Genomic DNA, 144,179 nt, shown 5'->3' on the forward strand with positions numbered 1-144,179 from the left:
CACTCCGCTTGAAACCGGCTGCCAACTAGACATGGAGCCATTGATCACTACCCGTTGAGCCCGACGATCTAGCCAGCTTTCTATCCACCTTACAGTCCATTCATCCAGCCCATATTTCTTTAACTTGGCGGCAAGAATACTGTGGGAGACTGTATCAAAAGCTTTGCTAAAGTCAAGGAATAACACATCCACTGCTTTCCCCTCATCCACAGAGCCAGTTATCTCATCATAGAAGGCAATTAGGTTAGTCAGGCACGACTTCCCTTTGGTGAATCCATGCTGACTGTTCCTGATCACTTTCCTCTCCTCTAAGTGTTTCATAATTGATTCCTTGAGGACCTGTTCCATGATTTTTCCAGGGACTGAGGTGAGGCTGACTGGCCTGTAGTTCCCCGGATCCTCCTTCTTCCCTTTTTTAAAGATGGGCACTACATTAGCCTTTTTCCAGTCATCCGGGACCTCCCCCGATCGCCATGAGTTTTCAAAAATAATGGCTAATGGCTCTGCAATCTCATCCGCCAACTCCTTTAGCACCCTCGGATGCAGCGCATCCGGCCCCATGGACTTGTGCACATCCAGTTTTTCTAAATAGTCCCGAACCACTTCTTTCTCCACATAGGGCTGGTCACCTTCTCCCCATATTGTGCTGCCCAGTGCAGCAGTCTGGGAGCTGACCTTGTTCGTGAAGACAGAGGCAAAAAAAGCATTGAGTACATTAGCTTTTTCCACATCCTCGGTCACTAGGTTGCCTCCCACATTCAGTAAGGGGCCCACACTTTCCTTGACTTTCTTCTTGTTGCTAACATACCTGAAGAAACCTTTCTTGTTACTCTTAACATCTCTTGCTAGCTGCAACTCCAAGTGTGATTTGGCCTTCCTGATTTCATTCCTGCATGCCTGAGCAATAGTTTTATACTCCTCCCTGGTCATTTGTCCAATCTTCCACTTCTTGTAAGCTTCTTTTTTGCGTTTAAGTTGAGCAAGGATTTCACTGTTAAGCCAAGCTGGTCGCCTGCCATATCTACTGTTCTTTCTACACATTGGGATGGTTTGTTCCTGCAACCGCAATAAGGATTCTTTAAAATACAGCCAGTTCTCCTGGACCCCTTTGCCCTTCATGTTATTCTCCCAGGGGATCCTGCCCATCTGTTCCCTGAGGGAGTCAAAGTCTGCTTTTCTGAAGTCCAGGGTCCGTATTCTGCTGCTCTCCTTTCTTCCTTGTGTCAGGATCCTGAACTCGACCATCTCATGGTCACTGCCTCCCAGGTTCCCATCCACTTTTGCTTCCCCTACTAATTCTTCCCTGTTTGTGAGCAGCAGGTCAAGAAAAGCTCTGCCCCTAGTTGGTTCCTCCAGCACTTGCACCAGGAAATTGTCCCCTACACTTTCCAAAAACTTCCTGGATTGTCTGTGCACCGCTGTATTGCTCTCCCAGCAGATATCAGGGTGATTAAAGTCTCCCATGAGAACTAGGGCCTGCGATCTAGCAACTTCTGCTAGTTGCCAGAAGAAAGCCTCATCCACCTCATCCCCCTGGTCTGGTGGTCTATAGCAGACTCCAACCACGACATCACCCTTGTTGCTCACACTTCTCAACTTTATCCAGAGACTCTCAGGTTTTTCTGCAGTTTCATACCGGAGCTCTGAGCAGTCATACTCCTCTCTTACATACAACGCAACTCCCCCACCTTTTCTGCCCTGCCTGTCCTTCCTGAACAGTTTATATCCATCCATGACAGTACTCCAGTCATGTGAGTTATCCCACCAAGTCTCTGTTATTCCAATCGCATCATAGTTCCCTGATTGTGCCAGGACTTCCAGTTCTCCCTGCTTGTTTCCCAGGCTTCTTGCATTTGTGTATAGGCACTTAAGATAACTCATCGATCGTCCCTCTTTCTCAGCATGAGACAGGAGTCCTCCCCTCTTGCGCTCTCCTGCTTGTGCTTCCTCCCAGGATCCCATTTCCCCACTTACCTCAGGGCTTTGGTCTCCTTCCCCCGGTGAACCTAGTTTAAAGCCCTCCTCACTAGGTTAGCCAGCCTGCTGGCGAAGATGCTCTTCCCTCTCTTCGTTAGGTGGAGCCCGTCTCCTCGATGGTCAGCCCTGAATGAGCTGGGCTGCTCCCTTTTATACCTGGTCTCCAGATGGAGCATGCCCAGCAGGGCCGAGGGAGCATGACCTCCTCGGCCCAAAGGGAGGAGTTAACCCCTGAAGTATCAGTGCGGGGCAAGTGCGGCCCATCACAAAAGCAATTGGAGACAGTTCACCCTTATTTCCAGTCTTCATCCAGATAAGATGTACAACTGCCTTATTTCCCAAGGCCTTTTCTCCTCTAACTGCTGTCCAACAGTTCTCCCATTGCACCAGGTTCACGTAGGCATTAACACTGGTATGTGGGTTGGGAAAGGGCTGTGTTGGCTTATTTTAAGACAGATTCTTTTTGTTTGATTTAAAACCACCTGCAATTACCCCTATCGGTCAGAGGCCTTCCCCATATCTCATCAGTTATTCTTTGAACCAGACATCCTCCCTACTTTAGTCCTTCTGGCCTTATCACTCATTATTTTCAAGGCCTTCCTTCTACTTGCTAGGCAGGGCCTTCCTTTACAACACAGATACATTTCCTTAACCGAACTTATGTTAACTTTAATTCTTTAACTTTATACTTATCCTACAGTGCTCCACTCCTCAGAGCTGTTGTTTCAGGCTCTCTGCAGACTCAGGCAGACACTGCTTTGGTCACACTCCAGTCACGTTTTCAAGCTTTTCTTTGCAGTCAGAAGGTCCAGACACTTCAGTTTTTTTTCTTTTTTGAAATTAAAGATGATTCTGATGTAACCACATGACTCCAGCAGCAGAGGCCTGGGGCGGAGGACCATGTGCCTATGGCTCAATCTGGCCCTGGAGTAGTTCAGTCTTTGGCCAACTGCATTAGGACACTTATCCACTGTCCACTCCCCATATTAATAGGGTCCTAGTGTGTGTGTGTGTACTCTTCAGCACAGGCTGCTATTAAATTGTATTGAAGTTGCATGGCTTAAATATTTAGTGATATTAACAAATCCTAAGTGAAACAAAGCGATTACACCCTGCACAGAAATCATATTAGCTTTAGACACCATATGAAATGTACTTAGGAGCAGGGAAGGCAATGTTAACGTTGTCAGATGGATAGGTTGTTCAGTGATGCTTTCTATTTTTGTCTCCTCATAATGATGAGGGAATTTAATGCAACAGCCCCTCAGAATCTTTAGCCTGTGATAATGTTTGCTCTGAACACAACACAAATTACGGAGCCATTAGCAGAAGTGATGTTCCCTAGCTGCACATATCCACTAGTGAACACTTGAAAACAATTTTAAAATGATTGTTTTCATTTTTCTTTTGCACATGGTTCTGCAAGGTCACTTGGATCTTTAGCCAAGATGCTGCCTGTTGTGTTAGTATTATTAGTTATTTGTATTGCAGTAGTGTGTGGAGGCCCCAATCAAATTTGGGGTTCCATTTGTGCAAGGTGCTGTACAAACGTATATTGAGAGACAGTCCCTTCCTTAAACAGCTTACTGTCTAAATAGGCAAGGAGTAGCTCAGGCCCATGGGGGAAGTGATTGCCCACAGATACTCAGCAGAACCAGGATTTAAGACTGCCACTCCAATACCCTGTCCACTAGGCCATGCTGCCTTGTCTACTGAATTTGAGGTCTTATTTCTCTTCAGTTGTGACACCAGTGAGAGATCTTTTTGGCTGTTAGGGATGGGAGATTTATCTGGCAAACCTGTCCATACTGTAGTTATATTTAAATGGTGGAACTAATACAAAAAATCCAAATTTGCTGTCTGATCATCGTAAAGTTTTTTAAAAACTTGCATTTCAAACTTAAGAAGAAAGTGAAAACTTCATTTATTTGAAATAAATGCAGATGTTACTCATTTTAGTCCCAAGCTTGCAGACACTTAAGCAGGTGTTTCACTTAAAGAACATGAGTAATCCACACAAGTTTATCCAACTATCCATCTTGATATTATCAGTGAATGTCTCTGCAGCTCTGGGTTTTTTTTTAATGTGGGATAAATTGCAAATCAATCAATTTTATGCAATAATAGACAGTAGGTAAAACATAACCATGATTCGGTCAAATAAACTAACATACCATTTAAATGGACATTTAAAAATAAATTCTAGACATTTTCATGGTTGTCATTGTGTGAGATAGGAAAAACAACACAATCTGCAAGCAATTAGTGATCCTTAACAACCATAATAACACCGGTAATTGACAGAGAAATGAGCCTAAAAGCCATCCCCAACACAAAGGTTTCGGCAATTATGATCATCCTGCTAAAGTGACAGAACACTTATTCTGTTTTAATAGGAAAAACTCAGTTCTCTGAGGTTTGTCCCGTTAAATTGAGTTTCCTGATTAGCCATGGCTGGTTTAAATGATCTTGCATTTGTATAATTCCTAGATCATATACCACTGGATTTTCCATGCTCCTCCTGTCTCTCTCTTATACATACAGGCGCTGGTGCTGGCTTCTGTGACTCCCTTTCTTAGGTGCCGAACTTTCCTCATGCAATGCATAACTTGGAGCTGTGGATTCCACTCTGTGGCAGGGAGTTGGAAAGTTAGGAGTTACCCTGCTGGACATTGCGATGCATAACCCCCCTGTGAATTTAGCCCCTGGTGCTTAGCTAACAGTTTTTCCTCTGCAGGGTTTTATTCTTGAGGTTCCCTGAGCAGTGGCTAGAAGAGAGGTTTTTGTTGTTGTTGTTTTTTATATATTTTTGTAAAGTTTGACATAACCTATACCTTCAGTGAGGGGTACAACCCAGAGCTGTGACAAATGGGTGTAGGAACGAGACCTTGTTGCAGTGGCATTAAGAAATCCTTCATGCCAGTGGGTCCACACACCATTTGCAACATGGCTCAGTAAACATCTGGTATTGTGCTAGTATATCACCTTGGGTATTGACCCGTGGACGTGCAGGGCATCTCACCGCCACGTGACAAGGTGGCTTTCCACCAGTCAGGGAAATAACTCTTGGCTTAGACCTCACACAGGTGTACAGGTGGAGTTATGGGCTCGGCAAAGTGATCCACCTATCAAGAAGAAATACGGAAAATGCTTTAAAACCAGCTGCTGAATAGCCAGAAGGGGGCAGGCTTTTGAGAAAGCCGCATGCCACTGCTCACCTTCACAAGTAATGGCCAGTGACCCATGTTTAGTGCAGACATATTTTAAAAGCCTTGATAACTGTATCAAGTGTGTGTGTACATGGTGTTTTTCACGTCCCCACCTTCCCTCTTCTCAGCTCTCTTATCTCTGCTCCTCATCAGTATTTCTAGAACAAGGGGTATCCAGAGCGTGAGTTCTTCAGGGCAGGGAACGTGTGCATCAAGTGCCCTGAGCACCAATTCTGGTAAGTGAATAATGATACATTAATGCCTATTGCCCACCTCTTCCCCGCATAAGAGGGATGTTTCTTCACTTAAGGCGATAGCGTGGCTGCTTATTGAGCTTTGCTGGTGGGAGAGAGGAGCAGGCCACAGCGGGTGTGTACGCTCTGTTGCTAAGCTATACAATCAGTGTCTATATAGCCTCATCTCCAGAGTAGACGAGTGTCCTGTCAAGGATTTAAAAATAGAAATAACAGTAACCGTCTGTCTGTCTTCTTCCCCAGCCTGTCGCAGAAGTAGATTGATAAGCTTATGGGCTTTTGGTTTGGCTTGTTGTTGTGTGATGAAGTAACGAGTGAGGGAAAGCTCAGAGAAAAGCTGAGCTTTGCATTTAGATCTGAAAGGAATGAGTTAAGTTACAGCTACCACTAGTACTTTTGTCGGTCGGGGTGTGAAAAACACACCCTCAACTTACATAATTTTCACCTACCAAAGCACCGGTGTGGACAGCGCTATGTTGGTGGGAGACGCTCTCCCCCCAACACCGCTACCGCCGCTCGTTGGAGGTAGTTTAATTATACTGGCAGGAGAGCTCTTTCCCACCAGCATAGAGCGGCTACACAGGAGACCTTACAGCGGTGCAGCTGTGCTGCTGTATGGTCTGTAGTGTAAGAACATCAGAAGATAAGAACGGCCAGACTGGGTCAGACCGAAGGTCCATTTAGCCCAGTATCCTGTCCTCCAACAGTGGCCAATGCCAGGTGCCCCAGAGGGAATGAACAGAACAGGTAATCTCAAGTGAGCCATCCCCTGTCACTCATTCCCAGATTCTGGCAAATGGAGGCTAGGGACACCATCCCTGTCCATCCTGGCTAATAGCCATTGATGGACCTATCCTCCATGAATTTATCTAGTTGTTTTTTGTGTTACACTAATAAAATAATAACAACAGGATCTTATAAGAGGGATAAGGCAAAATGCCACGTTTATTGTAAATACAGAGAAAGAGAAATCAGGATATGCAGTTCAATATTATTTCACTACTATTCCTTATTCATTCACACACTCATTCATACACGTTCTGCAGAGTTGTTATAGTTACCAGCCTAGAGGTTGCTCGTGGCAGAGCACTGGCCACGTAGCCCGCACACGAGGGTGGAGCCGAGTCCTTGTCAGATGCGCATCCGATGCTCCTGGAGGGTGGTTGCAGAACCAGACTCAAAGTTTTCAGTCTTTAGAGTCTGTTTTTATAGGATTTTATTCCTATGCCAGTCTATGGGAATTGCTTCATCATGCTGTTACTGCATTTGAAGTGTTAATCCCTCACTTCTCACGTTTGAAATGATAAGTCCATCATGCAGATGGCACAGCAGTGACGGCTCCATGACGGCTGTCAGGTGCTTATCTTGTTTTTTGATTCTTTCATCCTTGGGATCGTTGGGTGGATTCCGATTTGCCCTCTGGGGGTCATCCAGTTATCTCCGCTCTGCGCATTCTTCGGCCAATCGAGACTGAAATTGTAATTCTTAGGCTGGCACTTCCCTGACCATTCATCCTTTATCTAAATCAAGCATCCATCCACGTACATCCTCTATTTTAACATACATTTATCACTATTATTGCTTCACTATCTCTTTTAACTTCTAACAACTCTCAGGATGTTGCAAATCTACTTAAACTTTAACATACATAGCAAACAAGTTAAAAGCTCCGAAGAGTGGGAAGCTGTGTTCTGTTTTGAAGAACAATTACAGTTGTTTTTGCAAAGCCTTATCACTCTTTGAGAACAGACTTTCTGTCTTAGGATGTGTTAACACAATTAGCAGTTTGGCCTTGCATGTTTCTCACAGAGAGGGAGACACAAAGAAATGAAAAAGCAAGAGGCCTGTTCTGTTACCAATATCTTGAAGTTTAAGCTATGGGGAGTTCAATCTTACCTCTTGTCTCTCTTGGCCTCAGACTTGTTATACACATACACTTTATGGTTCTAATACAGAAATTCCGTGATATGGTCCAACATTTGAACCATGTTATAGTTTTGATCTACACATGGTTAAGGTCGATATAACCGCGTTGCTCAGGGGTGTGGATTTTTCACACCCCTGAGACACACATTTAGGCAGAAATAAGTCTGTGGTGTAGATCCAACCTAAGAAAGGAGTGAGTTTCCTCAATCTTAGTGGCCATGAGTGATCATGCCATGAGAAAGAGAGAGAAAAAAAAACCTTTAAAAACAGGTTTTTTTAAATCCAGAAATGGAGGGCCAGCATTTAAGTGGGGTGCTATTTGTCAAATCTTGGATCACCTTTATGACAGAGGGCACTCTGGGAAACTGTTCAGAAGCAATAGGTAACTTGTATTAGAAAAGGGAATTTAGCTAATATAGAAGTGTAAAGCCTGAGGTTGCAGCTTTGTTTTCTGTATAACTTGTATGTGCTTGCTTTTCCGTAATCTTTCATCTTTGAAGCTATGATTTTTTTTTATTAAATAAACTTTTTATTTTTACCCCCAAGCAAATCTTCGTTATGCAAACTGTATGGAGTGTGTTCCAAAGTGAATTGGTAACTTGGGGAGCAGGTTTCACTCCTTTGGGGGTGTCTAGAGGAAAAGTCCGAGTGTCTAGCAGGCCTCGCTGGAGCCCTAGGCATAACTAGCAATGCGAACCAAAGGCTGTGAACCAGGGTAGGCCTGGCCTTGGCAGAATAGTAACACACAAGGTGTCCGCTAACCGAGAAAGCACATTCCTGACTGGAGAAGATGGTACAAAACCCATAGATCTCTCAGGTAACTACGTAAGCACATTCCTAAGAGATGGTACAAGAACACACTGATCCCTTGTTAGTTAAGGTGGGGATGACAGGGTAATGGATAAGGATGTTTTGTTCAAACTAGCAGGTACAAGGATTAGGGTAGTAACTAACAACAGCTGGAGTGTGATACATAGCTTGTTTGTATCAGTGTATAAAAGGAGAAGTCATTGGAGCATCTTCAATGCTGATTGAACCAGTACCTCTGTCACGGGCATACATGGGCTAGTGTACCTGTAGCTCCTACGGGGCGCTAGAACTGTGCTTTGTCGACAATAACCCTTCGCCAGTGCACGGAGACTGGTCTTTCTTTAACAACGAGGTCTGCTGAATGGCTGAACTCTGCAGCCGTAACGACAGTTAAGAACTTGGGGTAGATGAATGTGGGGAGACTTAGGGCCAGAAGGAATGTTGAGGTCACCCTGCAAGGAGTAATGAGGCTGGTGGAAGCCACGGTGAGATCCTTATGCTTGTAGGCTGGCTCCTGGTGTCAGGGCTCTGAGCCAGAGCAGCACAGCATTAAGGCACCCAAGATTACAGGGCCTGCAGTGAGAAACCCCCTGACTGGTCTGGGTGATCCCTAAAATCTCACATGGGGCCAACATTTGTCACATGTGGTTTGTTCTCTCATTCTCTCCCAGGGGGCAAATCAGGGGCAACAGTTTCTTCCTAAAGGGGGGGTTGCATGAGGCCCCACCCCCTCTGTGGTCCCACCCTTGCCCTTCCTCTTCCCCCTGAGTCCCCAGCCATGCCAGAGCCAGGCCGGGGAGCCTGGGCCCCTTCATCTTCAACCAATGCAGACAGCACCGTGGCTGCAAACTTTCAGAATACTTTCCTCTGCCAACCAGCATCTCCTCTGTCTTGCTCAGGTTCAGCTTCAACTAGCTGCTGTTCATGCGTGAGCTGATCGCATCCACGCAGTAGGCCATCGTGTATCAGAGGTGTCATCCGAGTGGATAGTTAGGTCTACAAAAGCTTCATCAACAAGCTGGACAGCATCTTGATCACCATCACCTCCTCTTGGAAGCTGTGGTGTCGGGGGGGTGGAGGGTGTTGTAGATTAGCAGGGTGTTCTTGGCTGGAGATTCGGTGATTTCAGTAGATGCACGCAAAGGATTTGGAATGGAATCTGCTTTTTTGCATTTGAGCTGGAAAAGAATAGAATGGGTGGAAGTGCTGCAACAGAGGCACTGCTGGTACACGTGTCACAACCATGATTTTCGGAGGTGCCTCTCTGTATGTTTCTCAGAATTGCGTTTCATCTTTGAGCAGTGCCTGTGTAACCCACACACCTCTTGGGTGTGATGCTCTAGCCCATCGAGTGGCACCAAGACCACTTAGAGAGAGAGAGAGGTAAAATGAGTCTGCTCTACAGCCTTAGGTAAGAGCCAGTTGGCTTTTAGCTCATGCGGTAGAGGCTCATGCACTAAGTTCCAGAAGTCCCCGGTTTGATCCCGATGACCGGGGTCTGTCGGCGTTACACCTGCTCCTATCAAAGCAAAAAAAAAAACAGATTTCAAAAAGTATGATGTTCAGGCTGACCGTGCCCTTTTAACTCAGGCGAGGTTGGTTCTGTGTCTTCTCCCAGTGAAGATAATGGCAAAACTCTCACCAAGTTCAGGTGGAGCCAGATTGAACCCTATACTTTCCTCACAAGGATATGTTACTGTTGTAATGCAGTCTGATTACAAACCTTGGGCCCCTTCCAGTGAGTAGTGAGAGCCTCCCATGAGGCACTGAACATCTTCAAACCAACAGGTTCCCAGCAGCTCATAGGGGGCATTCAGAAGCCTGCAGGATTGCTTCAATAATAATAATAATTAATAATTAATATTTGTTGTGCTGAAATATTACCTCCTCTCTGATGGTTGTAGTATAAAGCCCAGGGCCTCATGCCTAAACCCATGCCTGAGGTTTGATGTGACCATATTCAAGTCTGCCCAGGACACCACCTGTAGTGCCTAATTCTCAGGTTGCTTGGAACAGCTATCCGATACGTTTGGGAAAGGCATAATAGGAAGAATCAGTGTGTTTTGTAAATCTGCTCCTCTTCACTTAAAGTTCTGGATGATGTGGGGCACATTGAAATACTGAGTGATTAAAAATGAGTGAGCAATCTGAGGCACTGCACAAGGACTCCTTTAGCTGTATGAAAGCATCCACCCCTTACAAAATCACTAGTGCTCCAATGAAAACTTATGCAATTCCTGGCACACTTATGGCTCCTCTTTATAGCCAGTGTTATAATGGAGGGACCTCACTGACTTTAATGTAACTCTCTGCCATTGAAAGCTGTGTTAACTTTTAAAAAAACAGGGGAGATGCTTTTTTTTAAACTCATTTCACTCTCACTTGGAATGTTACTTTAGTGGTCATAAAATGTAGCTTAATTTGTATGAAGGCTGCCTTTTACCATTGGTTTCGGAATGAGACCAAAAACCTATCTTGCGCTCCAAGATGCTATTACAGAGTAGCCACCAGGCAGAGTGCTGGAGAATGTATCTTTATAGCAAATAATAAACATCAATGCAGTGCTTAGCATTTCAATGTCATGATTAACTATTCCACAGTCTTACTAATTTAATATTTTATACTCCCACAAATGGCTTTGATCCTCACAATAAAATACTAATTCTCATGTGCATTTTATAGGTGAGAGAGGATGCATTCAAGGAAATAAAATAAAAACAATCCTTTTCAAATGAATATACTCATTGACAATTTACTTTGCATGAAGGATATATCCAGAGCAAATGTAAATGGTATTTTTGGTTTGGTCCCAAAGTCTCAGACTACTAGCCCTTTGGTGTTGCAAAGAGAAGATGCGTCACAAGTAAAATCTGTAGAAATTGACATTCTGCAGGTAGCAAGCATGGACCCCTTTTCATGTACATAATATCATTCTGTTTCATCAGATTTTAACCTTTTTCCCTAATGTGACCCCATGTTACAACTTGAAGAAGTTTTCAGGTCTCTCCTCCCCGCTAGCCATAAAGAAACAAAAGGGGGTTGTAAGTCCATGAAACCTATTCAAGGCACATTCCCTGCCCCCCAACCCAAGTTGGGCCCATGATCTCTTATTTTTCTGTCTGGGAGTGTTTCCTCCTGAAAATTTTACCATCTGTCATACTTGGGATTGGGGATAAAATGGTCTTCTGAACATATAACTTACTTTGAAGTTTTATTTTGGGTGGAGGTCTACTGGAGTTTTGCATCTCTTTACCTTATCCTGCTCTCATTGAAATCAATAATAAAACATGCATTGGCTTCAGGACAGTTAGAGGGAGAGAGATGTTGTAGCTTCCCTAGTAGAGATGAAGGTTAACACATCTGACTTCAGTTTAGCTGGTTGAGTCAACCTTAGGTTTTCCTCTTGGCTAAACCACTGGGCTCAATCAGGTAAGTCGAGGTAGAAGGTGTTACGGTCTACACTAGGGAAAAGGTTGAGGTTATGTTGAGGTTAGCGACAACATCTAACTAGCCACAACTGCTTTTCCTAGTATAGACCAATTGAGTTGGGAGTGGGATCAAACCCCAAGTCCAGCTCTCCATAGCAGAAAGAAAAGTGGCCAACAACTTTCTTTGGAGCATGTCAAAGACTCTCCAAGCAGTAGCTGGAGGGCCTTACTGTAAAGTGACATGACCTTTAATGACAGCTGCTAGCCTTTGGCATTGGGACTTGAACGTTCATTCTTCTGGTCACACCTGCTGCTTCTAAGCTGACTCTCTAGTACTGGATAGCTTTAATACACTGATATGTTTGTGTAGCAAGCCTGTGGCTGCATGCTGTAATCGGCAGGGATAGAACCCTGGGCCTTTACACAAGAGCAGAAACTCCTGTCACTTGAGCTAACAGACTAAACACATCAGCTGTGAGCAAACAGTAGGTTGTTATGCTGGATATGAACAAAGCCACTATAGACGGAGACAGATGTGACCTTTCTCACACACACAACCCCCCGCATCCCCAATTTATTACTGTTGCAATAGTATTGCCTGAATGAGTGCTATTAACTGCTCAGATAATCATTCCTTGTGAAGACCCGATAGTCTCTTTATTCTTTTCATTCATTTTTAACAGGTTAATTTGGCAGATTTGCCTAAAGAGTGTTGAGTGGTAAATGAATTCTTCTAATAAGTTTCCAATTAGTTATCACATGGCTTTCACTGTGGCATCAGTACTATTAGTGTCCTATTAATTTCTGCCAATTAGTATGTGCCATTATGTTATTTTCCAGAGGAGCTATTCTCCTGCATCACCTTTCCTCTGCCAAACCTAAGTCAAATCACAGCCCATAAATGGTCTGCCCTGAAACATGAACCTTCCACTTCAAATCAAAATATTTGAGAGGGGCCAGGAAAAGTAAGATTTATTTTTCATTCTTAGGATGGAAACATAAACTAAAATTCATTAAGTTGAATCAAGATTGTGACATTCTATACCTTGGGGGAGCACCCTGTAACCCCCATATTCCTCATCTGTATATAATTGTGATATTGCATATAAAGCCTGCCATGTGAGATATCAGGGGAAAGGTTATTGTAGTGAGGCGGTGTGGCTCCCCGCCGCCCCGGAGAGGGACAAACCCATCCAGAGGCCGGGGTGGGCGGAGCTAGGGAGCTCTGAGCCCGCCCCTCAGAGGGTCAGGCGGTGACCCGGAAGTATAAAGGCTCGCCCTCAGAGCTCAGTAGGGCCCCAGCCGCCGGGGAGGCCAGATGCCTCTAGCCTAGCCTGCGACTGGGAAACCCCCGCGGCCCAAGGTGCCCGCCAGGACTGGCCTGACCTGCCCACTGCCCGAAGGAGCTGCCGGGCCTGCCCTGCGCCCACTACCCCGAGGAGCCCATGGTGCTGGACCCCCCGGAGGACACCACCGTGACTCAGGTACCACAAGAGGGGGAGGTAGGAAGTAGCCCGGGGGCAGCTGACCCTAGTCTGGCTGCAGCACTGCCAGAGCCCATGTAGCATGTTGCGGCCGGGATCCCCACTGACACAGCAGCGGGTCTTCTACCGCTGCTAGGGCCCCGGGCCGGGACGCAGTGGAGTGGGAGGGCCTGCGTCCCCCCTGTCACCCAACCTGTGGGTGGCCGTCTCCCCCTTTCCCAGGCCTTTGGAGGCTTGGGCCTACTGTTACTGCTCAGCCCCGCCTGAGCTCCGGGCTTGTTATTGCCCCACCCTGACCTAGGGCTGGGCCTGCTACTGTTTATATTGCTACTACTATAGCATTATCGTTCAGCCCCTGCCGGAGGGCCTGAGTCATTGTTGCCCCGCCCTGACCGAGGGCCCCGGCATAACTGTACTCATTTCTGCCTCCGCAAGGGCCGCCAGGAAAGACTCCCGCGGCCAGACTAATTCTCCAAACCTCAGCTGTGTGTAGCGAGCTGGTGTGGTTCCCCGCCGTCCCGGAGAGGGTCGAGCCCCGGCCAGCCCCTCTAGTTATGATCAGCTGAAAGTCACTTTTCTATGTAAATATGTGTATCTTTAGTGCATATGGAATTATAAGATAGTGTTTTATGGTTGTCACTAAAACATGCTGTATGTTGGGGAATCAGCCAGATATTCGCTCCCCAGAGACAACAGCAAAGAAAGTAACCTACGCCTGGGCGGGGTGTCAAACAACCATCAACAGCCATTGTCCAGCAATGGAGCTACAATTCAATGACTCACCTGCATGAGGCCACTCCAGGGGAATTGCTCAACCTTGCCTGGGGACTCAGCAATGCCGCCAGACAAGCCTGGACTTGTGTTCTCCAAGCACATGGACTGAGAGTATAAAACAGGACATGGGGCCCATGCTTCACCTTTCTCCTGCCCCCATCTATGCTTCAAGCAACAAGGAAACTGAGAAGACTTCAGACTCCAACAGAGGAGACTGGCCCAGGTTTCAAGGGTGAAATCTGTGTACTATGAACTGCAATATTCAGTGGGCTGAGAAAAACTGCTTAATCTAGATGTTGCCCAGTCTAATAGGGTTGAGAGTTTACACTGCATGCTTATATTTTCTTTTCTTTTGGTAACTAACTCTGACTTTTTGCCTATCACTTATAGTCACTTAAAATCTATCATTTGTAGTCAATACACTTCTTTTACTGTTTATTTTTACCAGTGAGTTTTCCTGAAGTGTCTGGTGAATCTGCACAGGTTTGCAAAGGCTGGTGTATATCCACTTTCCATTGATGAAGTGGTGAACCAAGTAATAAATTTGCACTGCTCATCTTGAGCAGTGCAAGACAGTATATTTCTGAGGTACAAGGCTGGGAGCTGGGCGGAACTGGCTGGTGCCTTTCTCTGCAAGATTCATGAGTGGCTCTGGGAGCATTCATGCAATCTAGCTGGGTGTGGGGCTCCACATGCTGTTGTGATGCGTGATCACAGCGCCTGGAGGGGTTTGCTGCTTGTCAGTAACAAAGCATTGTGAGAGACAGCCCAGGCTGGGAAGTTAAGGGGGCAGAGTGGTCCCACAGTCCCAGGATGCACCCCAGGGAACCCATCACAGAGATGTAGAAACATCACAAGCTCACATATGTAACCAATGCAATACCCAATACCTACCTTCGTTCACAGATGTTGGCAAGGCACAGATATTTTTCTAGGAATAATTGCTCCTGCTTTACTTTCTACTTAAATTTTTACAAATCTTTTTGCATTCCAGATATAAGCAACACATCAGTCTCATTGCATTTAATTAAATTGAGACATAGTGTCACACAATTCAGTGTCTTCTGTCAGCTGCCACATGCCACAAACGATGCATTATGCCAAACATGCAAGGAAATCTCTCTTGCTTTTCCATTTTTAAACAAATCACTGGACTACAGCAGTTACCGGCCACTATTGGCAAGAAATACCTGGGTCTGTGTCTGGTACCCAAACTAAAACTGGCTAGGTTAATAACTGGTAAATGATGGAAATTAAATTGTATTAGCATTTTCTGATCTATATTGGTGTCTATACTGTATGACACAAAAAGACTGATCAACTTCCCCACCACGAAGAGCAGCCCCTGCTAGCAGCGCCAGCCTCTTCCTCTTCCCTGGAGGGCAGTGATATGGACCAGAGCCATAGCCACCGACTCCGTGGGTGCTCCGGGGCTGGAGCACCCACCGGCAGCTCCCCACCCCGCCCCAGCTCACCTCCGCCTCCTCCCCTGAGCACGCCACTGAGTCCTGCTTCTCCCCCCTCCCTCCCAGCGCTTGCGCTGCGAAACAGCTGTTTTGCGTGGCAAGCGGTGGGATGGAGTGGGAGGAGGAGGAACGCGGCGCGCTTGGGGAAGAGGCGGGGCAGGGATTTGGAGAGGGGACCAATAGGGGCAGGGAGCGGGCGGAGTCGGGGGTGGAGCCGGGGCCAGGGGGGAGGGCGTGAGCACCCACCGGCACCAAGGAAAGTTGGCGCCTGTGACCAGAACTACTCTCTGACACCCCTGCCCAGGGCAGGTGGAAGGTCTGGGGCACCCCACAATGGCCTGGGCTCCTTGGGGAGCTCTTAACAAGGCCAGATCCAGCTTCTGGCCTGGCCAGGGCGCGGGACCCTGGGGGAAGAGGAGGAGCAGGGGGCTGGACCACAATTCCAGCGCCAGCAACCCCCCACTTCTACACAGGTTCCTGTGGGGGCCTCCGAGTTGGCCGGGGCCCCTTGGCACGGGCCCCGTGGGCCTGTGCATTAATCTGCCACTGATGCTCATACTGGACAGAGTTCATGTGCTTCAGTCATGACTGCCTAGGTCAGGGATACTGAGTGCAAGGCAGTGTTGAAAGCTGAAACCCCTAATCGTATTCCTCCACTTTCGGTAGAATAATAATTTTATAATCCCAGGAACCCTGACAAAATGCAGTTGCCAAGCCTTTATTTTCACGTGAAGAGGCTGGATGGGGATAATGAGAGTGACCCATGTGTAATACGCCCACTGTCCAATCAGACTTGAGCCCTGGTTTAATGAGGATTGGTTTAAATTCATTGCAATGCTTTTAAAATGACAAGATGAAAATCTGCTAATAAAATTATTTTCCAGCTAATGTTAACATCTCTGCCTGCTGCAGATCAGATGGGCCTGCTGATGGTACAGTATGACAGAAAATCAGTAATGTAGTAGAAAAACACTAATATGGCAAGAAGGAAAATAGATAGCTGTTGTGGGTTGCCATGACTACTCAGTACATTTGTTCTCCCGTGTCCTTTTGAATTTCATCATTTTGGAGCTTGATTATATTGCTTCAGAGCTGTGCTAACAGTGCTGTGTTTGACATGTTGTCATTGAAACTGAATTGCAGCTGCCAGATAGATTCATTCTAGCTGGGACAGACCCTCCTGGACGGTCCCTAGTGACAGCAGGCCACCCATGATGTCTGCAAGCTGAAGTAAACTGGGGGAGAGCCTGTTAACCAGAAAAAGACATCAGGAAATTCCTGAGCCATGCTGCTTAAACCTTTTAAAAAAGCTTTGTCTGAAGAAAGTAGCCTATAGACACACTGTTGTGTGCAGTGTTGTTGTAGCTGTGTTGGTCTCAGGATATTAGAGAGACAAGGTGGGTGAGGTGATATCTTCTATTAGGCCAACAGACAAGCTCTGTGTAAGCTTGAAAGCTTGTCTCTCTCACCAACAGAAGTTGGTCTAGTAAAAGGTAATACCTCACCTGCCGTGTCTCTGTGTAGATACATGGAGCCGATAGTTTATTATGGGTATCTGTATCTGTAGTGATAGGGCTCTGTACTCACATGAGTTTGCTTAATGAAGCTACGATACAAAATCTTCATTGGAGTGGCAAGCAGTGGGAGTGTTGCCATCATTGTCAGCTCTGTTTGAATGTGGGAGAAATCCACTGTCCCCAGAAGAAGTTTAAATGTTTCTGAAGTAAGTCTGAGCACCTTGCATTTCATAGAACATTTTACAATTGTTCTTCTTTCCAGTGCCAAGTCCATTTACTTTACAAGTGCTGAGTGGTTGGTTTAGCTTCCTAGATGTACCAGTTTTCTATCTGTTATCTCCAAACACAATTTCCCTTTTATGGTGAACATGTTTTCCCACTCAAGTATTTTATGATATAATTCTTCTTTGTATTCGAGGAGAGAGCTCTGTACTCACGGCAGCTATTACGGCTTATGCAGAAAGTGACCGATTTATAATTTGTAATTTTAACAATCCCCACTATCAATCCTTCTTCCTTTATAAGAATATAGCAATTACCATACTGGAATAGGCCACCAGTACATGTAGATCGGAGACCTATTGCTAACGTTACAGAGAAAAAGGCAGTCCTCCCACCTTTCATAATGTACTCAATAAAATGTGCAATGCTCTGCTGTGAGGGAACCATTCCTGTCCTATCCTAGCTAATGATCAGCTTGTTCCCTGAAGCCTGACAACTGATATTCCCCGAAACCTATTAACCTGGCTTGAGCAACTTGTTTTTTCTTGATCCTTACTGCAATGTGTGTCTCTGGTGTCAAATGCAGCACTGACAGCTAGAGTGCATGCACGCTGCAGGTGGCATGCCTGTCTTAAAAGAGAAATGTTGATGCTAAAAGTTGGAAGTGATGACTTGTGTGTTGTGTGACAGACCCAGACCAGTGGGGTACAGGAGTCGGGTAGAGGGCAAATATACTGGTCACTGGATGAGTAGTTTCCTGTTCCCTGAGTGACCAGAGAAGGGGCTGCACTAGAGTAATCAGGAACCTGCTAGAACCAGTTAAGGCAGGCAGGCTAATTAGGACACCTGGAGCCAATTAAGAAGAAGCTGCTAGAATCAATTAAGGCAGGCTAATCAGGGCACCTGGGTTTTAAAAGGAGCTCACTTCAGTTTGTGGTGTGAGTGTGAGGAGCTGGGAGCAAGAGGCGCAAGGAGCTGAGAGTGAGAGGGTGTACTGCCGGAGGACTGAGGAGCACAAGCGTTATCAGACACCAGGAGGAAGGTCCTGTGGTGAGAATAAGGAAGGTGTTTGGAGGAGGCCATGGGGAAGTAGCCCAGGGAGTTGTAGCTGTCATGCAGCCGTTACAGGAGGCACTATAGACAGCTGCAGTCCACAGGGCCCTGGGCTGGAACCCGGAGTAGAGGGCGGGCCCGGGTTCCCCCCAAACCTCCCAATTGGCCTGGACTGTGGGTTCTTCCAGAGGGGAAGGTCTCTGGGCTGTTCCCCAACCCACATGGTGAATCTCTGAGGCAAGAAAATCCGCCAATAAGCGCAGGACCCACCAAGATAGAGGAGGAACTTTGTCACATTGGTGTCAGGAGTGGGATCTTGGGGTGCACAACGCGGCGGAAGAAGGAGGGTGATTTAAAAAAACAAAACAAAACAAAAACAAAAAGCAAAAAAAAAGGGAGAGGGTTTATTTTTTTTTCACCACAATGGATGACGTAGTACGGGCACTGATACAAGCTACGGCGGCCCAGCAGGAGGCTACCCGTGTCCAGGCAGCCGCCCAACAGGAGGCAGTGCGGCTGCAGCAAGAGACTAATCGCCTGCTGATGGACCAGGCTGCTCAAGACCGAGCTATGTTGCGGGAACTGGTAAACCAGGTAAAGCCCTTTACAGAGCTGAATCGCGGCCATGATGGGACGCGGCTCATACGGGCCAGCCATTGGCTGCAGAAAATGACACGGGAGGATGATGTAGAGGCATACCTTCTGGCCTTTGAGAGGACAGCCCTAAGGGAGGCCTGGCCTCGAGATCAGTGGTCTGGCATCCTTGCCCCATTCCTGTGTGGGAAGGCCCAGAAGGCCTACCATGATCTGCCTGAAGAGGCTGTGGCAGACTACCCCCAGCTGAAAGCAGAGATCCTAGCCAGATCTGGGGTAACGACAGCAGTGCGGGCCCAGCAGTATCACGGTTGGAGGTACCAGGAAGACAAAACCCCGCGGTCCCAATTGTATGACCTCTTCCATCTCGCACGAAAGTGGTTGCAAACAGAGTCCCGGAGTCCGGAAGAGATACTAGCTGTTCTGGTCATCGAGACTACCACCAGAGGGGACTACCACCAGACCTTCGTGCCTGGGTAAGCCAGAACGAACCCTCCACCTATGACGAGGTTGTCACCCTGGTAGAGAGGCGAAGGACAGCGAGGGAGCTGACCCGACCAGATAAGGAAGAGGCACCCCGGGTTAAACTAGCAGCACCAAGCCCTAAAGTTCGGGTGACTGGGCCACCAGGAGGGCCCAGGTGGAAAAAGAGAGAGGCTGAAGGCCCATCAGAGGCCACAAAGAGTCGGAGCACTAAGGGAGAAGAGGATCGTGATGTTAGACTGCCCAAACCAAGAGACCGGGGAATGCCTAGGGCTCCATACAGATGTTATGCCTGCGGGGAGTGGGGACACATAGCTGCACAGTGTCCCAATGCTGAGGAGCCTATGCAGTGTAACCTGGGGAACTGGGCAGATCCATGCTCCCTAATCCACCTTGTGGGGGTCTCACTAACCCCACATATGTATACCAGACCAGTGAAACTAAATGGGGTAGAGACCACGGCACTGGTTGATTCGGGGAGTGCTATCACGCTTATCTCAGGGAGGCTCGTGAAGCGTAGTCAGCTGCTGTGGGCTAAGCATACGGGGAAAACCTGTGTCCATGGGACAGTTAGTTACTACCCCACCATCCCAGTAAAAATTGAGATCCAAGGGAACACTACTGAGGTAGCAGCAGGTATAGTCCCTAAACTCCCATACCCGGTGCTCATAGGGAGGGACTTCCCAGGGTTTGGAGACTTACTCCCAGTAGGGGGATTGGAGAAAGGGGGAAACCCTGAAGTTAGAGAGGCATCCACAGTAGACTGTCAACCCCCAGTCTTCTCTGAAATATCCCCAGATTTGTTCTCCACTCCCAGACAGGGTAGAAAGACAAAAAGGGAAAGGAGGGCAGCTAAGGCCTTGGGAACCCAAATACTGACCCAAAGCCAGAGGGTGGCTCTCGTAGGTAGGCGGACCCGAGCAGCTGAAAAGGAGGCCACCCAGGAGGGAGAAGCACCCGAGTCTGACCCCCACCCTAACACTTCTGAACCAGTAGAGGCAACAGAGACTGGCCCCCTAGATCTCGGGCAGATTAGCCCCGGGAGAGGAAATTTTGGACGGGACCAGGCAGAAGACCCAAGGTACGACAACATTAGGAAGGAGGTGACTGAAATAGATGGGGTCCCTGTGGAAGGGAAAACCCAGGGACCAGGACCCTACTTCATAATAAAGAAGGATCTCTTATACCGGGTTGCACCAGTACAGGGGCAGAAGGTACAGCAGATCCTAGTACCTCAAAAACACCAGAATGCTGTATTAAGTCTTGCCCATAGTCATCTTTTTGAGGGACATTTGGGGGTAGAGAAAACCCTGGCCAGGGTCCTACGACGGTTCTTCTGGCCCGGAGTACATGAAGAAGTGCGGAGGTGCTGTGCGTCCTGCCCGGAGTGTCAGCTGCACAATCCCCGTCCCCACTTGAGGGCACCTTTAGTACCCCTTCCCATCATAGAGGTCCCCTTCGAGCGAATAGCCATGGACCTAGTGGGACACCTGGAGAAGACAGCCCGGGGCCACCAATATATACTTGTCATTCTGGATTATGCTACTCGCTACCCAGAAGCCGTCCCCCTGCGAAACACGGCCTCTAAAACGATAGCTAAGGAGTTGGTGGGGATCTTTGCCCGAGTGGGGCTACCAAAGAGGATATTAACAGACCAAGGAACCCCATTTATGTCAAAGCTAATGAAGGACCTCTGTACGCTGCTCCATATACATACCCTGAGAACTTCGGTCTACCATCCGCAGACTGATGGGTTGGTAGAAAGGTTTAACCGAACCCTCAAGGCTATGATAAGGAAGGTGGTAAGTGGGGACGGGAAGGATTGGGACACCCTACTACCCTACCTTATGTTCGCTATCCAGGAGGTACCTCAGGCCTCAACTGGGTTTTCCCCCTTCGAGTTATTATACGGGCGTCACCCCCGTGGCATACTAGATATCGCCAAAGAGATCTGGGAAGAGGAACCCAATGAGGGGAGAAATATAATAGAGCATGTAATGCAGATGCGAGACCGGATAGCCCGGGTTATCCCTATTGTACGGGAACATTGGGAGAAGGCACAGGAGGCCCAGCGAACCCATTACAATCGCCAGGCAAAAGTGCGACAGTTCCAACCAGGGGATCGGGTTATGGTGTTGGTACCCATGGCAGAAAGCAAGCTTCTGGCCCAATGGCAGGGGCCCTATGAGGTGGTTGAACCCGTGGGGGAAGTAACCTACAAGGTGCAGCAGCCAGGACGCAGAAAACAAGAACAGATTTATCACGTTAACCTTCTGAAACCCTGGCATGCACAAGAGGCATGCACAACGGTCCAAAAAGACCTAACCCAGGAAAACAAGCCTTCCAAACAGGTGAGAGTGTCTCCCAATTTAACACCAGACCAGAAGAATGAGGTGTCTGAGATGATCTTCCGGAACTAAGATGTGTTCTCGACAAAACTGGGTTGAACAACCGAGACATATCACCACATAGTCACGAACCCTGGGGCCAGAGTAACAATGAGGCCCTATCGGGTGCCAGCAGCAAAAAGGGAGGAAATAAAAGCAGAAGTAAAAAAAATGCTGGAGTTGGGGATCATCGAAGAATCCCACAGTCAGTGGTCCAGCCCAATCGTGCTGGTGCCCAAACCTGATGGCACCACAAGATTTTGCAACGACTTCCGGCGACTAAACGAAGTATCCCAGTTCGACGCGTACCCCATACCTCGCATAGATGAGCTAGTGGACCGTCTGGGTAATGCCCGGTACTTGACTACCCTAGACTTGACAAAGGGTAGATTCCCCTTGCAGAAGACGCAAAGGAAAAGACTGCGTTCTCTACACCAGAGTGTCTTTTTCAATATTCTGTCCTCCCTTTTGGACTACATGGGGCCCCAGCTACCTTCCAGCGCCTCATGGACAAGCTGTTACACCCGCATAACAGTTATGCTGCTGCCTACTTGGACGATGTGGTCATTCATACCCCAGACTGGGAAACCCACCTGGAGAAGGTGGAGGCAGTCCTCGATATCTTCAGGCGAGCTGGCCTTACAGCAAACCCTGCCAAGTGTGCTGTAGGGTTTACAGAGGCCAAATATCTTGGCTACAGTGTGGGAAAAGGTTTGGTAAAACCCCAAGAGAACAAGTTAGAGGCCATCCAAAATTGGCCCCGACCAAGTCGCAAGAAACAAGTCCGGGCGTTCCTAGGTGTGGTGGGGTATTACCGATGATTTATCCCCCACTTTGCCACAAGGGCAAGCCCCCGACAGACCTAGTGAAAGCCCGTGGACCTGATCTGGTGAGATGGTCTGACGCAGCAGAGGAAGCATTCACAGACCTACGGACTGCCCTGTGCAGTAACCCCGTACTGATAGCCTCTGATTTCACCAAGGAATTTATCCTGCAGACGGATGCATCGGAAGTAGGGTTGGGGGCCGTTCTATCACAGATGGTCGGGGAGGAGGAACACCCAATTCTATACCTCAGTCGGAAACTCCTTCCAAGGGAACAAAAATATGCAGTGGTGGAGAGAGAATGCCTCGCTGTAAAATGGGCCATGGAAACATTGCGCTACTACCTGCTCGGGCGCAGATTTGTCCTCGTGACCGACCATGCCCCTCTTCAATGGATGCAGCGGAACAAGGAGAAGAACACAAGGGTGACCAGATGGTTCTTATCCCTCCAACCTTTCCAGTTCCGTGTGCAACACAGAGCAGGGAGCCGTCATGGCAACGCCGATGGCTTGTCACGTGTGCACTGTCTGGCGTCCCAAGCTGCCCAACCCCTTGGCGTTGAGCAGGGGGGAGGGATATGTGACAGACCCAGACCAGTGGGGTACAGGAGTCTGGTAGAGGGCAAATATACTGGTAACTGGATGAGTAGTTTTCTGTTCCCTGAGTGACCAGAGCAGGGGCTGCACTAGAGTAATCAGGAACCTGCTAGAACCAGTTAAGGCAGGCAGGCTAATTAGGACACCTGGAGCCAAGTAAGAAGAAGCTGCTAGAATCAATTAAGGCAGGCTAATCAGGGCACCTGGGTTTTAAAAGGAGCTCACTTCAGTTTGTGATGCGAGTGTGAGGAGCTGGGAGCAAGAGGCGCAAGGAACTGAGAGTGAGAGAGTGTGCTGCTGGAGGACTGAGGAGCACAAGTGTTATCAGACACCAGGAGGAAGGTCCTGTGGTGAGAATAAGGAAGGTGTTTGGAGGAGGCCATGGGGAAGTAGCCCAGGGAGTTGTAGCTGTCATGCAGCCGTTACAGGAGGCACTATAGACAGCTGCAGTCCACAGGGCCCTGGGCTGGAACCCGGAGTAGAGGGCGGGCCTGGGTTCCCCCCAAACCTCCCAATTGACCTGGACTGTGGGTTCTTCCAGAGGGGAAGGTCTCTGGGCTGTTCCCCAACCCACATGGTGAATCTCTGAGGCAAGAAAATCTGCCAATAAGCGCAGGACCCACCAAGATAGAGGAGGAACTTTGTCACAAAGGAAAGAACCTTCTTCCCTCCCCCTTAGCAGGCTATTCCATCAGCTAATGGTTCGGAAATGTCTTGATTTGCAGGCTAACTTACTTTCTTTGCTTAGAATCATCTCATTCATTCTTGTTGTTCCCATCTTACCCTCCCTAAACAAATTCTCCATCCTTAACGCCAGCACCCTTTATTAATCACAAGTTAGTCTTTTAAAAAAAAAAAAATCCTGAATTTTCAAAAGTAATAGTTGTCACAAAATGCTGCTCCCTCTTTTCTCCTCTGCCAAACAAGAGCTCAGAGGAAATGCTTCTTCTGAGTAGCTGGGAAGGAACAGAAAGAGAATACTGTCATCTTTTAAATAGTGGAGGGCACTCAGACTGTAGTGTTATGGGCCATATTAGTACCTGAGAACATAAGAATGGCCATACTGGGTGAGACCAAAAGTCCATCTAGCCCAGTATCCTGTCTACCGACAGTGGCCAATGCCAGGTGCCCCAGAGGGAGTGAACCTAACAGGTAATGATCAAGTGATCTCTCTCCTGCCATCCATCTCCACCCTCTGACAAACAGAGGCTAGGGACACCATTCCTTACCCATCCTGGCTAACGAAGGATAGATAAAAAATATATTCCAAAAATAACATGTCTTCAGCATATATCTGTAATCATAGGTATAACCTCACACAGTTTTTAGGCTAGTAATAGTCTAATGTGTGTCAAACATCAGCATTTCATTACAAGACTAATATATTGGTCAACTGAATAATAACCCTTTATTACAATATGAATGGTCCAGTTATAGGTTTAAATGTCTTCATTTCTACTTTTGTATTGCTCACATTTATTTGAGTGGGAGGAGAATATAGCCACCTGAACAGCCTCTGCAGCAGCCTCAGACAGGTCTCCATGCTCCAAGTTTGTGCCCAGGTAAAATGAAATTTGACTTACGAGGAGAGGCTGAGGGAACTGGGCTTGTTTAGTCTTCAGAAGAGAAGAGTGAGGTTTTTAAGGCCCGGCTTGACAAAGCCCTGGCTGGGATGATTTAGTTGGGGATTGGTCCTGCTTTGAGCAGGGGGTTGGACTAGATGACCTCCTGAGGTCTCTTCCAACCCTAATCTTCTATGATTCTATGAAATGGAACTTAAGGTCCAGATCAGCCATAGGTTTTGGTATATGCTTAATTCCTCCCCTTCCCAATTTCTTACCATGCATCTAAATCTAGTTTTGTACGACCATTTATAAAATGGTTTGGCTGATGATGAAACAGGACAGTAGAGCTGGTTGGAAAATGGTTCTTCTTTTTACCCAGGGAAAAGTTCACATTTTCAGCAAAAAAATCAAACCCTGGAATATTTCAATTCTGAAATGCTGGTAGGGTGCTTCATGGGAATTCTAGTTCAAGTACCTCATGCTCCCTGTCTCCTTTGTAGGCTGTGCTCCCTGGTCAGACTTCTCTCTCAAGATGTACAATGATCTCCCCTCTTGGTGAGGAGAGGCGGTTCATCAGCAGTAGTTTTGCTGCAGTGCATCCTGGGAGATGAAGTCCAGCTAGGAAGCCATGTCCATAGGAGAGAATTGGGCATGAGGCACCCAAACTACAACTCCCTTGAGGCACTGCTGCTTTTCAGAATCAAAATATTTTAGTTTTCAGTTGAAACTGGTTTATTTGACTAAAAAAACCCAACCTTCTATTTTCTGTGGAAAGCAACACTCTCTGTGAAAAATTGTGTTTATTCAAAAACACAAATGGGAAAATTTTGACCAGCCCTCCTGGACAGGCATGCCATCCCAGAATCAGGATTTATGGAAGCACCATCCAAGTGTTCCAGGAACCAAACTAAAAAATCAGGGATGCTTAATAAAACCTTCTTAGTAACACAGTTTTCTATAACTTACAGCTCCATAGTGTTAACCAGACAAGAACAAGTACTATCCTTAACAGAAATAAAGAGGGGCCTTACCACCCGTTAACTGCTGCCAACACTCTGTAAATTCCCTGAGTGTGACCTGATTTTTCTTTTTGTCCAGGAGTCTCTGAACAACCCTAGTATCCTAAGACATGTAACTTTCCCAAACTTTGTAGGATTAATTACCTTATGAAGAGATAGCCTGGCCTTTCCTCTTTCCTGTTAGCAATAAGACATCCATTTCCCACATGTTGTATGTATCTCTCTCTTTTTAAAGAGATGGGCCTGAAGCAGTTTGTATCTGATTTTTAATGTCAACATCTCAGCCTGTCTCCACAATGAATCAAAAGGAAAGCCCCACATCTGAATGTAGATGAAGTTCAGATCCAGGTACATACTTGGGATAAAATCCTGGTTCCATTGAAATCAATGTCAATCCCTCCTTGACTTCAATGGAGCCAGGATTTCACCCTTGGTGTCTTGGGACCCTTTTCTTCTTCTCCCTTGTTTTATTCCCCGAGTTGTCTTATTTGTGCCAAATTAGTCTTTGGAATCTAGAACACGTTTGTTCTTGATCATATCTCCATCTATTTCCACTCCTAAAATATCCAGTTGTAAGATATTGCCATAGCAGGTCTGTACAGTATCTGTTTGTGTGAGCTAGAAGGTATCTTATTTTCAAATTTCAAGCAGAATGTGTCTCAGAATCACATCGTGTTCCCAGGGCAAATGCTTGGAATACAAACCAGCCATGAGATGATTATTTTTAAACAAATGAGGTAGTTAAATAGATAAGGCTCATATCCTAACAATATACATGATGCATCTTTGTAATCATTCTGCATTGTTTTGGTTGGTTTCAAGAGAGCTGCCAAAAACCCCTGGAATTAGACATCATGAATTATTCATTGGGTACAGTTTAACACCCTCATTATTTCTGGTGCTCCAGGTTAGGCAGTGGTGTTGACTTTGTACCTTAATAATGACAGGAATAATGACTTGGCAGCATATCTGTTTGCATTAGTCTTGTGTTATTGTTTACTGAAATAAAGCCCATGGTGTTTGGAGAAAAATACCTCTATACAATGGGCACAGTTGAAAAATGTTACATTTCATAGTTCTGGGCATGGGGACCTTTATTTGTGTAGAAGATTTAACCATATCATGAATCTGATTAATACTAAATCATATTTTTATTGTCTTATTGTTTACTGTGCAGAAACGAGATTTTCTAACATTTGTGCCTTTGCCTTTGTTTCTCTCTCTTTTATTATGAAAATGCTAGAGCCAAGTACATTGTAGGTGGCTATTCTGCAAACTTCCTCGGATGTTTGTACTATAGTAGCTGTAGTCCTGTAATGGTTATTTGTTTAGAGCAGGTTTTATTTGATGGGTTGGATGGTTACAACTGGTATTCTGTCAATTACCTGTTAGATTAAGGTTATGTGCATAGTTTATGAAACAGGCAAAACATGACTTTATGGCTAGAGTGACCATGGTATGGCAAAATGTTCTTCCTGGTAACAAAATGGAAGAATAAAGGGAATGGGTGAAGGATTTATTTTTGATTGGATAATTAATGAAAGAAGAAAGGTGTTTTTTTGTTTGTTTTTAAGTAAATTTGGATTGGGCCAAAAGAAATCTGATGAGGTTCAACAAGGACAAGTGCAGAGTCCTGCACTTAAGAAGGAAGGATCCCACGCACTGCTACAGGCTGGGGACCCACTGGCTAAGCAGCCGTTCTGCAGAAAAGGACCTGGGGATTACAGTGGACGAGAAGCTGGATATAAGTCAGCAGTGTGCCCTTGTTGCCAAGAAGGCCAACAGCATATTGGGCTGTATTAGTAGGAGCATTGCCAGCAGATCGAGGGAAGTGATTATTCCTCTATATTCGGCATTGGTGAGGCCACTCCTGGAGTATTGCATCCAGTTCTGGTCCACCCACTACAGAAGGGATGTGGACAAATTGGAGAGATTCCAGCGGAGGGCAACAAAAATGATTAGGGGGCTGGGGCACATGACTTACGAGGAGAGGCTGAGGGAACTGGGGTTATTTAGTTTGCAGAAGAGAAGAGTGAGGGGGGATTTGATAGCAGCCTTCAACTACCAGAAGGGGGGTTCCAAAGAGGATGGAGCTCGGCTGTTCTCAGTGGTGGCAGATGACAGAACAAGGAGCAATGGTCTCAAGTTGCAGTGGGGGAGGTCTAGGTTGGGTATTAGGAAACACTATTTCACTAGGAGGGTGGTGAAACACTGGAATGGGTTACCTAGGGAGGTGGTGGAATCTCCATCCTTAGAGGTTTTTAAGGCCTGGCTTGACAAAGCCCTGGTTGGGATGATTTAGTTGGGGATTTGTCCTGCTTTGAGCAGGGGGTTGGACTAGATGACCTCCTGAGGTCTCTTCCAACCTAATATTCTATGATTCTATGAAGAAAAACAACACGAAAGTATTGAGTTGATTTTTCTGCTTTTTTAAAGTTTAATGAATTCAATAAAGTGGGGCCAGGAGGATCTTGCTCAATTAGGTACGTAGAATTTGACCTATAGGCCTATTTTTTTCAAAAGCGATGAGAGATTTTGGGGTGTTTTGATTTTTGGTTTGCCCAATTTGAAACGTCTTAGAGGGGCCTCATTTTCAGAAGTGCTGAGCTCTCGTCTTATGAAAATTAAGCCCCTTTAAGGTCCCTCAAGTTGACCACCCAAAATCACTAGTTACCTTTTCAAAATGAAGACATAGTGTATTATTTGACTGATACAGGGGCTGACAGATCAGAATCTCTGAGTTTTCCTCCCTAATGTAGAGTTTTCCTGTGCGCCCTTTTCCCTCAGGCTTGTAATTTAAGGCAGGGAAGCAGTTCTCTCCTTTGTGACTGTGTATCTAACCCCCCTCCCCCCCACACACACACATTGAGGGCATGTGCAATGGCAAGAAACTCCATCCACCTGGAAAAATAAGTCATCTAGAAATCCAAATGTCACTTTTTCCAGCTGTGTTGGTCCCCAAAGATCCCTCAACTTTTCTCAAAAGTGCAGGAAGCAGCAGAAATAAAAAAATTAGTAAGAAGAAATATTCCAAAAAGTTCTGCTACCATGCTCATCATGGAGAGCCCAGTCATAAGAATCACGTTGCAACAAATGATGCAGTCTAGCAGAGAAAGGTGTAACACGATCCAACGGCTGGAAGATGAAGCTGGACAGATTCAGACTGGAAATAAGGTGTACATTTTTAATGGTGGGAGAAATTAACCAGTGGAACAATTTACCAAGTGTTGTGGTGGATTCTCCATCACTGACCATTTTTAAATCAAGACTGGATTTTTTTTCTGAAAGCTCTGCCCCAAGAATTATTTTGGGGAAGTTCTCTGGCCTGTGTGATGCAGGAGTCGGACTAGATGATCACTGATCCCTTCTGGCATTGGAATCTATGGCACTACCATTAGATGGTATTTCCTGTTTCACAGTGCATTGCAAGTGGTGTGGGAGGCACCACGATGAAGGTTACTGATCCTGCAAAGGGTATTTCCGTGGCGGCTTCATCTTAATTATCATATGATGTAAATTTTGCTTTGCTAAATGATGTTCCTATTTCAGATCCCATCACAAATACTATAAATAAATAACTAGGTAGAAAGGAAAAAGAACAGGAGTCCTTGTGGCACCTTAGAGACTAACAAATTTGAGCATAAGTTTTCGTGGGCTACAGCCCATCTAATGAAGTGGGCTGTAGCCCACGAAAGCTTATGCTCTAATAAATTTGTTAGTCTCTAAGGTGCCACAAGTACTCCTGTTCTTTTTGCGGATACAGACTAACACAGCTGCTACTCTGAAACCTGACATTAGGTAGAAAGGGACCTGTCAGTGCCATTTCTCCTGTAACAACGTACATAGGAGATCCAAAGGCTGGAAGCGGAACTAGACAAATTCAGACTGTTAAAAACTGCACCTTATTTTTAGTGAGGGTAATTAATCATTGTAATGCCTTATCTAGGGATGTGGTAGATTCTCCATCATGTGAAGTCATTAAATCAGGAATGGATGGCTTTCTAAAGGCACGTCTTCACTATCCGCTGGATCGATCCCCAATCGCTCTGCCGTCGACTCCGGAACTCCACCACAGCGAGAGGTGGAAGCGGAGTCGACGGGGGAGCGGCAGTGGTCGACTCGCCACCGTCCTCACAGCCAGGTAAGTCGACCTAAATTACGCAACTTCGTGTAGCTGAAGTTGCATATCTTAGGTCGATACCCCCACCTCCCCCCCCGTAGTGTAGACCTAGCCTAAGAGGAATGCTGTGGCTCAAACAGAAGTTTTGGGCTTGTTGCAGAGGTTACATGGGGAGGCTTTTTGGACTGTATTATGCAGGTCAGACTAGATCACAATGATCCCTTCTGGCCTTAAGTCTGTGAACCTGACACCCATTCTCTGAGCCACCAGACTGTTACACAGATTACCAGAGAGCGGAAGGGTGGTCTTGTGGTTAATGCCCTGGCCTGGAACACAAGAGGTCTGCCGTCAAGATCTACCACACCCTGCCTGCGTGAGCCTGGGTGAGTCATGTTGGCCCTGGTCCTCCAGTCACTTTTGTACATGCTGAGCTGTAAGCGTGCGAGTGGTCCCATGCAAGTCAATGGACGTATTCGTGGTATCCATGATACACCAACACCTTGAATACTGCGTGCAATTCTGGTCACCCCACCTCAAAAACTATATATTGGAATTGGAAAAGATACAGAGAAAGGCAACAAAAATGATTAGGGGTATGGAACAGCTTCCGTATGAGGAGAGATTAATAAGACAGGAACTTTTCAGGTTAGAAAAGAGATGACTAAGGGGAGATATGACAGAGGTCTATAAAATCTTGACTGGTGTGGTGAAAATAAATAAGGAAGTGTTATTTAGCCCTTCACATAACACAAGAACTAGGGGTCACCATGGGTAGCAAGTATAAAACAAACAAAAGGACGTATTTCTTCACACAACGCACAGTCAACCTGTGGAACTCTTCGCCAGAGGATGTTGTGAAGGCCAAGACTATAACAGGTTTCAAAAAAGAACTAGATAAATTCATGAAGGATAGGACCATCAATGGCTATTAGCCGGATGGGCAGGGATAGTGTCCCTAGCCTCTGTTTGCCAGAAGCTGGGACTGGATGGCAGGGGATGGATCACTTGATGATTACCTGTTCTATTCATTCCCTCTGAAGCATCTGGCATTGGCCGCTGTTGGCAGACAGGACACTGGGCTAGATGGATCTTTGGTCTGACCCAGTCTGGCCGTTCTTAAGTTTCTTATGATTACTTGACCCAATTGCTACAGTTCTTCAAAACCACCCATACAATAATCCCGAACACACACAGCACCTCACCACAGCACATATCCCTCATTTGCCACCTGCACAAATCAACACACATCTCTCAGCACCACAAACTTGAGCGGCAGTGCCACAAGTCCATCGCTAGTTTAGATTGTAGGCTGTTTGCTCTCGTGTGTGTGTGTGTGTGTGTGTGTGTGTGTGTGTACTGTATCAAGCACAATGCGACCATGATCTGAGTTGTTAGTGTAATTTTAAAAACACTTGATGAAAAGGGAGGCTGCTAATGATGATGGGCCAAGTTTGTCCTGTGTAGTTGTCCATTGTGGCTACCAGAGTTATGCCATGGATGAATTTGGCCCAGGCACACCTCATGTAAACTTCGGATAACATTCTATTTAGAAACACTTCTGCTGGCATTTTATGCTCTTCCTTTCTCTTATTACGGCAGCACTGGGGAGTGAAATCTCCATTACAATGTTGCCGACACACTTGCACAGGCAACTTCAGCTAAACTGCATTAATGAGACCCTTCTTCCTTTGTTCTTTATTAACAATGACATGGCATGTTAAGGATCTTTTCCCCCAAGGAGTTCACTTCCCCCTAAATTTATTCCTCATCTGAAATCATTTGGGATCTCTTTGGTTATTATGGAAAATAATGGCATGGGAAAGAAATGATTGGCATGTTGCATGTGGGATCATGGTTGAAGGTGGGGAAGCAACTCTTGAGAAATTAGAAACATGCTAATGTTCAAAGAGTTGGGAGAAAAGAATCAGGGAAGCATAATGCAGGAAATGTACAATCTGGAAGCAACATTTCAGCCCTCTAGAGTATGAAGACGATCTCAGCGCTAGGCCGTGAGGTTTAATCAATGTGCTGTGAGTGCTCCGTGTGTTTTGACAAAATGGGTCATGACAAATGCGTTTGCTAATTGGCCAAACTGGACAGTCACTACGCAAGAGGATAAATGGACACAAGTCAGATATCGGGAATGGCAATATACAAAAACCTGTAGGAGAACACTTCAACCTCCCTGGACACACAATAGCAGATGTAAAGGTAGCCATCTTACAGCAAAAAAACTTCAGGACCAGACTCCAAAGAGAAACTGCTGAGCTCCAGTTCATTTGCAAATTTGACACCATCAGATCAGGATTAAACAAAGACTGTGAATGGCTATCCAACTACAGAAGCAGTTTCTCCTCCCTTGGTGTTCACACCTCAACTGCTAGCAGAGCACCTCACCCTCCCTGACTGAACTAACCTCGTTATCTCCATACTGATTTATACCTGCCTCTGGAGATTTCCATTACTTGCATCTGAAGAAGTGAGGTTCTTACCCACGAAAGCTTATGCTCCCAATACTTCTGTTAGTCTTAAAGGTACCACAGGACCCTCTGTTGCTTTTCACAGATTCAGACTAACACGGCTACCCCTCTGATACTTGACAGCATGACTCCAGTGCCTCGGTAGAACAACTTTTGGCTTTGATTTGTGAAAAGCAGTTATCATTGGAAGGTGGGTTGTTGTGTTTTGTTTTGTTTTTTGCTAGTGCTTTAGTTCATGAAATTACAATGAGAGAAGTGATTTTCTTCCTGCTCTGCTCATTAGAGGGATAATGAAAAAGTAAATTTCACTTGAAGTGCACTTTTCCCCTCCGCATCCTCTGCTCCACAACTCCACTCATGTGTATGGGGAATTAGGTATGTAATTGCCACTGCTGCTCCTGTGACACAGGAAATGGGAAACGATAAACTTGTGAATTTTTTTAAGTAAACGTTATGCAGAAATCATTAAGTTCTACCACAAATCTGGGTGCTGACTTCTGGGATGGATGGTAAAGCAGAAGGATAAGGAGCATGATTTGTCGATGTGGAGGGAAATTGTTCCAGCAGTTCTGAACCTCCAGCTGGTTTGCGGCTTGTTCTTTTCATAAAGCCCTGACAATGTATTTAGTTTGAATAAGGGCTAAGGGCTCATATCAGTGCCAGGAACAAAGAGAAGAGCAACTGGGTGTGAAAACCATTTGATGGTAAAGCTGAATGGCGATTGAATCAAGTCCATGTTGCGGATGAGCAGTAGACTGATTCTGCTCTGAGGCTCCCACAGCAGCACCGAAACAATGAACAAGGAATTGTTTAGAGAGGCCTTTTTTAAATAATATCTAGCTCTTGTAGTCAGTAGATCTCAAAGTACTTGATAAAGGAGTATCATTATCTCCATTTTACAGAAGGGGGAAACTGAGTCAGAGAGGTGAAGGGACTTGCCCAAGTTCACCCACCAGGTCAGTGGCAGAGTTGGGACTAGAACTCAGGTCTCCTGAATCCCAATCCTCTATCCACTAAGCCACACTGCTAGATGTGCATATTATAATTTATTAACTGTTATTGTTCTTTATTTTCCTTTCTCTGTCTCAGAACTCAAGTGCATACTTAAATGCATTAAAATGCTCCTTCCACCAGGCTCTGGAAAGGGCTAGGCATAAGCAGACTAAGCAATTGCCTAGGGCCCCGACCAGCTCAAGGGGACCCCTTATTCACTTTTTATTATGTGTTGTGTGGTGGGGGCCCCAAAATATTCTCGCGTAGGGCCCCCAAGAGGCTAGCACCACCTCTGATGCTGACAGTTCAGGTTTCACTTACCATTAAAAGGGAATGTTTGGAATAAGCCTTAGCAAACTGCAGGGTTAAAGTTCCCCTTGCTGTTTTTAAGACAGCTGTCAGATTGTAGCTGGCTTTTCAGGATTACAAAAGTGACCCAAGACAGCAAGAATTTACCAGCTCTCATTGCAGGAGTTGGGATTGTTGCATTCTCTAATTTGGTGAGAGAGCAGGCAGTGTCGTGTGTTGTGATCAGCAGTAAGCATAGGTAGGGTTTCGCAGTCCTTGGTCAGGCTGCCCCTTCTGAGACCATTTTCCTGTCTCCCGACTGCCCGCCTTTCAGGTAGCAGGCCCACACCTCCGCTTTTGTCTGGGGTGGGATCCCACAATCCAACCACTCTCCAGTTGGGTCTCTGGGTTACCCTGGTTGCCAACCATGTTGCTTAGCATGTCCAATGAATCTGGCATCTGTCAGAGTTTCCCGCCAGGAGCCCGTGGACTTTGACAGTGTGCAGAGACACAGGGAAAGCTTCTCCAACACAGTCTGATTTATTCTGCCATAAGGTTCACAGTGCCTAGAGAAGAGGATTTAAAACACTGAGGTTTCACTTCCATAGCTGGGAGCAGAATTTGGCTGGCAGTCTTGATTGCTTGATGGTATACAAGCCAACAAGACCCAACCTGACTTGCAGAGCCCAGGCTGGGTTTGGAGACCAGGCAGCGAGATAATGTATCATTTAACTTGTAACTGGAGCAGATTTGAGTTTGAAAATCAGTGTAGTAATGCAACTGAACCTCCCAGTCCCATTTTACAGCCTTGCTGTCACAGGAGACAGGAGGCTCTGATTTTAAGACACATGTGCCTGTAACTTTTGGTTGGTGTTTTAACCAAGCTGTATCAAATATATCTAGATATGGGCACACGCTGACCAAGTCAGATCTGGATCAGGATGTTGGAATCCCCCAAAATCTGGGTCCTGTGGAAAAAACAGTATGTCATCATGTAGTTAAAGACTGTATTATAATACACTGGTGGGTGTGTTCTAGGTCCCATTCTGTGTCAATCCATAGAGGATAGGAGTTGTTACTGCCCTGCGCTACAGGTAACCCAGCAGTGAGGGTGTTTACACATATGCACAAGGGAGCTGAATTCAGGTTGCACAGGAAACCTTAATTCTGGCATTTCCTAACTTCTGAGACCTTGACTTCACAATCTTAATAATGTTCGCTCTCTCTCTCTCTCTGTAATTTCTTAGGTTTTAAAAACCGCAAACTGAAAAGAGAGTCTCTATCATGTGGCATCATATTGACACCCGCCTGGGTCATCAGCAAGGCAAAAACCTCTAGCTCCACCACACAGACCTCTGCCACTTGTGCCAAGGGAGTAACTGACAGCGGTAGCTGGTTGTCACCCTCTCTGGAGACCATCACTGGGATGGGAAGGGGGCACTTTGCCAGTGATTTCACAGATATTTGCTGGCAGCAGAGGCCTGTTGAGGCTCAGGAATCCTGGGTTCTGTTCCAGGCTCTGGAGGGGAGCGTGCTCTAGCAGACACGACCTATTTTGTCCATTTCCCCAAAACAGGTGAAATCTTCTGCCCTGTTGCCTCCAATCTGTCCCAGTCTTGCGTGTACCCCACCACTGGCTCCTCATCCCAGTCTCCACTCCTCAGGCTTCTCATCCCAGCTTCCTTGTCCAACCATTCTCACTTCCTCCCAGAGCGCCCTACTCCTTGTTCCAGTCCTCCCCTGGATCCTCATTTAACCTGTCTCCCCTGCACCCGCTCACCTCCTTCCCCACCCCACTGGTGCTTGGTCCTAGTCTCCCCTCAGATCCTCCTCTAATTTCAGTCCGTTCCTGTCCCCCCACGGCAATACCTACTGGTTTCCAGTCCCCTGTTCATTTTACTCCATGGCTGTTTGCTCAGCCAGTCCCCGGGCTCCTCCCACCCCAACTCCTAGTTTCTCTCTGCTCTGTCACCAGTCTCCAATCCCATTCTCCTCCGCCCAGGCTCCTGGTCCCACTCTACTCCCCCCCCGCCCCTCCTCTGCTTCAAAGCATGGGGGCGCTAGAGTTTTTATTTTTGAACATGGACAAAACAATGCATTTTTCTCTAGTCTTACTTTCAGAAACAGCTGAACCATTTTGCCTGAAATTTTCCAGAAAAATTCAGTCTGAGGCAGACACCCAACATGAAAAACTTCAACCCAGACATTTAAAGTTTATCTAGGTTAGGTCGTGTTTTCAGGTGCTTGTGTCGGGCAACCTTAGTTACAGGAGGTGCTACCAGTTGCACCTATGGGGTTTGTAATATGTGTTTTTTTTTCTCTCTCATATTTGTATATATGAATTTATTTATTAAGTTGATGCAGGAAGAGTCTGATGAAGTGGGTTATTAAGAGACATAAATGGCATTAATTGATGGAAGATATTTTTGTTACAGCCCTCCCAATATTCGATTCACCATTTCAGTATCCCTGTACCTGGCAACACTGGTCCAGCCTTGATATTCATTAAGCGATTCCATGGTAGCAAGAGAGGAGCATATTCTACATTCTGCTGGGCTAGTAGCGACAGTCACATACTGTGTATCGATGTCACTGGGCATTCCTTATAGAGCAGTGGTTCTCAGCTGTGGCCAGCGTGCCGCTTGCAGCCCAATCAGCACACAGCTATGGCCCATGTGACATCCTTAGGGCCATAAAGGTAGTATAGATATTGTGTGGATGCAGCCCACATAACACACAGAGAGCTACATATGCGGCCCACAATGGTAACTAGGTTGAGAACCACTGCTATAGAATAAGTATAGCATGTGACTCAGAAAATCATCACCCTTGTGTATCAGTTCTATCTTTCCTTGAATACAAGAAAAATGGCAAAAAGTGTCATGAGTCCTTGGGGTAGTGAAAAACTCTGGAGCACCGAGGTGGCAGTCTCTAGACTTTGGGCTGCAATCCCAATCCGACCCTTCTGATGAACTGTTTGCCTTTCACATCAGAAGGCCCTGTGGAGCACTGTCTCGCTGGGTGTTCAACAATTGCATCAGAACACACACTAGACTTTTAGTTTATAAAGCGGTGGTAATGGTCCCAACTCTCCTCTACGGCTGTGAGACTTGAGTGACCTACAGAAAACACCTGAAAAACCTGGAACGCCAGCACCAGCACTTTCTTCGGAAGATCCTCTACATAAAGTGGGAGGATCATCGCACTAATGTCAGTGTCCTCACAGAGGCCAACATCGTCAGTGTTGAGGCCCTTATTATTCAGCACCAGCTGAGGTGGAGCGGGCACTGTGCGCTCACGCCTGATGTACGCTTACCAAAACAACTGCTGTATGCCCAGTTGTATGACAATTTTATTATTTCTAAGAAATTCGAAATAAAAAATACAATATAAATGTTTTCTTTCCTGAACACCATCTTCAGTGACATTATTGGCCCGCTGGGAGGATTTGAGGACTGGCACTGGCCCTAAGGTAAATTGAGTTTAAGACCCCTGCTTTAAAGACACCCTCAAGATAAACAGCAAGAGATGCATCATCGACACCACACACTGGGAGACAGCAGCCCAGGGTAGGGATAACTGGCGAAGACTTGTCAGAGAGGGAACGTCCACTTTTGAGGAAAATCGCCTTGCCCTGGTTGCAGAAAAACACCAGAAAAGAAAGACAACAGTCATGCAGTGATTGGGCAACAAAATGGCAAATGAAATTTAATGTGGATAAATGTAAAGTAATGCACATTGGAAAAAATAACCCCAACTATACATACAACATGATGGGGGCTAATTTAGCTACAACGAGTCAGGAAAAAGATCTTGGCGTCATCGTGGATAGTTCTCTAAAGATGTCCACGCAGTGTGCAGAGGCGGTCAAAAAAGCAAACAGGATGTTAGGAATCATTAAAAAGGGGATAGAGAATAAGACTGAGAATATATTATTGCCCTTATATAAATCCATGGTTCGCCCACATCTCGAATACTGTGTACAGATGTGGTCTCCTCACCTCAAAAAAGATATTCTAGCACTAGAAAAGGTTCAGAAAAGAGCAACTAAAATGATTAAGGGTTTAGAGAGGGTCCCATATGAGGAAAGATTAAAGAGGCTAGGACTCTTCAGTTTGGAAAAGAGAAGACTAAGGGGGGACATGATAGAGGTATATAAAATCATGAGTGATGTTGAGAAAGTGGATAAGGAAAAGTTATTTACTTATTCCCATAATACAAGAACTAGGGGTCACCAAAAGAAATTAATAGGCAGCAGGTTTAAAACAAATAAAAGGAAGTTCTTCTTCACGCAGCGCACAGTCAACTTGTGGAACTCCTTACCTGAGGAGGTTGTGAAGGCTAGGACTATAACAATGTTTAAAAGGGGACTGGATAAATTCATGGTGGCTAAGTCCATACATGGCTATTAGCCAGGATGGGTAAGAATGGTGTCCCTAGCCTCTGTTCGTCAGAGGATGGAGATGGATGGCAGGAGAGAGATCACTTGATCATTGCCTGTTAGGTTCACTCCCTCTGGGGCACCTGGCATTGGCCACTGTCGGTAGACAGATACTGGGCTAGATGGACCTTTGGTCTGACCCAGTACGGCCTTTCTTATGTTCTTATGTTCTTATGCAGCAATCGTGGGGCAACCCTGTCTTCCAACACCACCCGCAACGTCTGCCAACAAGCCTGTGGCTCAAGGATCAGACTCCTCAGTCACCAAAGAATCCATGAAAAATAAAACCTGTGAAAGATCATCCTTGACCTCGAGGGATTGCCGCCGCCCCTGTGGAGCAGAGGTAAGCTGAGAGGCATGTAATAGGATGGGACAAATACCAAGAAAAAAGAAATGTCTGGGGCACTCCTATTTCAAATATCTAATAACGCTCAAAGAAATGTAACAGTGCCAGCACCTCTGTCTCACTCCAAGATCACAAACTCCATTGATCCATGTGGCAGTTTCCATTTGTTGTATCCATTATAAATAATAACTCAATACATGAGTAATACGGTTCAATTAAGTTGAGACCTACTGTAACTTCTTGTAATACAAATCAGAAAATTATGACTCTATGGTATATTTAAAGCGTTAACCTTGTTCAGAATTGCACATCCTCAGGAATTCAATCAACCTATGAGTATTCTTTTCACATAAACTTCTCAAGGTCACTTATTCCCTAAGCTGCACTTTTATGTAATTTCTTCCCTTTAAGTACAGCAGAGAAAGTCAGTCACTGGTAGTTTAGTTAGAAAACTTTTGAGAATTACAGTTCTCGCGTTTTATTAACAAGGGCAGAACTGGAATGAATTTTTCATCTATCACAGACCTTGTGCTGCACAAATCCTCCAAGTTTTTGGCTGTACCATTTTAACCTTTCCCGAGTGATTAACAACCCAACTACCAGGATTTCACCAAGTATTGTACTGAGTCTGCGTGGGTGCATATCTGTGTCTTCATATTCTGTCAGTGTGTTAATTTTTTTTATACTGGTACCAAAAAGTTTAACATCACAATGGGAGCCTTGTCCTACATTCTCAAACACTCTTTCACTGAGAAACAAACGGGACTCTCATTCACTGGGACAATATGTGTTGATCTGGCATAATAACAGAGAGGGGGGAGGACAATATTTTGATACTTTTCTCCCACATTCTTCCGTTGGTGCATTGGACATTATTTTGTCTTGCAAGACCAAAACATATTTCTGACACTGCCCCTCCCCGTAGACCTGTGGGGAGTACCTTTCTGTGTTCACTGAAGGAAGTGAAATGGACTTTGTCTGGGTTTATTATTTTAGAACTCTGCAACACACAGGAACTTACAACAGGTGAGTTTTGCCCACTGGTTAGTGGACTTTCATTATGTGCTTCAGATCTATTCCCAGCACCCATCCCATTGTGTGCCAGAGTGCCTTCAGAGAGGTATGATCGATTATTTCTGTAGCACCTGTTAGAGAGCTTATTCTTCACTCTCCCACTTCCCTGGTCCTTCTCGCATGAACAGAGAGCAACAATACCCAAAGTCCAAAGGTGCAAACAATTCGATGTTTATTGGGGTGCACTTCCAGCAAGCTTAAATCCAAGTTCCTTTTTCCTTATTTTCGAATCCCAACTTACTTCCTGTTTGCCTCTAATTTATATAGTAATATTCACAGCTACACCATAACCAATCATTCTACTAAAATTTACCTAACCAATCCTAACATATTGTAACATGATAAGCACCTAAGCCCCAGTCAGGGCCCTGGGTCCCATTGTGCTCTGTGCTCTGTGCTGTACACACACACAATGAAGAAGACAGTCATGCTCCAAAGGGAGTACAATCTAAACAGATGGCGAGAGGCAATAGGACAGAAACAAGTGGGGGGAGGACAAGGTGACATCCGTAGTTGGTATAGAAGGCAGTAGTTCCAGCATGCCCGCTGCCTACTCCTGGGGAGACAAGCAAGCCAGATTTCAGTTCCGCCCTGCAGCTCTGATTGACGCTCTGCAAAATTGGACAGCAGAAAAATGTTTTTCCTTTTCAAACCTTTTCACTACCCCAGGAACTGGTGAATCTGCCCCAGACAAGAAAGGAATTTTGCTTGGCAACAGTTTTGTCAGACTAATTGAAAGCCAAAATGTTTGGTTCTGCTAAGAGCAAGTATAGATTTCTCTGGTGAATTTTCTCTCCCCACAGATGTTCTTTGGAGTTTGAACAAAGTACTACATGATTAGGTTTTTCTGCACTTAAACACAGATCCAGCCTCCTTCACCAAGCCCAGGTAGCTGGATGGGCACTGAGAAGAGATGGTTAACATGGTCTTGTGACTACGGCACTAGAGTGAGATTCAGAAGATCTGGGTGCAGTGCCTAGTTCTGTTGTGTGGCCTGAGGCAGTCCCATCTATAAAACAGGGATAATAACTCTTTCATTCCCAGGCTTTTCTACTTGTATTGCAAAGTCTTCAGGGCAGGGGCTGTATCTTACTGTGTACATGTAGTGTCTAGTTCAATGGGGTCCCCATCTTGATTGGGGCCTCCAAAGGTATGCCGACACTGCAATAAAACATCTGCAGCTGACCCATGTCAGCTGACTCAGGCTCATGAGGCTTTGGTTGAAGGGCTATAAAATTGCAGTTAGATGTCTGGGCTTGGGCTACAGCCCAGGTTCTGGGCCCTTGGTACCAGGGCCAGATGGTATCACTCAAGAGTTCTGAAGGAACTCAAATATGAAATTGCAAAACTACTAACTGTTGTATGTAATCTATCACTTAAATCAGCTTCTGTACCAGATGACTGGAGGATAGGTAAAGTGATACCAATTTTAAAAAAAGGCTCCACAGTTGATCCTGGCAATTATAGGCCAGTAAGTTTAACTTCAGTACCAGGCAAATTGGTTGAAACTATAGTAAAGAACAGAATTATCAGACACATGGATGAACATGATTTGTTGGGGAAGAGTCAAAACAGCTTTTGTAAAGGGAAGTAATGCTTCACCAATCTATTAGAATTCTTTCAGGGAGTCAATAAAAAAATGTGGACCAGGGTGATTGAGTGGACATAGTGTACTTGGACTTTCAGAAAGCCTTTGACAAGGTCCCTCACCAAAGGCTTTTAAGCAAACTAAGCAGTCATGGGATAAGAGGGAAGGGCCTCTCATGGATCAGTAACTGGTTAAAAGACAGAAAAGAAAGGGTAGGAATAAATGGTCAGTTTTCAGAAAGGGGAGAGATAAATAGTGGGGTCCTACAGGGATCTGTACTGGGATCAGTGCTGTGGTCAAGTTTGCAGAAAATACAAAATAACTATCTTGAGTAAAGTCCAAAGCACACTGCGAAGAGTTACAAAGGGATCTTACAAAACTGGGTGATTCGGCAACAAAATGGCAGATGAAATTCAATGTTGATAAATGCAAAGTAATGCACCTTGGAAAACATAATCCCAACTATCCATATAAAATGATGGGGTCTCAATTAGCTGTTATGACTCAAGAAAGATCTTGGAGTCATTGTGGATAGTTCTCTGAAAACATCCACTCAATGTGCAAAGCCCATCAACAAAGCAAACAGAATGTTAGGAAACATTAGGAAAGGGATAGAGAAGGCAGAAAATATCATAATACCACTATATAGATCCATCATATACGCATGTCTTGAATACCATGTGCAGTTCTGGTCACTCCATCTCAAAAAAGATATATTAGAAATGGAAAAAGTACAGACAAGGGCAACAAAAATGATTAAGGGTATGGAACAGCTTCTGTATGAGGAGAGATTAATAACACTGGGACTGTTCATCTTGGAAAAGAGATGGCTAAGAGGGGGTATGATAGAGGTCTATAAAATCCTGAATGGTGTGGAGAAAGTATATGAGGAAGATGTTGTTTATTCCTTCCCATAACAGAAGAACCAAGGGTCACCCAAGGACATAAATAGGCAGCAGGTTTAAAACAAACAAAAGGAAGTATTTCTTCACAAAATGCACAATCAACCTGTGGAACTCATTGCCAAGGGATGTTGTGGAGCCAATAGTATAATAAGTGTGTTCAAAAAAGAATTAGATAAATTCTTAGATAAATGGAGGATAGGTCCACCAATAGCTATTAGCCAAGATGGTCAGGGATGCAACCCCATGCTCTGAGTGTCCGTAAGCCTCTGACTGCCAGATGCTGTGACTGGACATCAGGGAATGGCTCACTCGGTAATTGCCCTGTTCTGTTAATTTGCTTTAATCTTCTGGCACCAGCTACTGTTGGAAGACAATACTGGGCCATTGTTCTGACCCAGTCTGGCCGTTCTTATTTCTGGTGTTGTAGAGGGGATGCCCCTGCTCACAAATCCTGCCCGTCCTTGTGAAGTAGCATCACATAAGTCCTGCTGCCACAGACCCTCTAGAGCTGCTGAGGTGGAGCCAGGATTTGCCCTTTATAAACATGAAGTTGGAACTGTAGCTTCCCCATTCCTTACACTAGCTCTGCTTCCTGACATGTCCCCAGTGCACACATGCTTCTCCATTGCACAAGGCACGGATCGCTCCCTGACTTTGCAAACACTCACCATGAAAAGTGCTTGGGTTGGTTTGTCACCAGTGATCCTTCCAACTGACATAGTCCCTTATGAATTGTCAATGGGTGAGAAAGCTGCTGCCCAGTCATTGCTGAAAAACAAAATTTCCTCTTTGATGTGATGTGTGATGCCTTTTCCGTTGAGAAATCCCCATTTATAGGTAAATTGATGGGGGGTAACCTTAGCCAGACTTGCCGTCCATAGCAGGAGAATGGCCCAGACACCAGACAGTCTATCAGCAGCACTTGTTGCTATAGCATTTGTACAGCTTATGGTATTCTTTGGAGTAAAGCTTCATTTAAAAGATTGCAATAATACAGCATGTAAAGAAACTTGGAGCCCCTGAGATTTGAAAACCATTAATCATGCTGAATTAAGACAGTTAATCAAGTCTCAGAAACTGACAAAAGATTGTCCCTGAGGCTTTTTACCTTGAGTATCTTTAGAAAATGATAGTTTCAGCTTTCCACTTGACTACTTCCATAAGTTAATTCATTTTCTTCAGAAGCAGCTCAAGGTCAGCCATTATGATTGTGTCAGCTTTAAATGATGCTTTACCTCGCTCATGTTAAGCTCGAGTTCTGCTATTGTGACTGATACTGATAGTTTTGTTGTCAAGGAGATGCCATCGGGTACTCTGGTAGGAGGTTAACTAAGGGGAAAGAGCTCATGTTGCAGACCTCAATTTGTCTTCATTTAAAAAACCAAATATTTCAGTCACTGAAGCTACCAAATGAAATATTATCCGCAATAATGGAGAATGTTAATAGGACTGGGAATATACAGAAGGATTGGGCTATGGTCATGCTATCTCCTTCTGAATACAGATAAAAACTAATTTTGCTAATCTTTCCCCATTACATAATGTTTGTAATTAATTTCAAATTGAATTGCCCTGTAGTCTAATTTTTCCCCTTTGAGTCTCTGTTGCTTTCACTTTTAGCAAGTCCCTCCAGTGGTGGTAATGACTGTGAGCCAAATTCTCTTCTCAGTTCCATCACGTACCTTGGTTTTAGCCCTGTCTAACAGTGGCCCTTGAGGTCCAATATACATAGCTTAAGAGCAGTTTGCTAAATGTCTTCATGGTCAAAGTTTAGATTAGGAAAGTGTCTCACGAGCCTTCTGCTAGAGACTTTCCTCATAACCTAATGCGTACATTTCCTAAAGGCAAATGCTGATAAATGTCAATTTCACCATATGCCCACAAACCAACAAAAAAATATTTCAATTGATAATAATTGAATTTACAGAATTTCCCAAAAATAATTCCGAGAGCGCAGATCTTTTAGAAAAATATCCCATCTTAATTTAAAAATCCACCATGACCCTTGGTAAATTATTCCAATGGTTAATTACTTTCACTGTCATACATTTATGCCTTATCAGCAGTCTGAGTTTGTCTAGCTTCAACTTCCAGCCATTGGATCAGACCTTTCTCTGCTAGATTGAAGAGCCCATTCTTAAATATTTGTTCCCCAAGTAGGTACTTGTAGACTGTAGTCAAGTTATCCTTAACCTTTGCCTTGTGAAGCTAGATCGAGCTCTTTGAATCTATCCTGATGAGGCATGTTTTCTAATCCTTTAATCATTCCCACTCCAATTTATCAACATCCTTCTTGAATTGTGGGCACCAGAACTGGACTTAGCATTCCAGCAGCAGTCACCCCAGTGCCAAATATAGAGGTAAAATAACCTCTTAGGACACCAAAAATTCAATTCTGTTCTTAAAAAAGGTAAATTTTATTAAAAACAAAAAAGAAAGAAACTACATCTGGAACTTAGGCATTTGCTAGATTTTAAAAGAGCAATTCCAAAAATTAAGCACCCAAAATAGCTTTCTTGGGGGTTCAGCTTAAAGGTTACAAGCAAACAAAAGCATCTGGGGTTAGCACAGAGGAGTCCATTATCCATAAGAAATAAACAGAAATAACCCTAATCATGTCTTTCTAAACGTTCCTGATCTACTTACACATTTGGGAATTCCAGATAAGTAGTTCTAGGTGTGATCTGATGATTTATGATCATACCTGGCTTAAAGCTGTTTAGAGCATTGCTGCTCTGTGTCTCTGCTCTCTGGAGAACAACCACAAACACAAAGGGAATGCTTCTTTCCCAATTTTAAAAAAATCTAGCCTTCCCATTGGCTCTTTTGGTCAAGTTCCCTTTTCTTTACCTGAGAGACTTTGTTAACCCTTTACAGATAAAGCAAGCAGAGAACTGCCTCCAAGAGGGACTTTATAGCTAACTGGGTGGCTATAAAAGGGAGCTACCGCCCCCCTTCATTTATCACAGGACCGTGGGATGCCACCCCTGAAATGCTAGCACTAACCTCGCTAAAAGGCAGTGTGGACACTGGTATTTCTGGGTACAGCACAGCATATTTGGACATTCAGCTCAGATATGGGGTAAATACACGAGCATATACATGACCCTGTACCCAAGTATGCACACCAGTATAGATGTAGCTATACACACACACACACACACACACATATACAAAACTTAACATTGTTACAACAGCTTTAATGGAAGGGTAACAGTTATACTTTAACAAGAATAAAACCCAATGAATTTCCAGGTAGAGCTAGTTGGAATGATTTTTCCCACTGAAAATTTAGACAAAAATGAAAAAAGTTTTTGTCAAAATTTTCAATAAAAAATATGTACTTTCTGTTAAAACACTGAAAAATGAAATTTTTGGGGCAAAACCTGAAAATTTTGATTCAGAAAGGCCACTGCAGTGCCTCATGCTCTCATTCTCTTTTTTATATGTGGGCTCCTGGCTGGAATATAAACCCATGATGCACCACAGTCTCCCCTCTCGCTGTGAGGCCAAGGTGTATCATGGGAAGCATATGGCTGTGATGCATTATGGGAGATGTAGTTTGGCTGGGGAACTTAGCCTATGGAGAAGAATGGTGGCATGAATCATCCTAATTACAGCTCCAATGAGATATTGTGGCACCATTTCCAAATCAACATTTTTTTTTTAAGTTTTGACCAAAATTTTTCAATTTTCAGCCCCCAATCAAAAATGTTTCGGATTTTGGGTGTTTAATTTTTTGATGGAAAGTTGAAATTTTCCTCTGAAAGCAGACACTTTAATGAGAATTTTCATTGGTTGAAAATAAGTTGTTTTTTGAAAAACAGTTTCAATGGAATATTTTCATCCAGCCCTACTCTCATGTTAAGGGTGGAATTCCAGACTCACCTTACCTCTTTGGCCAAGGTTTTCCCGAGTTCTCCAAACAGTGCATGATCACCACAGCAAGAGGCATAGCAAGGTGAATTAAGGATGCAGCTTCAGTTCTAACTCTCAATTTCCTGTCCCTCACTGATCCGCAGCAGACCCTTAAAGTTAATTAGCATCAGTTTTTCTGTACATATCACTTGCATAGGGGCTGCGTTAATCTAAGAATGACTTTGACTCATTTCATTTAAAATTACTATAATTTCTCTCTGAATAGTGCAGCTGATAGCTGTGTAAACTAGCTTGGAGTTTGGTCTATTCTGGTAAAATATTTTTTTTATGGTCCAGAAATAAAGACAAGAAAAGGTGAGCCTTGTATATCTGTGTATTAATATTGTCCTCAAATACCACAAGTGACCATGGGTTGGATCTGAGCCTACATTTCCCTATCAAACCAAGAGCAGCTGTCTGCATCCCACCATTGTCTCCTAGTTATCTTGTGCTCCCATGTCTGTCTGTATCTAGCTGTTGTCTCTCATCTTTTATTTAGGTCGTAAATTCTTTTCTTTATTTGTGCACACAGTGTTGAGCAGAATGGGGACCCAGTCTGTGACTGGGGCTTTTAGGCACGACCACAATATAAATAATAAGAAGGTGATAAGAAATTAAAAATATGTAAAGCTTTGCAGGCTATTTCAGGAGAGCCTGAATCATGTTCAGCCATGGCTTATCATTTTGTATCTGCAAAGGGGTCTGTGTCAGAGTGCTTCAGTAAATTGGACAGAGATGAAAAATGCTTGGATCACCTTTCCATCTGCATGTGCAAACTCAGGGCTTGAATGTGTGGATGGCTATGTGCGCAAAATGTACATCAAATGGCTGAAACTTGGCCTGGAAGTTACCATACAGTGAAGCGAAATACTCATGTTCATGTATTCTGTGCAGCCCCAAATCCAGTCTCAACAACCCAGCAGTACTTTGGCCATGAGTAAATTTAGGCTGGAAATTACTAGTTTTCTAATTATCAGAGGAGTGAGGTTATAGAACGGCCTTCCAATAGGAGGAGTGGGAGCAAATAACCTAATTGGGTTTAAGACAGAGCTTGATAAGTGCATGAACGAAATGATATAATAGGTTTGCCTGCAATAGCAACAGGGTTGGACTCACTGACCCAGGAGGTCCCTTCTAGTCCTATGCTCACAAAGAACCTCACCAGTTCTGATTCTCCAGGGGCTGTGGAGAAAGGGCAGGATTTGCCAGCACATGACTTCGGTAGCAACTCTGAAGAAAAGCATGTTGTTTTTAAATACGCTGCCTCTGTATATACTACCTCTGTAAGATGGCAGATGCTGTGCACAAGGGATACTATGTACTGTATTTTGGTTGGCTATGTACAGTACATGGGGATGTGAAAGCTGTGACTGCATTTGTTAGTCTTCATAATACAATGGCATGACAGAGGAAATAATGGGGAAAGGGATAAATGGTTTTAGTGGATGGATTTTGTAGACCTTAAACCTCTGATGCGCATCATTCTTCAATGTGCTGTGTTCATTAATATCCCAGAGAGGGATAAAGCAACACCACCATCGCGTGATTATTTTGGTGATTAAGGAGCTTCATAATGTCTCAGTTCTGAAGCTTCCAAATAGCCATGCGCTTTGAAGCACAGGATTCAGTACCTCTTCTCTCCTGAGCTGTGAGTAAACTACTGTTTTTGATTTATTACCCACATACTGTACTACAAAAGCGCAGGACACAGCTTTCCAAACCTCTCTGGTTCTTACAAGCTAGGCTATTTGCAAAGAAGCTTTCTGATGATATTGACTGTCCTAATAGCAGTTTGCTTGGAAATGTGAATTCTTGATGAGTTGTGTTTTTACAATACATGGGTTTTGTTGCACTGGTTAGAACACAGTGAAATGAAATGAAATGAAAAACCTGATGCCTACACCATGCGTAGCTTAGCTTTCATTTGTAGCCACTGGGTGTAACATGAAAAGGATTCAGTAATAATGTCGTGGCTTAGGTTAAACCTGGTTGACGCTGGTGGATGTAACAGCTGCCCTTCCCTTGGGATAAAAGAAAGAAAGAAACAATTAAGCTCCTTTATGGAACCAGATAGCCAAACCATTTGGAGCTGTCACCCAAAACACAGACATGCGTCATTGCTCGAAAGAAAGGCACACGCAAAGCAGAAACTGAGCTATGTGGATGGAGGGGATTTGCTGTTTGGTGGAGGGATGTTTGTGTGTGTCAGTGAGAGAAAGGCCAGAGAAGCTGAGAAAGAAGGCAGCAGAATACCAAGGGCTCAGCCACAAAAACACTGGTAGAGTGACCTTGGGGAAAAAAGCTGAGCGAGAGAGCAAGTGCTTTTGGGCTAAGTGCTGGGTGGACAGGGGTGTAGAGATGTGAGCAAAGACACCCTCACATGTTTGTTCCTGCTGTTTTCAGGAAAGCAGGACTTTTTTGTAAATAAACAGGATTGCATCAAAGATATATTTGAATCCATCATCAATTTCTCCTCCTAGCAGAAACAGCCTGCCAGACCACACAAATTGGCTAACTGTTGAGGTCAAACAGGGGTAACAATAAGATCCATGCCCTCTGGTTATCTTCATTTACAGAGGGCTCTGGATTTCCCATAGATGGGGTGGGAACATCAATTCATGGCAGAAGAAAGAAAACAAAAAGAGGAGCAATAATTATATAACAACAAGCTGTTTGCACTGGTTGTCAGGCAGCAATTGGTGTTCTATATATTATACTTGCTTAGTGGGAATTCTTGCAGCTTAAATGGTCCTGTTTTCAAGTCTTCATTAATAAGCATTCTTGCAGTCAATCAGAGATATCCCAGATGCTTTCAGGGGCAAGCCTAGCTTTGCCAGCTAAGAATAGAAAAATAAACTAAGCAAGAATAACAGGCGGCTTCAACTCTGATAGCAAACACTGTTCTGTATTGGGGGCTTGTCAGCTTGGGTGAGAGGGCCAACATACTGTTTTGTTTGTAACCTAGACATATGACTGCCATTATTTCACTTTTTAGTCTTTGTGATATGATAGTACGACATCGAAAAATGCATCAGCTAATATGATCGTGATATTGTGTCACCATCAAGGTTGAGAATATCTTTTCTCAGTTCACCTACCAACTTGCGGCAGCGTGATTTTATCTGAAATGCAGCACGAGGCTTTCCTAAATGGTGATATTTTTGTTGCCTGTTACAGTGGCAGAATTATGCACTGTCTCCATGCATCAATTTTACACGAGTCTCTGCTCATTTACACTTTGAAGGCTTCTTCATGTGCTAATTCCAGATATGACTCCCCTCCGCCCCCTCATGTATAACTGAATCTTGTAGCAAGCCACAACCCTCCCCTTATAGTACAGGCACACACCAATCAAAACTACTAAGTGGATAGATAATTCTTATAGGTTTGTCTTTTATTCCATTCATTTTATCCCTTGTGCCCCATTGTTGAGGGGAAGCATCAGTGGAAATATTGACATGACTAGCAATCACATGTGATCATATCGGTTTGTAGGGGTGGTCCATTCATTTCCTCATGTTACTCAGTCACAGGGCTATTCACCTCCTTTGGATGGTCCTGCGGCTGCTCTGGTTAAACCCAGGTAACATGTTGCCCTTGCAATGGAAACAATTGTAATTAAGATCCTAGAGATGGATAAGGAAAATAACAAGTCTGTTTACAACTGAAATGATTTTGCAATTCCCTCCCCACCATTTATTGACCTACTCTATTATTCATTAATGTGTAGGGGCCTGATCCCAAACCCACTGAAGTTAGTGAGAATCTTTCCATGGACTTCACTGGCTCTGTGTTGGACTCATCCTGCACACAGCATGTAAAGTGCTGAACAAACAGCCCACGAGATACAGGCTGAGCACCTAACGGTTTCCATTGACTTAACGGGAGCTTCTTGGGTGCTCAGCACTTTTGAGAATACAGCCATTTCTTTAAGTGTCCACATATGAATGTAGGAGCTTAAATTTAAGGAGCCTTTTTTTGGGAAATCTTGTCCAGGAGGCCTCGGCCCGGACGCTGGAGGTCGTCCCTCCCAGGTGTGGTGTTCTTTGCATTAAAGCAATGAGCACTTGTATTTAGCATATGGGGTTTGTCTACACAACAATTAGACACCAGCGGCTAGCCCGGGCCAGCCGACTCGTGCTCACGGGGCTTGGGCTGTGGGGCTGTTTCATTGCTATGTAGATTTCCAGGCTTGGGCTGGAGCCTGAGCTGTGGGACCCTCCCACCTTACAGGATCCTAGAGCCTGAGCCTGGAAATCTACACAGCAATGAAACAGCCCTGCAGCCCGAGCCCCATGAGCCTGAGTTGGTTGGCACAGGCCAGCCATGGGTGTCTAGTTGCTGTGTAGAGATACGCTTACATACTGTTATTTAAACATTACATAATGCAACAATCAGCTTGCCACAATTTGTTCTGTCCCCCACAGTCCACTACCCTGCCTTCTAAAAGGGAGCTAGGCCTTGTGCTGTTTCCAGTCACATTCCACTTCCTTAAAGAAGAGTAGCAGCTGCTCCACACACAACCTCTGTCCTTCACCTGCCGCATCTTGAATCCTCGAACCAGTATTTTCAGTGGGACTGGAAGTTTGCTGTCGGGTTGTTATGCAACAGCAGTTGCTTCACGTCTATCGTTGGCAGGTTACAGACTAAAATATGCAGTAAAACAAGATTGCACCTAATGAAGGACACAGAAAAGTTACTCTCCATATGCTCCCGAGGAATCAATAAGGCTAATGATGTATGCTCCAACCAGGCCATCATGTTGCCAGGTGTATTGCACATTGTCTAATTTGCTTTCAGGGGTTTATAGAATACTATTTGTTCAGATGACAACCTACATCATATGCTTTAGTCGGTGTTTTTTCTTTAACCTCCCACATGCTGTTTTTAAACATTGCTGCATCAGTCTATTCAATGAATTAGAAGTTCAAACCCAGAGACAACAGACAGTAAATTCATTGTCATATTTTGCCTCTGGGAAAGAAGACAAGTCTAGTGATTGAGATGTTTGGATTAACAGTTAACATTCTGCTAGTCAGTGCATGGGGTAGGTTCTCTATGCATATTATCTACTGTGTGATGAAGGCACAGTTTTTGGAAAAAGTTTGATAATATAGTGGGTGGGTAAAAGGCAGTGCTAAAATAAAATGGTCTTATTGACTAAATATCTGTAGTGGCTGAATGTGACTTCAGCTTTTTTTGCATATCTCCATCCAGTAAAGTCTGAAAGAACAATGCTATAAGTAACCTATCTGACAACAAGAAATAGTGTAAGTCGAAAAATGCAGTTTGACATATTTCATACAAAAATGATGTTTTTACCACTGCAAGGAGAGAGAAGAATTATAAGTGACAAAACCAAAACTCTTGTGGATTAAAACTATATGATGTATTCATAGTAAAAAATAATACATTTATTGTCAATGCTTACCTTCCATTAGTGGCAACTGATTTATAAAGCAGCTTTGGTGCCTACTGTGAGCAGTTTACGTCCATTAGACCATAATGTAAAATGCAATGTCATTAAATTATGAAAGGGTATATTAATCTTGCAGAAAGGTGCACCGATTACTGGTTTATCTTTGTAACGTAGCTGGTAGACATGCAGTGGAAACAATGTGACATTTCCAATCCCTGTATCTGCCCTACTGTTCCTGTGTATGCTAACACCAGATTATTTGCATCAAATTGATTCTTTATGCTCTTGCTTACTCCATTTTGTCATCAGCTTTCAGCTGGTTTTCTCCATAGGCTTTTGTACTGCTATCTTCTCCATCTGAATGTAAAGTAGTTGTTTGTGCTCGCTTTTGGACCTGCGGTTTGAATTTGGACATTTTTAGATACTTTCAAAATGTTTTATGGGAGAACTACAATAAAACTCAATCAGTTTACGTTTCACGATGGTGATATTATTTATTTCAAGAAATCACATGACTTACAGATGTGCGGATGAACTACCCAAACCTTTCATTCTGTTCTTAGAGACATGCTAAACTACTGTACTGCTTCGCTCCAGCGGCAAGATTTGAAGACACTTTAAAGGACAACAAGAATATCTAGAATGATAATAGTTAATGCCAATATGAATATTCATGGCTTTTCAAGCCGGACGTGAGCACTGTGTTCATGTAATCTGACTTCCTGCAGAGCACAGGCCATAGAACTTCCCTGAAATAATTTCTGTTTGACCTTGAATTTTGGAAGGCATATAAAGCCTCATGGTTCTGGGTTTAAGCCAATTTCTGATTTGACACTTCCATGGGGGGCAGATTACCCCACGTCTCTCGCCTGCAGGGTTTCTTACACCTTTCTCTGCAGCATCTGCTATGGGCATTCTCAGAGACAGGTTACTGGACCAGCTGGACCTAGGGTTTGGTCAAGTAAGGCCATTCCTATGTCCCACTCCTTGCTTTCCATGTCAAGCTATTTACTGCTACTCTGCACTGGGATGCATTTTTTTATCACTTATTTTTCAAGTGCTTCCATCATAAAAATTAAAATGGCATAAATTATATCAGCTCCTCCTCCCATCCCCCACAAATGCCACAGCCACATTCAATGAGCTATCCCTGAGCGAGAAGGAAGGAAAAGCCTTCAAAAGGATGGTCCAGAGGCACTAGCCTGGGACTTGGGAGACCTGGGATCAAGTGCCTGCTTTACTATTACTAGAGACATTCTCCAGTCTCCACTTTGTTTTTCTAATCTCTATTCTGAATAAGCAACAATCACTCCACACGGAGATGAATGCTGTGGACACTGGGAATGCTCAGTGAACACTTAGGATTTCTAAAATGGTGCCCTGGCAAAGACCCAAGTAGTGTGTGTGTGTGTGTGTGTGTGTGTGTGTGTGTGTGTGTGTGTGTGTGAGCAGAATCACAGCTCTGAGGTAAATGACAACAGTGAGCACGTGCAAGATTGGTGGCTACTGAGCATGTGCAGTCAGGGGTGACAGAGAGGTCAGCTACCTCAGCAGCTATCCGGTCAGAGCCTGCTCATACCGGGCACAGCTTGTTTTAAAGGTCAGAGCTGTCAATCAGAACTCTGACGTAATGGTTAATACTGGGCATGTGCGAGTGAGGTAATTGCTTCTAAGGCCTGGTCTACACTGGGGGGGGATCGATCTAAGATACGCAACTTCAGCTACGAGAATAGCGAAGCTGAAGTCGACGTATCTTAGATCGACTTAGAATCACTTACTTCGCGTCCTCGCGGTGCGGGATCAACGGCCGCGGCTCCCCCGTCAACTCTGCTTCCACCTCTCGCCGAGCTGGAGTTCAGCAGTCGACGGGAGAGCAATCGGGGATCGATTTATCGCGTCTACACTACACGGGATAAAGCGATCCCTGATAGATCGATCGCTACCCGCCGATCCGGCGGGTACTGTAGTCGTACCCTTAGAATAGAACCGTCTATTAGAAGGGAGCTACAATGGAGCATAAAAGGCCAGCTGCCAGCGGGCAGGTTCGGAGTTCGGAGTCAGAGCCTGAGTCAGTCAGAGAGCGAGATGACAAAAAGCAAGCAAGAGGACCCCAAGAAAAGCAGCTGGAAGGAAGTCAGAAAAGCTGCTGCAGAGAGAGAGAAGAAAACTGGAGCAGAGCAAAGCTGACTGACCAGGAACTGAACAGCAACAGCGATTGAAAGAAAAATATTAAAGAATTTATAAAAGCGATACCAATTGATTTATAAAGTAAACCCGTTAGTCTTTTAATTATAGCATAGCATAAGTATTGTGTAGGGTAGTATATAGGGTTAGCGTGTGTGTGTGTGTGTGTGTTTATAAGAATGCATAAAATTCTGTTATTAATTGCAACATATCTACATAAACTTTAAAGCAATTTTAAGATGTGCTGTCAGCGATTTGTTACAAACTGACTACTGGTAACAAATCACTTCTCTTAGGATCATTTGAACTATATGCTATTGTAGTTTGAATGCTCGTTAATTTGCAATAAGGGATTGTTTCTCAGGGATTTTTGTGTTTTTTGTTTAGGATTTTAGTTACATCAATAAAAAGATATTTTGTTTTGGAAAAGAATACTACCCGTGTCAGTTCCTTTATCGGAAGGTTATATCCGTGTCTTTTAGCATTTCCTTAACAACCCTGGAAACGTTCACCTCGGGAAGAACAGGCTAATGGTGAGCAATAGGCTGCATCCCCAACATCCATTTTTGGGGTAACATTACCACAGGCTTTGGGCAAGTCACTTAGCCCCTCTGTGCCTCAATTCTGTCTGTACAATGGGGGTGATAGCGCTGTCCTACCTCATGGGGTGTTGTGAGCATAAATACAGGATAGAATGGGAGGTGCTCAGAGGCCTCAGTAGTGGGGGGGTCATAGACATACCTCAGCTAGCACACTTTGAGTCTGAGCCTATGCCACCGAGGTTGTGCTTCAGTAGGAGCAGGATTGGGACCTAAATTACTTGTGACAAGCGCATAGGACAAATGTGTCCCAACCTTGTTCCCTATGGAAGGCGGCTTTTCTGTATTCACCTCAGACTGCTGGAGAGATTAGCTATATCTGTCCACTTCAGCTATACCCAAAATGTTATAGCTAATGCATAGTGTTTGGGGCCTTGAGTCCAGTCCTTCAGTTCTCCAGTAAGCCCCCCATCTGTCTCTCTCAGCCTGTGTGAACTAATGAAACAAATTTACACATGGTTTCCTGATCAGTTATTACCCTCCCACCCCAGACAAATTACTGTAGAAATTGAAAATGGACTTGAGTTGTGAAAGGCAAGCCCTCTCCCCCAAGCCCATGATCCAACAAAGAAAATGAGAAAATCTTTCATGACCCAGGCAGCATTTTATTGCCAAGCCTGTAAAATGTGAGAACAATCCAAACTGGGGCTGTGACAATCACAGTCCATCATCAACATAGGGCAGAAATGCGGAGATGCTACTGTGCTTTGCTCTTGGTTGAATGTCCTATGGTCTTGTTCTTGTCCTGGGGCCATTCAGCAGAAATGGTACCCTCCGCAGAGAGGTCAGTCTCATGGAGCAGCCATGAGGTATGGCCATATCCCTGTCATGTCACGTGAAATCTTCCAGGAGGGAGCAGATGATCAATGCTCTATCTCAGGGGTTCTTAACCAGAGGGTCACAAACATATATCAGAGGGTGGTGACCACCCTGCCCTCCTTTATTACTACAGTGGTCCCAGTTGGATGGGAGGAGTATGCTACCAATTAATCCTCTGAGGCAGGTGTGATGGGATCGCCGGGGTACAACCTGGAGCTGTGGGACGCTGTGTCCCCTTAACTTTCCAGCCTGGGTTGTCTCGCACAATGCTTTGCCAGTGACAAGCAGCAACCCCCCCCCCCCCGGTACTGTCACTCAGCCCCCAGCATGCAAAGACACACCCAGCTAAATTGCATGTATGCTCTGCAAGCCACGCATGAACTATACATAGGGAAACACCAGCAAATCTCCCAAGCCCCCAGGCTTGAACCCCAGAAATATACCATCTTACCCGGCTCAAGACCTTGTCTTGAACAATGCAAGCTCATTAATTAGTTCGTCACTTCATCAAAGGATAGTGGAGATGCACCAGTCTTTTAATCTGAGCAGATTCCCCAAGAACTTTAGACAAACTCACTGTTAAGGATAAAACATTAAAATAAATTTATTAACTACAGAAGATAGATTTTAAGTGATTATAAGTGGTAGGCGTAAAGGTCAGAGATAGTTAATTAAGAAAATAAAAAGTAATCACTCCTTCTAAATCCTAAACTTTTAGATTAAGCAAGATTTGAATCAAGCATCTTATTTCACCCTACTGGATGTTGCAGGCAGGTTACAGTTCTTAATACACAGGCTGAATTTGCTTCACAGCCAGGGACCAATCTCCTCAGTTCAAAGTCTTTGTCTTCCCAGCATTCTTGTTGCCTTTGGCATAGGTGGGAGAGGAGAGAGGTGGTCTCATGATGCCACTGTCCCTTATTTTATACCCTCAGTCCATGTGCCTGGAAAAATACTGGCCCAGACATGTCCTGGTGGGCCTTGCTGAGTCCCCATTGTGTGGTGTTTGACAACTATCTCTTACAGAATTGTAAGTTTCTTGTTCACAGTTCCCTTGCAGGTCAAAGGCTCGTGTTGGTTGTTTAATGCCCGTTTGGGTGTGGGTCACCTCCTTCGTTGTCACTGGAGAACTAGCAGTGGGCGACTCCCAGACTCTCAATGTATTTCAATAACCATAGAGCTAAATATCATAACTTCCTACTCACTAACAATATACATATTTTGACAGAACAGTGAGTTTCAGCAGATCATGATCTTTCATATGAGACCTTACATGTAATGCTTTGTATGAAATATCACAACCACGTAAAAATGATGAATATGGGGATTACAGGGTGCTACTTTGAGGTACAGTGTGTCACAGCAAGTGCATAAGCATCATTATCCTAATTTTACAATGGGAGAAATGAAGTATTGCTAGAGATGACACAGTGAGTCAGCTGTGGAGTCAGGATTAGAACTCAGAATCTCCTGATTCCCAACCCTGTGCTGATTCCGCCAGTTTATACTATATCTTTTTTAGACTCCTGAGATGAAATGTATGATGCCCAATGATTTTTTTTAATACGTGTGGTCAAACTTTCTATTAAACACGTAGGAAACAGAATCTGTAAATAGCAAATGTATGAACATCAAGATTAAATGGGAAACTGTAAAAGGGTCCTTTACTCTGTTTTTATTCCATCCTTTCTTTAAACAGACAAAATTCCCATTGAATTTTGCCTAACTACTTACTAAGGATTTTGAGATTTAGTCTGAAGACTGTATACCAAAAATAATTGAAAATGGTTGTTACCATGAAAGAAACATCTTCAGTTCATATCCACTGGGGGAAGGCAAGGGGAAGGTCTTAGTTTTAAACCATTCTCCAGTTAGGGATTATTGTTTTGTACTGTGTTACCACTTGCAGCTCCAGTCAGGGATTGGGGCCCTAATGTGCAAGGCACTGTGCAGACGTATAATAAAAACATACCAAAGAGCTTACATTGGAAGTATAAGATGAGAGACAATAGGTGAAGTGCAAGGTAACAGTAAGACAGTTATGTGCAGCGTAATCAGCAGCTGGCACAAGGGGCACAGAATGCAGAAGGCAAGAAATATGAGGTGAAATCAATGGGAGTTTTGCCATTGACTGCAGTAGGGCCAGGATTTTGCCCTCAAGTTTATTTAGCGTAATTATTGGTTCATCTTCTCAAACACCTTTCAGAATCTTGCCCACCTGAGTAAATGTTCAATTTGCAGCTCTGAAGGTTGACATAAAAATAGCAGTAGGAACACCGGGACTCAGTGGCAATTTGTGAATATCGCTGCCCATAGAAGATGTTAAAGACCTTGAAGCAGAACTTAAAGCAGCTTCACAATTAAATTCTGAAAGGCTGAGCAGAGCAATATTACATGACAAATTGTCTCTTTCCACTGTCTGATACTAGAGAGCCCATCTCTTCAAAGTACTTGTTGCAGTTGGTAAAAGCAGCCCAAGGATTACTGTAGTTATAGTGTTTGCTTGAATATAATTTCCCAAATGCTTTTAGCTTTACTGTGGCAGTTTGCCTCTAATTGCAGATATAACAAAATGCCTCGAGCATATTTATATACTTGAGTTTTATGTTAGTTACTTGTTATAAAAGTGTTAATAACAGCCTGAAGGGAAGGAGCAGAATTGCATTTGAGAAGTAGAGAACCAAAGACTATTTGGTTTAAAATTTTGCTTAATGGACCATTATGTGTTTGGTAGATATGTTCTTATCTGCTGTTTTCATTCCCCCTTTCCCCATTTGATACTACAGAAACAAAGGGAAACTGAGTAAAATAATACCCTGGCTTTCAGGTTTAATAACTTGGTAAAATAATTTGGTAAAATTCAGTCACTCAGCTGAACTGAATTCATCATCAGTGAAAGAGGAATGCTTTTATTTGTTTTTAAACGTGATGCTTGATTTTTAGAGCCCTGTGGACTTACTCCTCACTGAGCAAAAAGGTTTATTTCAGATATTCAGGTGGTCACCGCAGCTGGAGGAGTGCAGCACGGAGGTGAATGGGATGGGAGCTAATGGCTAGAAAAAGCAGCGGCATGTGGCTGTTCATTAGTGTCCTGCTCTTGCAAAGTGTCTCCTGTGTTGCCACTGACTTCAGTGGGAGTTGAGGGGGCTCAGCACTTTGCAGGATTGGGCCCTTGACCAGTGACTCTAGAGTTGGGCCACACACGTACCTGAGATGAGAGGGGCTGGGAACTGCTTCCTTGTGGCAAGGTTCTGTTACTGCTTTGCTGACTGTGCCCAGGTCCTTGCAAGCACAAAGAATAGGTAACGGCTAGGGGCGGCATGCAGCGGTCACAGTGATGGAGAACGGATTAAGGTCTGTCTTGATTCTGCAAGCCCCCGTGGTTCTGCTCCTTGTACACAAGGTGGTTGTGTCTAATTTGCCAAATAGAGGGGGAAGGAGAGAGAGGTCACTTTGAGAAGGGCTGTAACTGCCAACACATGTGTATCAACAGTCCCATACTCCTCCATCAAGCCACACTCGCAGGCTGCTAGTCTTTCGTAGGCTAGCTTTGATGTAAGGCTCCGCACTCAGTCCCACATTGTTGAACCAGCAGACCTCTTGTACTGAAATGAATGGGGTATTGACTCCCCTGGGAGGGTCCTCCACCTGTACTCCCCTTCACTTGCCTGAGATTACCGCACTCGGAGAAGGATCAGCACAATGCTTTTCGTATTCTAGCTTTAGGCGTGGAAGGGTTAGATTTTTATTGGTAAATGTAGGCAAATGTCGATTTCACCACACACACACAAACTGACAAATATTTCCATTAATAATCTAAATTTACAGCTAGGCCAAAAAAAAAAAATGCTGCTCCAGGACTTCTGAGAGTTTGATTTAAGGCTATTTACTTTGTATATTTTGACATGTGACATTGACCATTTTTGTGTTTTAACAGTTATAAAGTTTTCACTTTTTGAATCTCAGCATCTACTGCCATTAAATAACTATTGTCTGACTCTCATTTTTCTGATCTCCCCCTTAGGTCCTGCAACTGTGAAAATTTACATCAATAAAAATCAGAAAAAATGCTTAAAACATCTGCTAGAGGCCTCGCAGCCCTGTGTCACCCTGTCCCAGAATAGAGCAGAGAGAAGTCCTCCAGGCAGCCTAGAGTGACTGTAGAGGAACAACCAATCAACGAGGTTGATGGAGCAGCCAATCTGGGGCCAGAAGGGCCCTATATAAGACAAGCAGAAGAGCAGAGAAGTCTGCTGCTGTGTGGAGCTCGAAGACCAAAGACCGGGTGCCTGGCTGGCTGGAAGAGCAGCAGTACCATGGAGAGCTCACTGCAGACAGGACTGAACCCCAGGGAAGGCTGCTGAAGACCTGGTGCCTGGCTGGGGGGATGAGCAGTAGGACTAGTGGAGGGTCAGTGAGGGCAGGCTGAAGCCCAGGGGGGCTGAGCGCAGGACCTGGCCAGGCCAGCGAGGGTACTGAGATGGGTCCTGCTGGTCTGGTTGCAGACTGAGCCCGGGGGGGCCTGCTGAAACACTACTAGTTGCAGGTACCAAGATGGGCCCCGGCTGGGTGGTTGAAGAAGGCAGTGCCTCTGGGAGAAGCCCTAGAGCTACTGCCCCATACCATGGCCTTGATAAGAACATGGACTGTGTACCCCGAAAGTGGGGACAGTGTGTGGGGCTCGTCCGGAGGCCTGAGTCGCTGAAGACCTGCCGAGAGAACCATCGGCCGGGGGGGCGCTCGCGAGAGGTGCGTGCCACCTTGTTGAAAGAACTAAAACAAAAGCAGGCTCACACCCAACCAACCGAGAAAATGCAGGTGGGTGCCACCCCGTGAAAAAGAACGGTGTTTGCAGGCATATTGCCCAGAGAAGAGGAAGTGCTCATGAGAGGCGGGTGCCGACCCCATTACACCATTGTTTTGCACAACTATGAAAATTCAAATCAATAAAAATGAAAAAATGCTTAAAAGTAAATGCTATTTTCAGTCAAAACTATCTAAAAAATTGACTTCCACCAAGCCTATATACCATCTCCTTTTTTTCAGTAGAATGACCCTGCATTTCCATTTAAACCCAGGTCAGGTTTGCTTTGTGAGTTATGAATATTAAGTCTCTGCTGTTTATCTCCTTGCATGGCTTCTGAGCTATTGCTACATTCGAAATGGGTCAGAGGAATTAAAATAAGCATGTAATTTATTTGTGGTAGTACAGGTCATTTGGAGACCATCATTCTTTTGCAGATTGGCATCTGGAGAGAATCCTATTTGTCAAGTCAAACCCAAGCTTTAAATCTGAGACTATGTTGAATATCTCCAACATGCGATCGCAAGGTGACTTTTTTAATCCACGTGACTTGTTGATTAGATTAAGAGTGTCCTGACTGGGTCAACACTTCACTTTCTCCTAAACAATATTTTAATTGCCCTTTTCTTTTAATTGCTGATTCTTGTTCTTAATGGCTATTCAACCAGTGTAACTGGCATTTTCATTCTTGTATCTATCAGCATCAGAGAAAACAGAGATTCCCTTAACTTTAGATCAAATCTATTTCTTTAATGCAGGAGGGATAGATGTATAGGGCAATGTGTAAGGCTTCAGCAAGCCATTTGAATGCTAATGTATGCAGCAGAGAGGTAAAGCATTAACTGGCATGTCCGTGATTGTTTATTACAAGGATTTGGAAGTTAATGTGTTTTCCACAGTCTGAAGGTATTTTGCAGAATGAACAAAATATAAAGATTCTCAGCTGAGTTTGTCTAAAGTTGGAAACATCTTTCTGACGTTTATTAGTTTTCCAGCCGGGAGAGTAATAAACCCCTTTCTATAGATTAATATTTGTTTTCGTTCTTCTAGTTCAGCAATCATTTTCCCCCTTGGGAAATACATAGGAAAGTGATGAGTTGGGAATAAATTATCTCTGAAGTGGTGGCTCAAGTTTATATTAAGTGGTAAAGCATTAGCACTTCCTTTGGTGTCTATTGCAACACCACCATTACTCAGATTTTTTTTTTGTTTAATTTACCACAAAGACTTTTTTTTGGCCTGGCAGCAGCTTTGCTCCAGGCTTAGTCCATCGGTGTCATTCACAAGTGAATACTTTCACATCATTCCCTATAGTATGAATACACGTACAGCATGCTTCGTCTTGGTAGCGACACATCTACCTCTCATCACTGGCCATGTCATAAGCTCTGGCAGGAGCTGGAGCAGCACCTTGTGGAGGAAAAGCAAAAATAAATGATCATTTATTCTTTCTTCTGAGTCAGCAACCGCCTCTCCCAGCTGAGATGGAAGGAAGCATCGCAACTTCGGGCCCAACTGTCCATGGCCCAGAGGTGGTCCATTTTAGAGCCAGGCACAGCTGCAGCCCCTATTCCCCCAAGGATGCTTGGGGTCCAAAAGCAGGGGGGGGGCATGGCACTATTATCTCTCTCTCCACGGGCCCACAGAGTGGGAGTGGTACCCAGGGGGAGTCTGCTGCATACAGTGGGAATTGCTTTGGAGCAGGCTATTCCTAGAGCTTCCCTAAGTGTCTGTGCAGCACCTAGCACCGATCTTGGGTGCTGCATAGACACTCGGGTGGGGCCTCTCCATCACCCACCCCTAATCAGCCCCTTCTATCCACTCTTGGCTGGGGAAAGGGGCAAGAGGTTTCGGAAACTTCTTTGCTGGGACCAATGTCCTGTCCATGTTGCTGGCGCTTTGGGCTTCCATTTTATTCATGCCCCCAAGTGCATAATTGAACGATGCCACTGGTGGCCAGAGAAGTTCTTTCTGAATGTCAGTGGTTCACAGCAGTTGAAATCACTGTACGGGCCTCCACTTTTGGTTGTCATCTGGGAGATGGAACTTGCAGCCTCTGTATCTAATAACACGAGCCACTAGTACCTGAGCTAAAGGATTAAGGCTGGGAGATTGATGGTGATAGTAGATTCATTAACATCTGTCCGTGGCCTAGCTAATACAGGGGAACAGAGAGGCAGACCCCACAGCAGGCAAGGTCTGAGAGCCTTAGGAACAGCATGGGCCGGAACAGTTCCTTATGCTTGTACAAGGACATTTGAAGTGGAAATCATTGAGGCGGAATCAACGTGGAGCACCAAGATGTCAAAACCTTGTCATAACCACATGAGTGATTTTCCGTCATACCACCATTGAAGAGAGAGCGTTACTATTCTCATCTCTAGGATCCAGCAAGACACAGCATATAAACGGTAACCTACTTTCCGTCATTCTTTATAAGAGCACTTTATGGGTTTTCAGCACATTTCTTAGAACGCTGAGGGTGGGATTAATTGCTGCTTTTATACCAAAGCCTGCAAAATATTAATCAACAGTTCCAGAAACACGAAATCCTCCTTTGGCATAACTGCATGAAAGTCAATGCTGGTATTATACCAGCGATGAATTTGGACAGATATGCTCAGAAGTTAGAGGAACACTTTTTCCTTTGCCTATCGGTGGATGTACCAGCCTTTCACAGTATTTACTTTTCTTCTGGAGGAGGGCTGGACCAATCTCTCCTAGGCTCCATCAGTGCTGCTCTATGCATGCCCCGTGAAGAGTTTCTAGAGATGGGACTGAAAGAATAGGTCACCCAAACATGCCCCAGCCTCACTTTCAGTTTCAGTTTCTTTATTTGGAAATTTCCTGTTTCTTTTAGAAAATGATGCTGAAGTTCAACTGGAAATGGATCAGTCTGGGTCAAAAATTCTGGGACCTGAGCTTGTTGCTGCTAAGACGGTAAGAGACCCAGCAGCATTCACTTTCTTTAATAGGGTTGAATTGGGATATCTCATCACTGCTAATAAATCACAGTGCATTAGTGCAGCCAATGCTTTTCAAAAATTAATTACTTGGTTACACTAAAAAGTACCTTTTTTAAAGCAGGGGAAAAAAGAATTTCAGAATAAAGATTAAGCAGCTGCTAATTTTGTATCTTTAAAATGGCCTTTTTTCCATTACAGGTGAACACAGACATACAGGAAACATCAGGTGTGGAGGTAAGTCAGAGTCAATCAAAACAGGTTTTACATAAAGTAAAGGGATGGAATTTAAAAAAAAATCCCTTGGTACTGGGAACATTCCCAGTCTCCTCAATAGGAGCAGGCATAGGTCAACCCTGACAATCCCATCTTGGATATAAGAGATTCCCAAGCACGCCAGTTCCTCCTGCTTGCGTCATCCGTCCCTGCAATGGGATCTGCAAGGGCAGGTTCTCACTCCTTGCAGAACTACACTGACAGACTGAGACTCGGCTCGGACAGAGGGGTCTGCACTTGCCAGTCCCATTGCAGGAGGGGGCTTTAGAAAGAAAAATGCCATGACTGTTACCATGAGAAGGTTCAGAAAGAATATCTGAGTCCAGTGAACAAAGGACTGACACCAGCTCAGCCTCTTGCCCTCACCTTGTACAGGGGAAGGGCTCGGAGACTTGCTGCTTTTAAAGGCAGAGGGGACAGCTGGCCTTGGTACATCCCACGTTGAGTTTTGCTGTTTAAATTTGGCCGGTTTGTGATGGGGTGCCCGCCCCAGGCACGGCCTGAGCAGGTTAAAAAGAGCCAATTGACCTTATAGGCTGCACCTGGAGGAGAGCCAGGCACTGTTCAAATCTAACTGAGGAGAAGCCCAGCTGGGCAGGAGCAGGCTGAGCTTATATGAAACCAGCAATGGGGGGGGGAAGGAACTCTATGGCCACTCCTGTGAGAAAAAGGGAGTTGGCTAGAGACAAGAAGGAGTTCTAGGGGGAGTGTGAACCCTGGGATCCTGCTCTGCACTAGAGTCTGGCAAGAAGCCAGGTGGGTGGGGTAGGCACTGGGAGCAGAGGCAGCTCAGGTTGGTAAACCCAGAGGTGGGCCAGGAGATAGAGAAGTAGCTGAGGGAGACTGAGATTGGGTAGTCTATGGTTGCTAGGCATAGGGTCCCTGGGCTGGAACATGGAATAGTGGATGGGTGGGCTCAGGTTCCCATACAAGCCATGAGGAAAGTAGCACTGGATCTGGAGTTGGAGCAGAAGACTGCTGGATTATGGTATATGGACACCTTGCCCAGGGGGACTTTGATACACTGGAATGGGAGGACTAGTGACCTGGCTGGAGGGCTGAGTCACAAAGAGGGAGACCCTAGGTCCCAGAGAGAGAGAGAGGAACCATCGTGTGGACAATTGCCAGGAAGGAGTGCCAGACCCTGTGAGAGCTAATTCCCAGACCCAGCCACAAGGAGGCATTCCAGTGGTGAGTAACCCCTTACAAAATTACAAACATTAGCCTTGCCAGCTGCAACTGTGGCTTTCTGCTTAGTCATTCTCCTTGCTTGCTGATACGTCACAGAAGTATTATTATCTGGAAAAGCACCAAAAAATGCTGTGGTCTGTGCTCAATTTAGTAAAACAACACTTTTTATTCCTTATTGTTACCGTGCTTGGCAAATGTTGAGGTCTATTTTGTTCCATCCAAAGTGTAAGACATGGACTATATATATTCTGGCTGTTCAGAGTTCTGTGGTGTGTAAGCAAACGCCCCATGCAGTGATGGGAAATAAAGAGCTCTGTACCCAATGTGAATTTGCTACTCTAAATGGCACCGCCTCAGCAAACTTCCTCTGCTACCTTCATTTGAATCCCAGTTTATATGGAACCAAGCAAAAAACCAGTTTTATACGGGTTGAGGCTTAAGCACTTGGCAGTTGTCTGAAAGTATGCTAACCTGTTCTCTTATGTGATGCTTTCACAGCAGCAGGGTTTTTGCTGTCCTTCCCTTTCTTACTGTGGGGAGTTGGGATGAATACATACTGCCTACTTTAATGTCACTTAGTTTTGCACTTGCTGTATCTATTCAAACCATGCTGTCTCTTCCATTACTAAGTCCTCCAATAACTACCCCTCCTCATTATTTCGATTGTCCTGTTTTCATTCACTGCACTAAGATGTACTGCCAACCCAGCATGCATGGTAGGAGACAGCCTTTGAGTCAGGATGAGCTCTGTGTATATGCAGCATGGTTATTTGCTGGATAGGTTTCAGAGTAGCAGCCGTGTTAGTCTGTATCCGCAAAAATAACAGGAGTACTTGTGGCACCTTAGAGACTAACAAATTTATTAGAGCATAAGCTTTCGTGGGCTACAACCCACTTCTTCGGATGCATATAGCTATATGCATCCGAAGAAGTGGGTTGTAGCCCACGAAAGCTTATGCTCTAATAAATTTGTTAGTCTCTAAGGTGCCACAAGTACTCCTGTTATATTTGCTGGATAGATACTTTCCCCCCCAGCTTCTTGTATTGGGCTATTATAGTGGCATACATCTGTGTTACTATCCATAAGGCTCTAACAGTGTTTCTAGTAGATTCTCCCTTTATGAAACATTTGCATACTCCATTAGGTTCTAAAGTATACATTGGAACAAGCCTTTGGATGAGCAGAAACTCCAAGAAGAAATTGTTTGTTTAGCAAAATATCATTAAAACTGGCTTGTCTTTGTTGGCCAAAAATATCTTAAACACATATTGATTTTTTGCGGGGAGGGTTTGGCAATATTCTGGCAAAAAAAAAAAAAAGTACTGCAGAAACACAATAGGCTGTAAGATCATTTCAAGGGATACTGTCAACTTGAATTTCTAGTCTCAATAAATCCCAACTTCTGATGGAAGAACCTTTAAACTGTCTCAAATCTTTAAAACAAAATCCTTAATTTTTTATAAGAATTTTTCTGCCCCCTGCTTGATGTTTATAAGGCTCTCCTCAGCAAGGAAAGAACTCACATTGTAATGGAAACAATGAAATAGACTGTACTGTCAAACTTGCAAAGTTAAAAAACAAAAGCTAGATGGTTTTAAAGAACTTAGTTGCTACTTGTAACTACAGCAGGTAGTGGCCCCTCCCCCCAATACTTTCATTGAGAATTTGCATAATATTAATGCAACTTTTAGGCCCTGATTCTGCTAACATGAGTACACGCGCTTAACATGAAGGCCCACTGCGTGTGTTTAACTGAAATCATGTTTGCAGGATCAGGGGCTTATTTGGCATGTGATACACTCGACAACAGTGCCAACTGGAGCGGTTCTTCTTCACTGTCTGTCCTCAGCTGCTGTGCTATTTAACGTGGTTGGCACTGTCACGTGCGTCACTCCAGAGGTGGTGGCATTTAGATGGTAGGTGAAGTGTCCTCTATATAGACTGCATAGCACAGCCTGGAAGAAAGGCAAAGCCTCTTTTGCATTTGCAGAGTGTACCATAATAATGCCAGAGTGGATTTGATTTGTGCTCTACCCTTATGGGAAAGTCCTACATAATTTAATTGAGATAAAACCAACAGTAATCTATAAGCATTAAGCAGGGTTCTATAGAAATTACTCTAAAACTCACATGATTGAATGAGAATTAATCCCTTTTAGGGCATTTTGACAGCAACCTGCAGAATTTATTACTAAAGAATTATATTCCAGCTCTAGAATTCTGCAGGTCAGCTAAGACATTCTGTAGCAAGATAATCCTTCTCTATTACATTCTGTAGGCCTTTTCCACAAGGGGATAGACACAGTACTTTGGACTATATTTCAAGCAAAATGAGTGGGGGAAATAAAACTCTTAAAAAGAGAACAAAATTAAATAAAAGCATGTTTAATATCTGCTGGCATGCAACCAACACAGCAGGCTAAGTACCTGTAACAGCCTTTTATTTTTGTGCATTACTCCTGGTGGCTTGTGATATCTTGTACTATATATTACTTTGTGTACATCTCTGTCCTAATCTATTGGGCTGTAATGTTTTCTTAGAACAACCTAGATATCAAACACCACTCTGATCCCTACTGGCCTCCAGCCTTCCAGATACTTAATGATTTCAGGAATAGAGTTTACTTCCTACTTCAGATCAGAATTTCAGACATCATGCCCTTCTGGCTTTTATTAGTTGCTTGTTCTAAATCAGAGGGAATGGCTTTTCTTTTTAATTGTTCCTTTGAATACGCACCGCTCATCTTTATTCTGCTCTGTACACAGGGAATTGCCGAATGTTGTGTCACAAAGCAAAATTATGATGGGATTATTTCCTTTCTTTTTTATTGCTATAAATAGCAACCAAAAAGCATATTCTCCTTTAAGATAGTACTTCTAGGTAGACTTTGCAGTTTTTTAAAAAATTACTATAGCAAGTTCTGAATACCTTCTAATAGACACTGTCTGATTTTTATGTGAAATGGGTATTGGAAGGACTAAACATAGGAAGAATTGCTTCCCTAAATATCCTGTTGGCTGTTTATTTACCGCTTGATTTGTCTATTTAATCCTCTTTTGAGACACATCTCTCTGGTTTGTCACCCTGGGTGAAGAAGGTTTTAATGAAGATTATTTGTGTAAAGGTTTGGTTGCACGAGTGTCCAAACAGTTTTCATATGCGAAAACTATTTCCATATGTAAACTAAGGAAGAGTGGGCTGTTTGCATGAATATTTTTATCATGTGCAAACAGGCATAAATAGAGTTGAGTTGAGGCCATTTGAAACAAAATCTTTTTGGTGGAAGTAACTGATTATTGGGAAAGGCATTAGAAAAACTTAAATTTAGCGTTGAAATCTCCATTTTATGCTTTTCTGGTATGCAACACTATCACATAATACCAATTACAACGCAAGATGCACTTCCTGTGTGTCCAAGTGACCTGCTGCCCTCTGCTGGGTAAGCACCACAAAAGATGGGCTTCATTCACCACTGCATCCCAGTGTAACTCCATTGGCTTTAGTGGAATGATACCAGCGTAGATCTGAGCAGCACAGTGGGGTAGCAAGGTCAATATGTTTATTTTAAGTCTTTTGGAAGTTGTTTTTGAACACTATGAATGAATAATTAATATAGCCCAGGAAGTATACAAGAAAAAGCTTATATTTAATAATTGCCTCTCCTTCTGCAAAAAATCTATATTCAGAATGCTAAGCTTGTCTGGCTACGCTATGCGCCCTGCATATTTCAGGATATATTGTTAATAACAAAAAGGGGCTACAAACAAAAGAGGAATAGAAGATCCTGCATTTGCTATGACTTCTGAACAGTTGATCTCACAGCCTTAACCAAGGTGACCATATTTCCCAAAGTTAAAACAGGACACTCTGCGAGGCTGGCCTGAGCCACTGGGTATCGCCGCTCGACTGAGCGCCCCTGCACCGGGGGCGGGGCTGACCGCCCAGGACTGGGGCCTCGTATTGCCACTCCTCCCCGAAAAAAAAAAAATTCCTCTGTGTTGAGTCTGAACTTTTGATGAGCTTAAACTTAACCCAGACTTGATGTCTCTGTCTGAAAGTTTTAATCAAAGCTCTGACCTGCTAACTACTCATGACACCCCCCCTCCCCTTAAGTAGCCATCTCCCCTTTTGTCTTTTTAAGTTTACATTTTAACCTGTTTTATCCTGTAGAATCTTGATTGATTATGCATGACCATTATGATCTGTTAATCACTTTGTTTACTTCTGTGTATAAATATTGATGCTCACCCCTAATAAACTCGCCACACTTACTCCGAAGCCTTTTAAGCTAAGGATAGTGTGAGCCCGTTGATCAACGAATTGGTGTCTGGTCTCTGACAGATTGTGAGCCCCATACCAACTCCGCACGAACTCGGGTGCTGGAGAGGTGAGTAAGGACTTGCTTTTTACCTAACAATTTGGGGGCTCGTCCGGGATTTCCTTCTGGTGCGGTGCCTCTGTCCAGTGGTCAGACCACTCATATATGAATTGGCAGGCGCCACGGGAGATTTCTCCCAGCCAATTCAATATTGAGGGGTCGTGTACTGGACAGCAGGATAAACGCCAGTTGGAGGGCTCCTGTCAGACACCATGGGTCAAGGGACTAGCGTGCCTCTTGAGAGTCCGCTGGGGATTGTAAATAAGTTATGGAACGAAGGGAAACTCCCAGTACAGACAGGAATGTCTAGGAGGAAGTTGTACACACTGTGTGTAAGGAATTGGACTGGGTATACCGCGGTATTGTCCGACCCGGAGATGAGGTGGCCTTCGTATGGCTCTTTCGAACAGGCTGCCTTAAGAGGAGTAAGGAGCCAGATCGAAAAAGACCATCCGGGACAGTTATGTTACTGGTTTTGTTGGGACACAGCAGCAGAGCTGTGGAAATCTTTAAAAATTATGGCAGTCAGGTATTCTCCCGAGAGTGAATCCCCTCCATGTTATTTCGATGAAGGGTGTAAACCACGGCGTGTTTTGACTCGTCAGTTGGTCCCCACTGCACCTGCCCCTATTCCTCCGCAGGGGGACTCTCTCCAGAGCGCAGAGGGGAATCTGCAGGACTCCAGATCGGAATCTCTGCAGAGGGATAAGGGGGAAATGGAAGGGCACACCTCGGGAGGAGTAATTACTAGGCAAAAGATCAAGCAAATGCAGCAGGATGCATATCCCTCCCCTGGGGACGCCCAGAGGGTCCGGTCGCATCCGCAGATACTTACACCAGGGACGAATACGCCCCTGCACCACCAGCCCAGCCCGTTCCTCAGGCCTGGATCAACTACGGGCAACAGCAGCAGCTGCAGCAAACTCAGCCTCCTCAATGACGGTACCCCGGGGGCGAAGGCAAACAATGTGATGGTCTTATTTCCTTAATGTCTTTAGCCGGCTCCTTCCTCACTTTCTCCCCTCCCAGCAAAGAGCCTCGTCTAACCCTTTCAGTCCAAGGACTGCCTGTCTCTTTCCTCATTGATACTGGAGCTACTTTCTCTCTTTTAAATCATGCCCCCTCTCCCTGGCTATCCTCTGAGGTTAAAACTGCAACTGGGGTGGAGGGCAACCCACAGTCTCTGGGGCTCACTTTGCCTCTAAATGTTATTTATGCTGATAAATGTTTTTCTCACCGTTTTCTTTTTTCCCCAGCTTGTCCGATCCCTTTGATGGGCCAGGATTTACTCTGTAAGCTTGAGGCTACTTTAACCTGCACTCCTGAAGGGGTAGGATTATTGATGACAGTGTTAGGAGATTCGGCCCCAACTCAGGGTAATTGGGAAACCCCCCCCTCTCTCTCCCCTGACCTCACTGACTTGCCTTTAACCCTCTGGGGAATTTCTGACACTGATGTTGGCCTGCTCCTTTCGGCAGAGCCAGTAAGGATTCAAGTGAAGCCCTCCTTAACCCCCCCGTCAGTCCCTCAATACCCCCTGTCGCTGGAAGCCCGGGAGGGCATCCGCCCCATTATCGAGGGATTCATTGCACAAAAGCTAGTCCGCCCTCAGCGCATTCCCTGTAACACCACCCCTATACTGCCTGTCAAAAAGCCTCCTAAAAAGGACGGAGACCCTATTCGTTGGCGCTTTGTACAGGATCTACGGGTTGTTAATCAGTATGTGGTCCCTCTTCATGCAGTAGTTCCTGATCCAGCTACTATCATCAGCCAAATCCCCTGGGATGCTGAGTGGTTCACTGTTATTGACTTAAAATCAGCCTTTTTCAGCATTCCTGTGCACCCAGACTCTCAGTATCTCTTTGGTTTCACCTGGGAGGGACAAAGTTATGTCTGGCAACGACTTCCTCAAGGATACAGAGACAGACCCACGATTTTCAGCCAATGCCTCCGCCACGACTTGGAAGGCTTCACCAGTCCGCAGGGATCCACGTTAGTCCTATACGTAGATGACATCCTATTAGGTAACCGCGAAGAAGCTGCCCTCCGCATCGATGGTAAGGCACTTTTATTATACCTACACACCAGAGGCCACAAGGTAGACCCTAACAAGATTCAGTGGGTCTCACAGAAGGTCCGATATCTGGGCTTCCTGTTAACCCCAGAGGGGAGACAAATGGACCCAGTCCGCATAAAGACTATCCAAAACTGCCCTCTGCCAAACACCAAGAAACAACTTCGAGGTTTCTTAGGATTAATTGGCTTCTGTCGCCCCTGGTTGCCGTCCTGCGGGGAGTTAAGCAAACCGCTCCACCGACTCACTGCTAACCTTGCTCCTGACCCTCTGCAGTGGTCCCCAGACACGATCCAAGCCTTTCAGTTACTCAAGGACAGTGTGGCCTCCTCCATGTCTCTCCGCCCCCCCCAATTACAGCAAACCCTTTCACCTTTTTGTCCACGAGAGGGGCGGAATTGCTAGTGGCGTCCTTACCCAGCTGAGCGGGCCCCACCATTTCCCGCTTGCTTTTTACTCTCAGCAGATCGACCCTGTCGCTCAGGGAACCCCATCCTGCACCCGGACTCTGGCAGCAGCTGCCCTGCTGATCACAAAGGCAAAGAGCCTGACCCTGGGTCATTTTACCACGGTTTGGACCTCTCATGCCTTGTCAGCCCTTCTGCGTAGGGGCACAACCCAAGTCTTTTCGGCCCATCGTCAGCAACAGCTAGAGGCCGAACTCTTAGAAGACACTAACCTAATTTTTGAAAGGTGTGGGCCCCTTAATCCAGCTACCTTGCTTCCTGACCTGCCAGTCCTCCAGGATCAGCACGACTGTGTGGAAGTAGTTCATAGCATCTTACAGATAAGGAACAACCTGTTTGACGTGCCACTGGACAACCCTGATTGCATCCTCTTCTCGGACGGAAGCTCCTTCTATGTTGATGGCAAGCGTTTCACCGGTTATGCAGTCACCTCTGAATGGGACATTCAAGAGGCCGCCTCACTGCCAGGCAACTGGGGAGCCCAAGCCGCCGAACTCTATGCCCTGGCCCGAGCTTGCCAGTTGGCCGCTGGTAAGACCGTTACCATTTTTACTGATAGCAAGTATGCTTTTGGAGTTGTGCATTGTCACATCCACCTCTGGAAGTTTCGAGGTTTCCAGACAGCTGCCGGTAAACCCATTCAGCACCTCCCCCTCATCCACAAGCTTTTGGACGCCCTCCAAGAACCCTCGGTCCTGGCTGTAGTTCACTGCCAGGCCCATACTAAAGATGATAGCCCCGTCACCCGTGGGAATGCCCTGGCTGATGCCTCCGCCAAGACGGCTGCCGTCTTACCCTTAGCCATGCCCACGTTGGCTATTGTAACCTCCTCCTTTACTCCACCGCACCCCGTACCAGTACCCGCTGCTGAACTACAGTCGTGGGAGAGCCTCGGAGCCACTCTGGTCAAAGGGACCTGGCTTATGCCGGATGGCCGAGCCTGCCTCCCTCGCTCCACATACCCCGTGGCAGTTCGCTGGCACCATGATAAGGGGGGTCACTACGGCACGCACGCCCTTGTGGACACCATCGCTCGCTTTTGGTATGCTCCAGGCATTCAACCCTACTGCCTGTCAATAGTGAAAGCATGCAGCACATGTCAGCGTAATGGACCTGCTCCGCCTCTTAACAAAATTAAGGGTGGAAGACCTCCGCCTGCTGCTCCATTTCAACATCTTCAAATTGACTTTGCAGATATGCCAAAGGCTTTTGGGAAAAAGCACCTCCTTGTTTTGGTTTGCCCTCTGACTTCATGGGTCGAAGCTTTTCCTACTGCTAATTGTACTGCTGCCACAGTGGCGAAGATTCTCCTTAGAGACATTGTACCCCGTTTTGGCATCCCTCTCGTGCTTGACTCAGATCGCGGACCCCACTTTACTGGTCATGTCCTTGGCCGTTTAGAACAAGGACTGGGCATTTCACACTCCTTTCATACACCCTACCACCCCCAGTCTAGCGGGAAAGTTGAGCGTATGAATAGGGAGCTTAAGCTTACATTGGCTAAATACTGTCAGGAAACAGGGTTAAAGTGGCCTCAGGTACTTCCCTTGGTCCTGTTTCACCTTCGTACTCGCCCAACCTGTGTATTGGGATTATCCCCCTTTGAACTGCTCTATGGACACCCCCCTTTTCAAAGGCGGGGCGCTACCACGTGCTGATGTTTCACTATTGGGAGGGGATCATATGACCGCGTGCCAGTTTCTCTCCCTACAGGCTCGCCTCCGTACCCTTTGGAAAGCCTCGCAGTTTTCCCAGACCATGCCGCTGGAAGAACAGATCCACCCGTTCCAACCAGGGGACTTCGTCTGGGCCAAAAAGTGCGTTCGTGGCGACACCCTCCAGCCGAGGTTTACTGGACCCCACCAGGTTCTTTTAACAACCCAGACTGCAGTGTTCCTGGAAGGACGCAAATCCTGGATCCACCACTCCCACGTCAAGCCAGCCGTAGTGGACCACAGTGACGGACCAGCAGCTCTTGCCACCACTGAGGACACTGCCTCTGACCAGTGGACCAGCTTACCTCTTTCAGACATCAGACTTAAATTGACTCGGAAAAAATGAGAGGACCTTTTATTCTGACAACTGTATGTTTTTTATTATGCCTTTTTAGTTTATTTTCTGCTTATGAAGATAATGCTTTTATTAGATATTCCCACGAGGTTAAAACTCGTATTTTAGGAAATAGAAGTAATTGCTGGGTATGTACTCAATTTCCAGTAAATGCAGAACAGGGACTCCCCTTCACACCCATTCCTCTGACCACTGCTAATATGACTTGGATGCCACCGGCTAGAGTAAAAGATCCAGTCCAACACAATCTTACATGGGACAAAACAGGAGTGCCAATTAACAGATATCTCAGGGTAACCAATCAGACAGGATCACTGTGTTTTGTTAAAGAAAAGGGGTCAACTTTTGTGGGAACAAGTAAATGCAACATGTATTTTAATGGCACCGCCTTTAGTAAAAATCTTGGCTTCAAGCCTTGCGCATCCCACTTATCCCATATGTGGATCCCTCACCCCGATCCAACTTTTTCATGGGTGGGCAAGCCTTCAGAGTCAGCTTTTAAGAAGCCCTGCTCAGATCACGAGGGTGTCCAACTAATTGTTAAGGGATATACGATTGCCTTCTACAACTGCTCAAGCAGTACTACACTGCACTTTGAAAACACCACTACCAAATTGTGCCTCTGCAGTTCGCACAATGACCCCTCTGCGTTACCAGGGGAACAGTGGTCCAACGGGTGGTGGGTTACCTCCTACTTTGAGAAATGGAATACCCGAAACGCACTGTATGGAACATACTGGGTGTGTGGGCCCAAAGCTTATTACTTTCTCTCCCCTGATTGGGCAGGGTCATGTTATTTAGCGTGGCTAACACTGCCTTCTCGCATCTCCCTCACTCCCCCTCATTTTCCCCACGTTCGTAACATCCGTGAAACCTTCAGAGATATTAATATCCGTGATGGTTTGTCGTGGCAGCGGTGGGCTGGTCTCATTAGCTTGAGGGGTGGTGTCATCCGTCTACAGGGACTACTAGAATCTTTAACCAATGAAACTGCGACCCTATTTGAGAATCAGGCCGGGGAAATGTCCCAGCTGCGCCAGTTAGCTTTGCAAAACCGAATGGCTTTAGACATAATGTTAGCAGCCCAGGGAGGAACTTGCGCCCTCATAAATGAAGAATGTTGTGTTTTTGTAAATGACACCTACCCTGACACTTTTCAACGTACCAAACATCTAAGGGAAATGGCTAAGAACTACTCCTCTGGCCAGCCACCTTATGATTGGTGGGGAGCCTTATGGAATTGGCTGCCTGGATTTGGGTGGGTTAAAAAACTCTTGGTGGATATTGTTGGGGCCATAGTAATCCTTATAATACTGTGTTGCTGTATTCAGTGTGTCCCCTCCCTCATAGACTCATGTGGGTCAGTTTATTCTTTTCCTACTTCAGCCAAAGGCCTTACTCTCTTCGAGTTGGCCCAGGCTGAAATTGCCAAGCGGCCCTTGGCTCCTTAAAATGAGGTGTAGCTTTTGGTAAATAGTTATCCCAAAGCTACAAATGGAGGAATGTTGAGTCTGAACTTTTGATGAGCTTAAACTTAACCCAGACTTGATGTCTCTGTCTGAAAGTTTTAATCAAAGCTCTGACCTGCTAACTACTCATGACACCCCCCCCCTTAAGTAGCCATCTCCCCTTTTGTCTTTTTAAGTTTACATTTTAACCTGTTTTATCCTGTAGAATCTTGATTGATTATGCATGACCATTATGATCTGTTAATCACTTTGTTTACTTCTGTGTATAAATATTGATGCTCACCCCTAATAAACTCGCCACACTTACTCCGAAGCCTTTTAAGCTAAGGATAGTGTGAGCCCGTTGATCAACGAATTGGTGTCTGGTCTCTGACAGATTGTGAGCCCCATACCAACTCCGCACGAACTCGGGTGCTGGAGAGGTGAGTAAGGACTTGCTTTTTACCTAACATCTGCACCCCCCTGGTGCGGCCCACCCCCTCTTTTTTGGCAAAACAAGTGCACTTGCCCCATTTGTTCTTGCCAACTGATGATTAAGGCCAAGTTTTTGTCACGGATATTTTTAGTAAAAGTCACGGGCAAAAAAGAAAAATTCATGGAAGCCCTGATCTGTCCCTGACTTTTACTAAAAATATCCGTGACAAAATGGGGATCTGTGGGTTCCCCGCAGCTGCAGCAGCTGGGAGCTGTGGGGTGCCCCCGCTGCCTGTGGCAGACAGGAGCTCCAGGGTACCCCCCGCCACCTACAACTCCAGGGGCCCACGGTGGCCAGGAGCTCTGGGGGTTCCCCCCACAGCGGCCGGGAGCTCCAGGGGCCACCAAAGGTGGCAGGGGTATTCCACAGCTCCCTGCCCCTGCGGGCGGCGGGGGACCCTGCAGCTCCCAACCACCGCAGGCTAAAGTCACAGAGGTCACTGGAAGTCACGTATTCCGTGACTTCCGCGAACTCCATGACTAAATCGTAGCCTTACTGATGATCAGTTGGCAAGACAAATGAGACAATGCACAGTTTTGCCAAAAAAGTCAGGATGTCTGGGACAGCTTAAAAAGGGGACTGCCCCGGCCAAAATGGGATTTATGGTCAGCGTAGCCTTAACACCATTGCATTAAGAGGTTTCAGAGCGGTAGTGTTTTGTATCAGCAAAAACAATGAGGAGTCCTTATGGCACCTTAGAGACTAACAAATTTATTTGGGCATAAGCTTTTGTGGGATATAACCCACTTCATGAGATGCTTGGAGTGAAAAATACAGAATATATATTCTAATACATGAAAAGATGGGAGTTGTCTTACCAACTGGGGAGTGGGGGGGTCAGTGCTAACGAGCCAATTCAATTAAGGTGGAAGTGGCCTATTCTCAATAGCTGACAAGAAAGGGTGAATACCAAGGGAGGGAATACCAAGCCAGTCCTCGCTTACAGACAGCCCCCCAACCTGAAGCAAATACTCACCAGCAACTACACACCACACAACAAAAACACCAACCCAGGAACCAAACCCTGCTACAAAACCCGGTGCCAACTCTGTCCACATATCTATTCAAGGGACACCATCATAGGACCTACCCACATCAGCCACACCATCAGGGGCTCGTTCACCTGCACATCTGCCAATGTGATATATGCCATCATGTGCCAGCAATGTCCCTCTGCCATGTACATTGGCCAAACCGGACAGTCTCTATGCAAAAGAATAAATGGATACAAATCAGACATCAAGAATTGTAACATTCAAAACCAGTAGGCAAACACTTCAATCTCCCTGGACACTCAATAGCAGACTGAAAAGTGGCAATTCTTCAACAAAAAAACTTCAAAAACAGACTCCAACGAGAAACTACAGAACTGGAATTAATTTGCAAACTGGACACCATCAAACTGGGCCTGAATAATGACTGGGAGTGGATGGGTCACTACAAAATGTAATTTTCCCTCTGCTGATACTCACAGCTTCTTATCAACTGTTGAAAATGGGCCACTTTGATTGCATTGGCCTCGTTAGCACGACAAAAGTAATTTCCCCTCCCTTGGTATTCACCCCTTCTTGTCAACTATTGAGAATAGGTCATTTCCACCTTAATTGAATTGGCTCGTTGGCACTGACCCGCCACTTGTTAAGACAACTCCCATCTTTTCGTGTGCTGTATATATATATATATACTGCTTACTGTATTTTTCACTCCATGCATCTGATGAAGTGGGTTTTAGCCCACGAAAGCTTATGCCCAAATAAATTGGTTAGTCTCTAAGGTGCCACAAGGACTCCTCGTTGACATTGCATTAACACTTTTTCTTCATATCACACAATCCATACACAAAAAGCCTAATTGTGAATCACTTAGGTATATGGTAGGTGTACCAGCCCTGGCACAAAACTGCAGAAGCAAGGATGTGAAAAGTAAAGTCACATTGTAGTACATATGCTCTACTGCCCCAAGCACTTGTCCAACACCCCAACTAATGTACATCTCTAGAGTTGGGTGTAAAATGGTTTTCCCCTCTGGAAAAGATTTTTGAAAAATTTCCCATTCTGCATTGGGACAAAACAAAAACCAAGCAGAACAGGGTCTGGGATACATCTCTCTCAAAATTCCATCTTGAACCTGAGAATCCTTCTCTATGAAAGGTTGTTGAAATCTATATTGATTCCTGCAACAATTTCAATTTTAACGAACTGGCATTATCTAACAACAACAAAAATTCCTGACCTGCTCAACACACCGCAGACCAGGTGCTGCAGTCTTAATTCTGCCTCCCCATTTTGTCCTTCCGCTCATATCACTTTACCTGACAATAACAGATAGGGTGAGCAGATGTCCCGATTTTATAGGGACAGTCCCGATTTTTGGGTCTTTTTCTTATATAGGCTCCTATTACCCCCCCATCCCTGTCCCGATTTTTCACATTTGCTGTCTGGTCACCCTAATAACAGATGTGGATGTTGATGTCGTGGTGTTGCTGAGAGGGGCCTTAATGCTGTCTCAGGCCCAGCCCGCTTACATGGCTAGGTCTCAAGTCCCCACTGTTCAGCCAGACTGCTTATCCTTTTTTCTGTATAATAACTTTAATTTGGTTGTATTCCATTAAACCAGACTACACTTCTCATATCTCCTGTAAAAGCCTGTTTTTTTTTTTTAAACCATATAATGAGAACGTTATTTTAAGATGTTAAATTGGTAAGGTGGTAGTAATCTCTCCATGGATTTTTTTTTTAAATGTGCCCAATTGTGGATTAATCTGGGCGAGCTGCATATGGCAATCCCCACACTAAATGATTATAGTTATTATTGTAAGTGTCCCCTAGAGAGCCTTAACAACTGAAGTGAGCAATTACCTCCCTTTAAATTGAATTAAAAATGATCCACATAAGAAGTCTTAATGTGATCAAGGATTCATTCAGGTAAGAGCCACTAGAATTGTCATGCTTTGCTGTTGGCACAGTGGTTTATGTATGCAATTCCCTGTCTGGGGGTAGGGTGCGGGAGGGGGGGACGGGGACGACGAGTTATGGTGGGGCCCTGCATAACCTCAGAGACAGCATCTGTGTATAAAGCAGCACTTTTTTGCAGAATTGAGGGCTACAGAACCAAGAACTTCTCACGTGGAACAACAAAACCTTCCTAGAATCTGAGTGGTTTCTTCATTGGGCATCTTTGGGGTTGGAGCTATACCTCAGTAGGACCAGTGCTCAATTAAATGTTCTTAATGAAGCAGAGGTCGATTACAAGGGTCTGAGTCTTACCTCATTTATCCCAGGCATGACTCCATTAAAATCCGTGGAGCTGTGTTGGTGTAAAGTAAGAATCAGGCCGCGAGTGTTCCATGAAATATATTCAACTTTTAGGAGCAGGCATCTTTAAAGATGTAAGGGCCCTTGGGCAAAACCTCTGCTTGATCTGCATGTGAAAACCTCCACCAGGGATTACGGCCCATACCTAGGCAGAGTTCTGGTGGGGCCACCTGGACAGCTTCAGCTGCATGATCGGGGCATAAAGGAGGGTATGATAAACCATTGGCAAGTACCTGAAGGGTGTTGTAATGGGGCGTTCAGGCTTTGTTCTTCACCTCTGTCCTTGGAATGACCCAAAGCTGTCTGGCCTCACTGGAGATGGTGGAGATAGCAGTGGAAAAAGTCTCCTCCCCAAGGTCTGAATAAAGTGGGAGAGGGGAAGGGTATGTGAATTGGTGGAGCTTGACCACATGTCTCTGGTGACCCTCAGCTGGACTGGAAGCAGGCAGTGAAGCGTGAGCCTGTAATTAGTTGTCACATTGTTTGGACTGGCTCACAATATGAGCCAACCTCAGGAAAGACAGACACCCCAAACTGGTTGTATGTTCTATAATTCGATATCATCAAGCTGGTATCACAGTGGTCCAGGAGTTCACGTTTAACAGTTTTACCATGGAGTCACAGACGGTATCTTTAGGCCCTCCAGTCTATCTTACCACCCAGACAGACTGGACTTAGGCTAGGTCTACACTACCCACCTGAATCGGCGGGTAGAAATCGATCTCTCGGGGATCGAATTATCGTGTCTCGTCGGGACGTGACAATCGATCCCCGAATCGACGCTCTTACTCCACCAGCGGAGGTGGGAGTAAGCGCCGTCGACTGGGAGCTGCGGAGGTCAATTTTGCCGCCGTCCTCACAGCGGGGTAAGTCGGCTCCGATACGTCGAATTTAGCTACGCTATTCGCGTAGCTGAATTTGCGTATCTTAAATCGACCCCCCCCCCATAGTGAAGACCTGCCCTTAGTGATAAATGGACACTAACACCAAAATTCACATCAGTCAGATTGCTTCCAGTCCCAAGAGACCAGTCACTTGCCCCAGATCAATTGGTACCATAGATCTTACACCAAAGACAACACCTGTAGTTGTTTACAGGCCTGGCTATCTAACTATTTATTAACTAGGGAAAAGAAAGGAGTTATTTACAGGTTAAAGCAAGAAAACACACACACACACACACACACACACACACACAAATGAGTTACCATCTAAATCCTAAGTCACTGATTTGTAGGTGATCTGTCAATTCAAAGTGTCTTTCAGGATGGACCCAAAAGGCAGTCCCTGTGGATCTCTGGCTTCAGTTTGGTGGCTCTGGCCCTGTGAGTTCAAACAGTGAAGAGATGCAAAGTCTTCCTGTGACTTTGTTTTATTTCCTTTATTCAGCTTCCAAGTCCACAGGATGAGCTTCCTTGCATGTAGCATTTCCAAGGTGCCATAGGGCCATTAACCAATCCTTTGTATTGTGATGTTCCTTGGAGGTCCATCTGATTTTTTTGATAGCCCTTCTGGATGGGCGGGGAGAATGATTCCCACGCTATAGCTAGAAATAATGGGATAAAATGGAGAAAGGGACAAATTGAACAATCACTGGCAGTGAGATGCATTAGCTTGTTGAACAGACTCTCACGAGAATTGGTGGAAGAATAATTGGTTGAAATATTTAAAACAAGACTGGAAAAAACACTGGGAAATATATTCTAGAGAACAATGACTGTGGCTGGATGAAATTATCTAACAAGTCTCATTCAGCTCTTATTCCTGTGTGCTACAATCTGAGATCCCTTATGTAGGGCAATTCCCATTGAGATCAGTGGGCATTTGCCCAAGTGAAGATCTCAGTATTTGGCCTTAAGGGTCTGTGAAGTATCTGGGAAACTCAGGAGGTCAGAAAACAAATACTACGGGAAGGCTCTCTCACTAATACAAAGGTTTTTTTTGTTCTAGCTTTAAAGGGAAGTGCTATTTTCAAGAATTTACTGCATGTCATATAAAGCTATCTCGCAGCATGGACTTGAGTTTAATTATCGGGTTGGTAAATTACAGCAAAGTTAAGAGTCTCTGCTCCACAGTCCCTTTAGTACTAGTTATTACACAACTGTATTGCAGAACATTGAAGAAATGCCTGGGAATTACTACTTTTATGTTCATGTAGCTTAAATGAACCCAAAATTAAAATGATGGGCAAATCGTGGCTTCAGATTAATGGCCATAGCAGTTTAAATGACAAATGTGTATGCGAGTTAAATATAATCCAAGTTTCTTTTGCTTCTGTTCTTTGGAGCCTGGTATTGTCAATGTTCTAAAGACCATGATTTCAGTAGCATTTTACATGGTCGGAAGCTAAAGTACAATAGGCCTAAATCCAAGAGAATGTGATAAGTGAGAATTGTATAATGGGTTGGCTAATGCTATTAAATACCTTTTGAGTTTAGTGTTGACAGGTAATTGGTTGGCTATTAAAGTTCTAAGGGGCTGCAGGGTTCCATTGTAGGATGTTTTCTCCACAAATAACCCACCAAATGCATTCAGGTATAAATCAAATCTAACAAATCAGAGCCATGATTTATTGCCCTATTTACACCGTTTCCCTTTGCCAGCCGCCGACTTCTTAAATCAGTGAAAAATCTTCCCAGGGACAATCACTTACACAGGAATTAGGGGGGAGCCCTTAAAACATTGCAGCTTTCTCCAAATCCACATGTCACCCTGCAAATTCAGGGTTAAAACCTGTGCTTAATTTGTAACGAGAGGTGCTCAAGCAATTTTTTCTGCTTTCAGAACTGATGTGCCAAGCCTAGAGGTGCCGGTGCTCAACCCTGGCACAAATTAAGCACTGGTTAAAATATATTTATGCCCTTTCTCTGAAAGTAATGAAATGATGATGAAGTCATTTGTCATAGTTTGTCTCCCACCATATTCTTCCACCTTGTGCCCCCGCCCTGCAGCTCACATGTAAGATGGAGACTATCACGGGGTGGCTGGCTCTCATAAATTAAGCAGGTCTAGTTCCCCTGTGCCAAAACAGATGCTTTGGTTATAAAAGATCAGGAAGAGTCTGAGAGACAATCCTGTTCAGTCAGGAGAAGGGCAGGTCGGACTTTTAGCCAAAGAGCTGAAGCCAAGGGCCGGAGAGAGCTGGTGGCTGGGGAGCAGTGGAGGGTCTTGTTCGCTAATGTCACCACACTGGAGAGCTGGACCTAGAGGATCAGTCAGAGGGGCCGGGGTGGATGAGGGATGTTTCCCTGATGAGGCTGATTTGGTTGGAAGTGCTGGGGTGCTGTCCTGGCAGAGGGCCAGAAGAGGACTGACAGGTGCTGGTGTGTGGTACATGGGGTGTTGAAGGAGGAGATGACTTGGGATTTCTTGCATGGGGGGGGATAATTCCCAACACCTAGTCCATTTATGTTTTGGACCATTTGCCTATGTTTGCGTAATAAACCAGCCCCCAGCAGAGGGTACGATTGAGTCAAGAGAACCTGCAATAGAGTCCTTGGGTTACCTGAGAGGAGAAACTGAGGTGTGTGAACACTGGTTATGCCCTGGCCTGCTGTGGCAGGGCACTCTAGTTGGGGCTGCCTTCTGCCCTACGTTCTGGGGAACAGTGGGGCAGGTGGCTTTGGTTTAGTAGATTGGACGTGGCCCCAGCTGTGGCTGCTTCCCCAGTCAGCCTAGCTTGGCTGCTTTTAATCCCTGTTTTCCAGGAGTATTCACTACACTCGCACTAAAAGGTCCCCAGTGCACGCTAGTGTAGTACTGTTTGTGCACTGATGCAGTCCTGTTTCATTGGAGACCCTTCAGCATGCACCAGCAGGGTCCCCAAAGGCCCCTTAGCACACAAAATGCTTGTGCGGATTAGAATTGACACCCTCTGGTGTGGACTAATGCTCCATGTAGACAAGCCCTACGGGATGTTGGTCTGTGGGAAATCAGACTTTGCTCTAAACGAAGATTCTCCAGTCTGCCGAGGTCACTTTGTGTCATGTACGAGGAGCATGGGCGTGTAGAATCAAGCTGTACAATGGGGTTACTCTGACACGTAAGGGTTACAGGACTAGACTCTTAGATTGTGAACTCCTTTTGGGTTTGAGTCGAAACCTCTTATTCGGTGTCTGTAAAGTGCCATGGATTACATCTCGAATGCAGCTGAATACTGCACACTTCGGGGAAGCTTGTTTTCAGAAAGACTTTGACAAACTGGAGAGACGTCAGAGAGGAGCGACAGAAATGATCAGTGGGCTGGAGGGATTGACTTACGATGAAGAAAGATCAAAAGAGCTCAATAGACACTCGCTGCTTAGCCAGTCTCTAAGTACAGCCATTTATTACCTCTGAGAGATGAGGACGACCTTGCCAGTCCACTAAATAACAGTGGGACTGTAACTAATGGCTAGTTTAAAAAAACCCAACAAAACCTGGTCGGAAAATGCCTTCAGCAAAATGGTTTGACTTTGGCTGCCTAGCTCCAGCACTGTCAACTCTAGATATCCTGCATCTCGCAATAAACTTCAGCTTCTTGGGTCAGGTCATGATGTGAGAATCTCAGCTCATCATTTAAAAAATATATATATATATTAAAATCTAGCCTTCACGGTTGCAGAGGAAAGCTGTCAAAGGTGACCCAAATGCACCCTAAGGCTAAAATCCCAATAGGCAAAATAAATCCCCATTTATTTATTTTTTAAATTATGATTTATGAACACTGGGGGTTGGCAATATTGAAGCCCCCTCTAGCCTCACTGTTAGGGTTGCATCTGCATACTAGAAGAGTGCAGGGTGTGAGGTCTCAGGGGCAGTGTCTGGGACAGCCGGGATCCAGGCTCTTTCGATGGTAAGTAACTGACAAGTGGAGAGTCAAGCCGTGCTGGAAACTCCGTTCCAGGTGGAGCTTGTTTCATTAGCAAAGAGTGAAACTGGATGCAGGCTCTGTCTGAACAAGTAGAATTGGATTAAATCCTGTGCCTTGCTCTGTCCATGTAGCTGAATAGGTGCCTTTTCCTGCTGTTCTTCTAGGGAATATGGATCCTCTGGGTGCAGTTCCACTGGTCACGATACAGAGCTTATCCACCAAGGTCTCCTGGCTCTCCATATAGGTTCCCTAGATTGAATCAGATATTGTTAAGGGCTTTGTAATATATTGCACCAAGACGCCATTTGCCATGCACAATTACACACTTTATTGGTCCTTCAAAACCCACAAACTGTGCTACATGTTCTCGAGTGCTATCTCCTGGCACCTTATCTGCTAGCTGTACATAACCTGTACAGACCTCTCTTGTAATGTCTTTTCCTATAATGGAAATTGAATAACTTCAGTGAACTGTATAGTATTTGGATACGCTAAGCTGTAGGGTTGTTCTTGTACTTCTGTGAAGTGCCTTGGCGCTACTCTTTGTATAGATTTCCCTGCCCCCCCCCATCTCTTGTTCTGGTCATCTGGTGCTGGCTGTACTCATATTTGTTATGCTATCTGAAGTTCATGGAGATCTCTAACTCTGTCATAGAAGAATCTGGTTTCCCATCACCACTGTTTAATTTGTTCCGTCATCTCTTCCACTACTTCTGGTTTCAAAAGTCTATTTGCTGCAGACTGTCAGCTGTGGTGAGACAAGAAGTGCTGTGATGTGACATGAGACTGCTGCCCGTGCCCTCTGTGGGTGAGAGTGTTGCTTCAGTCCAGTGTTGCTGTCTAGGGGGTTTTATTGTCCTGGTATACCTTAATAGTTTCCTGGTTCTCTTGACAGCTGTATCTGCTTTGTCATTAAATTGGCTTTCGGTTGAGAGAGCATACTATGTTCAAATTCTGATGTTGCAAGCTGCAGATTTCTGGCTGCAAACTGAAGCCCATTATCTGCAATAAGTCTTAGAAGTTCCATTCTGGGCCAACTGACTGTTGCCACATTCAGTAACAGACTGCTGCTTTGTATGTAAGTAATCTATTTCCCAATAATCTGAATTGTAATGATGCCTCACCAGGGATACTTGTTTTCCTGATAAACATCAGTCAGTACCTACCATGGTCCACAGTGGATCAGGTATTTCATGCATCATGAGTTGTTCCATTTATTGATTTGCTAGGAATTCATTGCAGATGCTGTACTGTCCTATGAAGTCCTTCACCTCCTTGCTCATGTTTGGCTAATACAGGACATCTCTGGACTTTTCAGAGCCATGCTTCAGCAACAATATGGCTCAGGTTCATGTGGGTTAGCCCGGCAGGATACACGTCTCTAGCTATTCTGACCCTACTGCTTTTCAGAGAACAACCGATACTACTATCAGTTCTTCTCTGTATGTCCAAATATTCATGAATACAAAGCGGCTCCTTTTCGTTCCAGTCTGGCCATCCTGACACAACTGCTGTTCTAAGTGCTTAGTGTTCTGTCTTTTGGGTACATCTCTGTATCTGCAGTAGTTGCTTATATCACACCAAGGAGTTCTGCTTAGCTGATGTGTCCAGGTTCCTGATGCCTGCAAAAGATCTCAGATTCAAGGGTCGCAGCAGTCACTCCTGTGGCACTTCTGCTTTGGACAAAAAAGCTGCAATGAACATCAGAGCCCCGCTTTGGACAGTACACCCAAGGAATATTTGAGTTTTCACTCAGTCTTGGAAGGTGTTTGGGAGCTGATTACAATGGCTTTTTGAAATTTGAGTCCAAAGGTTTGTGGTCTCTGTCCACAACCAGGTTGCAGGAAATACCAGGCAAATTTGGTGCATTCAAAACAAAATGGCTAGTCATTCCTCCTCTATTTGAATGTAGTTTTGTTCTATTGGGAATAGTGTACTAGAGACAAGCTGTACAGGCTCAGCATTCTGTAGTAATGATCCCAATCTGCATTCACCAGCATCACATTATAAGGTACCTGTAACCATTCAGCCTAGTATTTTTGGACCTGATGGATTTTTGGATCTGTTCGAAAGTCTTTTGCTTCTGGGATTCTCAACACCTTCCAGCATCTTACTTGAAAACTTCCTAAGAAGTTCCCTGATCTGGGAGAGGTGTGAAAGGAACTACAACTTTACTGACGCATAAATCTCTTTTGCAAAAACTGCTACTTTGCATTGGGGGATCCAGTGGATATAGTATACTTAGATTTTCGGAAAGCCTTTGACAGGGTCCCTCACCAAAGGCTCTTAAGAAAGGTAAGCAGTCATGGGATAAGAGGGAAGGCCCTCTCATGGATTGGTAACTGGTTAAAAGATTGGAAACAAAAGGTAGGAATAAATGGTCAGTTTTCAGAATGGAGAGAGGTAAATAGTGGTGTCCCCCAGGGGTCTGTACTGGGACCAGTCCTATTCAACATATTCATAAATGATCTGGAGAAAGGGGCTGAAGAGTGAGATGGCAAAATTTGCAGATGATACAAAACTAATCAAGATAGTTAAGTCCCAGGCAGACTGGGAAGAGCTAAAAAAAGATCTCTCAAAACTGGGTGACTGGGTAACAATCTCAGATGAAATTCAATGTTGATAAATGCAAAGTAATGCACATTGGAAAACATAATCCCAACTATACATATAAAATGATGGGGTCTAAATTAGCTGTTACCACTCAAGAAAGAGATCTTGGAGTCATTGTGGATAGTTCTCTGAAAACATCCACTCAATGTGCTGTGGCAGTCAAAAAGGTGAACAGAATGTTGGGCATCATTAAGAAAGGGGTAGATAATAAGACAGAAAATCCCTGGTACGCCCACATCTTGAATACTATGAGCAGATGTGGTTGCCCCATCTCAAAAAAGATCTATTGAAAAAGGTTCAGAAAAGGGCAACAAAAATGATTAGGGGTATGGAACGGCTGCCATATGAGGAGAGATTAATAAGACAGGAACTTTTCAGCTTGGAAAAGAGATGACTAAGGAGGAATATGATAGAAGTCTATAAAATCATGAGTGATCTGGAGAAAGTAAATAAGGAGGTGTTATTTAGTCCTCATAACACAAAAACTAGGGGTCACCCAATGAAATTAATAGGCAGCAGGTTTAAAACAAACAAAAGGAAGTATTTCTTCACATAATGCACAGTCAACCTGTGGAACTCCTTGCCAGAGGACGTTGTGAAGGCCAGGACCATAATAGGGTTAAAAAAAGAACTAGATAAATTCATGGAGGATAGGTCCATCAATGGCTATTAGCCAGGATGGGCGGGGGTGGTGTCCCTAGCCTCCGTTTGCCAGAATCTGGGAATGGGCGACAGAGGATGGATCACTTGAACAGAACAGGTAATCAGCATTCCCTCTGGGGTACCTGGCATTGGCCACTGTTGGAAGACAGGATACTGGGCTAGATGGACCTTTGGTCTGACCCAGTATGGCCACTCTTATATGCTTCTAGTTGTGTATTTTTTACCTTGGGGTTGATTTTCCAAATGATATTCTCCAGGAAGGCTTCCAAAGCCTTTAAAACCTCTCCATATTGGAGTATTTCCTTTTCAGCAGCATCGGTGGAGCAGGTTACTTCATTGCCTAGTATTACATCATTTGCCACTTGCAAAAGGCCCAACTTAATTAGCTAACTATTTACATATATACAGCTGGATACCACTATTGAAGGAGAAGGGGTTCCTGACAAAGGCAAATTGCCTGGCTCCACCATCCTACTTTAAACATTCCCATCCATGTTTGCTTTTCTTTTTGACTAACTGTTTCTGTTCCTCCTCCTTTGAAACCTGAATAAATATTGCCCTTCAGTATCTTCCCATATCCTTGCTGTGCTTGCACGGAGGAACAGCATTGGTTCTCGGGCCAGGAGGCTCTCTGAAAGAGAAGAGGGGCTAGGATTTGTCAGCAGAATGACAGTGAAATATTGTTTTGTTTTGTTTTGCTTAGGATGAGGTGAAGGAAAAAATCCTAAATCCGTGTTAGGAATGTTAATAACAATGTAGGATTTAGGCCTGTATCTTTGACTGAGATAGAATTTTGGGTTTTGTTTGCCTGTGTGATTTTTGATACACTTATATTTTTAACTAATGTGTGACCAAAAGGATCTTTACTAATATGTGTAAACAAAGGACAAAGACACTGTGTGTGTTGCTTTTGCCTAGACAAATGGGTTTGTTAGTATAATGGGAACAGATAAGAGCAGTTAAAGTGTTATTGGGCATGGTGGGAGTATAACATATGAGAGCACGCACTTCAAGACTGCCTCAACTCCTATCTCAAGGCAAGATCAAGCAAACAGTCACAAGGGGCAAGTGGAAATTGGAAGGAAGGTATAAAACACTAAAAGGTCAAAGAAATGCCCGTCCCTGACCTTATCACAACCTCACTCCTTACTCCTCCCAGGGGATACAAAAGAGGTGGGACAAAGACCCCAGACTCATGACCCTCCAAAACGGAACATGACCATAAGTTGTAAGGGGTGGGATTGTGGGCGTGCATTTCAGGTATAATTGTGCCTGCTGAGTAGGGGGGAATGGGACACTGGGAAACAAGCCTCTGTGGCGTCAGTTATGAACATGTTTGCTGGAAACTAACCCCAATAAACATTGCATTGCCTGCACCTCGGACTTCTGGTCTTCTGCTTTCTGTCTGTTTGACAAGAACCAGGGGAGAGGGTGAAGGGAAAGCTCTCTAACAATCCTTCAGCTATATTGCAGAAGTTTCAATTAGGGAAAACTAGGCAGCCTAAAAATTGTTGGCTAAACATAGATTCTTGCTTACTTTGGTTGTATAAATGCACCAGACCATTCCAAAGTCCAGCATTGTTAGAACAGTATTTATGAAGGTGTGTTTTGTTCAGCATGGTGAATTAGAAGAGGAAAACAAAACTTGTTACATTGTATAAGCTAGAATTCCTCAGAGGAATTCTAAGCCATTCAGAAACCTTGCAACGTCGGATGATCCATATGATGATGTACCACAATTATGCCAGCATGAAAAAACTCTGGATTAGGTGGATCAGGGCTCTTCCAAATGACTGTGTGGTATTTTACAGAATTCTACACTTCCCACGTGACAGTTTCTAGGTCTTTCTGTTGCATCTGCAGATTTAATTTGATTCATAGTTTGCCATACTGAGTCTGTTTTAAGACAAAGATATGAGTTCCTTTGTTTCTAATTTTGATTTGGGGGCATTAATACCAATGAAAAAATTAAACGGTGCTTAAGGAGAGCTATGTACCTCTTACAGGAAATATGACTTGGTCAACTCTGCAGTATGCTGTTCCAAATAAATTGTGTGCAGATGTGCATTTGGCTCCCACCTGCTAGCATCATACAGAATGTTGGGTCTTCTGGGGGTTCCTAGGAATAACATCAGCCTCTAGGGAGAAAGGCAGAGGATTTGGGGGAGAGGGACCTAGTAGCAATAGGCGAGTCATTGGAGATGACAAAGGGAATGTTGGAGATGACTAATTGCTGGGGACAAGTCATGTAAATATGTCCTTAAGATGGACATCACACTGCCATTTGCTTTGTATAATGCATTGCTAGATTCCTTGCAGCTAGAGGTAAATGTAAGGCAGATCTTTAGTAGTGTCTGAAAATATTTCAAAAGGTCCAGTTACAACCTGAGTCCTCCCTTACCACCCCAAATAGCGGCTTCAGTAGCCCGAGGTGGAAAAAGATCTTATTGCATGCCGGAGACTTCCTTTTCCACGCATTGCAGGTAAATAGAATGGCTGCCTTCCCACAATGTCTTTCACGTTCAGGAAGCCTGGAAAAAGTCAAACACATTTCAAGGTTAGATGTGTGGGGTTTTTAATGATTAATCATTCTGTCCTTTAAAACCTTTGCCATCCGTGGCTCAGTAAAGAGCTAATTAACCTGAGCCTTCAGCTTTGGAAGCAGTGCCTGACCCAGATAATGACTCCCCAGCAGTCCAGCTGCAGCGAGGCAGTACGTAACTCCATGCATTGTCAGTTCCCACTCTCTCTCCGCTGGGGAGCACAGTGGAAGGTCACAGTATCTCTGGTAATAGGAGCTGCAGCCGTACCAACAAGGGGTCCAATTAAGTTATACGGGCAAATGCTCTGCTAGTGTAACTCCACTGACTTCAGTGAAGTTATACCAGCAGAGCATTCGGTCCTCCGTATCTGAAGTGTGCTGTCTGCACTGTTGACAAATGACGGTTTTATTGTGAGTCTCCTATTTGGTGGCTTTCTTAAAGCCCTGACTCCTGAAGTCAAGTGATACATGAACATCTCAACTAACAAGATAGTCTTAGATCTTAACGCCGTGGTTTTCAACCTGTGGGCGCAGACCCTTAGGGGTCCGCAGACTATATCTGAGATTTCCAAAGGAGTCCGTACCTCCATTCCAAAATTTTTAGGGGCCTGCAAATGAAGAAAGGTTGAAAACGACTGTTTTTAAGGTGTTGCTCACCTAAAATCCCTGCAGCACTTCAGTCCAGCTGGCTGGGATCCTCTTTCATGAGACAGTCACAAAGTCTTTCACTTTCCTCTCCAGGACACACCAGACCAAGCCTTTGTATTCATAAACAGGAAACACTCCCCTGCTGCTTTTCCTCCTGTAGACTCTGCAGTCTCTCTGTTTGCAGCTGGTTCAGTATGCAAATAGGCATACAATACACAAATAACTGACACCTACCTCTCTGTCTGGTATGTCCTACCTGAACGAAATAGTTTTGAGGTAGGTCACTTCTTGGTAACCTATCTTAACTCCAGAGCTTAAGAACATACTTTTTAGTATAGATACACAGCTCCTTATGTATTATGCACACAGACATTTCGCAGTGATTATGATGACCAGTGGGCAACTGGCTTTTGGCAGAGCCCTCATTTGCCATCCTTTGACTAGCTATTATGCAGATATCTGACCCAGGGCATTCCTGTAAAAACCCTATGTAGCTCCTGTGCCTTCTGCCAGTTAGCGCCATGGGATGTGTGGGTCACAGCCTTCACTCAGGATTTTGGGTGTTTGAGGCTAGAATACTGTGTATGGGTGGGTGCATGCCTGCCTTGCCTGTTGTCATTTGCTGGAAGATGAATGTTCTTGAGTTGGCACTGGTAAGAAGTTCGAAGACAGACAAACTGGTGCAGTTTTAGAGTGTAAGGATTTTGGAAGTCAAATGTTACTTTGAATTGCTTCATAGAAGTCAAAAGTTTAGGTAGGGCTGGTAGCACCACCTAGTATTGGACCCTTTCTATTTTGACCCTGCTTTCAGTTGGATAGAACTTTGCCAAACTTTAACTGTCTGGGCTGAAATTTTTCATGCTGGGTGTCTGCTTTAGGATGGATGTTTGTTTTTTGTTTTTAAAGATTTCAGCTAACGCCTGTTCTGCCACTTCTGAGAATGAGGCAAGGGGAAAACAGTTTGCTTACATGAAAACATTCTTGAGACTTTGAGAAACCCCAGTCACTTTTCAGAGTAGGTGCCGAGCACTTTGCAATGGTCAGGCCCCTGCAAGGGAACTCAAACTGGAGGTGCCCAAGTTCCTAGTGGTTCCTGGAAATCTTGGTCTGCATGCTCGTTTATCTATTTAAAATATCCAGTGTGGGGGCCTCTCGAGAGAAACGTCATGTTTCTGAGAAATTCCCACAAACAGCCACCATGGGCAACATGGGATAAAGTATCAAGTCTTTGTTCTCCTCCTCCCCTGACCTCCATTGCACTTGAGGAGAGTCCAGGGGAAGGTGGATGGGGGTGTGTGATATTGTCCTTTACCCACTGAGTGGCGGCTAGGCCTCTCCTCAGACCCTCTTCCCCAATGGTGCTGATGGATTCCATCCCCAGCAAGGTGATTTTTGGCTGCAGCCAATCTTGCCATGGCTCCCGCCTAAGGGGGAATCTGTCTGATTGGCTGCCTTCCTCACTTCCCCACCCCCCTGGGGAAGAGCAGCCAAACATGGTTATGGCAGGAGGCAGGCAGAGATTTCTCTCCCTCCCTCCCCCCCCACATTCAAGAGCACAGTGGGGCTTTGGGGGAGGGGGAGAGGAAGTGGCTGACCCAATTGCTGTAGGAGAGGAGGCAGGGTGCAGAAACAGCTCAGAAGCTCTACTTCCTGCTCCTCCTGTGGAAAAATGGGTCCGTTGCTCCTCCCTCCACCCCTGTAACACTTCAGGTCTGGGGGAGGTGGGGGAATAACCCCTGGAGATGCAGAGGTGCACTGAGGAGCAGAGAGGAGGTGGGGATGCATAACTAGCTGCTCGGCTGGGGCACTGATTTAACGAATTAGAATTCTGGGGTCTGTTGAGAGGCTGGAAGCTCTATAGCATCAGGCGGCAGGGAGTACCTGCTAGGATGACCAGATAGCAAGTGTGGAAAAACTGGGATGGGGGTGAGAGGTAATAGGTGCCTGTATGAGACCACAGCCCTACATATTGGGACTGTCCTAATAAAATTGGGACATTTGGTCACCCTAGTGCCCTCAGAGGGGACCAGAATCCCTGTACTCTGTTTGGGAGAGTTGGCAAAAGTTGCTGCCATGCACCCTGGGGTTGTGTGTAAGGGGGGAGTAAAAAAAATCATCAAGATGGGCCCAAAACCACAGAGTAGTCACAAAAAATCCAACCGGAACAAACATGGTTTTTGGGGGTCTGACTCATGATTTTTGAACTTTTGGGTTTGGTAATAATGCTTCCCATCCAAAGGGGGAGGCTGGTGAGACTCGTCTCTTCCCCTCCCTGTGTCCGGGGGACCTCTTCCTTTGCTAGCTGTGGGGACAACAGGGGCCTCGGCGGAATTTCTCTTCTCCACTCTGACAGGAGTTGGGCACTGCAGTTCCTTTGCCTGCTGGATCCAGTGCTGTAGGTAGATGTGGCGGAGCAGGCCTGGGTTACTACATGTCATCTCTGAGGGGGCAGGGGCCAGCAAGACCCCTCCTGACAGCTGCATAGAATCCCCCTCCTTGCCCTATGACTTCAAGGGTGTTAAGGGGCAACTTCACTTTAAATGGTCCCTTAGAATATGTGCTAACTGCTTATGCTAAACTATCTGTTCCCTCTTGTATTTAGCTGTGAACTATGAGTACCTTTCCCAGAAATTTAAGAAGAGCTCAGTATAAGCTCAAAAGCTTGTCTCTCTCACCAACAGAAGTTGGTCCAATAAAAGATATTGCCTCACCCACCTGGTCTCTCTAATATCCTAGGACTGACACGGCTACAACAACACTACATACAAAACCAGTAGGTTTATTTAGCAAATGGAACAAAGCATTAGCATACCACCCTATACCGGAAACCTACTGACCGCTACACTTACCTACATGCCTCCAGCTTCCATCCAGGACACACCACACGATCCATTGTCTACAGCCAAGCTCTAAGATATAACCGCATTTGCTCCAATCCCTCAGACAGAGACAAGCACCTACAAGATCTCTATCAAGCATTCTTAAAACTACAATACCCACCTGCTGAAGTGAAAAAACAGATTGACAGAGCCAGACGAGTACCCAGAAGTCACCTCCTACAAGACAGGCCCAACAAAGAAAATAACAGAACACCACTAGCTCTCACCTTCAGCCCCCAACTAAAACCTCTCCAGCGCATCATCAGAGATCTACAACCTATCCTGAAAGATGATCCTTTACTCTCACAGATCTTGGGAGACAGACCTGTCCTCGCTTACAGTCAACCCCCCAACCTAAAGCAAATACTCACCAGCAACCACACATCACTGAACAAAAACACTGACCCAGGAACCTATCCTTGTAACAAAGCCCGATGCCAACTCTGTCCATATATCTATTCAAGTGACATCATCATAGGGCCTAATCACATCAGCCATACCACCAGGGGCTCGTTCACCTGCACATCTACCAATGTGATATATGCCATCATGTGCCAGCAATGCCCCTCTGCCATGTACATTGGCCAAACCGGACAGTCTCTACGCAAAAGAATTAATGGACACAAATCTGACATCAGGAATCATAATACTCAAAAACCAGTGGGAGAACACTTTAACCTGTCTGGCCATTCAATGACAGACCTGCGGGTGGCTATCTTACAACAGAAAAACTTCAAAAACAGACTCCAACGAGAGACTGCTGAGCTGGAATTGATATGCAAACTAGATACAATCAACTCAGGATTGAATAAGGACTGGGAATGGCTGAGCCATTACAAACATTGAATCTATCTCCCCTTGTAAGTATTCTCACACTTCTTATCAAACTGTCTGTACTGAGCTATCTTGATTATCACTTAAAAAGTTTTTTTCTCTTACTTAATTGGCCTCTCAGAGTTGGTAAGACAACTCCCACCTGTTCATGCTCTCTGTATGTGTGTATATATATCTCCTCAATATATGTTTCACTCTATATGCATCCGAAGAAGTGGGCTGTAGCCCACGAAAGCTTATGCTCTAATAAATTTGTTAGTCTCTACGGTGCCACAAGTACTCCTGTTCTTTCTGCCGATACAGACTAACACGGCTGCTACTCTGAAAAAAGCATTAGAGGAAATGATTTTAAAACAACAAGTAGCTGACACGCACATCTTGACTCCTCTAATCTTACACTTCAGCTACGTTAGATGGGCTTCTGTCTGGAATTACAGGCCCAGCTTACGTTCATGGTAGCAGGGTCCACAGCCCTTGGGACCCAGCCTGATCTATTTGCCTTTCAGAGTGAGCCCAGTTCGTATCCTCCCTTCAGGGAAACTCACTTTTCTCAATGCCCTATCTGCCCCGTGTGAGCCTGAGCCCAGTTCCTGTTTTGTTCCATGGCTCTTTATTACAGGGCCTAGGTGCCAAGTCTCCCTTTGGCCTTCAGCAGGTTTCTCCCAGCCAGGCCTTGGCCTGTGATGGTTGCTCCATTGCTTGGTAGTTAGACCAATCATTCTTAATGGCTTGCAGTCAGCCTATTCTATGTAAGGTCTCCTTTTACACTCATCCCCATAGGACCCGAGCGCCTTCCAGTGGAGGCATTCAGCACACTCTGCCGTAGACACAAGGCTGAAACTGCTGTCTCCTCCTAACATTCCAGTACCCCATCTCAGAGATCCTATGCAGGACACATTTTGGGATACTGAACAATATTCATCACCACGCACCTCCACATTAATCACACTGAGTCTGGCAGCAAAGAGCAATTCAGTGACGACTGTGATGGTGAAATCCTATATCATCAGTTAGCTCGTTAGGGTAATGACTTCCTACCACCACTTATTAGATTTGAACCTGTGACCTACAGCAGGAAAGGATCTGCAATCTATTGCCAAACCTTCAGTCATCCAGTCTTACTGTAATCTTCAGTCGTAGGAAAGAAAAAACTGTATTTGTGTTCAGTTAAGTTGTCTCTCTTAAAAATTAAAAAAAGAAACCAACATGATGCCTTAATCTGGGAAATAGACAATTAAAGAAATATCAAACTTCCGTTGTCAAGACATATTTCAATCTTTCAGCAATTCTACTTTTCATATGGATATTGTGCTTCCTTGAATGTTATGAATTAATGACTTGCAATCTCTTTCCAGCCTCAGTGCTGATGTACATATGATAAATTTTTCTCTTACTCTTGATAACTAGTAAGATAATGAGGTGATAAGTAATTACTGTTATAACAGTCAGCATGGATTTATCAAGAACAAATTGTGTCAAACCAACCTGACAGCTTTCTTTGACAGGGTATCAAGCCTTTGTGGATGGGGGGAAGCGGTAGATGTGGTATATCTTGACTTTAGTAAGACTTTTGATACTGTCTCGCATTACCTTCTCATAAACAAACTAGGGAAATGCAACCTAGATGGAGCTACTATAAGGTGGGTGCATAACTGGTTGGAAAATCGTTCCCAGAGAGTAGTTATCAGTGGTTCACAGTCGTGTTGGAAGGGCATAATCAGTGGGGTCCCACAGGGATCGGTTCTGGGTCTGGTTCCGTTCAATATCTTCATTAATGATTTGGATAATGGCATAGAGAGTACACTTATAAAGTTTGCGGACGATACCAAGCTGGGAGGGGTTGCAAGTGCTTTGGAAGATAGGATTAAAATTCAAAATGATCTGGAAAAACTGGAGAAATGGTCTGAAGTAAATAGGATGAAATTCAATAGGACAAATGCAAAGTACTCCACTTAGGAAGGAACAATCAGTTGCACACATACAAAATGGGAAATGACTGCCTAGGAAGGAGTACTGCGGAAAGGGATCTGGGGATCATAGTGGATCACAAGCTAAATATGAGTCAACAATGTAATGCTGTTGCAAAAAAAGTGAATATCATTCTGGGATGTATTAGAAGGAGTGTTGTAAGCAAGACACGAAAAGTAATTCTTCCGCTCTACTCCACGCTGATTAGGCCTAAACTGGAGTATTGTGTCCAGTTCTGTGTGCTGCATTTCAGGAAAGATGTGGACAAATTGGAGAAAGTTCAGAGAAGAGCAACAAAAATGCTTAAAGGTCTAGAAAACATGACCTATGAGGGAAGATTGAAAAAATTGGGTTTGTTTAGTCTGGAGAAGAGAAGACTGTGAGGGGACATAACAGTTTTCAAGTACATAAAAGATTGTTACAAGGGGGAGGGAGAAAAATTGTTCTTCTTAACCTCCGAGGATAGGACAAGAAGCAATGGGCTTAAATTGCAGCAAAGGTGGTTTAGGTTGGACATTAGGAAAAAGTTCCTAACTGTCAGAGTGGTTAAGCACTGGAATAAATTGCCTAGGGAGGTTGTGGAATCTTCTTCATTGGGGATTTTTAAGAGCAGGTTGGACAAACACCTATCAGGGATGGTCTAGATAATACTTAGTCCTGCCTTGAGTGCAAGGGACTGGACTAGATGACCTCTTGAGGTCCCTTCCAGTTCTATGATTCTAAGTTTTTTACATTTTTACAAATTCTGGACACAGATTAAGAATACATTGCCATTTAAGGTACTTATATTTTTCCAAAAAAATTAAGTAATTGGAAGTTGTAGACTGCTCTATTTACATATTCCCCTGATCCATTGGTTTTTATAGTGTATAATGAGTTAAACTGTGTGCTTTAAGCTACATTTAAAAAAATTACATGAACTTAATTAAAAATGTTGTTCTAGGAATACCTGTTATGGAGACAATGATAGCTATAGTCATGGGTAGGCTCAAAGTCTGTATCTTTCTGATAGTGGAGTAGAAAGAAAAGTGAGATGCTCCATAGAAAATTTTCCCCAAACATCAATAATTTGTTATACAATTTCCAGGACTTCAAATTGTGCAGCCAAAACATCCAAACAAGCTGTAGTTCCCCAAAGATCCATGTGCTTTTGTTTTTTTTAAAGTTAAAACTCACTTAAGATATGAACCATTTTCTTCACTGTCAAAGAGAATCTCTAAGGTTGTGTTAGATTCTGGTGCGGCTACCTCTGCACCATAACAAGGCTAATCCAAAGCCCACTGAAATCAATGGAACAAGACTTGCATTGACTTTGCTGGGCTTTGGATCAGGCTCATAAAGTGAGGAAAATGATGTACAAAATAGACTTTGATTTGCCTTTTTGTGTGTGTGATGGTTCATTTCTTGAGTGCCGGCGCGCTTTGATCAGGAGTTACCAGACTAGTCATAGTGACTGTTGGTTGTATTACCATAGTCATGGAATTGCACCCACCTTGCCAGGCGCTGTACAAACACAGAACTAAAGGATGGTCCCTGACTCACTATCTAACTTACTGTATCTTGTGTACATCAGCTTAACAATGACAACTTAGAGTTGGGAAGGTAAAGCTTCCAGCTGTGAAGAAAACAGCACACACTCTTACCTTTCAGTACTTCCTCTTGTACTAATGTTACTGCAGAGTGGCCTCCCTGTGGACTGGAGAGCGAGGGACCACTACAGTTACCAATTTGAAAAATACCACTCAGACTTCAGGAGTTGCCATATTGTGTGACTCACCTCTTTTTGTCACAGCAAAACTCAGCTTTTCTCCCTTTGGCATGGGGGCGAGGGTGGTGGTGGGGGCCTGGAGTGAATCAGTCCTACTCCAGGAGTTTAATTCTGAATGTTGGTTTATTTAAACTAATTATAGGGTTGGCCCAAGAGGTTTCTTTAAACAAACAGAATAACTTTTCTAACTCCCACTGGGGTACTGCCTCTTCTTATGCAGGCTACTGGTCACCAGCCACCCTCTCTAATCCATGCTGGGTCCAGCTATGGTGGGAATCCAGGCCCACTTCCCTAACAGAAATAAACACAAGATTTCCCGTAGAGAAAAGCAGCTCTTCACCTAAAAGAGGCCTTTCCCCCATGCTGCAAACAACTGTTCTGCAGCTTGCACTTCCTCCCTCCCACCCACCCACTGGGGGAGGACTTTTTTCCCCAAGGCCATAATTAACTTGCAATAACCTCTTTCAGTTCCTAGGAAAAAGTGCTTTGACCATCCCAAGTCTGATACACCTGCCTTGAATCACCCTTCCAGAACTGGCAGGTCTGACTTTGTCACAATAGACAAAAAGGATCTGTGGTGCTCGTTCAGCACGAGGTTTAATAAGTCCCTCTATTGAAGTCAATGCTGATTTAGGACTGCAGGACCAAAGTGTGTAAATTCAGGAACACGAAGGCAAATTATCAGTTGCTTCACATTGAAATGTAGCTTTAATGCGAACATGAATTGACCAGAGACAATACAACTCGTATAAGAATGGTAACCAGGACAACCATTTTAGAGAAGTATGAGATTTCATAGCCAGTTGGTCCATCCAGAGGATTGTAGCCCTTGTTGGTTCAAAACCAAGGGCTTTTAAGGGAAGAGTATTGACTTTCCGAATCCCCAAAATAGAGATTGCTCTAGGCCAAAACCTTGAATCTGGCTCTTGGCTGATCTGAATTAATAGGATGATTCTGAACATCCTGAATCTTGGATCAAGTTTGAATTTGGTCTGGATTTTAAGCTTTCGAGCTTGAGTGTTCACCTCTGAGGTGAGAGGAAGGTGGGTTACTTTCTCTCATTATAGAGGTATGAAGTTCAGAGCTGGGGTTTTGGCCTGAGCTCCTCTCTGCTGAAAAGACTCACAAATGTCAGTCAACATGAAGAAAATGAGAATTTTATATCTACACCTGGGATAGCCCTTCTAATCTTCATCTTTACATGGCTTTATTACCATGCACTTGGGAAGATTATTTTCCACTGAAATATCCTGGTTGCATCTTGTGGATTTTGTCAGTTGGGTTTTTTCCTCATTTGTCAGGCCTGTGCATATGTTCGTTATAAGCTATTTACACTGTGAAATTGGATGCTCAAGCAGATGGTTTTTAGGAGGCTCCTCTCTGCAGAATGCGTTCCTTTACATCTCTTTAACAGCTTGACATGAACTGCTGTCATTGGGCATTAAGGCAGCTGCATTATTACCTGTCATTAATAGTCTCGGCTGCTTTACTATTATAATTGCCAACCTAATCTTGGCCCACTGCTGTGAATTAGACTATTGTGAACAATTTAATGAATTCTGTTAAGAATGAATATTAATGAAACCGTGCAAAATCCTGAAGCAATTTGCCACTGAGAATGAGAGAATATTTTCCCACCTTGCTTAGGTTTTTTTTTTAAACAATTAGTTACAATATCCATATAAACATAATGATGACTTTGCACTGAGTAACAGCCCCATATTTTGAAACTTTTTAATACTGATCAAGAGGTGTTCATTTAATAAAATTCCTGGCATAATTAAAACAAAACTTTTCTGGGTTTTTTTTTTGAAGACTTTTTGAATGAGGCAACCTCAGGTATATGAGGGTTTGTAAACAGGGAGAAAGGACTCAAAATGGTGGCATATTAAAATGATTTCATTCTATCAATTTATCAGAAAACACTAGCTCAAATATGGGGATATGATTTACCATGCTTTAGATTGCTTTAGAAATATTCTGAAAGTGCTGCCTGCTTCACAGGTCAGGCAGAGAACATGTGCTCCTTAACTCCAAGTCTCTCCGCCCCCCAATAATTACTTGACTTCATAACAATTCTAAATGATGCTTATTTGTTTCTCTTCGGTCTTGTTTCTAGAGATAGTGTATAATCCTTATTATTCATTCATATAAATAACTCACACCAGTGTGATGCTAAATGTAAAGATACATATGCACTTGGGATGACTGTTAAACTGCTTAGCTGGAGCACAAAGTAAATGCAATACCTTGGAACATTTGCTGGTGGAATCTTATCATGAGATAGAAAACACAGTCCATAGAGTTCTAGAAGCCCCAGCGGTTCTCAGACTTTCACACAACAAGCCTCTGAGTGCGGACCTCCCCCCCCTTATACATTTTGAAACACATTTTTTTATATTAAACACTATTATAAATGCTGAAGGTGAAGCAGGGTTTGGGGGTGGAGGCTGACAGCTCATGACCCCCATGTAATAACTTTGCGACTTCCTGAGGGGTCAAGACCCCCAATTTGAGAACCCCTGCAGCATGTACAATGTATTGTAATGACGAAGGACGAGCAACCGGTTAGGAAATCTTTGCAAAAGTCTTCTAGACAAAAGGCTGAGAGAGGAAGGAGGCCCTGGAGGGAAGCGTAGCTTGGAAGGGAATATCTGTCTTGGGGCATGTCATGGGCATGCTCAGGAAAGTTAAGCTGAATTAATTTAAAGTGCATTAAAATCCTGTGTTAACATTCGTATTCAGAAATAAAGTGGCCTTAGTTTGCATTCATTTCATTCACTGATGAAGTAAGCTAAAGCAAACTTCTGAATTAGGAGTTGAAGGTGCTTTAACTCATGCACTTTAAATTGACTCCTTTAGTTAATTTGGTTTAACTTTCCTGTGTAGACCTGCCCTTAGTTCTTCAGTGCTCTGGAGGATACAATTTTCACTCATGCAACCTAGGATCCCCACACTGGTATGTCCTCTTTAAAGATTAGAACTGATAGTAATCTGCATTAAGTAGTAATAGTAAAATAAGACTTCCAGGGTTACATCAAGTACTGCCACTGCTCCACAGACGCAACTGAAATCATGCCAACTCTTGCCAGGGCTGCATTTGGTCCAGATGTCACATAAGAACGGCCATACTGGGTCGGACCAATTAGTCTATCTAGCCCTATCCTGTCTTCCCACAGTGGTCAGGGCCAGAGGGAATGAGCAAAACAGGCAATTTCAAGTGATCCTCCCCAGTCATCCAGTCCCAGCTGCTGGAGGTTTAGGGACATCCAGAGCATGGGGTCGCATCCCCAACCATCTTGGCTAACAGCCATTGATAGATCTGTCCTCCATGAACTTATCTAATTTTTTTAAAACCAGTTATACTTGGTAGGTCTCGTCCTTAAGACTATCAACTGTACGCTGGAGAATCAAAAGGCAAAGGATTCTTCAGCCTAGTAATAGCAAGCATTAGACCATAGAACAATAATGGTGTCTCTCTGCAACACTTCCATATGGTGCTCACTGCATTAGTTAAGGGTCTATCAGGCTTTCATGGATAAACCTTTCCTCCTGTGGTTTAGTATTGTAGTTGCTGCAATACTCTTTGGGTTGAAAGGGGTAATCGTTATTTTTCCAGGTGCACATTGTTTGCACCAAGAATTGTGTAAATTGGCTGAGTCCTTTGAAATTAAAGGGTAAATATTTATGTGACTTCAGAAACTATTGTTGTTCAACTCTAGGCTTTTGTTAAAAATAAGAAGCAGCGTAACTTTTTTTTTTATTGGTAATGTGAACTGATGCTGCTTGGTCTCTGGAAAGAAGTGTCTTTAAAATGGGCCAAGACATTTATGATGGAAAAACTGCTGCTATGTGCAACAGCTTTATCACTTTCCATAAAATTTTTATATCTAATGTGAGCAATGTCGATAAGATGTTATGGTGGAAGTGAATGGATAATAGTCTCACCGATGCTATAATCGCTCTGAAAGGCCATTACAATGTGCGTAGTGCATGAGTGTCACATAAGCTATAGTACAACTAGAGGGGTGTGGTTTTTTGCTTAAAAAAAAAAAAGAATGACAAACCTTAAAAATAACAGCAACCCATTAACGGAATGAACTTTAGAACAGAGTCAATTGATCCTGAACCCATCGCATTCTTCCTAGACCTTGCAGCAAGTGTGGGTATATGAAATTGTTGCCTGTCTGGTAATGGCTACGCTTCCTGTAGGCATGTAGGAGAAGGCAGGACACCAGTGAGGATCTGAAGGTGGCTTGACAAACTGGTTTGGGGAAGGCTTTCCCAGTGTAAAGGGTCATATGGAAAGCGGCAATGAATGATCATGAGGACATAAGAACAACCATACTAGGTCAGACCAATGGTCCGTCTAGCCCAGTATTCTGTCTCCGACAGATGCTTCAGAGGGAATAAACAGAACAGGGCAATTATCAAGTGAAAGGTGGATTTCAACCAGTTCAGAGAAATATGAGGCACAGTCCTGTGGAAAGACCAATTAGGAAGAAAAGGAGTCAAAGGGAGCTGGCAGTTCCTAAAAGATCTAATACTAGAGCAGAGGTTCCCAAACTTTTCTTATTGCACAGCCATTGCAGATCCACCAGCTGCCCGCATACCCCTACCCGTCTCATCACTGATATTTTGTGTGTTCTTCTCAACATTACCTGTCTTTAGCCATCTGGCCATATTTCACTGGCACGTACAGATATAGTGTGACATATACAAATGAAAAAAAATGACCCTTGACTAAGCTCTGAGCTCAGTTAGACTGGACAGTTGCTGAGCAGCTGAGCCCATGCTGTGTGGTGATTGGAGGGGAGGGCTCTGTATATCAGCATCTCTGTGTATCTGTGTTCTCATTGCTACATCTTGAAATCAATTAACTACCGTATTTTATATCACAAATTCCCATAGTTTTAAAGCTTTGAATGAGTAGCCTATTTTGAAAATGCAATAAATAAAATCCACCATTACACAGCTTCTCCCATATACCACCCCCAGAGATGTCTTGTGTACCCCCAAGGGTACATGTACCACAGTTTGGGAACCCCTGTACTAGAGGCTTAACATCAAGCTATTCTGATGCAGAAGGAAGATAAGAAGAACCACAGGAGGCCACTGGAGGCTTTTTAGCTATCTAAAAACCAAAAGGGATACACACAGAAAATAAAAGAAGGGGCATGTCACCAAGGAAGTATACATGGGAATAGCGTGAGCATGTAGGGACAGTCAAAAAAACCAAGGCAAAGAATGAGTTACAGCTGGCAAGGAATGTTAAAGACAACAGGAAGGGGTTCTTCAAATACATCAGATACAAAAGGAAGATCAGGGACGGTGGGGGCCTGCTGCTCAATGGAGAAGCTGAGCTGGTAACAGAAGATGATAGGAAGGCAGAGCTGCTCAGTGCCTACTTTGCTTGTCTTCTCACAAAAAATAACGTGTGACCAGATGATGAGCAGAGATGGACAATCAAGGGGAAGGGACGCAGATCAGGATAAGTAAAGAACACGCTGGAGATCGTCTGACTAATTTGAATGAATTCAAGAGGGGCCTGATACTATTTACCCCAGGGTGCTGAAGGAATTAGCAGAAGACATCCACTGGCAATAATATTTGCAAACTCATGGAAGACAAGATTGGTCCTGGAAGGCTGGAGAAGGGCTAACCTAGTGCCCATCTTTAAAAAGGAGTTGGAGAACTATACACCAGACAGCCTGACCTCGATACGTGGGAAGCTACTAGAGAACGTATAAAACATTCAATTTGTAAATACCTGGGGGATGAAGGGATAATTATCAGCAGCCAGCATGAATTTACTAAGAACAAATCATGCCAAACCAGCTTGATTTCCTTCTTTGACAGGGTTTGGATAGGGGGAATGTGGTGGAAATAATATACCTGGATTTCAGCAAGGCTTTTGACACCGTCCCATATGACATTCTGATAAGTAAGCTGGAGAAATCCTGGCTCAGTGGAATGACCATTAAGTGGATACATAATTGGTTAAACAACCGCAAACAAAGAGTAACTATTCATGGAATGATGTCAGATTGAAGGGAGGTCTCAAGTGGGGTTCAACGGGGATCTGTTCTGGGTACGGTGTTGTTTAACATCTTTATTAATGCCCTGGATGTAGGAATAAAGAGCATACTGATCAAATTTGCAGATGACACTAAAGCTAGGGAGGGTTCCCAACATTTTGGAGAATTGCACTAAAATCCAAAGAGATCTTGATACATTGGAGAACTGGGCTATAGACGACAAAATGAAATTCAACAAAGACAAACGTAAGGTACTACACTTACGGAAGAAAAAACAAATACAGAATGGGGGATAACTGCCTTAGCAGCCGCATTGCTGACAAGGATCTGGGAGTTGTGGTGGATCACAACCTCAACATGAGTCAGCAGTGTGATGCTGTTGCAAAAAAAAAAAAAAAAAAAAAAGCAAATGCAATTGTAGGTTGCATTAACAGAGGCATAGCATGGAAGTCATGGGAGGTGATAGTACCGCTCTACTTGGAGCTGGTTAGGCCTCAGATGGAGTACTGTGTCCAGTTTTGGTCACCAATGTACAGAAAGGATGTAGATAAACTGGAAAGGATCCAGAGGTGAGCGACAAAGATGACCAAAGGGATGGAATGCAGCCGTATGAGCAAAGGCTGAAGGAACTGGGTATGTTTGGTTTGGAAAAGAGGAGATTAAGTGGGGACATGATAGCGGTCTTCAGATACTTGAAAGGCTGCCATAGAAAAGACGGAGAGGGCACGACAAGAGGTGATGGGGTCAATCCAAAGCACAGCAGATTTAGATTAAATCTCAGGAAAAATTTCCTAACTGTAGCAACAGCAGGACAATGGAACAGACACTTAGACAGGTTGTGGAATCTCCTTCACTGGAGATTTTCAAAAGGAGGCTGGATAGCCACCTGTCTTGGATGGTTTAGACACAACAAATCCTGCATCTTGGCAAGGGGTTCGTCTAGATGACCCTTCTGATCCCTTCTAACCCTATGATTCTATTAGATTCATCCCCTGTTGTCTGGTCCCAGGTTTTGGGACACTCAGACCCAGGTTGAATCCCTGACCATCTTGGCTAATAGTCGTTGATGGACCTATCCTCCATGAACTTACTAGTTCTGTTTTTAACCCAATTATACTTTTGGCCTTCACAAAGTCCCTTGGCAATGAATTCCACAGGTTGAGTGTACATGGTGTAAAGTACTTTCATATGTATGTTTTTAAACATGATGCCTATTAATTTCATTGTGTGACCCCTGACTTGTGTGTGATGTGAATAGCACTTCCCTCTTCACTTTTTCCACACCATTCATGATTTTATAGACCTCTATCTTATCCCCCTTTCCTTTAGTCATCTCTTGTCTAAACTGAGCAGTCCCAATCTTTTTAATCTCTCAGCATATAGAAGATATTCCTAATCATTTTTGTCCTTCTTTGTACTTTTTCCAATTCTAATGTCATCTTTTTGAGATGGGGTGACCAGAACTGCACACAGTATTTAAAGTGTGGCTGTACAATGAATTTATATATAGCATTATGATATTTTCTGTTGTATCGATCCCTTTCCTAACATTCTGTTGGCTTTTTGACTGCCTCTGCACATTGAGTCATTTTCAGAGAACTATCCACAATGACTCCAAGATCTTTCTTGAGTGGTAACAGCTAATGTAGACCCCATCAGTTTGTATGTATAGTTGGGATTGTTTTCCAAGGGACATTACTTTGCACTTATCAACCTTGAATTTTATCTGCCATTTTACTGCCCAGTCACCCAGTTTTGTGAAATTCCTTTGTAACTCTTTGCAGTCATCTTTGGACTTAACTATCTTGAGTAGTTTTGTATCATCTGCAAATTTTGCCACCTCACTGTTTACCCCTTTTCCCAGATCATTTATGAATATGTTGAACAGCACTGCTCCCAGTACAAATCCTTGGGGACCTTGCTATTTACCTCTCTCCACTATGAAAACTGGCCATTTATTCCTACTCTTTATTTCCTGTCTTGTTAACTAGTTACTGATCCATGAGGATTTTCCCTTTTATCCCATGACTGCCTACATTGCTTAGCATTTGGTGAGGGACCTTGTCAAGGCTTTCTGAAATTCCAAGTATACTGTTGTGATGTTATAGGATTAAAATATGACCATGTAGATCATTTTTGCTATCACTATTATACAGTTGCATCAAATCTTGTGCAATGGAAAAGCTATGGTTTGCTGACTGTGATTATCCTATTTGTATGCATGCATCATTTTTGTATCTGAAATTATGATTAGTGGCTGTATAACTGTATTGCAAATGTGTTTGCTCCTGGGTAACATCCCCAAGGTATTTACATCCAGTCTAGCCAGCACATTGTGAAGGGAATATTGAAGTCGATGGCCCATCAATGAACATGATGGGCCATGAAAGAAGCTTATGCACACCTGATGGACTTTCCTGAGGACGTTTCAGCCAGACTATGGGTAATGGCTGCTATGACTCATCGAAGCATGCAAGGGCATGTGACTAGATCATGTGGTACTGAACTTCATCTTGTATGCCTGTACTTTTCCACAAACTGTGCTGAGGGCTTTGCTTGGAACAATGAGTTTCCTTCCACATGGGAGAAGCTATAAAAGGCCCTGGAAACATCTCCATTTGGCCTCTTTCCTGCTTTAGCCTCTGGACGATGGACTTATACTAAGCATTCTAACCAAGGGACCGAGAACCTTCCAATGATTTGGAAGCAACCAGAGACTTGACTTAAGCCATCAGTTTACTCTATCCATGCTACAAGCCTGATCCAAGAACCTTGCTTTTATTGTATGTATTTGATTCCTTTAACCAATTTTAACTCCTGTCTGTCTTTTTATAAATAAACCTTTAGATTTTAAATACTAAAGGATTGGCAACAGCGTGATTATTGGGTAAGATCTGAGTTATATATTATATATTGACCTGGGTGTGTGGCTGGTCCTTTGGGATCAGGGGAACCTTTTGTTTGATTAAATTGATTTTAAAGAACCACTCATCTTTAAGTCTAGTGTCTGGGTGTTGAATCCAGGACTGGAATACCTAAGGAGGCTGTATTTCTGACTTCTTTTTAGCCAGTGTAGTGAGACAGAAGTTTACTTTTGTTGCTGGTTTGGTATATCTCATGGAAGAATAACCACCCGTTTTGGGGTGTGTTTGCCCTTTTCCCCAGCAGCTTGTCCTGAATTTGGTATTCTCAGTTGTGACCCACTGAGGCACGGTAACAACTATATTGACTGGATCACCCTTATCCATATCTTTGTTTGACCCCTTCAAAGAATCCTAATAGATTGTTGAGGTATGATTTCCCTTTACAAAAGCTGTGTTGACACATCCAAAACAAATATCTGTCTGATAATTCTGTTCTTTATTATAGTTTCAACCAATTTTCTTGGTACTGAAGTTAGGCTCACTAGCCTATAATTTCCAGGATTGCCCCTGGAGCCTCTTTCAAAAATTGGTGTTACATTAGCTACCCTCTAGTCAGCTGGCAGAGGATGATTTAAGAAACAGGTTACATACCACAGTTAGTAGTTCTGCAATTCCATATTTCAGTTTCTTCAGAATTCTCCAGAGAATACCATCTGGTCCTGGTGACTTATTACTGTTTTTATTAATTGACAACAAAACCTTCTCTACTGACACCTCAATCTGGGACAGTTCCTCAGATTTGTCACATAGAAAGAATGGCTCAGATGTGGGAATCTCCCTCAAATCTTCTACAGTGATGACCAATGCAAAGAATTCATTTAGCTTCTCTGCAATGGCCTTGTCGTCCTTGAGTGCTTGATTAGCACTTTAATTGTCCAGCAGCCACACTAACTGTTTGGCACGCTTCCTGCTTCTGATACGATTAAAACTTTTTTTTTTTTTTTCCCCCTGCTAGCTTTTATCTTTGGTTATTTGCTCTTCAAATTCTCTTTTTTGGCCTGCCTAATTTTCCAGGTCATTGATTAAAAATGTGAACTACTGTAGGGCCAAGAACCAATTGTTATGGGACCCCACTAGAAACACCTCTATTACAGGTGAGGGTCAAATTCCACACTCAGTATTTTACACTCAGTATTTACGCTTAGTGGCAGAGAACTGATACCAAACTGGAAGGGACTAGGAAAACTAACTTTCATGTGTAACTATACAAATAACATGTAGATCTGCGGAGAGCACAGGTCACTACAACTCTGAAGGCAGCTAATAAAGGGCCTGATCCAGGAAAACGCTTCCTTAAGTCCTCCTGCTTTTCCTGAAGTGGAGCCAAAATGCACAAGACAATGTGGAGATCACCTGGATTGGTATTTGTTTCAGTGGCAGCATACGATAGTATTGCAATCAGCTTCAGTTGATCGCACAAACCTTCTCTTTCTGAAGAGCCTTTGATATATTGGGATAGGTCAGTGGTTTGAGCATTGGCCTGCTAAACCCAGGATTGTGAGTTCAATCCTTGAGGGGGCCACTTGGGGATCTGGGGCAAAATCAGTACTTGGTCCTGCTAGTGAAGGCAAGGGGCTGGACTTGATGACCTTTCAAGGTCCCTTCCAGTTCTAGGAGATGGGATATCTCCATTAATTTCTATATTAGAATCATAGAATATCAGGGTTGGAAGGGACCTCAGGAGGTCATCTAGTCCAACCCCCTGCTCAAAGCAGGACCAATCCCCAGACAGATTTTTGCCCCAGATCCCTAAATGGCCCCCTCAAGGACTGAACTCACAACCCTGGGTTTAGCAGGCCAATGCTCAAACCACTGAACTATCCCTTAGTAAAAAAGGCAGAAGCTTGCAAGCAGGGAAATGTCCAAGAATGTAAACTGCTGAAAGGCATTTTCTGGGCTATAGCAAAACATGACCATAAGATCTATGCCAGCTGCCTGGCTGCTGAGGCAGAGGATGGCCTAAAGAACAACAATCTGTGTCCTGCCTAAAGAGCGATCACACTCCTGGCTGGCAGCCATCGTCCGCCTTCTAGCATCCCCGTCACAAAACCAGGGAGCTCTCCCTGCTCATCAAGGGACAAAGTCCTGGTTAGATGGAATACACATTATGAAAGCATATGGAACCACACCTGTGTTGACTGTCTGGAGCTCCAGGACTTGGCAAACCATTTAGCTGCAAATCCAGGCATCAACACGGATCCTCTGTCATTTGAAGTACAAAAGGCCACCCGAAAGTTACAGAATGGATGTGCTGCTGGACCTGATAGCGTCCCACCCAAGCTGCTCAAGGGTGCCTGGGAATCAGAGAGCACTGGCCTGCAGCAATTGTTCTTAAATGTAGGCATCAGGCAGGGTACCAGCAAAATGGAAAGAAGACTTCAGTGTCCCTGTACAAGGGTAAAGGATTTTGCACCAAGCATGGCAACTACAGGTCAATCTCATTTCCATCAGTCCCTGGAAAGATCTTTGCTCATATCCTGCTTGTCTGGTAAGGAGTAGCTGCGTCCTACCATCATCGCTCACAGCAATCAGGTTTCACTGTTGTGTGGCCAACAGTGGATGCTGTCCTTACCCTCTTCCTTCTGGCTGAGTTACAGCAAGAATTGAACAGCTTGCGTCATGTGGCATACATCCATATCAAAGTGGCTTTTGATTCCATTCACAGTTCAGTGCTTTGGTTCGTACTGAAAGGAGTTGGTGTCCCAGAAGTTTCTGCTAAATCTGGTGTGCTGCCTTGACACTGATACCAGTCTGAGAATGCATGTCGGTTTGCCACGTTTCTACATATTCTTGCCCTTATCCAGTCAATAGCTTAATAGAATAGTTATTAGGTCTTGCAACTCCACATGGTGGAGTCAAGGCTAGCCAAGAAGTGTCCACTGACCAAGACTATGCAATGACACTGCCTTGCTTGTGTAGAAGACAGAGAATTTCAGTTCTGCCCTGCAAGGTTTCCAAGATGCCACCTACGGCTCTGGGATTGAACGTCACATGGCAGAAGATGAAGGCCAGGAACCTTGGAGCTAGGCTACCAGCACCCCAAGTGCAGATCAGGTTGAGCACTGTGGAGAACATTGACAAGTTCATCTACCTAGGCTGCAAGCAGAGTTCAAACAGTCGTAGCAAATCAGGTGCTCTCCTATGATTAGATATCACTGCTTCCTGCAGGAAGTCCATGTCTTTGCCTATGGATGCAAAAATGTGTCTGCTTAGACGAAGTTCAGGATTTATCACAATCTATGAACTGGCTGTTTGGCTATATGGGTCAGAAACCTGGACCCTCCTCCAGGCAGACTTGAAGCAGCAAGAGGCATTCCATGTGTGCTGTCAATGCAAAATCCTAAGCATAAAGTAGTTAGTCTTTGTTTGAAATGCCATAATCTCCGAGATCTGGCCTACATCCAGTTGCTCACGATGTCAAATGGTGGTGTGTGCTCCTTGGCCATGTTGTCTGGATGGACAAAACAGCCCAACACATTCTCCACTGACGCGCAAAAGGTGCATCCCTTGACTCTACCTGGGGCCGACCCAGAGATTTGAGGATTCACAGGATTGAACCAGATCTGGGAACTTCACTCTACAACGCTGGCTATGATGCCATGAACCAGGGCCACTCTGGCTGGCACAATGGTCCTGAGCAGACTATGCATGTTTGAGGATGCACAAGATTCACTTCTTGATATTTGAATGCAGTCGATCTGATTGATAAGCACTTTTAAGTATTTTATTCCCTCTTTGCACAATTGTAATTGCCCTATATTGTGAACTATTAAAAAAAATCTGATGTACGGTAGGTTGCTAATGTGTTTGTATTGAGAATAAAGTTAAATGAAAAGGTACTATAAAGTGAAACTGCAGGCTCCATTTAGAACTATTTATGCAAGGAGCAAAATCTAATTAAGTAGCTTTAAGGGAAAAGATATTAAGGTGTGAAGTTTATTGAACACTTGGTTAACTATTCAATTAGTCTGTTGATTTTTGTGAGCTGGTATAGTTCCAATCTGCAAGAATCAATTGCTTGATTTAGAAGGAAATATAACATAAAATTTAAATTCCTAGAATGGTAGTGAGGTAATTGTAACGAATTGATTTTATTAGCATATCATTACTGCTACCTTTCAAATAGATAAATATTACTCTTGCGGGTTGAAAATTGGAGTTTTCAGGATGGCTTGCTGCTTTTATTTTGCTTTGCCACTAACATGAGTTTTTCTTCCTCTTACATTTCGATTTCTTTTTTAAACAAAACATGTGATTGTTTAAAGAAACTTACCAGAGGATAGTAGTTTGCATTTTGTTTGCTGAAGCCATGTGAATCTAACAAACATTAGTAGAGAGACCTGCTTTTTCTATATGTAGTCAAGAATACAAGATATTAAGTATATTTAGGAGATAGAGGTGAAATAAAAGTATAATTAATGTTGTAACACAGGGACTACAGGCCTCAAGTCTGGAAAATATTCAGCTTAGTCACACAAGCCCTTAGGCCTAAAATAGGTTGGCATGACTAGTTGACTGAGGGTAGCGCTGTACCAGTAAAGTGTAAAATTACCGTACAAGATATGTGAAGTGCTGATGTTCTGGAAACTAAGCAGCAATAGACTGGAAAATATGCTGCAATGTGCCTGTTAACACCCCAAGATCGAGGATTCTGTAATAACCTCAAGTTGCTAAAGTAACTCCTGGATTCCCTTATTCTCATTAACATCTACATCAAAGTGGACAGCCAATGAGAAATACAGAACCTCTACATTAGTGGGGTGTGGAAGTATGGATAAGGAAAAAGGGGTTGGAACCCTTCAGCATATGTATGAATCTTAGCTAGTCTACACTAGAAGTGCTACATCAGTGCAGCTGCAGTGCATCCGGTGAAGATGCTCTGTGCTGATGGGAGACAGCTCTCACATCAGCATAATAAATCCACCTCTGCAAGAGGTGGTAGCTATGTCAGCGGTGTGACGTTGTGCAGTCTATATGGTTTTATAAAAACATGATAATAAGTAAATATAATGTAACTGGAATATGCTTCATGCAAAAGGTCTCTTGTAAGGTATCATTACAAAGCTTATAATCTACTGAGTGTGATCATCCTATTTGTATAAATGTACCACTCTTGTATCTAAAACTAGAAATATGAACTATAACTCTGAGGGCCTATTGTAATTAAGTGTGGGCCATTAATGGTGGTTTGGAATCTTGATGACTCCCATTGTCTGCAGATGGCTGTGTTAACCTGTGAGTCTTCCTGTATATGTGTGTGCTGGCAAGTGGGCAATGAAGTCTTGCAGTGACATGTGATCATGTCACTTGAACTGGAATCCATTTTTAACCTGGCGCTTTTCCAGTGGGGGGTGTGTGTGGAAACCCAGAGGGACAAAGGGTTCCTGCCTTATGCAAAAGATATATAAAGGGGTGGCAGAGAACAGAGGGAGAGGAGCCATCATGAAGAATCCCCTAGCTATTACCTGAGCGGGAACAAGAGCAGTACCAGGGGAAAGAATTGTGCCCAGGCCTGGAAGGTGTCCAGTCTGAGAAAAAACTTACTGAAGCATCTCTGAGGGTGAGATTATCTGTATTCAGTTTGATTAGACATAGATTTGCGCTTTTTATTTTATTTTGCTTGGTGACTTACTTTGTTCTGTCTGTTACTGCTTGGAACCACTTAAATCCTACTTTCTGTATTTAATAAAATCACTTTCCCCTTAGTAATTTACTCAGAGTATGTATTAATACCTGGGGGAGCAAACAACTGTGCATATCTCTCTATCAGTGTTATAGAGGGCGAACAATTTGAGTTTACCCTGTATAAGCTTTATACAGGGTAAAATGGATTTATTTGGGTTTAGACCCCATTGGGAGTTGGGCATCTGAGTGCTAAAGACAAGCACACTTCTGTGAGCTGTTTTCAGGTAAACCTGCAGCTTTGGGGCAGGTAATGCAGACCCTGGGTCTGTGTTGGAGCAGACGGGAGTGTCTGGCTCAGCAAGACAGGATGCTGGAGTCCTGAGCTGGCAGGGAAAATAGGAGCAGGGGTAGTCTTGGTACATCAGTTGGCAGCTCCCAGGGGGGTTTCTGTGATCCAACCCGTCACAAGCGGCAAAAGCTCTTCCACCAACATTGTGCTGTCCACGCCAGCGCTTAGGTTGGCATAACTTATGCCACTCAGGGGGGTGATTTATTCACCCCCCTGGAGCAACTTAAATGATTCCAAAGTAAGTGGTAGTGTAGACCTGGCCTTAGTTGGTATAAGCATAACTCAGGATAAAAGGTGTTGCCCAGCCTGTGTGCTGGTGGGAAATTCATGGGGAGATGCTAGGATGACAAACCTGGATGAAGATAATGAGGAAAATAACTGATACCCTGGGGTTCCTCAGTGTGAGATGTGCACGGTATCAGTCATAGTGCAGAATGTTTAGCCCCATCTGTCTGCTGTTGGACATCAGTGTTTGTAGCATTTGTTTGTCTGCATAACAAAATGATGAATGAAACCATTGTAATGATTTGTGAATGTCTCTGGTGTGGCTGTCCTTCATGTGCTCCTGGGGGGAAGTTCTCATTCTAATGATATTGGTAATAATCCTTTCTGAGGCTCTGGCCATAAGGAGACCAAACATTAGACCACTGTGATCAATAATCAGTATCCCCATCTGTTAATTGGGCTACCTGTAGAACCAGTGGGCTGGCTTTGTGTGGGACGTTTTTACCCCTAAGGAGGTTCAAATCACCATGTAGTAAAGCCGGTATCCAGTGAGCACTCTAATTAATTGGGTGAATGGCAGGTACCAAAATAAAATCAGGTGTGTGTAAGGATTATCACAATGAGAACATCTATCTATAGTGCCTGTAGTCAAGCAACCCAGTCATTATCAGGGAAGAGCTGGCACCTTCTTGATTGACTGACTATACTATAATTTGAACTTTGATCTCCTACAATGACTTCTAAAAATCTGTTTTTTGTGCCCAGTGATCTGACAGGAAATGAACACTTCAAGTGTCAATTGGGAGAAATGGGTAATATCTTAGAGTAAAAAAAATCTAGTAAAGTAATAATCATGATGAATACTTATAGTAATAATAATAATTAATGATTGAATAACCCACTGAGCACATGTTCTTCATGTGGCATGATGCCATTATGTCTAGAGAGATGGTGTCTGCAGAAGGATAGGCAGTGTCTGTCCTAAGGTCATGTGAGTTGCCAAAATATCTCTAGCATTTAGAAATTGATGCATTTTATTTCTCGTGGCACGGTGGTGCAATATGAGTGCAAAACAATATCTTGGACCTGGTAGACGGTTAATCTGAAAAATCACATAATGGCGATCCAGTGACAGATTTGTTCATCTACTGGTAGGTAAGATGAGGTGTGTTTTAACCAGGATTTTAAGTGATGCATGGATGTGCCTGAAGGCACAAAAGTTTCTCTTCCTTCACACCAAGTCTGACTGCTAATTTAGACAGGAGCAACAGCAGCAGTCAAGAAAAGGACATCGCTTGATGCCTGTCAATGTAAAGTAAAGCCTAAAGGATCTGCTGTAGTCCAGTGGTTCTCCAACTCTTTCTGATGAGTCATCTCCTAACAGAGCACCACATCATCCCCCCTGCTGCATAGTTCCCAAAACTTTCCCTTCTGGGGACTACTAGGAAGAGAGCTATACATCGACCACTGCTACAGGTATGCATAGTAAAAGAGGAAGAGCAATTACCCAGCCTGCAGGAAGACCATCTAATTGGGATGTATCTTGCCCGATGGAAAGGATACATAGTAATCATTCTTGACAGTTCAGTATGATGAGCCTCTTCACAAAGGTGTCATGCCAAGCTGTTTCCAACCCCCCATTGCCTCCATCTGGGATGCAAAGTCTACGACTACAGTAAAGATTTAGAGCAGATTTTGCTTTATTACATTTCATCAGTTCCTCGTTTATGCAATGTCAGAAGTAATTCCATAATTAAGGTTACAACTTTCTCATTATAATTTCAATTTTCAAAGACCTACATCCCTCCAACTTCCCCCAAAGAAAACAAATGCCACTGAACTGGCACATGATCAGAAAAGGAGTTTTTGAAAGTTTTATGATTGGTTTGGTTTTTCAAATCACTGATTTTTGAATACTTTTCCAAAACATAACTTGGCTTATGTCTTCAAGAACAGCTACAAAGTGTAATTACACAGGGATGTAATGTACCATGCTTCTGGTAAGATGTGAATATCCCACAGTAAGGTCAGCAGGGAGGGGATTAGCTCTAGGGGATATGGAGAGAGGTTGGTGGAAAGGCTAAAGAGCTTCTGCGAGGAAGAAGAATTACCCATGCAGCCTCTTTGCTTCTAGCCCAGGGAGTAACTGGAATCAGGACTCCGCCAAAACCATCCCAGGAGAAACTTAGAAACTGTCCTTGCCTGCACAGAAGAACCTTACTGCTCACGAGAGAGTGTGTCAATCTGAAGAAATGGGTAGGGCAGGATCAAATCCTCCTCTTTGCTACACTGGACTCCTTGTAGACATGACTGGAGAAAGCCTTAGTCTGTCTTGTCTGTTCAGACAATGAGCCAGGCTGGAGAAATGTTCTGCACGGAGGTACGGGTGCCTTAGCATGTCAGGATGCAGTGTTCCTCTTTCCCACTGCCTGTGGCTATGGTCCAGGCCATGCTTGGGGAGAACATTTTCCAACTGGCCAGTCCTACCCAGGAGAAAACAGCAGCAGGTGGGACTTGCAGTGAGACTATCAATAAACAAGGGCTGCCCTGGTTTGTTTAAGCTTCTCTTTTTAATGTCTTTATAGGCTTAGTTATCCAAAGGATGGCCTCCCTTGGGCAAGTGCAATTTGCATCCAAGAAACCGTGCCTGTGTTGTTTATTTGCCCTGCCATCTCACTGCTTGTGCCCCAGATCACAGATCATGGTGCCCGTGATTCACTTTGCTGGTGCCAAGAAGTGGCCACAGATTTAGCAGGGGTAGATGGCCTCGCTTTCCAAAGTCTGGCCAGCAACACCCCGCCATCCCCCGTGGCTGGGTATTGCTGAGTGGCAGCAGTTCTGGAGTGGGTTGGTTTCTTCTTTGAAGAGAAGTTGGAGAAACACTTGGGCCATTTCCTAGTCTCTTCTGTTAATAATAGACCCAGGTTTTGTTTACCTAGAGCACAGATGGCAAGAACTCCAGCAAGGCTACACATAAGCAATGTCCATTGTTGAAGCTCTAGTCAAAGCACTACTGTGACACTGACAGATGGTCAACTTGAATATGACCCATAACAATTTAACAAGAGGCATTGTCTTGATTACATTTCAATCTACTTATATGGGGATTTCAAAGAAATGTCCTAGACCATTAACCCATTAATTTGTAGTAATAGAAATCAAGGGTAGATGCTAAGTGTGTGTCTGTGTTTACCTGTATCTAGTTAGAAGTTTTAACAATGTGATCGAATTAGTTTCTAGATGCTAATCCTGTCTCAAATGCTTCATTATGGTATTCTATTGACTTGGGGATCAAAAGGGGGATATTATCATTTAGATGGGACTTGTGGTGTAATATTATTGTCCTAATCTCTCCTCGAAACCTGTAATTCCACATAGTAAACCACTTGTGATCTGTCTTAATACAATTAGGCATTCAAATTATCATGTAAATGAATGCAGCTAGTTTATCTGTGTATGCATAGGAAATGGAAGTTTAGTTTCAAAGCAACAATCTGCACTGCCTATTCTTTGGGTGATTGTCCTGCTGTGACAATTGCTGTGAGGAGGTTTAGCTTGCTAGAGAACTATAAAGAAAGCTTCGGGCCTGATCTAAACCACACAACGGAGGGGTCCAGGTTTCCTCTGGATTTACCCTGGAATTTGTACAAACACTCCACCTGGACTGTCTATTGGACTCTAACCTTTTAAATTGATCCCAGAAAGACTTTTGCAAATCAGCAGCCTCACCTTTCATGAAACTGACCTAAGGACTTTACATATCTGTATGTATATTGATCTTTTAACCACAGCAACTCTCTTCTGTCTGTCTTTGTTTTTATTATTAAACCTTTAGTCTTTTAGTTGCTAAAGGATTGACACCTGCATGATTATTGGGTAAGATCTGAGACTCATATTGACCTAGTCATCAGTGTCCAGTCCTTTGGGACTGGTGAACCTCACAGATGGCTCAATAACCTCTCACTATATTAGACTTGGCTGTCTGGGGTGGGGGGTGGGGGGGTCAAGGGCTGGAATGCTTAGAGGACTGTATTTGGCTTCTCGTAACTGGTGTGGTATTACAGAGGCTGGTTGGTTACTGGCTTGGTGAATCTAATTATAGAATAAACCAGCAATTTTGGGGATTGTCTGCCCTATTCCTTGCAGTCTGCCTGATCATAGCATTCTCGGTGTGGCATCTGGTCACAACTACTTTGGCCACAAATGGGGAAACTGAGGCATGGCGGAGAGGGGAAGTAACTTGCCTAAGATCACAGAGCAGGTTAGTCGGAGAGCCAGGAATGGACTGTCGGTCTCTACACCCAGTTCAATGGCTGTCTGCTCAGCTCTGGCATTGGAGGCAATATCATTTATAGAACTGATGCATCTACCCTGCACACTGCTTTCAGCAACATGTAGCCCCCTCGCACGGGTGTTAATAGTGTAGATGGCAAGGCCTGGCTTAGGTGAATAGAGTACAGACATGCTTGAATGGTGGCGGGGTGTGTGTGTGTGTGTGTATGTGTACTTGAGTACATACCCTGCACAGCTTTCTACATGCCCAAGCCTTGTCTCCCCATCTACGCTGCTGTGTCCTGCTCCCTCCCCACTGCTAGAGCCTTCCCCCACTACAGGGAAACACTCGGGCTGCACGACAAGGCTGCTCAGCCTTTGCTCACTGCCTGCCCCGTGAGAGTCTTTCACTGACACACCAAGCTGCGCACCACAGTTTGGATGCAGGGCGCTTTTGATTGTGACCTGTACCTACACGTACCCTACACATCGGTGAAAGTGGTGTGCATCGTGTAGACGTATCCCGGATTTAGAGTTATTACTCTGTCAAATTTTCCCTCTTCCATTCCCTCCCCTCTAAGCAGTAAGGAAAGATTCAGGGGGTAGGAAATAGGCAGAAAACGATCTGAGAGACACAGCGTTCAAGACCGGTGAGCGTTGACATCTTCCCTTTTTTTTAAAAAAAAAAAAAAGAAAGAAAAAGGATGAATGATTCTGAATTTCTTTCCCAGGAAAAGTTTGAGCTCAAGGGCAGGAGAGATTTGGGGAAATAACCCACTTTCCCCCAGAAGCCGTTCTGGTGCTTCCTGTTTCACAACTGAAGGTGCGTTTAAAGAGCTTGTCACTTCAATAAAACTCTTCACATAGGTTGCATAGCCTAGAAGTCTAACTTGGACAGAGAGAATGGGCATGATGAATATATGAACATAACTACACTTGTATCAGAGGGGTAGCCGTGTTAGTCTGAATCTGTAAAAAGCAACAGAGGGTCCTGTGGCACCTTTAAGACTAACAGAAGTATTGGGAGCATAAGCTTTCGTGGGTAAGAACCTCACTTCTTCAGATGCAGATAACTACACTTGGCCCTCAACCAGCTCTCCTCCCAGGAATCTACCCTAGCCTTGCACTGTCAGGCAGAATTAGTCTGAGTCTTAGCCAGCTCTAACTAATTAGGTTTCCACTGTTTAAGCCTTACAGTGTGGCTTAATGAAAACACCTGGACAGACTTTACTGAGGCATAACAATGAGGCAAGCTAGGGAGTGCATCAGCTGTTGTAATACAGAGCATAACATCGGCGCAGGTTTCCAAGGCATGCATCCCCGCTGGGATCTGGGTGTCATATTCATAATTAAATGTAATCAGTGGGCACCCAGGTCTATTACAGCAATTCCCCTCTCACTAAGTAATGTAGGGGGCATGCATGTGTGTGGGGAGTCCACCTCTCCCCCCCCTTTTCTCCTCCTCTTTTCTTTCCAAGGGAGAGAGAGCTGGACCCCTTTCTGCCATCCACTTTACTAGAAGGTCTGCGAGGATCACCATTCGTATTTAGGGTTCTCCTGTGGATATCTTGTGGTTCCACAACAGCGTGATCTCTTATCCTCTGTCACAGTGCTGTCCCTCACCTCCGTGGTCAGTCCCAGGTATTTATAACTTCAGTCTAGCAGACAAAGGTCTAACACGATCCAATGGCTGGAAGTGGAAACTAGACAAATTCAGACCAGAAATAAAGCGTACCTTTTTTTACAGTGAGGGTAATTAATCATGGTGGATTTCACTCTTCAAATCAAGACTTTCTGGAAGATACATTAGCCAAACCCAAAATTTATTGGGCTCAATAGAGGGCTAAATGGGTAAAATGTAATGGCCTGAGATATCCAGGCGGCCAGACAAGATGATCTAGTGTTCCCTTCTGACCTTACACTCGTGTGTGTGTGGTGTCTTGTAGATTCATAGTTGCAACAAGATACCTTGTCAGTCCCAGGTATTTATATCTTGTTGCAACTATGAATCTGTGAAACTTTCTTTTTCTTTCTAACCTTAAACTAGCAACATTAGACATAGGAGCTGGAACTAGGGGAGCAGCGGGTGCTGCATCACCCCCTGGGTTGCAGTGGTTTCCATCATACAGATGGGTTGAATGGCTCTCAGCACCCCCACTATACAAACTGTTCCAGCACCCTTGACATTAGATCATCTTGTCTGCAGGGCTGCCAGGAGGATTCAGGGGGCCCGGGGCAAAGCAATTTTGAGGGCCCCTTCCATTAAAAAAAAATTGCAATACTATAGAATACTATATTCTCATGGGGGCTCCTGCGGGGCCCGGGGCCTGGGGCAAATTGCCCCACTTGCCCCGCCCCCTCTGGGCAGCCCTGCTTGTCTGACCTCCTGTATGTCTCAGGCCTTTACATTTTACCCACTTACCCCTCTATTGAGCTCAAAACATTTTGTTTGGCGAACAAGTACCTTCCAGGAAGTCTTGATTTGAAGTGAGAAGCCACCACTTCCCTTGACAGTTTGTTCTACTGGTTAATCATTCACATTTTTAAAAATTGTGCCTGTTTTCTAATTGGAGTCTGTCTGGCTTCAGTTTACAGCCATTGATTTTTGTTATATCTTACTCTGCTTTAGTACCTGGTATTTTCTCTCTAGAACATACATGCTGTAATCAAGTCACCCCTCCATCTTGCGTTTGATAAACTAAACAGATTGAGCTCTCTGCATCTACCATTGTCAAGCATTTTTTCCCCAGCCCTTGAATAAGATTTTTGTGACTCTTTTCTGCTCCTTCTCCAATTTTTCAACAATTCATGAAAATGTGGACATCAGAACTAGACAGTTTTCCAGTACTGGTATCACCAGTGCAACATACAGAGGTAAAATCACCATCCTGCTCCTACTCACTACTTCCCTGTTTGTACATCCAAGGATCGCATTAGCTCTTTTTCCACAGTATCGCACTGAGAACTCATGTTGAGTTGCTTGCCCACTAAGCCCCCAACTCCTTTCCAGAGTCACTGCTTTCCGGGATACAGTGCCCCATTCTATAGGTATGGCCTGCATTCCTTGTCCCTAGATGTTTTAGCCTAGATCTGTCTCTCTCTCAAAGCTGTTCAGAAGGGCATCTTGGACTACTTCTGGGCTTGGAGATAGGCCTGTGATGGGTAATTGGGGACTCCACTATATCTCGCTCCTATGGGGAGCTATCTAGGCCTATTAGTTGAATATTGGTTAAGGGAAGTCTAATGGGTCATCATGCAGCTCCAAAATGTAACACATGCTGAATTTCAGACATTACTTCAGAGCGCTTGAGATGCTAAAGAGCTCTCCAGCTTAATATCATAGAATCGTAAGACTGCAAGGAACCTCAAGAGGTCTCTCTAGTACAATCCTCTGCACTGGAATAAGTATTTATCTAGACCATTCCTAACAGGTGTTCATCTAACCTGCTCTTAAAAATCTCCAATGATGCAGATTTCACAACCTCCCTAGGCAATTTATTCCAGTGCTTAACCACCCTGACAGTTAGGAACTTTTCCCCTGCCCTGGCTGCATTTTAAGCCCATTGCTTCTTGTCTTATCCTCAGAGGTAAATGAGAACAATTTTTCTCCCTCCTCCTTGTAACAACCTTTTATGTACTTGAAAACTGTTATGCCCCCTCTCAGTCTTCTCTTTTCCAGACTAAACAAACCCAATTTTTTCAATCTTCCCTCATAGGTCATGTTTTCTAGACCTTTAATCATGCTCTTCTATGGACTTTCCCCAATTTTTCCACATCTTTCCTGAAATGTGGCACCCAGCACTCGACTCACTACTCCAGTTAAGGCTGAATCAGCGTGGAGTAGAGCGGAAGAATTAATTCTCATGTCTTGCTTACAACATTCCTACTATCTATCCCAGGATGATGTTCGCCTTTTTTTGCAACAATGTCACACTGTTGCCTCATACTTAGCTTGTGATCCACTATGACCCCCAGATCCCTTCCTAGGCAGTCATTTACCATTTTGTATGTGTGCAACTGATTGTTCCTTCCTAAGTGGAGTACTTTGCATTTGTCCTCATTGAATTTCCTAGTATTTACTTCAGCCCATTTCTCCAGTTTGTCCAGACCATTCTGAATTTTTATCCTATCCCCAAAGCACTTGCAATCCCTCCCAACTTGGTATCATCTGCAAATTATCTAAATAATTGATGAAGATATTGAACAGAACCAGACCCAGAACCAATCCCTGCGGGACTCCACTCTATATGCCTTTTCAGCCTGACTGTGAACCACTGATAACTACTCTGAGAACGGCTTGCCAACCTGTTATGCACCCACTTTATAGTAGCTCCATCTAGGTTGTATTTCCCGAGTTTGTTTATGAGGCGGTCATGTGAGACAGTGTCAAAAGCTTTACTAAAGTCAAGATATACCACATCTACTGCTTCCTCCCTATTCACAAGACTTGTTATTGTCAAAGAAAGCTATTAGGTTGGTTTGACATGATTTGTTCTTGACAAATCCATGCTGAATGTTACTTATCACCTTATTACCTAGTAAGCGTTTGCAAATTGATTGCTTATTTGCTCCATTATCTTTCTGGGTACTGAAGTTAAGCTGACTGGTCTGTAATTCCCCAGGTTGTCCTTATTTCCCTTTTTATAGATGGGCACTAGATTTGCCCTTTTCAGTCCTCTGGAATCCCACCCATCTTCCATTGATTTTTGAAGATAATCACTAATGGCTCAGATATCTCCTCAGTCAGTTCCTCGAGTATTCTAGGATGTATTTCATTAGGCCCCAGTGACTTGAAAACATCTAACTCGTCTAAGTAATTTTTAACTTGTTTTTCCCTATTTTAGCCTCTGATTCTACCTTATGTTTACTGGCATTCATTAAGTTAGATGTCTAATTGCTACTAACCTTTTCGGTGAAAACTGAAACAAAAAAGTCATTTAGCACTTCTGCCATTTCTATGTTTTTGGTTATTGTTTTCCACTCTCATTAAGTAATAGGCCTACTCTGTTCTTGGTCTTCCTCTTGCTTCTAATTTATTTGTTTTCATGTTACCCTTTGTCTCTAGCTAGTTTAATTTCATTTTGTGCCTTACCTTTTCTACTTTTGACCCTACATGCTTGTGTTTGTTTATATTCATCCTTTGTAATTTGACCTAGTATCCACTTTCTGTAGGATTCTTTTTTTGAGTTTCAGATCATTGACGATCTCATGGTTAAGCCAGGTGATGTCTTTCCTATGCAGTGGGATAGTTTGCTCTTGTGCCCTTAATAATGTCTCTTTGAAAAACTGCCAACTGTCTTCAATTGTTTTTCCCCTTAGACTTGCTTCCCATGGGATCTTACCTACCAACTCCCTGAGTTTGCTGAAGTCTGCCTTCTTGAAATCCATTTATCCATTGTGCTGTTTTCTTTCCTACCATTCCTTAGAATCATGAACTCATCATTTCATGATCACTTTCACTTAAGCTGCCTTCCACTTTCAAATTCTCAACCACTTCTTCATTTGTCAAAATCAAATCTAGAACAGCCTCTCCCCTATGTATTGTCTCCAATATATTCTAAGAACTTGTTGGATAATCTGTGCCATGCTGTGTTATTTTCCCAACAGATGTCTGGGTATTTGAAGTCCCCCATCACCACCAAGTCCTGTGCTTTGGATGATTGTGTTAGTTGTTTAAAAAAAGCCTCATCCACTCCGTCTTCCTGGTCAGGTGGTCTGTAGTAGCATGATATCACACTTATCATGACTACCATTCATTTTTTACCCCCTTTATCCTTACCAAGAGACTTTCAATAAGTCTATCTCCTATTTCCATCTCAACCTCAGCCCAAGTGTATACATTTTTGATATATAAGGCAACATCACCTACCTTTTTCTCCTGCCTGTCCTTCCTGAGCAAGCTGTACCCTTCTATACAAATATTCCAGTCATGCGTATTATCTCACCAAGTCTCTGTGATGCCAACAATGTCATAATTGTGTTTATAACTAGCATTTCTAGTTCTTCCTACTTATTCCCCATACTTCTTGCATTAGTATACAGACATCTAAGATACTGCTTTGTGCAAGATATCTAAATGTGCAGTCTGAATAAGGAGTAAGAGATGTTACCCCTTCTGTACTAAGAGTTAACTGTTTTGTTGTCCTTGAATAATTCAGGAAGTATAAGAAGGGGGCACTGGTATTGAAATAGTACATTTCTGCAGTGTTAAATGCATTCGGAAAAAAGCTTAAGCTAAAGAGGGAGGGAGATCTGTTAAACAACCATATTTTCAGAATGAAAGGGGAGGAATAAATCATTAAAGTCAAGTATCAGGGGGTAGTCGTGTTAGTCTGTATCTACAAAAACAACAAGGAGTCTGGTGGCACCTTAAAGACTAACAGATGTATTTGGGCATAAGCTTTCGTGGGTAAAAACCTCACTTCTTCAGATGCAAGTCAAGTTCCTAGTTCTAAAAAATTATCCTTCAGCAATGGACTCTCTCTTAGACAGGGTTGGATATAAACTTCCAACGGCAATTAAACAAAATTCCAACACACATGCTTTACCTACAGTTCTACTGAAAATGTTTTGCTAAATGTTGTGATATGCTCAAGCTGTAAAGGGAATGAACTCTTCCACCATCTATCGGTGAGTTGGAGGAAGAGACAGAATGAGCCAGGCCTCACTTGCATGTTTGTTACCCCCCACATCAGTGTCAACGCGTTGGTCATTTTGGTTACATGTAAGTTTCGGGTGTCTGGGTAATGAAATGTTTTTATCCTTGTTGTATGACAATAGGGTAAGAGAACTGTATTGAACAGCCCTGAGTGACAAGGCACCATAACCAAAGCCTCAGTCTTCCACTACTGGGTAGTGGAGCTTGGACACCAGCCTGGCAGAGGATTTTTTAATTTTATGACAAGGCATACGGTCTTGGTGGCAGGGACTTTGCTCAAGGGATCTTGCTCAAGGGATCCGCAAATGAGGGCTTTATTTACCCAGCACCAACAAAACTGACATTCCTATAGCTTAGTTGGTGAAGTCTCAGGAGCAGGCCAGGCAGTGCTTCCCCTAGGGACTGGAGATGACCCTTTCCAAGGGCACTCCTGGGCTATGCTACCCACTGATAGCAAGCCACAAGCGGGGTTTAGCGGAGAGGGAGGGGAGAAATGATTTGTTAAAGGGACATTTGTTCATTGAGGGTTCATGCCAGTGGGGAACTGAGTAAAGGGCGCTGCCAAAGATACTGTGGGGTTGGATGCTGTATTATTGGTATGAATATCAGTTTGATTTATTGTTGCTGTGTTTTCTTTTCTCACGTTTTCCTTGTTTTGAGCACATGCTCCCTGCTTGCGAGAGGGGAAATGTTGCCTCTTAATGGTGTCCAAGAGTGATTAATTTTCCCAAGTTTCAGGTGGGGACTTGAGTCAATCGTGTGTGTTTAGTTGTAAGAGGAACCCCAATGTATTTGAACCTGGCCCCTTTTGCTGCTAACAGCTGGCAGAACGGCAGCGAGTAAACCCCCCTTTGGGGAGGCTAGGCTGCTTGCCTTCCCCCCCTTCTGCCTGCGGGTCTCCCCCGCGACCAGAGGAGCCCCAAGGACCCCTGCACCGGAGGAGCCCTGGCCAGCCCACCCCAGCTGCCCCAAGCTGCCAGTTGGCCCGTCCCAGTCCCTGGCTGCTGACAGGCCCGAGGTCCAGGCTGCCAGCTGGAGCTGAGTCCCCGCTGGCTTCAGGGGAGAGGGGAGGGAGGCGGGGCTTCAGGGTGGAATATGGGCGGGGCCAGGGTTAGGGAAGGCTTGGCCTGCCCTGGCCTTTGATATCCGCCGCCCATGCATTACAAATGTCCTTAATGGTACATCTTTAAGGGCACTGCTTCCTAGCAGTTTTATTCATAGATTCATAGACTCTAGGACTGGAAGGGACCTCGAGAGGTCATCGAGTCCAGTCCCCTGCCCTCATGGCAGGACCAAATACTGTCTAGACCATCCCTGATAGACATTTATCTAACCTACTCTTAAATATCTCCAGAGATGGAGATTCCACAACCTCCCTATGCAGTCTATTCCAGTGTTTAACCATCCTGACAGTTAGGAACTTTTTCCTAATGTCCAACCTAAACCTCCCTTGCTGCAGTTTAAGCCCATTGCTTCTTGTTCTATCCTTAGAGGCTAAGATGAACAAGTTTTCTCCCACCTCCTTATGACACCCTTTTAGATACCTGAAAACTGCTATCATGTCCCCTCTCAGTCTTCTCTTTTCCAAACTAAACAAACCCAAATCTTTCAGCCTTCCTTCATAGGTTATGTTCTCTAGACCTTTAGTCATTCTTGTTGCTCTTCTCTGGACCCTCTCCAATTTCTCCACATCTTTCTTGAAATGCGGTGCCCGGAACTGGACACAATACTCCAGCTGAGGCCTAACCAGAGCAGAGTAGAGCGGAAGAATGACTTCTCGTGTCTTGCTCACAACACACCTGTTAATGCATCCCAGAATCACGTTTGCTTTTTTTGCAACAGCATCACACTGTTGACTCATATTTAGCTTGTGGTCCACTATAACCCCTAGATCCCTTTCTGCCGTACTCCTTCCTAGACAGTCTCTTCCCATTCTGTATGTGTGAAACTGATTGTTCCTTCCTAAGTGGACACTTTGCATTTGTCTTTATTAAACTTCATCCTGTTTACCTCAGACCATTTCTCCAATTTGTCCAGATCATTTTGAATTTTGACCCTATCCTCCAAAGCAGTTGCAATCCATCCCAGTTTGGTATCATCCGCAAACTTAATAAGCGTACTTTCTATGCCAATATCTAGGCATAGAATACCACCCTGTATGCTACCCACTGATGCTACCCACTGAGCGTTCTCTTCTGAGCGTTGCAGAAGGCTTCCTGTGTCAAGCCACTTCCCTCTCCCAGCTTGAGTTTCCCCCATCTATAAACTGAGGATAACATTTCCGTACTCCACAGGGCAGCTGAAAAGTGTTCGGAAAACCTCTATTCTCACACGTGCCTGTTAGAACTACACAGTTGTTCTTATTGAAATATTCCCATAATCCTTCAGCATTCAGAACTCCCAGTGACTTCAAGGGATGCTTCACCCCATATGAGGGCAGTAACACCGAGCCATCATAATCGCGCACAATCTATGGTCTTCCTAGGTTACAAATGTCAATGTTTTTGATCAGAAGTTTTCAAAATCTGGGAAAAATAAATGACTTGTAGGAACATGTGCAATGGACACACTTACCCTTTGTGTAGCACGATTACAGTTGATCTAGGATGTTCTTTAAATTGATTTTTAGTTTATTCTTTTTTGGAGGGTGTGTATTAGGCAAGCTTCTTACTTCACATCTGTCCCAGAATGCTCTCTGAGCTAAGGCAAGCTTCTGTTGCTCATAACACCACGCAGTAAAGCTATTTGCACGTTGTCTGATACCCCCTCCAGTCTGACCTCACTAGGACCTGGCCCAGAAAAGTAGGTTTTGCCATTTGAAAAGCAGAGGAGCAAACCATTTACCACCACCAGACTCTCCCATCTGAAACAGGACAGGTGCATCTTGGCTGACTTCCCCTCTCTGGTACAGGCAGAGCAGGAGGAAGGGACCATGGACACAGAGTTCCAGCAGCACATGGTGTTAGAACAGGGGTAGTCATTCGCGGAGCTCCAGTGTTCTGTCAACCACGGCAACAGCAGGCGAAAGACTAGGTGTAGGAGAAGGATAAAAAGTGAGCAGGAGATTAAGGTTGGGGGGAAGAGAGAAAGTGTGTGTGTGTGTGTGTGTGTGTGTGTGTGTGTGATTGTATATATAATATAGTAACACATGCTTCTTCATTACACTTCCTAAGTGAATTTGATAAATGCTAATAAGCGCAGCTGGCCTGATTATACATCTGGGAACTCCCATGTTTCCATAAGGTCCCTTCCTCTGGCACCGGATGGATCAGCTATGTGGCATTGTAAACAGCCATTCTGCGAATATTGACACGATCTACATCTTAAAATAGACCATTGAAAGTCTGCTTATTAAAATAAGCACCTGGGACTTAGAAATCCTGCTGAACAGAGTAACATCGGTTTTAGAATGACTGCTCCTGGGTTTTGAGGAGCAGCTGTGAACCTCTGATCCCCATTTCCGAACTCTCTTCTCTCCTCTTGTGCATGTTTACCCTGCCCAGCCCTGGCCAATGAGATTGCAATGCCATTTTCAGCTTTGGGGTTCTTTAGCTCTGGCAATAGTAGGATTTACTTCTATGCTGCTTAGGGTCTCTGTGAAGTAAGAGGCTGCTTGCTTTGCTCCCTGTGCATCTTTCTCTCTCGCAAATTTAGAAACCCGATACCGTGACACACAAGGTGACAGCAATGGGACAAACTGCAGCCTTCTGATTTCAGTTACATTTGTCACTTACCATCCTGGATACAGACATTGTCTCCTCCACTCTACTCAAAATACAACTCCTAACATGATCTTCCTCAGCCGTCAATGAGAATACATCACTCCCTGATCTTTGCAGCCCTCTGTTGGCATCCCATTGCCCAAAGCTTCAAGTTTAAACTTCTGCTCTTCGCTTTTAAGGGCCCACACGGCTCCTTTCTGTGGCCCCCGGACCTTTGATCTCATCTGTCGTCACTTTGCCTCCTTCCTCTCTCCATCAGTGATGCCAAGTCTGATGTCCCATTTCTCTCCTACTGCAGCCTTTTCCCTTGCTCGTGTAACGCTCTTTCCCTACTGACTTACCAAGCAGCTACCTTCCTCCCCCAGGCCGGGTGCCCAGAGGAGTGATACGATAGAACAGGTTTACTTGGTTTGGATATCTTGCACCATACACGCAGGGCTTTGACACTTGCCCGTGATTCAGCCATGCTAAACGCCCGCCAGTAACCCTTTCTGGCACAACCCCATGAATTCCGTGTCTTACACCTCAATCTCATCCAGTGGGCATTAGAGAAACCATCCCAAATGAGGCGGTCTGTCCGATGTATTGACGTTTAAAACCTCCAGCGCTTTTGGATCCCCCTGTCTGTTTGTTAGTGCTAATGAATGCCTTTCTAATGAATGAATGCTGGCATCCTCATGCCGGCTGTGCAGTGCTATCCACACACCGGGGTGGGAGTTACTGCTGAGCCCCCGCCCCTCAGTGCAGCATATTGTGTTGTAACACGTCCAGTCGCCTAGCACTTGCTGCTGTGACACTTGTAAGTTGACTGTGGCGGTGAGGCTAGAACTCCAATCCCACCATGCCAAAAGCCACAGGCACTTGACACCGGAACTGAAGGGGAATCTTGCTAACTGTGCACAATTGAGCAGTGCTAGGGCTCTGTCCAGCAGAGGACAGCAGTGCACACCAGCCGGTTCATTGCATTCATTCTGGACTAGTAGAGAGCAGCCCATGAGTGAGAGTTAGCTTTGTCTTTATCCAAAGCTGTACTGAACAAGCTGGCCTGCAGCTGTACATTGAAAAATGCAACTGTGTGATTTCCTGCACTACACCAACAACTACATCCCTCCTTTGGAGAAAACAGGCTCAGCAGGACACTGATACACACAGCAGCGCGAGAACCACTGAGTCTTAATTTACATAGACCCAGAATGTGCTGAAACCCGCCCGGATGTGAACAAAGATACAACCAGACAATATAAATGTCATGACCTTATTCCTATTCGCTCCTGGGCCCTTGTGTGTCTGGGGCCCTTGGCAATCTTTCCTGAATTATGGGGCTGGAATTGAGTCTAATACCTCCTATTGTATAGGAAACTGAAACGAGCCCTACGCTTAACTCGGAGACAGCATGATTGCGATGGGCTTTGAGGGACATTAATTTCGGAAGACAATTTCCTAAAGGATTCTGTGTGCCTGGTGCGATGGTATTCAGCATGAGATTGCATAGCTTGATGGAAAAGCGTCACGGCATGAAATTCACTTCGACTGAGAAAAATGTACATCCAAGGTCTTAAAGCAGCAGCTGCAGCCCTGCCCATGTACATAATCATTGTCCTGCAAAGAACCAGCTGCACATTGCATGGACTGTCTGCATTCTCCCATCCCCTGTGCTTGGGAGAGGCTGTCACAAAAGAGAAGCCTGCTGCACAGACGCTTGGCAACTTACTGCAGTTAATGCAAGGCGATGGGAATTAGGAGAGACGTGTCCGCAGGGAGAGCAGCAAGGCTCAGACGCGGTGGACAGAATGGGATGTCTCAGGAACGCAACTGGAACAAGCTTGTGTGTGTCGGTGGGAGCAGACCTGGCACAGCACTGGCTCTGGTGTGGAATGAGATCGCCGCAACCCCACGGACAAGATGCGTAACTTTTCGTTACAGAAATGAGAGCCGTCAACTCCCTCGTTGGCACTCCTGGGCCGTGCTGCCTCTGGATCCCAGCCATAGGGAAAGAGGCTGACGGGAACAAGCTACACTCCATGCACAGCTGTTCTAGGTGGGAATGTCCTGGTACCTCGCCCTGCTGGTCCTGCCCCACCTACTTATTTGTGTCATGAGCCAGGACTGTAACTTGCTTGGGACAAGGTGTGCTTTCAGTACCCGTCTGCACACCGCCTAGCACAACAGGGCCCTGCTTCTTGCTCGGGGCTTCTGCGGGATACTGTGGTTCAAACACAATAACGTGGCAAAAGAGCGGGTCTGGGGTAAGTGTCTGAAATGAAGGGCCAAATTCCCAGTGACTACAGTAGAGCCAGCGGGGGCCCAGGCTCCGAACCAGCCAGGTGCTGAGTGCGGTGCTGTGAGGAGCTGGGTGCTCTGGGCGCGCACGCAGGGTCCTGTAGTTCTGACTCTGAGGGGCTAAATGCAGTGTGTGCTCCCTAGCGCCCCCCACTGTGGTGGCTCTTCGTCCTAGCCTGAGCAATGCCGTCAGACTGACCGCTGGCGCTGCCTATGCTGCAGGCTCCAACGGGCGGGATTGTGGCACTTGGAACTGAGCCCCTGAGCCTGGAATAGTTTTGCCCTTGCGTCAATGGGAGCTGTACACTTGTGGGCAATGGTGGTTCGCTGTGCAAGGAGCAGGCACCTCTCCTCTGGACTTGGAACTGGGTGCTGTGTCATTCGGCGAGGCGTGTGGGAGCGTTGTGCTGCCTAGGCAGTGCAGTCACTTGGAGAAATGAGAGCAGAGGGGCAGGTGAGAACGCCTCAGGCATGTGGCTTCATGATCTCCCCACCCCCTGTCCTCTCTCCCTGCAGTGGAAATGTGATGCTGAATTTCTGATCTTTCAAGCCTTCCCCCCACTAATGCGCGGTAATGGCACAGAGGCAGTGTTAGGAATCTCTGATTTTGCTGAAGAAATGTGTATATATATATTTGGCAATTAGACACCACAAACCTCGTGAAAGAGAAGAGAACTCAGCAAATAGCGGGGAAGGGAGATTTCTTTGGCACACTCCTCTTCTCCCTTTGGCCTGTGATATGAAAGTCCCTCATTAAGAGACAGCAGAGGAAAGGGACATGGTAGAACTGACCAGACTGTTCAGTCTCTCTCCTGTGACCCTTTCCTAATTCTACATTGGCAAGTTAATGGAGTTTCACTTTTCGTGGCGCTCTGATAATTTACTGCCAACTAGCAGGCGACTCAGCTGGAGCAATACAAGGCGCTCCACGCTCGGCGTGCTGAGAAATAAACAGGCTCACCCAGGTCAAACAGGGTTAGCAGTCTGCCCGGTTCCTAGATTGGTCAGATGAGGCCCATGCCTCTGTTAGGCGGCTCTGACAGACGTGCTGGGCTGTATGCTGCTCCTAATTCAGTTCCTAATTACTGTATTCTGTAGGGCATACTCTGCTGCAGCTCTCAAGCGTGTCCTCGGCTCATTACTGCCCAAGAGGAAGAGAAGAAATGAACTAATGGTAATAGGCAAGGGTGGGAGAGGAGGGCTGGGGGTAGAGGGAGGTTTACGGGGTGAGGGGTTCATTGCTGTTGAGATGACCACCAGGTTAAGTGGGGAGCAGGGAAGGCCTAGCAGGCTGGGCCGTGAGTGCGACAGGCAGTGGCGTGGATGTGGCTTGAGGCTGTGTTAGCCATCTTGTACTGGGCCTGAATATGCAGCCGGTCGATACTGACTGTAGGGGAACAGCGGGGGGAGCTGGATGGCACTGCCTTCATCCCCAGAGCGCAGGCATGGCCAGGCACAGGTGGCCTTACCAGGCCCTCCCCCCTGGAGCGGGGAGCACAACATGGGGCTGGGCCCCTTCGTGAGGCTGAGGGACATTACTGCCCCCTCCCAAGGGACAAGAGATTGAAGCATTAGCTCTTCCCTCCCCAGTAAGAGAGGACCCCAGGAGGTCACTGGCTTCAGAGGCTTGGGAAACTGGCACTGGCTGCCAAAGGAGTTCACCGGCTACGCCAGCCGCTCTAACAACACAGAAGCCTCCTGTGAGGGCAACAGGCAGGGGAAGGAAGAGACTCGAAATCAAACCATGGGCAGGGAGAGAGCAATGAAGTTGCCGAGGCCTCGCCAATGGGAAGTACTGACTTTCCCCGAGGGCAGGAGAGAAGCGGCAGGCGTGCTCTGTGGAAGAGACCCATGTACAGACGCTCCCCGGGTTACATAAGACCCAACTTATGCAAATTCGCACTTACGGAAAAAGTTCCATAAGCCAGAAATAGGATTTTCGAGTTGCGGAAATTTTTGCGTAACGTACGGGTATAAGTTTCCGACTTATGCAAAATTTGAGTTACATGAGGCTTTCCAGAACGGAACGATTGCGTAAGTTGGGGGGCGCCTGTATATGTAATAGGGCTGTGAGCTGCTAGGGGGACTTCAAGAGGATGCAGCATTGTTTGGGGGGTTTTGTAGGCCCAGTAAAAGTTGTCATGGGCTGGAAGTGGCTTCCTGGGGACAGCTGTCTACATGCAGCTTTTACTATCCCTCCCTTGGGGGCAGGGTGGAACGTCTCATCCGGGAGAGAGCAGGAAGGTAGGGATTTGCACTCTGAGTGTGACAGGGCCGCTGTCTGAGTGGGCTAGTGCCTGCCTGGGCAATGACAGACCCATCCCAGACGGAGATGTGTGGCACGGGTCGCTACACGTGACCGCTTACCTGGAACGGACCCGGACCACCAGCGCAGTCTGGGGCCATGCCACCCTGAAAGGTGGGAGCTCACAGGATCTGTGGAGGTGCAGGTCCCTACCTGGCTCTGGCTGATTGGCAGGCAGTAGAAATCCAGCTTCTCCCCCTGACTAGACATCCACGTGGCCGGGGCGTGTCCCACCCCAGAAGAGCTGTGGGATGGGGGACAGCGGTGAGACGATCTCTCCAGATTAGGCAAGGACAGGAGGAAAGAGCTGAGAAATCCTCCAGCTCCCACCACAGCGTAAGCCTGGGTGGTTTCTGTGAGGTTAGTACTGGAACTGGGCAAAATCTTCGGACCAAAACTGTTTGTGGAGAAAAGTGGCAACACCGAAAGTTTTCACAAATTCATGTCGTTGAATTTCAGCAAATTTGTTTCAGCTGGAAAAAAATAAAAATGAAAAACAAAACAACAAAAATCTGAAAACATTGAAGTGTCTTTGAAACAAAACACTTGGATATTTTTTACAATTTAAAATGATCTTGTTTGGAAGTTTCCTTTCATTTTATTTTAAAAAATGGGTGGAATCAATACAAAATGTTTCATTTTGGGTTGAACTAAGACCCAAAATGGAACAGGAAAAATCAACCCCTTCCTACACTGGGAAGCAAACGCTCTGGATCTGTTCTAATTCCAGAGCAGGTCTTGCCATTCTATGCTGCCATGAAGATTTTTAAGAAGAAAATAAAATAGCAGTTTAGAGCTTTCCAGTAACGAGAACAAAATAAAACGGAAGAAAAGCAGGAAATCTGTCTGCAGTATCTGGGAGGAGAGGACACTGATATTTCTGTCTAACAAAATAGAAATCAAGTAAGGGAGTGCAGTCAGTGAGGCCAAAAAGTTAGCAAGGTTCAAAGAGGGTCAGGCTGTCTAGAGAGATGAGAACATCAGCCGGAGTTGTTAGAGTTAGTAACAGAGTGTTGGGAGGTAGACTGAGCGTCATGAGATTGGATTCAATCCCGAATCTAGTAAGGATTACGGGGGTACGTTCCTGGGGGCAGCGTATCCCTCATCTACCTACGGTGGGATTCTTTCACCTTCCTTTGAACCGTCTGCTGGCGACTGTTGGAGACGGGACACTGGGCTGGATGGAGCTCAGGTCTGATCCAGTCCGGCAATCCCTATGTACACCGTGAGCCAGACGTTCCGAAGGGCTCGCTCCCTGTGGCCAGGGGCCAGAGGTTTAAGAGCACAGTGGGTGCTCACCTGGAACAGTTGGGTCCCCACTGCTCATGCAATGAGGGCTGCTGGGTGCTGAACGTTTGAAAATCAGGCCCTGTCTGCTGTCGCTCGGAGCAGAACAGCCCCAGCTGCTGCCCAAGCTATAGCAGAGGAGAGTCAGACAAAGCAACTGCTTGCCATTGTGCTGCAGGGGGCACTCTCGTTACTTGGCTAACGCTCCGTCCGTGTGGTCACCAAAGCTTTGGTGCAAGCTGGAGTGCTTCATGTGTGCTGGCAACTAAGTTTGGTTTTCGGGATTGAGTAACCACTTGTCCATGCATGAGTGCACTCCGGAGTGGCTTAAACACCTATTTGCAGGCCATGATTTTCAATTCGTGAATTCACACCTTCATAAAAGCCCCTGGAGAATGATTTTTCCTTAGGAGGGGAAACCTTCCAAAATCCAGTTCTCCAGGAAGTCTTTTGAGTGACAGAAGCCAGAGTTGCTGCATTATGGAGTTTGGCAGAGGGTTTGGGCCTGTGTATGCATGTGCCTGGGGGTTGATTGGGAAATGCTTTTTCTCTTGAACTGTTTGATGCGACAGCTGGGGGGGCATTGTTGTAGAAAGGGAGTATTTAACGTCCTGTGGGCTGCAAGGACTACTCCTCAGTAGTGTGGAGTGCTGGGGCATGGACACATTTTGGGAGGGCACCCGCTGGGCAGGGGGAAGATTGACTCAGAAACTGCTAGGAGGCCTCCAATGACAAAATCGTCCCTGTCTGAGTTTAGCCTGGCTGCTGCTGGATACCCTGGAACATACACTGTCTTGTCCCCCTCGTTTGATAAGGGATTCTAGAGTTTGTTTGTTTGTATTGCCTTAGCACTTAGGAGCGGCAGCCATGGACAAGGTCTCTAGTGTGCTAGGTGCTGTACAAACCCAGAACAAAAAGGGTGCCCGCCCCAAAGAGCTGATAATCTAAGTTGCTTTTCCTCTAATTCAAAGTCTCCCTCATTCAGCAAAACAAACCCAGGCTCGGATTGTAACGTTTGTACTTTTTGAGGCTGGGAAAGGGAGAATGACCTCTCCTGCTTAGGCGTTTGAATGGACAAATGAAGGTTTCAGGGGGAAGATTTTACTTCTGAGTTTCTTAGAGTTACAGATCTGGTTACCGATCACCCCTGCGTAGACTGGTGGCTGCCCCAACAACCCATCTCCTTTAAACTAAGCAATTTGCTTCAGCTTGCAGGCTCTTTCTTCCCCGCACCTCCCTGTAGTCAGGGTGAAAGTGAGCCGGTACAGGTCGGTACTCCGTACTGGTAAGAACCCACACCGGCCCGTACCCAACCCACGTTAAAGCGCTGCCGCAGTCCAACCCCCTGCTCAAAGCAGGACCAATCCTCAACTAAATCCCCAAATGGCCCCCTCAACGATTGAACTCACAACCCTGGGTTTAGCAGGCCAATGCTCAAACCACTGAGCTATCCCTCCCCCCCCATGTTTAGAGGAGACACAACGTGGCTTTTGCTTTGCCTTTTGTTTTGCTGGTTTTCATATTCTGAAATAAGCCAGACTCGAAACTACAGGGGTTCTCCTTATGCCCAGACAAACATAGACTCCTTTACCCTTAGTACCTACTTTCCCCCTCCTGTGGTCCTCCCTCTCTGCTTTCTATGGCTCTATCCCAGGGGTCGGCAACGTTTGGCACGCGGCTTGCCAGGGTAAGCACCCTAGCGGGCCGGGCCAGTTTATTTACCTGCTGACGCGGCAGGTTCGGCTGATCGCAGCCCCCACTGGCCGCGGTTCGCTGTCCCGGGCCAATGGGGGCGGCGGGAAGCCACGGCCAGCACATCCCTCGCCCGCGCCGCTTCCCGCCGCCCCCATTGGCCCGGGACGGCGAACCGCGGCAAGTGGGGGCCGCGATCGGCCGAACCTGCCGCGTCAGCAGGTAAATAAACTGGCCCGACCTGCTAGGGTGCTTACCCTGGCGAGCCGCGTGCCAAACGTTGCTGACCCCTGCTCTATTCCCTCATTTCAGTCTCTTTCCTCTCTTGTGAAGGAGCGTCCAGTCTTGGGAGGCCTGGGGCAGATCGCATTGTTTTTCTATTTATTTCTTCCCTTTGAAGGCTCTGCATAGTTATGGTCAGGTGTGACACATGACCAGTGTGCATTCAGCTCTCATCCTTCTTCAGTCCAGTGTGTTAGCGTGCGTGCACAGGACATGCCAGAAGGAGTATGAGAGCTCAAGTGATCCTTTGTTGGATTCAGTCTGCTGCTGGGGAATGGCTAGCTACTGAAGTAGCAGATGTACTCAGCACAGGGGAGCAGGGCAGGAAAGGGAGATCTGAGTCTTGTTATTGGAAATCTCAAGTAAATATATTTATACTGCTCTTATTATGGATACAGGCCCTGATTCAGCAAAGCACTTAAGCATGTGCTTAACAGCTTTGCTGAAGTGGGTCCATATGATTTAGATAATGGTATAGAGAGCATACTTCTAAAGTTTGCAGACCATACCAAGTTGGGAGGGTGTTGCAAGTGCTTTGGAGGATAGGATTAAAATTCAAAATGGTCTGGACAAACTGGAGCAATGGTCTGAAGTAAATATGAGGAAATTCAATGAGGACAAATGCAAAGTACTTCACTTAGGCAGGAACAATCAGTTTTGCACACATACAAAATGGAAAATAACTGCCTAGGAAGGGATCTGGGGGTCATAGTTGATCACAAGCTAAATATGAGGCAACAGTGTGACATTGTTGCAAAAAAAGGCAAACATCATCCTGGGATAGATAGCAGGAGTGTTGTAAGCAAGACACAAGAAGTAATTATTCCACTCTACTTCACGCTGATTAGGCCTCAACTGGAGTATTGTGTCCAGTTCTGGGCGTCACATTTCAGGAAAGATGTGTAGAAAGTCCAAAGAAGAGCAACAAAACATGATAGGACATTTTTTTTTCTAGACTTTCAATGAAGGAAGATTGAAAAAATTGGGCTTGTTTAGTCTGGAGAAGAGAAGACTAAGGAGGGACATAACACTTTTCAAGTACATAAAAGGCGGTTACAAGGAGGAGGGAGAAAAATTGTTCTTATTAACCTCTGAGAATAGGACAAGAAGCAATGGGCTTAAATTGCAGCAAGGGAGGTTTAGGTTGGACATTAGGAAAAACTTCCTAACTGTCAGGATGGTTAAGCCCTGGAATAAATTGCCTAGGGAGATTGTGGAATCTCCATCACTGGAGATTTTTAAGAGCATGACTCAACTGCAACCTGGTCAGGGAAGGCCCAAGAGAGTGGAAACTCATGAGAAAAATCTGACCATGTGAGATTTCCTCCGTTCTAGGTATAAATCTTGTGAGACGAGTTCATGGATATCCTTGGCACCATTAAATCAAATCCCAGACCCGAACCCTTGCTGCAGTTTCACCACAAACTAAATCCCTAGTCTAAACCTAATCCATCCCTAAACACCACCTCCGCAGCCCCAGCTGATTCCAATGGATGACACACTATCAAAATAGAAAGCCCCTTTTCTACACCAAAATTTTTTCGTTTTAGCTTCATCCTTCGTGTTCACAAAGCTATAGATAAATACTGTCATTTCCAAAGGGGGAAGGTATGCTTGTTCTAGCATTAGCAACACCACATAGCTGTCCAAACATAGATGTGATTTAATTTGCTCTTGAAAGTCCAGCATGTGAAAGGGCAGCCCTAACTCTGGAAAGACATTTGAAAAAGGGGTGAAATGGGGTGAAATCTTGGCCGCAGGGAAGTCAAGGGGAGCTTTACCATTGGCTTCAATGGAGCCAGGTTTTCAACCATGCTTCTTCGACCATATCTGGGACAACGGGAGGGGGGAGAGAACATCCTTGTTATGTCTGCTGGGAGGCATAAGAAGTCCATGCTCTGTCATACAGCAGTGTCCCTAGGAAACTGTACAGTCCTCTCTGAGACAAAGCAGTGTGACAATACACACATGCATCTTATCAAGATGCCGGGGGAAGGGGCAACTCTTCCAAAGAGCAAGCTAGGATCCAGGCCTTTCTCTAAATACAATGCACCCTGGATGCAGACCCTGTAATCGAACCCAGGGTGGCCAGTCACTGTAGACACGCTGCTGCTCCAGTGCAAACTCATGATACTTTAGCACTTATGAGATGAGCATGTTTGTGTCCCCCAGCCTCATTGGAGCCAGCGGGCATCAGCCCTGGAGTAGTATTGAGCTCAACCAGTACGTTACGTGTGCTGCAAATTACCTGTGCTCGATAAGCACTGGGCTTACAAACACTTCCCACCCGAGGGGATTAATTAAACAATGACCCTGTATCTTGAGAAACAGAATCCCGAACGGCCCCCGTTCACAGGAGTCTGAAAAGCAGCAAACAAGCTAAGAGCTCAAAGATGACTGAGCAGCCTGGGTGTTACTCCTTGTATATTTTGTGCTACCTGAAATCCTTCATTTCCTGTTAGACTGATTATTATTTCCTTCGTCCAAATTTAGCCCTCGTCTTTGTTTTATCAGGCTTCCAAAGGAAGAAATTCTCTCTACTAAAGCCTTGCTTGTTACTGCCATCAGTATCACCTGGGGCCATAAACCAATGAACCAGCCATTACTTGTGTGAACCAATGCAGGGGAGCTGATTACTCCTCTAAACCGATTCCAGGATGTTGAGAACAGTAATGATGCCGCTGAAAAGGACAGTCGCTGCAGCATGTTTGAGTGCATCAGCTGTTGGAGGGGGGGGGGAGGGGAATCAGTCTCTCTTCCTGGCAGCTCTCATCATTGCCCTAACATATAGTTATCAGCAGGCAGGACGTTCTCCGGGGGGCTGACTGATGATGCCGTCTCGGAGAGTGGGAACCGACGTGGCAGGCAGCAATCCTGGGGACATCTAGGGCCATGTTAATACATTTCAGGAGCCAGGGCAATGAAGAAACCAAAATCTTTTAAAATGTTGTGTAAATTCAGTGGGCTGAACGATGGTCTCCAGGGCTGCTAGTGCCTGTAAACCCTGCGGGGAGAGGAGAAAATGTCATGATGTTCAGGATTCGTTCGCTTAAATCTTAATGTAGCATGTGGTGCAGGTTCCTTTGGGGTACCAGAGCACATTAGTTTTCTCCCCAGATCTCAAATACCTTGCTGGGATTCAGTGTTAGCTACAGCACTACCAGGCCTGTAAGAAAAATGGAAGGACCATCTAAACAAACTACTGTCATTTGGGGATGGCATTCCTTGGGGATCAAAGCTCTGTGGATGACATTTTACCTGGTTCTCTCGCAAGGCACTATACGGCACTACCACCCCAAACTACCAATGCAGCTTGGACCAGCCACATTTTTCCTAATAAAAATTAACATGCAGATCTGCTTTGTGCGCATACAGCTGCCTAATCATGTCACGAGCGTTATGCTCCACCCAGGGCCGGCTCTAACTTTTTTGCTGCCCCAAGCAGCAAAAAAAAAGCGCCGCCCCGCCGTAACACCCCCCCCCGCCGAGTGCCCCCCTGCCGAACCCCCCCTCGCCGAGTGCTGCGCCGCCGAACCCCCCGCCTCGCCGAGTGCTGCGCCGCCGAACACCCCCCGCCCCCGCCGCGCTGCTGAACACCCCCCCCCGCCGAGCGCTGCGCTGCTAAACCCCCCCGCGCGGAGCGCCGCCAAACAGTCCCCGCTGCACTGCCGAACAGCCCCCGCCGAGCGCCGCGCTGCTGAACCCCCCCCGCGCGGAGCACCGCGCTGCCGAACATCCCCGAGCGCCCCCTGGAGCGCCGCGCCGCCGAACCCCTCCCCGCGGAGCGCTGCGCCACCGAACACCCCCCGCCGAGCGCTGTGCTGCCGGACCCCCCCCCCGCTGAGTGCCCCGCCGCACTGCCCCCCGCCACCCCAAGATTGGCCGCCCCTTACCAGGTGCCGCCTCAAGCACGTGCTTGGTTGACTGGTGCCTGGAGCCGGCCCTGAGAGCAATTGACAGACAAAGCTGAGGTTTGCCATCTGAAAACATGGCAAAAGTAGGTGCTTCAGTACAAGGGAATATCCGTGATCAAAATGGGCGTTAGGACAGCAGCACCCAAGGGTCCACGCAAGCTTGAGGGCCTCATTGCGCTGGGTGCTGCACGGGAATAGATGGTCCCTGCCCCCAAGAGCTTGCAAAAGGGTGTGCATTGTACAGGGAGACGGCTACCTTGGTGCCAATTCCTAGGGGAGGCAAAGTGCCAGTTTTCACCTTTCCCTGAGGTAAAGGCTTCAGGGCACTGGGGTTTTCCAGCACGCTAAACAGGCAGCGAAGACCTAACCAAACAGCGAGGGGGTGGGTACGACTCAGCACATGGCTTCCTGGAGCCATTGCACTGGGAGGTTTGGGGTACTATCCAGAGCAGCTGAGGTAGGTGCCAGAAGGGTGCACCAGACTGAGACCCATTGGAGGGAAGAAGGGAGTGATGGGGAGGGAGGTGGGGTAGGGGGAAAGGGCAGGGACCAGGCTAGGGAGGATGGAAGCAGACGGTGGGGCAGCGAGTCCCATGTGTGGTGCAGGGCAATGGAGCTCCTGGAGTCCTGGTCCAGAAGAGGCTGGGGATCTGGGAGGTGCCCCTGAGGGGCAGGCCGACCATCCCCCTGGTGTCCTGGCCGCACCACGTTCTGCTGTCGTTACCGTATGGTAGAAGTGCAAAGCCTTTCCGTACGTGTCGTCTCAAGGTGCCTCTGCTGTGCTGCAATGAACAGGAGCTGGGAACGGAAGTGCCACGTGGCCAGTGCCTGCGGCGCGCTAGACTCTCAAGCATGGGGGTGAGCATGAGGGCTCAGGTTGTGACGTCGGCTGGGGGTAGGAGACATGGGGCTATTTGCCCGTGAACCCCTGGAGGAGGAGGGGGAAGAGAGGGAGAAGCCGTGGCACCTCTGCTGCACACAGGCACTGACCCCAGAAGCTGCTCAGCTGCATTGGGGCAGGCAACCTGCTCCCACAAGAGGTGAAGTAACTTCCTCCCTGACTTGGAGCAGGGGGGCGATTGTGACTCCTGGTGTGCAAATGGTTCCCTCTATGGCTCCTGGGGCAGCTGGGCTCTGCCCCTTCCTCAGGGCACCTTGTAACGTTGCAGTCTCGCCCTGCATCTGCTGAGCTCCCCAGGTCTCTGCCAAGCTGGTGCACTGACCCCTCTCTGCTGGACCCAGTCGGACTGCAGCTGTCGGAGCAAGTGGCTGCTCCACTTTGTGAGTGAAAATGAAGTGAGACAAGGCAGTTGGTGCCCGGACGTGCTCACCGCTGTTCACCTGGAGGGCTCTGTTAGGAACTGTCTGTTTAAATAAAACACCTTCTCTGTTTATTCTGAAACCGTGTCCCTTGCTTTGGGTTTCTGGAATACGATGAAGCAGCAACATGGGCGTGGAGGAGTTGGTGATGTGATTGTTTGTGATTTGGCCACCTGTGCGTGGAGCTTCCTGCCTCGAACTTCATCTCCGACAGCTAAGATTCTGCAATATGTCTGTAAAATTTCCAGAGCAGTTCTGTAGCTTCCTGCAGTCAGATAGGCTGTGTTGTGTACTCTCCAAATGTCACATATCTTATTCCTGAGCACTCGAGCAATGACTGCAGTCGTGATATATAATGCCAGGTGGCTGGTAAATTGGAAGGCAAGCCTTTTCTGATGGAAACATTCTAACAATCTCGGCATAGCTAATGTCTAATAAGCACCAGCAGAAAACCCTGGTTTATATGATTTAGGTGAGTTTTGTGTTCTTCCCCAGCCCCCCCTGCCCTGCACCTTTCCTCCCCATTTTCAGATGTTTGAAATCATCCCTAAGAAATTCTGTCTGAGATTAAACGCTCTGTACTTGCTCTCAGGCCAAAGGGTGTGGTGTGGCTTTTTTGATTTGTTTTGAAAATTTTAATTTCAGGCCCGAATGTTCTGAATCAGTGACTTATCTTCATTCTTTACCACTCCCCAATTTTTGGTGTCATCTGCAAATCTTATCGAGGATAATTTAATGTTTTCTTCCAGATCATTCACGATAATATGAACTAGCGTAGGCCAGGAACCTATCCCTGTGGCACCCTTCATTTAACTGCATTTGCAGGCTGCAAAGCAGCACACACAGGCGAGCAGCATAAGGACCTGATCTGTAGCCACATGCATGCGGGAGCTGCAGGCTCGCATCCTCAGGAACAAGATATCAGCTGCTATCACCCCTGCCTGTGGAAAGTGGTGCCAGTATTCAGAATAGTGACCCTGGGCGTTTGTATTGATACTCCTGTGAAACCCCTTCCCACCTTTGTCTCATCTTACTCCTTCCCCCACCCTCCCCGGGCCAAAACTCACTCTGGCTAGGGCCCTCAATGCGCTGTGTGCATGCCAAGAGAAAGTGGTATATCTAACTTGAATGAATCAAGGCTGTGAGTGCTTCTGTCTATTGTTTCTTTAGCTTCTGCAGATGTGCCCTTGAGGGTTTCCTCCTGCACACCGACTGAGCAGCGCGCAGTGATAAGGAGCTGAACCAGGAGGGGTAAGGAAGACATGTTCAGGGAGGTGCTGCATTCATCTGATGCAGCTGAAAGCGAGTAGAGAGACTATAAATGAAAGACTGAGACTGGATAGCCAGGAGCAGATGATACAGGGATAGGCGCGGATGATACAGCTTCTGGAGGACCAAATAAATAAAATCATGTTTGTTTATTGATAAACCCAGGGTGAGGGATTAATTCCTGGGGGAGCAAACAACTGTGCATATCTCTCTATCAGTGTTATAGAGTGCGGACAATTTATGAGTTTACCCTGTATAAGCTTTGTACAGAGTAAAATGGATTTATTTGGGGTTTGGATCCCATTGGGAGCTGGGTGTCTGGGTGCTGGAGACAGGAGCACTTGCTGAGCTGTTTTCAGGTAAGTCTGCAGCTTTGGGGGCGTGGGTCAGACCCTGAGTCTGGGTTGCAGCCGGCTAGCGTGTCTGGCTCAACAAGACAGGGTTCTGGAGTCCCAAGCTGGCAAAGAAAACGGGCTCAGAGGTAGTTTCAGCACATCAGGTGACAGTCCCAAGGGGGTCTCTGTGACCGAACCCGCCACAGCTTCCACTGAGCAATCGTCCCTTGTTCCTCCGCTGTGAGGGCAGCTCTCAATTTGGTGTCCCTTTGCCGCAAGGCTGGGGCGAACTCTGCACACTGTTGCAGGAAGGTGGCTTTGTGCATCCAAAAGTGCTGCAGCCACTGCTCATCATCCCATACCTGCATCATGAAGTGATCCCACCACTCAGTGCTTGTTTCCCGAGCCCAGGACCAATGGTGCATTGCGAGCAGCTGCTCCTTGAATGCAAACAGCAATCTTCAATTGTGTCTTTCCATGGCACACAGCCGGGTGGACACCACAGTTTCATTACCAGATTTGCAGCTCATGAAATACCGTCGGATCAGCCGTGTTGTGTTCATAATGCTTATCAAGCAATTGGAGAGCAGTGCAGGATCCATGCGTTCAGGCAGGGATGGCGGGTGCACCGTTTACGGGGGCTGTTGAAAAGCAGCGTGAGATGTTGTTGGACGCCCATAGAATGATGAGATGGAGAAAACTGCATCATGGGACAGTGAGCCTGGCTCATGAGGCACTGCGATCCCTTCCCAGCACTCCCAGTGGCAGACACTGGCGAGTTTCATAGTGGGATAGCTACCCACAGCGCACTGCTCTCTGCCGATGCAAGAGCACCAACTGTGGATGCGCTCCACCGCCACAAGGAGAATTGTATGGACATGCCAAAGCAGTTTAATTACAGTGGTAGATGATCGTCGATGTAACTTGTCGACAAAACTGCATCGTGTAGACATGGCCTTAGTGAAAATCAATATTAATGGTCCAGTGAGCTCCTCCGCCAGCTGTCGGCCGGCAGCCTCTGTGTGTAGTATGTTTGCCAAGGACCAATATAAAAAGTATTATGAGATCTTTAATGTCCACATGAAGCAGACAGCACCTTGGTTTGTATGGCTTTTATCGGGCTGTGAACTTGTATAACGGCCACTAAAAGTTTTGCCCATTTTCCTACAGGTACCGCTCCCCCTCTCCTAATCTACATAGAGGGTTTTGGTATTTTAACCTGTATCCGTGCAAAGGCCCAATCCGGCTCTCATTGGAATTTTCAGCAGGAGCACAAGAAAATGATTGACTGACTAGACCTCCCTTCCCAATGGCCGTTGTGAACTCACCCCGAGGGCTCACTATCACTTACTCTGGTGCGGAAATGGACATACGGAGATTTTTTCTGAGTATAACTTTCTACCAGTCATTTATGGCAGCTGATGGGACTGACCTCTGCTACAGTGGAGCTGTGCATAATGCACGGATTTTGTTTAACAAGGGTTTGTGTGAGTGAACATTGCATTTGTTCGTGATCTGTGTGGTTTTGTACCCCCTACATGTCACTTTGAGCCTGAGGTTTAGCATGAAACACTATTTCACTAGGAGAGTGGTGAAGCACTGGAATGCTTTACCTAGGGAGGTGGTGGAATCTCCTTCCTTGGAGGTTTTTAAGGCCCGGCTTGACAAAGCCCTGGCTGGGATGATTTAGTTGGGAATTGGTCCTGCTTTGAGCAGGGGGTTGGACTAGATGACCTCCTGAGGTCCCTTCCAACCCTGATATTCTATGATTCTATGATTCTATGAACTCAGAATCTCAAAATGCATCTCAGAGTGAGTCGGTGGGTTTCAGTTGGCATCGCATTGACACCATGCAAATCAACTAACTTCACAGGGACCAGATGCAGAACTACAGAGCGCCCTGTGTCCACTCAGCATGGGCCCATTTTCTTTGAGGTTTAGCCAAAGTTTCAAGGATCCTGCCTTATTTTATTTTCCAAGGGTCAACTCCTACTTGCCTTACTCAAACAAGTAGACCCATTTAACTTCAGCACCATGGTGAAACTGGTCTGAAACCTTATCCTGATAAGGCTGTCTCCTGTTTTAAGATCAGTGATGCTGGTGAGTTGAAATGTGACTTAACTCCAGGAAATAGCCACTGACTTACTGAAGCAAAATGAGAAGGCCGAGGCCCCCAGTTTGTAACAGCGCTTGAGAGCATGTGAGTTTCAGTGGCTTTGAGTTGTGTGTAGCTCTTCTAACAACGATTCTGGTTTCCATTCTCAGACTATTTCACTCCCCACCCCAAGTTATCTTGCAGCTAATCAGAGTCACAAAACAAATATTGAATCCAGACACCATCAGATACCACATTTCTAGGTAGATATCTAGATTAAATCCAAGTACATTTTATTAGTAATTTCTCCAGCAGTCCACATGACTCTGAATCTGTTTGCTTGGGGGGGGGGAGGGATAGCTCAGTGGTTTGAGCATTGGCCTGCTAAACCCAGGGTTGTGAGCTCAATCTTTGAGGGGGCCACTTAGGGATCTAGGGCAAAAATCAGTACTTGGTCCTGCTAGTGAAGGCAGGGAGCTGGACTCAATGACCTTTCAGGGTCCCTTCCAGTTCTAGGAGATAGGTATATCTCCATATATTTTTTTATTTTTCATAGGTTCTCAAGTGAAAGGATG

The sequence above is a fragment of the Emys orbicularis genome, chromosome 4, assembly GCF_028017835.1.
Source record: "Emys orbicularis isolate rEmyOrb1 chromosome 4, rEmyOrb1.hap1, whole genome shotgun sequence".
NCBI classification, from domain to species: Eukaryota; Metazoa; Chordata; order Testudines; family Emydidae; genus Emys; species Emys orbicularis.